We start from the raw sequence: 144,179 nt of genomic DNA, 5'->3' as shown, positions 1-144,179 counted from the left end.
GGCTTTCTTTCATCTATGTTTATTTATTTACTTATTTTTTACTGTTGTGCTGGGTGTGGGTATGCTGTGGCATTTACAAAATGTCTTACAATGTATCAAATATATCATACTTGAATTCACCCCTTCCACTGCTCTCCTTTATCCCTTCCTTCCCCCAATTCCTGGAAACGTTTGAACAGTATCTTTTTTCATTTACATATATTTGTGCACATTTTTACACCATATTCACCCTCCTACCCCCTTTTCCTACCACCTCCCCCCTCCCACTGGTATGGACACCCATTAGCCCTGGACAGGACCTGTTCTACCCTCCTCTGATTTTGAAGAAGAGAAAGGAAAAAATTTTCAAAATGTCAGTTTTGCTCATTTGAGAAAAAAGTAGCTTCACAGGAAGTTTCCCTGTGATAGTTCCATGTATATATGTATTACAATCCCAATTAGTTCATCTCCTCTATTTTTCTTCATTCTTAGTCTCTTTCTTGTTTAATTTTAAATTTTTATATTTTTAATTCTTGTTTAAGAATTCTACATCTTAAACATCTCCTTGAATAGAGAGTATATCAACCATATTCATCTTCTTGGTTTCCATCTTTTAACCTACCTCTCTCTTATGTGACTTTTCCTTAGTGTGATCAGTTGTTCATAATATTGCTATATTTGTATGGGGTCTACATTCCACACATGAGAGAGAACATGTGGCTTTTGTCTTTCTGACCCTGACTAACTTCACTTAAAATGATGTTCTCCAGTTCCATCCATTTACCTGAAACTGACAGAATTTCATTCCTCTATGTGGCTGAGTAAAATTCCACTGTGTATATATACCACATTTTCTTCATCTTTCATCACTAGTGGGGCATCTTGCTATTTCCATAGCTTAGCTATTGTGAATAGTGCTGCAATAAACGTGGGAGTGCAGGTGCCATTGTTGTAATCTGACTCATATTCCTTTGGATCTATCCCTAGGAGTGGAATTGCTGGATCATATGGCAGTTCTCTTTTTAGTTTTTTGAGGAGCCTCTATACTATTTTCCATAGTGGTTGTGCTAATTTACATTCCCACCAGCAGTGTATGAGGGTTCCACCGACATTTGTTGTTGAGTTCTTGATGGTAGTTATTTAGACAGGAATGAGGTGGAATCTTAATGTGATTTTGATATGAATTTCCTTTATGGCCAGGAATGGTGATCATTTTTTCATATTTTTTTTTAGTCATTTGGACTTCTTCCTTTGAAAAAGCTCTCTTCAGCTCATTTGCCCATTTCTTCACTGGGTCATTGATTTGGGGGGAGTTTTTTTGATGTCCCTGTGTATTCTGGCTAACAGTCCCTTGTCTGATGGATAGCTCACAAAGATTTTCTCTCATTGTGTGGGCAGCCTCTTCAATTTATAAACCATTTCTTTTGTTGTAATACAGGTTGCAGAATCTAGTTCAGTTTGTTCTACAGGTCTCTGCTTCTTCCAAGAAAAAAAAAGGTAAAAATGGCCAGTGGCTTTCCCTGAGGCAGACAGGCAGCTGTGCTGATCCCAGTCCATGCCGGGACTTCCCTGGTTGTTAAGTGTTGTTCTGAAATCATGAAGCTCAGACTTTCCACTTCCTTCAGCTATCTACCATCTCAGATCCTCCTCTATGTTTATTTTAAAAACAGGCTATATATATATGTATATATATATATATACATATGTATATATATACATATATATATAACAGGCTATATATATATGTATATATATATATACATATATATATATATATATATATTAAGCAGTAATCTCATTTTCACTCTGCAATCCAGTTCTCAAATTCCTCCCTGCTGAATTTGTTCTGCATCTTTCCACAGGTAGGCTATACATATATAAGCACAGACATTTCTACCTCCTTCATATTACAAGGCATGTCGTAGTATACATATCAATCTTTTTCTTTCCTTGTCACTTGTGGTTGTATAAGATTCTATTGTACAGATATTCCTTTATGTATTTAACCTATTTTTTAAATGTATTTGCATCACAACCAAATGTTGTTCTGACAGATAACACATTTGGATATGTGAGGACATAACTCACATATAAACGTGAAACTGCTGGGTGTAGGGTATGTGCCCTTTAAATTATGATACATATTGCCAAACTACCCTCCAATAAGGTGATACTTGTTCAAATACTTTCCAATGCAACTTATTATACAACTTTTTGAACTTGACAGGCTAATCAGTAAGACAAACAATATATCTCCATAGTTTCAATATACATTTTTTTCCTGTAATGCATAATATAAAATAAACTTTATATGATAAATATTGACTAGATAAACAGTTGGCTACTTCTTTGCATAGCATAAGTTACATAGTGCAAGGTTGGCCCCAAATCACAAGCATGAAATCCAAGAGGTCAATATTCTGGGAATGAAGAATATTGGGAGTTTCAGCTAACATTCCATCCCACTGATGAAGTGTTTACTTCCTGACTGCAGACATATTGGCTCCTCAAAGCAAGGAGATTTTTGCTATTCCAGATGTTATTGTTTATTTGAACAAAACTGGTTGGATAACATTTTGTAAAACTGAACATGAGAAGGGGAAGAGCTAGCTCTCAAGTCCAAGTCAATTGTTTGTCACATCCTGTGCTTTTTCTGAATCTTAACTTTGCTAACTGCTAACTTCTAATGAAGACTAGTGGATTTGAGATCAGAAAGCCTGGGTGGGTCTAGAAGTATGCTACTCACTAGTGATGTGAGTTGGGTAAATGATTTAACTTCTTGAGGGTCTTAGTTTTCTTAGTACTTTGTAATGTGGAATTATTGTAATATGTCTTATGGGTAAAAGCAAAGCAACTGTGCTGACTTATCAAATGCACTATCATTATCTCCTAAAAACTGAGAGCTAGTTATACTCAAACCTCTCATTTGGAAAATGACCTCTATTCTCAGCTTCTTCTGAGTGCCACCAACACTGGCAATGAAGCATTTGACCTTTTTTTCTTCTTCTCTTTAGAAGTGTTTCTCTATCACTCTTTTCTTTCTCCCTCTACTCATGTACATTCACCTTATGCTAAGGAAGCAGAGAAGCTTGCTTTTAGACACCAGTTCTCTGTGCATTGATCCTTTATTATAGATACTTCAAATGCTTCTGCCTTTTCTTTCCTTTTCTTGTCTCCTCACCTTGCCTCCTCTTTTCTTTTCCCCTTCTTCTCCTCCTTCCCTGCTTCCTACTGCTCCTCCCACCCTACTTCTTCCTTCTTCCCCTCCTCCCCATTCCCTTTTCTCCACCTCCTTCTTTTCTCTCTCATTGTATATATATTTTCTCCCCAATTTGGAGAGGTCCTTGCTTTCTGTCTGCCTAGATCACCTGAAAGCCAGCATCAGCCCTCAGCCCTCTGCTGTACCATGAGAACATTTGGCAAGGGGAAGCAAAGGCTTCCCTATAGCTCAGGGCCTTGCTCTTAGAGAACTAGGTTACCATGTAACTTATGGAAAAGATGCAGCACAGAGAAAAACAATCTGTGAAAGTTTCTTACACTTGTCTCACCCTTTAACTTAGTCACATACCCCATTTCATCTCACTGCTTTATGAACAGTGGGGAACACAGCCTGGCAAAGAGCTAGAAAGATCTAGTCCACACTTCTCACAGACTAGGTGTCAAATAATGTGCAAAGGACTTGACTTTCTTTACATTTTAATCCATATAATCTTTAATATAATAAGATACATGAGGAAAGAAAAAGTCAAATTATATAAGCTGTCCAAGGTCACAGAATTAGCAAGTGGCAACAATGAAATTCAAGACCAGGTCTTTGAGATTTCTGGGGCCATGTTGTGTATAATGCTGTGTACGATGGCCTCTGTCCTAACTCAAGGATTCCTAGATCACTGGGTCAGTTCTCATCTAGACTATGAATTCTCAGCAGGATGATATTGCTCCCCCAGGGGGAAAAGTTGCTCCTTGGGGTGGAGAGTGAAAGGGATCTTACATTTCTAATGTGTAAAGCACAGATTTGTACACAGTACATAAACATATATGACATTTTGTGGTAGGAGGAGCATTAGGAAACTACATCTAAAAGACTCCTTGGTGGAATGATAGGAAAAAAAGAAGAAATGCTGATGCAGACATACCCCTGACACAGGTCATTGATTCCTTCTCCTATTCTCTGTATTTGTCCATCAAACAAAGAAGCTCTTCAAAATTAAGAGTTGCTGAATTTTAAATTATCAGTCATTGGGTGGTTTACTTTACAACTGAATCAGTCCATTAGGTATTTTATGAAGTTCAGTTGGGAAAGCATTCAGGTCAGTGTTTATCAAGGCACACGCATAACTTCAAGTATCTGCTGTGCTGATGCAGGCTTACCTCTGGTTTGAATGGGTACAAACCGTCTCCTTATCCTGTTCTCCATGCTCCTTAATGCTCTACCCTACATCACATTTCCACTATTTTTCTCCATCTTCTCTCTATATTCTCAAAAAAGAAATGGACACTTCTACTCTTCCCCAAGATTTGTTCAGATAGAACTTTCTTATCTTCTACTGTTCAGTTTCTTCAAGTCTCTCCATTCTGTCTAAAGATCCCAATAAAAGTCGAAACAGAACCGTAAACATTATTGTAATTCTTTTAATGATGTAAAATGTTGACCTTCAGTTCTATGAGGTAAATCTTAAAGACTCTAGAGACTTGAAAGATTATTAACATTTTCTTTCCTCTGCTTTTCCTGCTATCACTTCCTGCTTTGAAAACAGCACATAGGTAACATCATAGATGCCACTTGTCCCTACGTACTGTTCTGAAAGCAATGATACCTTTGGGTGGGTGGGAGATTACTAGAGCTAACTGCACTGCTGACTGTGAGAAAGAACACATGAATGAAGTTTGACTTATCCACTCCCTACACACACACACACACACACACACACACACACAGATGCTCCTGGCTATTACCAGAAATGGGGAAGCTTAAAAACAACAGAGCTTTAGTCTCTCAGAATTCTGGAGGCCAGAAGTCCAAAATCAGTATCAGTAGGGCCGTGCACTGGTGGTTCTAGGGGAGAATCTGTTCTCTCCTCTTCTCTTAGCTTCTGGTGTTGCTTGCATTCTTTGGTGTTCCTTGGAGATATATGACTCCAGTCTCTGTCTCCATCATCATGTCATCACAGACACTATGGTTCTTCCCTTTCAATAACTCTTTGATACCAGCAGAATCAGAATAGGGTTCATGCTAGTCAAATATGACCCTGTCTTAATTTGAGTACATCTTCAAAAACTATTTCTGAATTAGTTTACATCCACTGGCACCAGAGTTTAGGATTTAAACATATCTTTCTAGGGGACACAATCCATCCCAGAACAGTCAGTGACTTGAAAAAACTGAGTAGGTGTGTACTCACTGAAGGCAGGAAGAGAGAGAGGGAAGGAAGGAGGAAGGAAGGGAGTGAGGGAGGAAGAAACTGGAATTTTCACAAACTTGGAAAAAGTAATCTCAACCAGGTTTCCTGAATTTATGTTCTATCAGTTATTATCTTATTTGTATTCCTTTATATAGTTGACTCACATGAACAGTTCTTTTCCTATAAGGGCAGTGGTTAATTCCCTACCTTTATGCCTATTAGGTTGCTAATTTAAAATTTTTACTTGATAGTCAATGCTTTGTATTAAATATCCCTAATAGCTTAGGCCAGGACCATGTTAGCTTGTTTGTCTATGAGTGAAAGAATTTTACTTCTTGCTTAACAATGGAGTCAGTAATAACTAGGTCATATAGGCCCTACTTCCCTTCTCAGAGTTGAACAGACTCCCTGTGGTCACGTCTTCATCATGGTAAGTAAAAGAAAGAATGGAAGTAAGGAAGGGAAGACAAAGGAAGGGAAAGAGAAAGGAAGAGGAAGCACAAGGAAAAGAGAAAGGAGGAAAGCAAGTCTGTACTCAGTTCCCAGTTCTGCAAGCAGGGACCAGTGTGGTGTCTTGAGCTATTGGCCTAAAGACCTGGGCTCTGAGTCAGTTCTGAAACCACATAAACAATCACAGGTTGTCTCTGAACACTAATCATCCCATAAATGAAAAAATGAAGTGCTGGGATAATCTCTACAATCCTTCTCAACTCTGACATTTGGTAATTCCATCATGGGTATCAGCTCACTGGACTAGGTCCATGGAAAGAGAGAGTTTCTTCTGTTCATCTCAGTTGAAGAAACCAAGAACTAGTTCTTAGGACCATTTGAGAGCTCTGACTACTTAAGACTGATAGAAGTTAAAATTTTTTTAAAAGCCCTACAGGAATAAAAGCTATATATGACAAACCTACAGCCAGCATTATACTTAACAGAAAAAAATTAAAACCATTCCCTCTAAAATCAGGAACCAGACAAGGATGCCCACTATCTCCACTCCTATTCAACATAGTACTGGAATTCCTAGCCAGAGCAATTAGGCAAGAAGAAGGAATCAAAGGAATACAAATAGGTAAAGAAACTGTCAAAATATCCCTATTTGCAGACGACATGATCCTATACCTTAAAGACCCAAAAAACTCTACTCAGAAGCTTCTAGACATCATCAATAGCTATAGCAAGGTAGCAGGATATAAAATCAACATAGAAAAATCATTAGCATTTCTATACACTAACAATGAGCAAACTGAAAAAGAATATATGAAAACAATTCCATTTACAATAGCCTCAAAAAAAATCAAATACCTAGGTGTAAACCTAACAAAAGATGTGAAAGACCTCTACAAGGAAAACTATACACTTCTGAAGAAAGAGATTAAGGAAGACTATAGAAAGTGGAGACATCTCCCATGCTCATGGATTGGTAGAATCAACATAGTAAAAATGTCGATACTCCCCAAAGTAATCTACATGTTTAATGCAATTCCCATCAAAATTCCAATGACATTCATTAAAGAGATTGAAAAATCTACTGTGAAATTTATATGGAAACACAAGAGGCCACGAATAGCCAAGGCAATACTCAGTCAAAAGAACAATGCAGGAGGTATCACAATACCTGACTTCAAACTATATTACAAAGCAATAACAATAAAAACAGCATGGTACTGGCACAAAAACAGACATGAAGACCAGTGGAACAGAATAGAGGATCCAGATATGAAGCCACACAACTATGAGCAACTTATCTTTGACAAAGGAGCTAAAAATATACGATGGAGAAATAGCAGCCTCTTCAACAAAAACTGCTGGGAAAACTGGTTAGCAGTCTGCAAAAAACTGAAACTAGATCCACGTATATCACCCTATACCAAGATTAACTCAAAATGGATCAAGGATCTTAATATCAGACCCCAAACTCTTAAGTTGATACAAGAAAGAGTAGGAAATACTCTGGAGTTAGTAGGTATAGGTAAGAACGTTCTCAATGAAACCCCAGCAGCACAGCAACTAAGAGATAGCATAGATAAATGGGACCTCATAAAACTAAAAAGCTTCTGTTCATCAAAAGAAATGGTCTCTAAACTGAAGAGAACACCCACAGAGTGGGAGAAAATATTTGCCAATTATACATCAGACAAAGGACTGATAACCAGAATATACAGGGAACTTAAAAAACTAAATTCTCCCAAAACTAATGAACCAATAAAGAAATGGGCATGTGAACTAAACAGAACTTTCTCAAAAGAAGAAATTCAAATGGCCAGAAAACCATGAAAAAATGCTCACCATCTCTAGCAATAAAGGAAATGCAAATTAAAACCACACTAAGATTCCACCTCACCCCTGTTAGAATAGCCATCATCAGCAACACCACCAACAACAGGTGTTGGTGAGGATGTGGGGAAAAAGGAACCCTCTTACACTGTTGGTGGGAATGTAGACTAGTACAACCACTCTGGAAAAAAATTTGGAGGCTACTTAAAAAGCTGGACATCGATCTACCATTTGATCCAGCAATACCACTCTTGGGGATATACCCAAAAGACTGTTACTCCAGAGGCACCTGCACATCCATGTTTATTGCGGCACTATTCACAATAGCCAAGTTATGGAAACAGCCAAGATGCCCCAGCACTGACGAATGGATTAAGAAAATGTGGTATCTATACACAATGGAATTTTATGCAGCCATGAAGAAGAACGAAATGTTATCATTCGCTGGTAAATGGATGGAATTGGAGAACATCATTCTGAGTGAGGTTGGCCTGGCCCAAAAGACCAAAAATCGTATGTTCTCCCTCATATGTGGACATTAGATCAAGGGCAAACACAACAAGGGGATTGGACTATGAGCACCTGATAAAAGCGAGAGCACACAAGGGAGGGGTGAGGATAGGTAAGACACCTAAAAAACTAGCTAGCATTTGTTGCCCTTAACGCAGAGAAACTAAAGCAGATACCTTAAAAGCAACTGAGGCCAATAGGAAAAGGGGACCAGGTACTAGAGAAAAGGTTAGATCAAAAAGAATTAACCTAGAAGGTAACACACACTCACAGGAAATCAATGTGAGTCAATGCCCTGTATAGCTATCCTTATCTCAACCAGCAACACCCCTTGTTCCTTCCTATTATTGCTTATACTCTCTCTACAACAAAATTAGAAATAAGGGCAAAATAGTTTCTGCTGGGTATTGAGGGGGGGAGCGGGAGGGGGTGGAGTGGGTGGTAAGGGAGGGGGTGGGGGCAGGGGGGAGAAATGAACCAAGCCTTGTATGCACATATGAATAATAAAAGAAAAATGAAAAAAAAGAAAAAAAAAAAAAAGCCCTGCAGGAACCACAGTCATTCTAAAGCAAGAACTGCAAGAGTTTGGGTCTACCACAAGGAAAAGGCAATTGAGATGGTCACCTTGAATTTGAAACTGAGTATTAGCCACATTACAATGGCATTTGTCTCTCTAGGCACTCTAGTTCAGGGAGTTAAGACAATAGAAATAAATGATGTCATTTTTCAGGTATACATTATAATCATTAAGTCATGAGATATTTTCTTCCACATAAGCATTAAGATTTTAAAAATGTGAGTAATTGTTAAGACATACATTGACTGAGGCAGGGCACTACAGTGGAAAGACTAAAGCTGATACATATTTGAACCCCAGCTCTGTCCCTTGGCCTTGAATCAATTTAGCTAAGTTACTTAACTTGGTCAGATGTTTCTCAACTATTACAACAGGAGCTATTGGAAGGATAACATGTGAAAACATGTAAAAAGCTTACAGGACCTATTAAACACTGAGAAAATACTAACTAACCTGCTGGTAATAAGAAATGCATATCCTATCTGTGCCTGACAAGAAAATGAGCTAATTGCAGGTTTGACTGATGATCTGATGGCACTCTGGTAGACTTCTAGCATCCTTTATGAGAGAGTAACTTGCACATGTCATTTCTATATGCCTCAATATATTTTAGTAATTCTCTGTACTTGCTCATTGCTCCCACTGAAGCTCTGTTGAGTCAAAAAATCTCAGGAGTTACAATCTCAAGAGTCATATGTTTAATGCCATTTGAACAGCTTCTGAAACAATAAGGGGCAGAGTGCACATTAGTCCAGTGGCTGGTAGAGGAGTTTGTGGAAGCACATTTTCCCAGCTATTATACAGCTGGGATTTATCAGTGGCTCTATTTTCTTCAGTTTCTTCTTTTGAGATCTTGTCAACTTGATGACATGCTCTTTAATGATAAAGAATATACCTGCAAAAAATTTTTGCCCCTCTTTTCAAAGAGTTTCAATTACTAATTGGCACTTCATAAATACTTTGTGGGCCAAATCTATGCCAAATTGTGGTCATTTAGATAAACTTAATGTTTGAAATGATAACTTACTCACTGTCTGTTCTTGAAGGTACTTAGCAATTTTTAAAAATTGCCAACGTACCGCATATATTTGGACTGGACAATTAAGTGTTCAAATTTAGAAGATTATTAAAAAGAAAGATAATAATGAACAAGGCATTCTTCCTCATTAGAATTTAAATCACCTGATGACTTGGAGATTGGAAAAAAGAAAAAGTTAATGGTATAAAATTCTTGTGGACATTGCAGTAGTCAAAATCATGGGTCACCAAAGTTTGATCCACTGTAATTTGACTGTGTTACAACGTTGTTGGTAAAAGAAACATCACACATATAATCAAGTTAGGGATCTTGAAATATTTTATCCTAGATGATTCTGGTGACCCTAATGTAGCCACAAGGGTTCTTGTAAGAGTTCTTATAAGGGACAGAGAGAGGCAGGTGAGTCAGAGACAGGAGATAAGAGGATAAAAGGTAAAATTGTTGCTGGAAGGAGCCATGAGCCAAAGACTGAGGATGACCTTTTGAAGCTGGAGAAGACAGGAATATGTTCTCCTTTAGGGTCTCTAGAAGGAATGCCATTCTGGGATGCCTTGATTTTAGCCCATAAGACCCATTCTTGTCCTTCCAGCCTTCAAAACTTTAAGATAATAAATCTGTGTGAAATTATGACATTTATGGCAATTTGTTAGCTCAGTTATAGGAAATCAACACAGACTAAGTAGAAAACAAGACATATTATTTTGAATTTTTTTGGCTTTTTGATATCAGAATTAAGAGATGTCATATGTAGAGCAAACTAGAAAGAATAATGATTAATTGTATTTTACATTTTTTTGCTTTATTTTTAAAATTTACCAGGAAGTAACCCTATCTGGGGGCTAATGAACAACTCAAAGAAACAATGAGGAGGATCAAGTACCTTTCTGCAGATTACATTTTATAATCAGAATCCAAAGGAAGCAGGACCCTGGGGATACAGCTCATACCATGCAGAGAGAGTCTTGTGTGCATGCAAGATGTTGCCCCTGCTGGACTCAGCTACATCATGTTGCTAGAAATGATTTATTAATACCCTACAAATTTGCTTCTCTCCTTTAGAGATAGGTGCTGGGTGGATGCAAGGGATGAGCTAAGTCTAGGAGATATATCTACAACCTAGGACTTAGGGGATGGAGAAAGGTAACAGTTCTTCCTTTTAGATTTTCCAGTGATATGTGGAGTTCTGTTTTCCACTAATATTCATGTAGTATGGGATTCTTGCTAAACAAAAGGGATGTTCAGATGCTGGTGGAACAGAAAGCAACAACTATCTACCACAGGGTATGATAATCTGAATTGCCCAATTTCTAGATTCTTAATCAAGAAATGTAATAGGTCATGTACACCTATTTGCCTATAATTATTAAAAACATAGGCAAGCAACTTTAAAAGTTTTTGAATGATATTCAAATATCTAAATTAGAGAATGCTTTCACATTGTGCTTCATAGAACACTAACTTTCCTCTTCCCTCTCTCCCTCTTCCCTTTCCTCACTTTTCCCTTTTCTTTCCTGACAAAAAGTCTGACTTTTATCTTCTTGAGAGCTTATAAGAGACTGTCTGAGTGTATCAGTTAAAAATGTGCTGGGCTCATCTTTGGAAACAGGACTTACCAGAGGTGGGCCACCTGGGAAGATGCTTCTGTGAACTGAGCTGGACTTCTGGCAATAATATAGGAAAGTGTGTTGCCTTGTATTTTTCTCTTTTCCTTCTTTCTCTCCTCCTCTTTTTCCTTTTTTCTCTCCTCTCTCCTCTCTCATTCTCATCCTTCTCCTTCTCCTTCTTTTTCTTTTCTCCCTTCACTATCTCCCTTGGGACTGGACTTATTATTATGTTGGATCTCTATGTTCAATGTCATTTACTTTTTCCTCTCAACACAGAGAGAATGTCCTACAGTAGTTTCTTTTAAAATGGCACATAGTGGAACTGCCTGGCTATGAAGTGTGAAGCCCTGAGTTCAAACCCTAGTCCTCTCAAAAGGAGGAGGAGTATATAGAGATATGATTTATTGAAACCTTGAAATGCCATTATTATTCACGTTTTATTAATATGTGTTATTGAAAATTAATTGTTAATGGCGTGAACATGAAATATCCCCCACAGGCTCATGTGTACTTAGCTGCTATAGGGCTATTTTGGGAAGTGGTAGAAAATTGTGAAGGTGGAGCCTGGCTGAAAGAAAAAGGCACTGGAGGCAGATTCTTGGGGCTTATCTTATCCCTAGCCCCTTCCCATCTCTCTGCTTGTGTCCTCCATGAGGGGGTAGCCTTCGCCACATGCTCCTGCCACCATGATCCCCCATCACGACAGCTAATAGAGTTTTATGTAGCTTTTCTTTAAATGAGTTTGCTAATCAGAGATCTAAGCCTCTAACCTAGATTACATTGCCAAAATACATATTCACACTCAAATTGTTGGGGATGATGGGTTTGTCTATTAAAGACACCTAATCAACTTGGGTGTCGACTTGGGTGCTGGCAGCACAGTCCAGAGGCAAAGACCAAGGTACATTCTTATTTACAGATTGTAAGACAAATGCAAAGAGACATTTTGGAGAAAATAAAGGTAACACAATACTATGTATACTAACACAGCTTGGGCAATAAAACCAAACATGTACCCCATTTATCAACAGGTATTCCAGTGAACTGATTTCTTCAACCCAGCTAGATAAAGTACTGTGATGGGTTGGATGAAAGGTCTGTATGGAGAAGAGATCATAATGCATAAAGTTGGGGAGGCAGCACAGTGGCTAGGAGAAATGGCTCTGAATAGAGTCGTGTGGGATGTGCAGGAGGAGGGAGTTCAGCTCGGGAGAATGGCATTCCTGGCAGAAAGCAAATCCTGTGTAAATGGCCGGAGGTGAGCTAGCACATGGCTGAGGACCCAGTGTGCTCAATATAGACTTTGGGGTGGAGAAAGTTGGGAGGTATCAGAAGTGGATCTTCTCTAAGAGTTTATAAGTTTGTTGCTTCCCCACCAAAATCCAACCTCATCCACAGACTGCCTTACCACTGTGTACCATCACTACCTGTAACAGCACTTGGGAAACAGTCAAGCTCAGTAAATATTGGGCTCAAAAAATGTTAACTGAACCAATGAACAGACAGGCTGAAGCCAGCTCACAGACATCCTTAGAAATCATGCTGAAGGGTAAAATGTCTGTTTTTGGAAAGAATGAGCAAAAAGAGGTTTGTGGCCCATCAAAGAATATTAATTTTTGCCCTACAATCATACTAGAACTATTTATGAGACTCTCCCTTAAGGGGTTTTGATTCTCATCTTGAGTTTGGCACTTACCTGGGAAGATGTTCGGGAAAACTTGCACTAAAAGATATTTAGAGAGCTAACATCTGCAGGACAATGAATAACTCTATAAAAACTTAAGTCTTATGGTATGAAATGTGACTCATGAACTGTCAGAGAGGTCAAAAGTTAAAGGGCCTTATACCTAAATCCTTACTCTACAGAAAGTTAAGAAATATAAACTCACAAGTAAGTGAAATACACTGGAGCCCTGAGTTCAACCCCAGATACAAAAAAAAAAAATTTGTAACACAGATACAAAAAAAATCAATTGCAGAAAAATGAGTATTCCTAGAATTTTGCATTTGAAAATTTCTAACCCTGCAATGTTAAGTTAAAGTATATTCATCTTTTTCCACTTTCAGCTATGAAAACATAGTTTAAAATCCAGATCTAGAAAGAAAACTTTGGTTATTTTACTTAGAAGTTTGCAATAATATACTTGCCCAGACATTCACTTCCATTTTGTGGGTTTTTTGATATACCCTTCAGAAGGCTACTTGTTATAATATAAAGATTACTTTCCACTCAGAGAATTCCACTATCACACCCAACACTTCCATCGTCATTTAGTTTCAAGGTCCCAGTCAGAGGTCTAATATTTTCTTCAGCCCTTCAGCCATTTGATCCATCAGCCATTAATAAATGGATTCTACCCCAGTGACTCCATTCAGATCTTTCCATCCCAATTTTCAGGCTCTCATTTATCTACCTTCAACCATTTCCTCCTGTCTCCTCTTTTAATTCATCCTATGCAAAACCCTACCCTATGTGATACCCCAACTTTGTGTCCTTTGAAGCGTGAAAATTTTAGGTGGGAGGCAGTTAATTAATTGTAGAGAGACACCTCTATAATACTCCATCCCCCTAGTAAATCAGCAAACTTCTGTAGTTCTGTTACAAAGTGATGGCTTCAGAAAAGTTTCTGTTTTTCAGTTGAGGGTGGTCAAAGTGCCGGGCAGTATTTCAAGCCCTTTATATACATTAACTCATTTAGTCCTCAGCGACCCCATGAAAAGGGTGCTGTTAGACATATTTTACAAATGATGAGGCTGAGGTTCACAGAAGTTCAGTCCCTTGCTCATAGTTCCTTATTAGTAGGTATGAGGTCAACTAAGCTAGCTGTTGAGCACCTACCTGTGACCATACAATGTGCTGCCTATTTTTTGCTCTGCTCATGACTACTGTGTCTGTGTGCATGTCCGCAGGAACACTATGCAAAACCTGCCTTATATGCCCTGTCATTTCTTTGATCATTTGCTATGGTTTTGATCTTCAGGGTCCCCCAAAGGCCCATGTGTTTGGTCCCCAGCCTGTGGCACTACTGGGAGGTGATAGATACTTTTAAGAGGTGGGGCCTAGCTGGAAGTCTTGGAGGAGATATTGGGACCCTAACCCCTCTTCTTTGTCTTTTAGATTCTGGGCTACCATGAGATGAGCAGCTTGTTCTGCCATATGCTTCCTGCCATGGCATTCTGCCTCACCATAGGCTCCAGGTGAACCAAAATAAACCCTTCCTCTTTTTAAGGTGATTGTCTCATGTGTTTTATTACAGTAATGGAAAACTAGCTAACACATCATCTATTTAAGCATCAGGACTCTTAAAGTTCTAAGCTCTGTGCACACATACAAGAGTGGAGGCAGCAGATCAAGGGCAGGGGATGTGTTTCTAATTAAAACAAGTAGAAGGTCAATAAGGATGTGAGAGCCTCATTCTAGTGGGAGCTCACAGAAAACTTTCTTGGGAAGTGAGACTGGAGGAGGGAGGTCAGAGAAAGAGGCTGACCCTCTAGAGGTCATGAAGATGACCACAGCACATCCTGAAATGCTGCTACAGAAGCTCACTCCTGGACTGGAGGTGTGGCTCAAGTGGTAGAGTGCCTGCTTTGCAAGCCTGAAACCCCGAGCAAAAGCTCACTCACTTCTCTTAGCCGTCATACCCTCACTGGCCTCCCTGTCATCTTCTGGGCCAAGATGACTTGGCTGAGCCACAGCCATGCAGTCAACCCTTTCTTCCACTGGCCAGCTTGACATGGCCAGAGAAGACAAGTGTTGCAGAGGTAGGGTGTCTTGCAGACACGTCCCAGAATTAAAACTGCTTCAGTAATATCTGCAGTAAAGCTGAAGAAAATAGTCAAAAGGCCAAAAGAAGCAGACTTTATTAAATTTATAAGGCACAAAATATTTGTAGTTCCTTAGATATTTGCATTGCCATAAAATTACATTTTATGATAAAACTATTAATGGTTTGAGGAGAAATAAACCATATGGGCAAAACATGGCCCCAAAATATGAAAATGTAAATGATACAAATCAAAATCATAAAAAATTATTTGATTCTCAGAAGCCTACTTAATATATACATATGAACTTTCTTATACACATACAATAAAAAACCCATAAAACCATCACTCTGAAGCTGGCCACTGTATAAATATGAAAATAAATCTTTATCTTTAACTTCAATTTTATCTTCAGCAGGAGGGATGTGTGGTTTGGATTTATGCAAATCACAACTAGTATTAAATAATCAACTGTTACATAAATCATATAAAGTAGCAAGGAGAAAAATAAATTACAAAAATAAACAGGGCTTAAAGTTAATGGTGAAAAATGCCACCTTATCCAACATTATTTTCCACAATGAAATTAAAGTATTATCCAATATGTCAGGATACATAAAACAGGAGTATAGCTTAATTGTGATTTTAAAAGCTCTCACAGGAAACGTAGAGACAAAAGGAATTTCTCCCATAGGAGGATGAAACATATAAAATTAAGCCTAGATTGAGAACATTAAATATGTTTGTTCTTAATGAAAATACACTTAAATTTGAGAACACCTTTATGAAATCAAAATGTGGGCAAATACTCAGGATCCTCCATTAAGGCAATTAAGAGTTTTAAGTAGCTTTTCTTTAAACATGTCTGCTAACCAGAGGTATGTCTCTAACCTGAATTACATTGCCGAAATATATATCTGTGCTCAAATAGTTGTTGAAGATGATTGGTTTTGTCTATTAAAGTCTCCTAGGTTATGTCCTAATCGACTTGAGTGTGCTGGCAGCACAATCCAGAGCCAAAGACCAATACAATACTTCTGTATTAAAGGTACATGCTTATTTACAGATTGTAAGACAAATACAAAGAGACACTTTGGAGGAAATAAATAAGGGTAAACAGTAAAATGCATACTAATCAGTTTGTACATTAAAACCCAGACACATGTCTCATTGATCAACACACATGTATTAGGTCTGACCACTCCTGAACTTAGGACATTCCACTGGGGCAAACAGCAGTGGAAAACTTTTGTTTTACTATGTCTCACATACCACAAAAATAATATCCACTCCCACTTCCCATTTATTTTGACAATTTCTCATAAGCAAGGCATTCTTCTTGGTCAGAAATGTTACCTTTTTTATGTGACCAAAGACACAGCAATCCACTGTAGAGTTACCAAGGATCTAATTTCCCAGTAAAAAATGTCAAATGTCTTCAACAGGGAGAAGACATGATTTTAAAGGTTAAATTGTGTGGTAGGGTGAATATAGTGCAAATACTGTGTACACATGTATGTAAATGGGAAAATGAGATCTGCTGAATCTATTCCAGGAATGGGGGCAGATAAAGGAGAATGATGGAGAGGGTGAATTCAACATGATGTATTTGATATATTGTAAGAAATTTTATAAACGCCACAGTGTACCCCCTGTATAACAATGAAAAAGAAAATAAAATGAAGGTTAAATGATGCTGTGGCTATTTACCATTTTTGTGTGTGAAATATCTAGTCAACTTCCATTGTAAAAAAATAAAGCTTGATGAATTTAAAGTTTGATCAGACAAATCATGAATAGGAAAAGGACTGCTACATGGCATTATTGTAATTCAGCTAGAAGAAATGCTTTGAACTCATATAGTAAAATAAATAACGGCTACAATTTATGCTTTTGGGTGGGTTACTTGGAGCCTGGGTCTGTATGAATCAAGACAAGTTCAAATCTCTTGCTGGGAACAGCTTAATTGGTTCAGATCACTGAGAGCCAGGCATCGCTGGCCCGCCCTGGGTCCAGTGCTGAGTTGCTTGGCTTTTAGACATTTCAACGGGGGAAATCTGTGAAAAACTGCAGGTTCTAGAAGGAAAACAAGACCGATTAGGCCACTGGTGATGAGGAGTCACATTAAACAAAGGAACCTGGCTTGCTTTTTAAGTGGCAATTCTTCTTTCAAGGAATCGTTTTCCAAAACCGTTCATAATACTTCCTTTGTTGTTCATTATTTAAGGACGTTAATGCTCAAAACTGTGCAGTTAGGGGATTGGCGTTGTATTACAGATATTGCACCATCGGGAGATGAATATTTTCATTTGGAAAAATATTAAGTCATTCTAAGTGCCAGTGTATTTTTAATGAGATATAAATCACATGTCATGAAATATATCCTTTCAAAACATGTAACTTAGCAGAGTTTTGGTAAATTCAAAAGTTATGCACTCATTACCATTGTTATAATTCCACAACGTTCTCTTCATCCTCCAGAGCTCACACACCCACTAACAACTAGGCCCAGCTGCCCTCTTTCCCTAAGCTGCTGGAAACCACAGACTGGTGTGTATTTGCAGGGGAGACACTTTCCTGACATTGTACTTTCCGTGTGTGTGGCTTCTGTGATTATAAATATCCTTGTTTCTACATACAACTTTTCATACATGTTTTCTTTTCACATAAAAAATTTTCTTTTTCCATCAGAGCCTAAAATATTACCATTTTTCAATTAAATCCTGGTCTCATTTCAGAAAAGAGAAAAATAAATACCCCAGTATTTAAAAATAAAAAAAAGCAGGGATAATCAGAGTCCTTATCTGAGAGGTGTGGAGGCCTGCGAGGTCTTGAGGCCAAGCTGCTTGATTCATAGAGAGGAAAGAAATCTAGCATGGACAGGTGACATGGCCAGGATCACCAGGGCAGTGAACAGTGAAGCTAGGGTGAGAACAGTCTTCTATGAGTGCTCTAGTGTCAAATATTGTAAGTAAACACCATTGTAGTTTAACTACACTCTGCCACCTCATGAATCTATGCCAATTATGTCAGTGGTTTCTTCTGTAGCTTTGACCTGAGTATGCGATTTTTAAACCACATTAAAAACATTAGCACATTATGTTTTAATACTCATCAAAAGGACAGGAGGGCTGAGATTGCTCACTGAGACACAGCAAAGAAGAGCTGAGGTTCCAGAGGGACTAGAAAGCACAGTTCAGATTTCCCACACTGCAACTCTCTATAGGGCAGTGTCATTAGAATATGCCACTTGATTGTGTAACCAAACAAGTCACAAGTTTCAGTTTTCTGAAAATGAAGCCACCACAGGCAGAGGATGGTTGGGACTTAACCATTACAACAGTTCTTCATCTGTGCTGACTTTTTGGAACCGGTCCCAGCCAGACTGGTGATGGATTTGCTGTCATCTTCCTCGGTTCTTTTCTTCACTTCCCTGAGGAATGGAAGGAAAAGATTACTCAGGTACAAAACTAAATTACAGATGGCTCTGTAGAAATAAAACCAGCAATGCCGAGTGTTTGCGTGAGCAACCTAGACATTGTTCTAAATTCTTTGTAGGTGTCAACATACTTACTCTTCACAAGAGTCTGTAAATTTGTTGTGCCCCATTGTATATGTGAGGAAATAAAGACAAAAAGAAGTTAAGAAATTTTCCTTAGGTCACATGAATTGAGAAATGGGATTGAAACCATGACAATGGCTCCAGTGTCTGTATTCTAAGGACCAGGCCAATCTCCTTCCACCCCTCTCTTCTGAGGTGTCAGGATGCCCGATGGTCTGCCACATGTGCAGTTCACTCCAACATGCTAGGCCCTGCTTCCATACCCAAGGAATACCCACGGTTTTCTATTTTTTAATTACACATGATAATGGAGATAACAATGGATGGTTAAAATCCCAGGAAAACAAAAATATTCCCTTGCTTCTTCCTAAATTTCTTTTAAAAGGCAACACTGACAAAAAAGGCCACTATCTTATGAAAGATCTATGTGAATTTGTTACGGAGATGGTAGAAAATACATGGAAAACTCATAAATTTCCAAACACAAAGTCTTGGTCATTGTGTCGTAAAAAGCTCAGTCACAATTAGACACAGTTTTCTTTGGCTGTAGATTACCATTATTTTGAAATGAGGGATTCAACTAGAGACGTAGGTAAGGTGAGACCTGGAGGACTATGGGCCCATGCTAAGGAGCTTGGACTTTATGTTGTAAACATGGCACTGGCATAGGGTTGTGAGCAAGAAAATAAATATTGGTTGAAGTTTTATTTGCAAAGACTATTCTGGAGCTGGGATGTGGCTCAGTGGTACAGTGCTTGCACGAGGCTCTGGGTTCCATGCCCAACAATGAAAAGAGAAATACTGTGATTAGAGCATGGGATGAACTGATACTGGAGATAATCTAAGATAGAACCTCCTGCACCAAGCTAGGAAATTTTGAGGCCTGACCCAAAGCAGAGAGAGAGAGATAGCATTGCATAGACTGAACATCAACAGAGCTCAGAACCCATTGGAGGTAGGAGGTAAAGCAAGAGAGGACAGGAAAGGAATCAAGATTGAGCTTGAGTAACTGGGTTAATTACAATTTGGTAGATTCCTAAAAAAAGGAAGAATGAAGAACAAATTTAAAGAAACGGTAACACTTTTGGATTTGGACACATAGTCATTACATCTATGGAACTTCCAGTTGGTGGCTCAGAATATGTTTATGGCATTAAAAAAAAAAGAGGGTTAAAAATATGGAAACAAGAAGTGATCAGCTGAAGATGGTTTCAGAAGCCATAAGGCAGAGACAGTCAGAGAAAGAGAGAGAGAGAGGCAGAGAGATGAGAGAGAAAGGGAGAGGAAGAAGAAGAAGGAGAGGGAGAGGGGCAGGAGTGCAGAATGGAGCCCTAAGTTGACCGAAATTGAAGGGCCAACTGGTGATTCAGGCCAGTAGTGAAAAGTCCCAATTTTGCTACCTTCTAGCTTTGAAAATTTAACCACGTTGATTAAACATTCTAATTCCCAGATTTCTTTCCCTATAAAACAAGTATAATAATCATAGGATCCTCACAAGACAATTTGCATCTCTCCCTTGAGGGAAGTCCAATGGCGTCTACCAGCTACAACATACTGTATGGCTTGAGGGTCCTATATTTTCTTTTTGTTCCCTGTATTGTTAAATGCAAGGCCTGCATTTTAGTCCCTTGATATCCCATTGATCCCAGTACAGGACCATGCAGATCCTAAATTCTCATAATAATGCAGACATTATTGAACCTCAAAGCAAATATTATTAAGGGGAGACTAACATTTCCATTTTAGACTTGAGCACTTTTACAAGCAAATCTGAAGGCAGAGCATAAATCAATTAAAGACTTTGCATATTTGCTTTATTCATAATTTTTATATTTAACACATTGCCCAAATGAAGCCATAATACAATAACACACAACAACAAAAACTCCATTTTAAGTGATTTACAAGAAGCTTGTGTAATTTCTTTGTCTAAAGCATAAAAAGTAACTACATTCTGACCATTACACAGTTGAGGTGACCTTGTTATCAAAGTGCCTTTGCACAGCAGTTGTTTTAAGTAAATAAACAAAAGCTGGTTTCTAAGCTACACTGAAAACACAGCCAATGCCTGGCTGACTCAGCAGTCTCAGTGCAAGCAGATGGGGAAGAAGCAGGCAGCAAAGGCCGCTCCCATCTTTATGATACAATAAAGAGAAGAGTCCACACTTGGGGTGTGACCAGGGCACTAAGTACCAATTTAACTTTAATATGACCCCCAAACCCAACTGGCACTAAATAGAGATTACATTATTCAGTACAGTATGGACAGTCATAGACTGTGAGTGTTGGAAAGCACTTTTGAGATTGTTTTATTCAGCCTCTTTCCTTATTCTACAGATGAGAGACACCTAAAGTAAGACAGACTTGTTAAAGACTCTATGGCTATTTAGGAGAAGATTTAAGAATGGACTTTGAGTCTCCTCCTACCAAAATCTTCCAATATGCTGGATAGCAGCCAATAACCAAGTTCAGCTTGAGAATCTCTTATCCAAAATGCTTGGTCCTGGAAGTTCCTCAGATTTCAGAATTTTGCAAACTTTGGAGTATATAAATTCAAAACAATCCAAAAATCTGAAATGTTCCAAAATTCAAAAATTGTGACAATGAATGCTCATACTCCCCAAATTTCAGATTTTGGAACGCTTAGCATTTCAGAGTTTTGGATTGGAGACACTCACCCTGTAGAAGCATCCTTTCCAAGGATGAGGTGGTAGCAATGCAGTACTCACAGGCCAAGACTAAGGCAGCACCCAGCTCTCACTGAACCTTGGCCCAATGATGCTCTAAAGACCTGTGGGTTTTTCTCCAGCCCTATCTACCTGCACCAGCAGCTACATCACCTCCACCCAGGAATCCTCAGGTACATATTCACAGAACACCAGCACAATTGTTTGAAGAGTGAAAAATCTGCCAATTGAGTAAGTTATTCCATCTTTTCTAAAGGAAATACTGCATTTTGTAGTTTGTTTAACCAAACAGTTGATTTTCTCTATGTACAAGAGGCACATGGAATCCATTATTTGACTAAATATATAAAGGTGTTACTCTGACTCTTTTCTGACAAGTGTTATTACAAGATTCTCTTACTAAACACAGACAAAAAAATCTATGGAACACATGGATCTATACATGTTTAGATGTTTGCCTTATTACTACCTGTTCTATGATACACTCAGAGTCTACTATATTTTTGCTTTAACAAAAGTGATTTCTACTGTTGTAGGACATAGCCATTTCTCATGGACTGATGTCAAAGGGGAAGATGTTCAAGATACTGAATATGAGCCCAGGACATCTGCCATAAACTGAAGTGACACAGGCCACCTGAGTCCTGGGGTCTGTTACCATGTTTTTTCAAGTGAAGGTAGCCATCTAGTCCTAGGCCCTAGCTCAAGCACTCTCTGCTAATAGAAATCTAGTCTATCAGACATCTAAATACCAAGTCATTGAAAAGTAGCATTGACAAAGCTGCAAAGTAGTTTAAATGCCAATGTTTATTAAAAGAGATCAATTATCCTACTAAGGATTCTCACAAAACCTCACAAATAGTCAAGACAAGGATTGCATATCTAGGTTTGCTGCTATTAGAAATCACTGTCCTACATGTTGCTTATGCATATTTTTACTTTTTATTCTCTTGTGTGTGCATGGAGGGGGGTATATAATCACTTTAGGCCAGAAAAAATCTTTCCATCTGTATTAGATAAACAAAGCACAAAGAGAAATCTAGCTGCTGTTTGTTATTTCCTAAGAACTCTTCAACAATTAAAACATGCACATTTACATATAAGTTATTTAATGATGCAATTTTCATTGTAATCTACATCCCAAAATATAATTTATGATTAACACCATTGCCTTAGCTGAATAATTACCTTGGTAATAATTTTGACAAAGTGATTTCAACTGGCATGATGTACAATTTGCTTTGTTAAGTTTTTTCCCCCTTTACTTATGAAAATGTCATAATTAGCTGTATTCATAATAATTCCTGGAGATGACTCCTACAAGTCAACTATTATCTTTGTGGTGACATCTTGCAAAAATGTCAACAACACCTCAGATGCACCTGTTTCATTTGGCACTGATGATATTTTGCCAATGTTCATAAATAAATGAGCAATATTTCTGGATTTTATAGTATCCATGTGTATTTGTTTCTCCTACCATAAATGAAAGACAGGACAGTGTTTTGGAATGTATATTCTAAATGCATGTTATGGCCAAGGAATCTGACACATACATTAGCTAAATGAAAATTCAAACTAAACCCAATCTAGTTTTTGAAATGCAAGGCACATCCTTACCGAGCAAGATGGAGAACAGCTTCCACTACATTGGATCCATCTTTGGCACTTGTTTCACAGAATAATGCCCCATAGGTCTGCAGAAAAGAAGTAAACACAATTAAGTTAAGGCTTCAAGTGGTTCTCCTGAAGTTTTAGTTATAAAAAAAATAAAACAAATTATATTTTCATGTTGAGCATGCTAAAAATGACTAATAGGTAAGAAATTGAATTCAGAGTTTCAGTACTTAAAACAAATAACAAGCCTGAGTATAGTTATTCCAAGAATACCTCTTAGATGATTTTTATTTTGCCTGAAAAATATAAAATTTCATGTTTTTCTTCCAACAGTCATACACTTAATACTAAATGTTTTCTATCAATTAATTTCAGAGAGATAAAAATGAGAGCTTATGGTAACCACTCAGGAATTAAATGTCCATCAAAAGTCTGCCTGCTTTGGGCTGGAAGCTTAGGCTACCCTCTTTCACACTATCATCTCTCATCAGAAGCCAGCAGTCTCTGTGTTACTAGACCATGGTCTAGTCCTCTTTTGTTTATCCTCCCAGCAGTTATGTTTATAATAACTGCTCATATCATTCTTCTGTTCTAAATCTTTCAGTCCCATTCTTCTTCAGGATATGTTCAAATGCTTTTACATGACCAACCAGGCCTTGCTTGTTGTGACGTTGGCTAATCTCCCAGCCTTACCTTCCATTGTACCCCCTCAATCACAAGCCTCCAGTTTCTCTAGCTTTCCTGTATTTCACTAGTGCCCCAAAATCCTACTTACTTTGGGATCTTTGTATCTGTTCTTCCAATTACCTATACAACCCTCTACCTCAACTACCCTCTCCAACAGTCTGATTCCTTCCTGCTTCTTTTTACTTCTAGGTAACCTTTCCGTGAAGTTAAGATTAAGAAGTTTCTAATCTTCAACATGTCTTCAGGTCTCCCTATCATAGAACCTCACAGAGGTTTTCTCTGGATAGTGTTTGCCATAACTGTAATTGCTGGAATTCTGTTTAAGTCTTTGTCTAATAAGTGGGAGACATTTTCTCTTAAGAAAGGAAAATTGGGTGTCTTGTGGGCTTGAATGTGGGTTAAATATTCTGTGTAGGACAAGGGGAGAATTTGATAACTGCTGTGGAACAGAGAGAGTGAGAAGAGGGTAACAGTGGTGAAAGACTTCACAATAAGATCTGTACTGAGCAGCCCCCAAATGCATAGAAAATTATGCACGTCACAAATGAAGGTATGTCTAGTGGAAATAGGTGATGTTGCACCTGACTTCTGTAGCCAGGTATCCAAGATGTGCAGGGTGAAACAGAGGTTACAGGAGGATGAAAGTCATGATATGCAGTAGGAAGCAAACTTTGGGAACTGAAGAGGAATACAACTGGCAGGAACCAAGAATTTCTAGATCTGAGAGGGACCATGTGGAACAGATTCTGCCACATAGACTTCATGACTTTAATGTCTGTCTCCCCCAGGCAGTAAACAATGCAAGAGCAAGGACTGTCTTCTTTGCTCTCTGATCTTTGTCCAGCATATACTGAAGTGCTGATCACATTGTGGACACAATTAAGCATGTGTCGAATGTATCTCTTATGCATTTAATTGTCTAGTTTTAATATTTGTCATATTTGGTCTGCAATTCTAATATTAAAACAAGATTTTCCAGCTTAAAGTAATGAGTGAAACATTGCCTACAGTAGTAATTTACACAGGTGTCAACTTAATCCACTATGCAAATCCATAAACCAAAATAATTTCAGAGTATTCCAAATAAGCAGAAATGTTAAGAGGAATACCTACACAATACACTGCACCATATTCTGCCCTCAGCATGGCAACCCTCTGGAACAAAGCCCATTTTTACAAAACAGAAAGCTCATTCTATTTTCCTTCCTCTGGAGTTCTAGAATCAAGAAAGATTCTAGGAAGTGGGTGAAAGTCAAAAGAAGATGAGGCATTCATTTTATTGATTCTTGTCAATGACAGTCAATGGTAGAAAATGATGATGGGATCATCTTGCCTTCTGGAGAATTTTACTTCTAGCAATAATGAGTTACCTTCATGAAGGAGCAAGGCACTGGAAACTCCACTAGATAAACACCACAGATGTCTTGTCAAACAGGGTGGAGGTTTATCAACAACCTCTTATGCAAAGGTAGACAAAAGTGAAAAGCCTAGGTTTTCTTCCAGTTCCAACCTATCCTCATGCTTACCATGGCCAGTTTTTCTCCAAAATATCCTGGGACACATTTTTGTCCTTCTGCAGCAGCAGTGTCATGAAGATCAGCTTTGTTTCCAACCAACATGATAGGAATAGTTTCATGAGTTGCATCCTACAATGAAGAAAAAAACCCAATTCGGTATACATCAAATATTGAACAAATTAAATGACAACAGTAACAACAGTCATAACAGCAGCAGCTGCCATTGTCCTACTGCCCAATGTGTCAGATGCTGCATAAACATGAACACAGTACCGCTGCATTCATAATCATTTTATGACATATTTTGGAAGAGCAAAGTATACATTTATTATGAATGCCCAAGTCTCATTGCCAATTTCAACAATACAATTATTAACATTATATTTAAGTTAACTATCATTAAGCCTCAAAATATTTCTAAACACTGCCATACATTGTTCCCAATTTCAGGTGAGCAAACTAAAATTCAGAGAGGTTAAATGATAACATGTAAGGGCCAAGGCCTGGGCCCAAACTGATTGTATAATGCCGCAACTACTCAATGCTCCATGGTTGGGTAATAAAAAGGGTAAAAGTTACCCAGATCAATCAGATTTACAGCAAAGAAAATATGTATCTAATTTCCTATCTGTAACCCTCAAAGCTCTACAAACCAAAATAAACTTAAGAGGAGTGAGCACAGACATTTGGCTGGATGCCCATACAATGCTCTACAACTACAAGTAAACTTCATTATCCCAGGTGCAAAACACAAGTAATTATTCAACTACCATGGGACAAAACTGGGCCTTGAAAATTCCACATTTACCACTGTTTGGTTTAGAAAAAAAGCAAAATATTTAAGTCCTAAAGGTCAACAGTTTTCTTATTGAGCCAACTGTCAGTCATTCCAAATAAAAAAGTCTAAAGCTAATGCTCCCAATCAGCATATGCAAATTGACCTGCTCTCCCAGCATGCACTCTCAGTGGTGCCTAAGGTTTGAGAGCAAGGCTAAGTCTGAAACCCAGGCAATCTCATCAGTTGGCCACTCACTGGCTATATAAGACCAGGCAATTTTCTCGAAGCTTCTGCCACCATTTCTCTATCTGTAAGATGAAAGGGTTCATAAGCACATTTTCTACCTAATCAGGTTACAATGAGAATAAAAGAATATGAGTTAACTAGCACAGAAAATAAGTTTCTGGTTAGTAATCAATAGGAGTGGCAATCCTGACCCAAATGTGGAAATTTCTCTTTGAAGTGACTAAAGATATATCGGGTACTCATTCAGATTGATGGTACACCTGGTACCAAACCAAGACAGGAGCCTTAACATGAAGCTTTGTTAGACTTCTGTACTCTTCGGACAATTAATCTTTGACTGGGCACATGAGTTTAGCTAAAGCAAAGCAGAGAAAGGAGCGAAAGGTCCTCCCATAAACTAACTGCTCCAACTATTAATGAATTGTCTTCTTTGATGAACTCCTCAGGACTCATTGTGTAATCATTAATCAAAAGTTCACTTAAGTTGACCTGGAAGCTGAGCATCTAAATGACTTCCCAAAGTCACAGAGGTAAAAACTGGCACCTCTTCAAGTCTGACTTAAGCATCACCCTCTTAAGCCTCTGAGGCTACCCTGACCACCTAACAAAAACTGCTGCCCACTCCATTACAGGACACTGCATGTAGCAATTTTGTTCCTGTAACATTAGTTACTTTCTGTCCTTATTTGTTGGTTGTTATCTGTCTCTGCCACTAGAAAACAAGGGCCATTAAGAATAAGACACTTTGCTTTATTAGCTGATACATCGCAGGCACCTAAAATTGTACATGTACACACTGGGAACTAGAAAAACATTTTGTGTGTGTGTTTGTTGGTTTTGTGATCCTGAAGGTTGAACTCAGAGCCTCATGCTTGCTACACAGGTGTTCTACCCCATGCCCCAGCCCCTTTTGCAGTAGTTATTTTGGAGGTAGAGTCTTGCTTTATGCCCAGGCAGGCCTGGATCGAAACCCTTATATTTGTACTTTCCATGTAACTGGGAAGGCAGGTGTGTTCTACAGTGCCCAGATTTTATTGGCTGAGATACAGTCTCACAGAATTTTTTAGCCAGGCTGTCCTAGAACTGCAACCTTCCTGATCTCTGCCTCCTAAGTAGCTAGGATTACAGGCTTGAACCACCATGCCCAGCCATAATTTTGAATATGGAAAAGTCAGGAGAAATCTTACAGTTCAAGTATCTCCATTTAGCTCTTACCTAATTATTCATTCAACAAATTATTCAAGATAGGCAAATACATAGCCATAATTTTATTTTATCCACAATTTTATTATAATATCTTATAACTCAATGGCTTTCAATCAAGGTATGCCAACTACCAACTCAAAGAGTGCACTCACCACTGACAGTCTACTGCTTTTCAATCCTATGGCCTATCTCAGACATGGCACCATTCATTTCTACCCAACTTAGAGCGGTCACATAAATGGTCCTTATAGTATAGCCCAAGTTAGAAAAAGTCATGGAGATGTTTCAATGAGCCCATACTTTTTCTACAGTGAAACTCAAATGCCTCACATTTTCTACTTTTTTCCAATAACAAATTTAAGAACTCATTGAATACAGTTTTCTTCCTTTCAGATTCTGTGAAAAGGTGAAACCAATGGCTGAAAGGGTTATTTGCTACACACGTGCTTAACAATTCTGGTTGTGGGCCTCTTTACATAAGGGCTTTTTCTCTGTGGCTGACCTTGCCTTTTGTGCCTCCTTTTCTTGAACATAATCCAAAGATTTACAATGAATACTAAGCCCAACATTTCAACAATGAAAAGTTTTGCTCAGGATGCATTGCTCTAGCAATGTTCCTGTGAGTAGCTACCTTTCATGTACACACTAACTGTATCTTGGCATTCATCAATCAAAAGCTTCTACTAATCTGCCTCTTGCTCTGGTGCTTTATCAAAGTAGCAACCAGTATAGAATCAGAAATTCCAAAAAAAGCCTCATTATATCCCTAACCATTCAATAAATCTAAACAGTACCATATACTCTACACCTTAAGTTTCTCTTAATAATTGAGAGTAATGTTTCTTTCTTTCTTAGATATTAGAGAAGTGAATATAGCATGGAGATTTTTGTGAAGTAAAAAGTACATAAATATGAATGTACTTTTATTGAATTATAGTGATTTTAAGTTATATTTTGGTAGAACCACATTCATATTTATTTATTATTATTGAATTCTTATTGCCAACTACAATTAGGTATTTCTCTTATTACTTCTTTAGTTAGAAAGAAAACATTACATTCCAGAGGATAACTTGAGATCATAAACTAATCAGTCCTGTTTAACCACTACTGTAATTTAATGTCTGCTTAAAATTATAGATGACACCTACTTAATTGAATAGTTTTATTAGACACTATTTTATTTTAAGAAACTATGCTGAACCAAAGATTGAACTACAGTTTATTATCGACTCATACGTGTTGACAGCACACTAAATATGGTCAAAATCATTTCCTGCTTTTAAAAATTATTTACCATGAAACTAAGTGATAGGAAAGTTCCTCACATGAAAATCACCATCTTGTTTAACCACAGATATCACCTCAGATATTAAAAATGCCAATTGGTATTTCAGATGTCTAAGTACCCCACAACACAACCTGATTAAGGTTGAGAACATAGTTGCAGTGGACTTTGGCTCTCTGCACATGCTCACATACCCTGCCACACTGGACACCCAAACCACCACCTTCTTATTTGCTTTTTAGCTTATTTGCCTTTTACATTGATTACATCCAAAAAATGACTTTATCTATAAAAAATCTTGTAAGTTTTATTTCCAGAAGCTACCTCCTATAGTGTCCTTGGCTTTGTGTAACGCCTAAGGAAGTGCTGCCAAGTATACTGGAAACACTGCCTCTAGCATGCCATTTTCTTGATGGCTTGAATCAATGAATTCTAGTCAAGTTCCCTGCAGAAAGGAAAAACAAGAGCACTTTCCAAGATGGTCTACAATACTCCCATGTAATTTTCTGTTTCTTCATTTTGGTTCCTTACCTCAACCATATCTACCCATTCTCGTACGTTAAGAAAGCTTTTCTCACATGTAACGTCATACAACAGCAAAACACCATCTGCTTTTCTGAAGTAAGACTTGGCAATACTTCTGAATCTGAGAAAGAAAAAAGCACATCATCACTCAGACAGCTGGATGTTGCCTTATCCATCACCTCCTTTATGCTCATTGTTTCCTCATCTCAGTCCCAAGTGAGGAGAACACTGGCTCTGCAGTCAGCAGACTTGAACTCCTCTCCCAGAATCTGCCACTTAATAGTCACATGGCCATAGGGTTCCTTTACCTTCCTGAAAGCATAGGAATAGTTTATCTTTTGAAGAGTTCTTTGACAGCAGATGTCACAAACTTAAAGCCCAGAAGCCATATCTGGTCCACAGACAGAGTTTCTTTTGCTCACAAAATTGTGGAAGTATTTTTTCAATTTCTTTGGAAGAATCCTGCCTTCTTCGGTTTGGCAGTCTATTCACTCCTCCTATTGGTCCTTTTCTGACCCCATCAGGGGCTTTATTCCCTGCTCTGGCCCAAGGGCATTGGAGTTTAACCTCTTTACCACAGATGCAAGTTCTCAGTGAATAGTCTGGTTCTCTGAGATTTGAGCACCTGTAACCTGATAAAGTGACATCCTGCAATTTTAATTTCAACTTTCATTCTCTGTTGTTCCTCATCTTCTTCATAGTCCCCCTGGTGAAGTTCCGTGAGTCTCTTCTCTTGCATTTTACCTACTCCCTCTCAAACTCTGGAAGTGCTCATTATGCTGAGAGAAGCTCCTTATCTTATTTTAATACTAACTCCACAGTGAGTGACAATCAAGGTACAAATTTTACTCTCGTCTGAGTACTCATGCAATCATGAGCAGAGCTATCTGGGAGATGAGCACAGGTATCCCCTTGAAAACTCCTGGCCAGTCTCTTCTCACTTGGCAATCATCCATCACCAGTCATGGGCTTTTCATAAGACTTCTTGGCAAGTGAACTGTCATCAAAGCAGGCACACAACATTAACTCCAGGGATCTCCGTTCATTGATAAAGCTACCTTTGTGTTGATAAGGAAATGTGAATTTCTTCAGCAGAGGAATACAGCTTGAACTCTGCCCATGCCCTGTGTAGCCTGATACTTCTGAAATTAGAACAACAGTATTCATTACATACATTCGTGTTGCCCTCCACATAAATAAGTACATGGAGTGGAAAAATGTTAATGTTTTATTCAAGAAAAGTATATTCAAAGACATGAAACTTAGGGTATAAAAATTTAAAGAAACAGCCACGCATGGTTACCACACACCTGTAATCCTAGCACTTGGAAGGTTAAGGCAGGAGGATCTTGAGTTTGAGGCCAGCCATAGAGAGACCGTGTCTCAAAAACAAAACAAAAGAATTTAAGTTGAAATTGAGCAGTGAAGTATCTAGTCTGAAGCAACTGGCCTCAGAGAATTACAAATATTCATTTTACCTATGCCCAGGGGTAGAAATAAAAAACAGAAATTCATAAAACATTTCATATTTTGGACAACTGTACTATAGGATGGGTTCTTCTCTTAAGACTTTTTCTACTTTCAGATTATTTAGTCTTTATACCAAGAGTATAATTTTATTTCAAATTTAGAGTTATACAGAAAATACTTTTATTCTTTTAACTTACAGTAAAACAGACCACCAAGTTGGGAATAGAGAAGCCATTAATTTTCCAAAGAAAGTTACTCAAGGTGTGCAGTGCTACATCATCAATATTCATCCTCATAGCCCTGGGTGTCAATGACTCATCCATTCATTGAAAGATATTTGGTGAGCATTTACTCTGGAAATGCTTATTGTGCTGAGAGAAGCTCCTTGTCTTATTTTAATACTAACTCCACAGTAAGTGGCAATCAAGGTACAAATTGTCACCAAGGAAGACTACAAACAAGAGTGACGCTACACTCAGCATCATAAACTTGGATATTAACAGGGAACATAGGCTAGCATGTGAGCAAGTGCCATAAAACAATGGAACACAGTTGATCTAATTTATTATTATTTAATATGCTGTGATTGTCTTGCCATGTCTGACAGTCTTACTTAATGAAGACAATTCAGGTTGATTTTCTCAAGATCAACTCAGTGTAAACATGCTTAAATGTAAACTCTAGATTTCAGATTTTCTTTGGATTTTATCAGCGACGTAGTCAAAGAATGTGAACACTTAAAATACTGCAGTCCAGTCATGCTGACCTATTATTTTTGTTAGGCTTTTTTTTTTCTCCATAGACTTTGATATTATTACTCTTTTGATTTTGTTTCTTGTATATTTTAAACCACAAACTTAAAAAAGAAAAGAATCAAAATGGAGAGTATAGGACCTGAAGATATGTCTCTGCACTTTCTCCCACAAAAAAAAATCCATAGTTTGTAAAGACTTACACTTCCATGTAAGCATACAACCACACTTCCATGAGAATCAAACTAATTTTTGATAACTGAATATTTCTGGAAATAGTCTTTTGAGTTCTATAAGATGTCACATAAGACACGTGGCCTTAATGTTTTAAACTCAATCTATGTATTTTTCATTAGTAATTTGCTTCATTTAGAAGGGATGTTATGTGTTGTGTCGAGGGTTTGATTTTACCTTACACACAAGCTAAGTCAGCCTATAATTGACTTATTGATGCTGGCAGATGACAGAAGACTCCTGGCTCAGAGACAAAGGACTGACTTGTCAGTCCTTTGAGCACCTGCCATTTGCATTATTTCTCCCAAGTCCTTAAGTCTTGTGTTTCATGGTGGGGCTCAGATGAATACTGCGCCCGCATCAAGGGAACACAGAGCTTGGGGAATCCACGGATTCTGTATGTAGTAAGTAAGTTTAATTTTTGTCCTAGAGGGAAAGATGGCATCGTCCCTCTAGATGGCTTCAAACACAGACTTGAGAAATGGCCTGAATAGAGTGCTATCGGAGCTTACAGGTCTTATTTTAACCAGCAAGAACACACAGAGTTATCCACAGCCCACAGGCAGCTCACTTTTCTTAGTATTGCTGAGCAAAAACACACAAGTAGTAAGTGATTTTACATTTTTCCAAGAAAGATCAAAGACTGATTATATGTTAATCCCTCTTTATCTCATCTGTAAAATAAAGAGGATAGACTAAAAAATTGCTAAGGTTTTCTTCAGTGAAAAACTGAGGTTTTCTAATTTAACTCTTTCACTGGGAGTCAGTGTGGATCACAGATGTTGGGAAGTGTCTGAAATTTTAAGCCATCAAGACTGAAGCTATCCAGTAGAACTTTCTGTGGTGATAAACATGTCTTATTGCTCTGCTGATCCTATATAGTAGTCCCTAGCCATATCTGGTTTTCAAACACTTGAAATGTGGCTAATGAATGTGAGGGACAGAATTTTTTAATTTATTTAATTCACATGGATTTGAACCACATGTGACTAGTGTCTTCCATATTATAAAATGTCAAAAGTTGTCAATCTACTGAAGCATTTCTTTTAGTTCAACCAACTGGCACCCTACTATGATGTCAAGACACTGTCAGTTTGGCATGAGAGTGGACTAGGAAGGCAGCCCTCCTTCAAATATTCTTTCTACCTCCTCAAGTGCTCATGTTTCAAATTCTAGAACAGATTAGGGATCCATTGCTTTGATACAATGTCTTTCCTTCCCCTAAGAGTGTTCTTAGAAATGAAACCAGGTATTTGTGCAAAAGTAAATTTACTCAAGAGTAGGCTTTAGCTGTGTGCTAGTGACTAATGCCTGTAATCCTAGCTATTCAGGAAGCAAAAATAAGGAGGATTAAGTTTAGAGGCCAGCCCAGGAAACTAGTTCATGAGATCCTATCTCAAAAATGCCCAACACAGAAAAAGACTGGTGGAATGGCAAGTGGTAGAGTGCCTGCCTAGCAAGCCTGAGACCCTGAGGTCAAATCCCAGTATGCAAAATTAATTAACTGATTAATAAAACAGTAGGCTTTGATGGAAGAATCAGAAGGTATCCAGGTGCAGGACCACTGGGGTGAAGAAAGCATGGGGCAGGAAGTCCAGATAGGCCCAAATTTTTAAATTAGAGCTAATCAGCTAAAAAAATGCAAAATTGAAGGGTTTTGAACAATGTCAAAGAATGAGGGAAGAAGTGCTATGTACATGTCGTTACAGTGAGACATGATTTTTGCTAAATATTCTAAATATTTTTTCTGTTGAGAAACACTTGCTATCAGTGCTGGTTTAAAGTTGTGAATACAGGTTGGGCACAGTGGTTCAAGACTATAGACACAACTACCTGGGAGGCAGAGATAAGGGGGATCGTGGTTTGAGACAAGCACCAGAGAATGAGGGGGAAGGGAGCTCACCTGTCATCTCAGCTATGCAGGGAAGCCACAAATAGGAGACTCATGGGTCAGGATGACCCATGGTCTCAAAAATAACCACCATAAAAATAACCACTGGTGAAGTGGCTCAAGTGGTAGCACAACTGACTAGCAAGCAGAGGCCCTGAGTTCAAAGTCCAGTATATCAGTTGTGATTGATTGATTACCTGGTGTAGAGTACTCAATTTAATTTCTTTCTTTCAGATTTCCCCTATTTTAAAAAGCATATCTTGTAATAGTTTTCAATTTAAGTCATTTATTGAGGGATGGGAAAGCTCCATTTTGTCTCATCACCTCCAAATTAAATCATTGTTTAATGTTAACATTCAACAATTGTAGGAAAAAGAAATCTCCCTCAAAATTGTGACAGTTCTCTACACATTTAATATAAAATCATTTTGCATAGCATCATGTCAAAGAGAAAAGAGTCTGACACTTGGCACAAAGGCAAAGCAGCCTGTATTTAGGATTGCCTCAATGGGTGCAGGAATTACTGGAGTAGAGTTTTGTAGTAGAAGAGAGACAGCCAAGTTAATACAACAAGGAAAAGTGAGATTTATAGCCAAGGAGGTGGTGGGGAGTGGTCAGTAGACAGAAAATTACTAAGAGGACAGGTCATTCTTACTTCCTGACCTGACTGGAGTCTTGGCAAAGATAGGTCAGGTTAATCAGATGCCACATTAGAGATGGCAATTAGATATTGAGAATGGAGGATTCTGAGTAAGCCTTGACAGGAGTTTTGCTAAATTGAGCAAGGCAAAGACCAAAGGTTGGAGCTAGCTGAACCGAGAGCCCAAGAATGCTGACTACAGTGTGATCAAGGGGTGAAAATTTGCCAATGAAATCAATTATTTTTTTAGAAAAAAATAATTTTATGAAGATTCTTAAAATAGAAGGAGCAAAATAGAAAAAAGTACATAAATGTAAGGGGAAGTGGTCATTCTGGTGAGGAACTAAATGTACTTGAATAAAATCAAAGGGGGGTGAGGGTGGGGATTGAGGGAAGAAAGAATTAAACAGTTGCCACCCCTCACCTGTCAGGAAGAGTAATTAGGAGGTTAGAAGGTGAGGTGACACATAATGGCTCATCTTACCAACGTAAGTGGGTAAGAGATAGACAAATGGTCTTGCTGGGAAAAAAGCGTCATGTTTTCATGTAATGGTGTAAAAGATTGGTTTTGTTTGTGGGTTTAGAAATGTGAACTTTCAAACAAAAGGGAAATGGAGAATGAGAAGAAAACTGAATGAACCACCAAAACAAAGGAAAAAGATGAAATACCATGTCAAATAAATAGTGTAAGATAGAAAGAACAGTCAGATATAGATATTTTTATGCTAAATGTGAATAAACTAACCTATTAGGTTTAAAAATAGTTAAACACACCTACAATGGTGAAAAAGAGGAGGTGTGCCAAGAAGTAGCAAGGAACAGCTCCAGTGGCTCATGCCTGTAATCCTAGCTACTTGGAAGGCTGAGATTGGGAGAACTGAGGTTCAAGGTGGGCAAAATGTTCATGGAACCTCATCTCCAAAATAACCAGAGCAAAATGGACAGGAGGTGTGGATAAAACAGTAGAGCTCCTGCTTTGCAAGTGAGAAGCCCTAAACTTAAATTCCAGTCCCCTGGCCGCCCCCCCCAAAACGCAATATTACTATCAGAGAAAACACAATTCAAGATTAGAACAACCGAGTAAACTCAGAAGGAGCATTATCTGGTGAGAAAGGGTACAATTTATTTAGAGAATATAAAAGTCATTAATACTTCAGAAAAATAGCAGTTGAGTAAAGTAAGCAAAAACAACTAAAAAGAACTTCCAGAGCTCCACTCTCACCTTCACAAGTCACTTTGAAATAGAAATAAGGACCCTCCTAGGGACAAGAGATGTCAGGTAATCACACCTTTACCTCATAAACCTGTTACCCACTAAGAGTGTCCTTCTTTCTTCCTCCTCCCTTGTCACAACATATGGAATGTGCCTGTGCCTGTTTCCTGATCACAGAAGACAAAAACCCATCAGGTCTGGTGTAATGTCAGGAAGTCTCCCAGGACAAACTGGCCACAGCTCTTTATCTCACATGGGAAAATCTTCTTCAGCTATGAGCAAGACAGGTGTTTTTTTGTTTTGTTTGTTTTTTGTTTTTTTTTCCCCTGGTAGTACTGGGGTTTGAAGGCAGGGCCTTATGGTTGCTAGGCAGGCGCTCTACCACTTAAGTCAGAGATTTCTTTAAAAAAAAGATCCTGATGACTAGCAATAGTTGCCAGACCCCAACAACTGGGCCAGACATCCTGAATCTCCGGACATCCATGTTGCCCCATTTCCTCCATCCTCTGCATTTTCCTTTCAATTAAAACTGCCTGAGTTTTATTTCACCGATGACTGGGATGAGACCAAAGTCCCCTATGTCTGATATGATATCAACTTTATTGTAAATCCTTGGTGTATTGACTGAGTCTAATTAAAAATCAACTCTTAGATTTATCAATTCTACTGGCTTTTTTTTTTTCAGAGGTACTGGGGTTTGAACTCAGGGCTTCACACTTGCTAGGCAGGTGCTCTACCACTTGAGCCACTCCACCAGCCCTTTTTTTATGTTGGGTATTTTTGAGATAGGGTCTCTTGAACTATTTGCCTGGGCTGGCTTTGAACCTTGATCCTTCTGATGTCTGTCCCCTAAGTAGTAAGGATTGTAGGCATGAGCTACCAGCACACAACTGATTTGGCTTTTAGAGTATTTATATTATAATAAACAATTTTATTAGAGAAACTCTAATTGAGTTCAGGATTGTCATTTTATCATTTTTTTTGGTGTACAGGGTATTGAATTCAGGGATTTGTGCTTGCGAGACAGCCTATCTACCTGTTGAGCCATGCCTCCAGCCCAGGACTGTCTTTTGTTTGTTTTTTGGTGGTTTGAACAGGGTCTCAGGCTAGCTAGGCAGGGGCTCTACCACTTAAGCCACTCCCTCCACTGACTGAGTCCCATTAAAAGTGTCTTTTAATGATTTTTTTAATTAAATGAATTAAGATCGATCATTTTGTGGTACTAGGTTTTGAACTCAGAGCCTTCACCTTGAGCCACTCCACCAACCCTTTTTTGTTGGATAGGGTCTCTTGAACTATTTGCTGAGGGCTGGCTTCTAGCCAAGTTCCTCCTGATCTCTGCTATGAATAGCTATGATTACAGGCATTAGCCAGTCACCAGCTAAGACTAATTTCTTTAGGCACCCCACTGTACTGTTGTTGATGGAGTCAGCGTTTTGCATTTGAAAGCACTAGGGTCTCTGCTTCCCTAGCTTGGAAGGGGGGACACAACAGGACTGGAGGGACCATGGGTTGATCCCAGGTCCCTGTCCCTGCACCCTAAGACCTGTCCCCTTCCTTCTTGTGCCTGCAGAGCCTGGAAAGGGAAATGGACCAAGACATGAGACTTCTGGCTGCATGTGGCTTCACCAGCTGCCTGTCCTCCATGTGCCTAGGGTGCGCGGCCCCGCTGAAGGCCGTGCTTTGCCTGGGCAGACCCATCCTTGTCACCCTCCATGACCACCTGGTCCCCGTGGTCCACTGTGCCACAGGGACACTGCCCTGCCCTGCCCCGCAGGAAGTGGCGCCCAGGCTCCGGCCTGGGCGCAGGTGCATGGACACCGCCCACCAGACCCCACATGCCCTGGCCACCCGTGTCCTCATGCTCACCAGTCCTGTTCTACCTTCGGTTGCCCTCCCTTTTCCTGCTCTAGGTCACTTGGGGCCATCGGACTGGGAACAGCCCTTCCTAAATGCAGACAGAAATGACTCTGGGGTCATCATAGGTAACAGGACCCAGCTTGGTCTAGTCCTTGGCATTGATGTCCCTTGGCAATGACTTATGCAAGGGAACAATGTGCCCAAAGTCAACACTCCAGCGTGAGGTGAAAAGCATGGATGTACTATGTATGATTCCTGTAATCTCAGTTTCTCTAGTATGGGAATTCCCACTGAAACATAGTATCAGAACAACAGCTACAAAGTAACAAAAGCTCTTCATTTGCGAAGTGGCTGTCTTCCTTAGGCTGTCCAGGCCATTGCTTTGTAAAGGCATCACACCACATAATCACTTGATTATGCTCAGAGCAATGCAAAACTCTGTGAACTTTATGACACTTTTATCAGTGGTAAATCGTATTGCGTAGATGCGTCCTGTGACAATATTTCATTTAAAAGATTTTAAGTGCATAACTTTTAAATGCACAAGTCTGTGTCATTATGTGCATACAAGGTTGAATAGCAATACCCACTATATACTTCACTTTAAATTTTTACCCTTCAAAATGACAGAAAACCATTCATTATAAAATTCTCCTAAATTTTTGAGTGTATTTAACATTCTACCACCAGCTCAGTTGTTTTTCTCTTTTAATCAGTAAAATACAAAATAAAAATATATGAGCCAATGATGAATGGAACCTTTTAAACTTCTCTGTGGGAATATGGTCAATACATTTTTGTTAAATTTTAAGCCAAATCTAATGCTTAATAAATTCTGATTTTTTTTTCAAGATTTTTTTTTATTACAATGCAGTTTCAATGTGCTCATGTTTTCAGAATAGCTTCCAAGTCCTGCAAGTGTTTGCACAATGTCAGAGTGACTGCCTGGCCTTCCTGTCTTTGGAATTTCGTTGCTTTTGGTCAAGTGTCACTGGCAAGACTTTTGAAATGCAAAGGTTTTTGCTGTTAAACAGTAGGTCCCAGAAGCATTCTACAACCCTGAGCCAGTCTCATCTGATCCCTCAAGGAGGTGAGGGGAATGAATCCTGCTGGAAGGCAGAAAGGGTGGGTTTCCTTCCCTAGCAGTCACCTGCCAGGGATACAAATTCAAGAATTTCCTATGTGGACAGTGAAAGCTGTCCTCATACATATTCATCAGCTTTTGCATAGATTTGACTTTTCATTCTTGGCTAATCTAACTGCTGTAATAGTTCTGTGGCCTGGCCTTGTGCCTCAGCCTTGTGTCTGTGAACTAAAACCTAAAACTCTGAGACCCTGGCAGCCATGCCTCCCTCTCCGATGTCCTGATCTACCAGTTTAGAGTGTAGTGAAGTTGAGGGTCAGTATTTTAAACATTTATACCTGGCTCTTTCAAATAATCCATGTTTGACATAAAACAAACTTCATAAATACCCTTGTAATTTTTTGATAATAAGGTTTGATTACACATGTTATACTAGTGCATTTTGAAAGTATATTATCATAAAAGTATTTAAAATGATTTCATTAAAATGTACCCATCTTATTATATTAACAGTAAGTACTGGATACTTTTAAAATAATATAAAACTTTCCACCTGTTAACTGTCTTAGAGAATTGTGTAGGTTTGTACTTGAAGGGGACAGGACTTTTGCACAGATGTGAAAGACAAAGTCCAACTCTAGTGGCTTTCCTTATTTGGGTGCTTATCTGTGGTCCCTTTATTGTTCCCTGCTGGCATTTGGAACACAAGAAGTGCTTTCTAGATCAAGCTCACCTGCATTTCCATATTCCTGGAATCCAGACCCAAGTGACCTACCAAAAAATTGTGCTTTTGCTTTCCCTGTCTGGTAGTGGAGACAATGCAATGGAGGTTGGGAATATTATTATTTGGATGTATTGCTTTTTCTAATTGACTGTTTTAATCATTTTGATAAATTTTAATGTTGAAATCAATATTGAATGTGGTAAAATTTTTAATACTGAATTCTGTAATGGAACAGAACAGTGGTAGAAAACAAAGTGCAGAAAGGATGTCAGCTATGAGAGGCCACCTATTTTCCTTTCTGAATTGTAATTATGGTTTTTGTAAGTTGTGATTGTTTTTAACCAAATTTACAATGAGATATAAACACTACTTCATGTACTGAGTTATCCTTTATTTATAGCAATAATATTTCAGCAAAAATATAATCCTCAACTTATTTACCACAAATATTGAGATGTCAATTTTTCTTTATTATTCTGTATCTTTTTCTAAATGCTGTTACTGCCATGCTTTTTAATTTACTAAGAAAATCACCTTAAACTGAAGAAATGCAATTCCCTTTTCAAATTTTGGATTGCTTAGGTGTAAATATTATACGTTATTCTCTGTCTAATTGCTCTTTGAATATAAACTGATGGCTACTCACTCGGAGGAAAGACAGCTTTTATGTGATCAATATTATATCTGCCATTCTAATCAGGGGTTTATTATCGCAGGGCCAAATTCTCACAGATTATCCCAAATTTAATAGGTGCTATTAACTGGAACATATCTCATTAAGGTTTATGGATGCAGGAAGATGGCAGAAAAGTAGAATTAACCCTAGGGAGAAGTTCCAGGAAGAATGAGGCAGTAGTTATTTGGTAATTGCATGGAACAGCCATTGGTTTAAATAAACCACTCACATAAGAACAATGATGCAATGCTCTCCAGAACCCAGATACCACTTGTCTGCCAAGGACTAATTAGGTTGCACAGAGTATCCATACCAGGGCAAACTGGAAATGTACCAATTGAGCACTGCTATTATATAATTGACTTGTCAACTTATTTGTGTTACCTTTGAAAGAATGCACAGTAAGCCTGTTTCTTAAATCTGCCCCTAGCGAGTGATCTCAGAAGTATTCTCAGAACACTTCATCTGGATGATGTCTAAGTGGAAGGTGAAGGATTTTTACTTCTGTATTGCTCTCTTAATACAGTAGTACATAATGGACACACCTTCACGGATAATGGATGATTTGAGTTTCTCTTTTTTTCACAAAAGACCTGTTTAGGATGGGGCACGATTCAACACTGTATAGTCAACGTAGGCATTATGTAATCACTAAAACTTAGAGACTTATTGTATTCCATAGAAGATTTTGTAGCTGGAATTTTCTAGAAAAGACTAAATAGCACAGTCCATTGCTCTGCGTGTCTTGTAAGAAAAGCTGAAAAATGAAACTGGATTGAACATCACCACCATCAGTTTGTGCTGACATTTATATTTTATCTTTTTATTTGAAAATCAATTCTGCTTTGGAATACAACAAGAAAATTATTTTAAAGAAAGTTTGTATGAAATTTAACTTATGAAATTTGTGTGGTTTTTCCTAGTTTATAAAAATGTATAGATAAATGCATTCTGTACTGGTTTGTGCATTTATTTATATTTTGAGATTATTATGCTGTTTCTCTTTTTATGATCTGGTATCATCTGGTAAAATTTTCTAACTTATTAAAGAAAAAATGAAAAAAGATAAATATTTACTAATTGCTAGAAGTAAAAACATGGATGAACGTATATAATTAAACTTTGGCCTTAGGGCAAGCATTTAATTTAAAAGTCTATATTAAGAATCTTCTTTGATGTGGCAGAGATGATTCTCTGGATCATAGACACTGGTTGCAAGTAGCATCCTTCTATGATATACAACTAGAATTATAATGACTTGTCAAATAAAAAAAGAAAGTATTCTTCATTTGAGAAGGCTGAGATTTTTGACTCTTAAGAACTACAAAATTCTAATATTGAAAATAGAGTGTTTAATACAACACTGAAGGCTTATCACTGACATAGGTGAATGGTATTATCATGATATTATGGTTTACATTCACCTCAGGAAGTCATTCTAGTACTCATCACTGAAGCATAAACTTGACCTATTATGATTGGCGTTAACATTAACGCATGACCTGCTCCAGCCATGTCTCCGTTACTATGAAGAGTCACAGGAAAGTCAAATTATTTCCCTTAAGATCCTCATAGTAATGGAGATGGGGTAGAATAGGCCAGGTATGTGAGGTTTTTGGTTTTTTTTTTTTTAACCTGCTCTCTCAGTTTTTTGGTGAGGAACGAAAACAAAGATAGGGAGACTTATTTCTCCAAGGGACAATAGTTATAAGTTGTCCTGCTTGGACTAAACTCCTGGCAGTTTTCAGTCCACTATGATTGTCACGGCCTCTTTACTACCCAGTGTTATTTATCAGAGCAGAAGAATGTGCTAGATCTCTTGATAGCCAGCCTCACCCGGCCAGTAGTTTGGGGTCTTTGTTCACATCTTTTATGAAAAACATTTGATGGAAAATTGACTTTAATAGCTCCTTAATAAAATACTACTTCATCAAGTAGACCTGGAAGGCAAGCAGATGCACCTTTTGTTTAGGTTATTCTGGAATCTACCATGTAACTGACACAAGTGGATGATTAAAATGTTCTTGAAATTGGAGAAGGATCAAATGGACACTTTTTTCTACCTTTAAAATTATTTTTAATATTTTCTCTTCAGTTTTACATGGTCATGTTAGGGGATCTGACATTTCAGTTACAGCTTGGTGCTTTATTAAGGAGAACATAATGTTTGATCCAGGGGCAGGCCATTTTGAACTGAAAGTAAGGAGCTTCCTACCATGGGAAGCATGGTAATCCTAGCTGCCTTCCTTCCATCCATGCTGTTCTAAAAGCTGCATGTCCTTTGACTTATGACATCTCAGCACCATGATGAGAGAAGCATTGTATCAACTCCTACTGTGTTTTTATTATTACTGTTCTTGTTATATTGTTATACTCTTGTTATATCGACACATTGTACTTGAATATATTTATGGGGTACATAGTGATGTTATAATTTTGTAATATAATGTGGAAGGAAATTCTGTCATTCACCACATGGATGGAATTTAGAGAACATTATGCTAAGTGAAAAAAGTGAACACAAGCACTGCAAATTCTCACTTAATTGTGGAACAGTCAAGCTCACGAACAGAGAAAAGAGTGGTGGCCAGAAGCTGGGGGTGGGAGGAATGAAGGGGAGGTGATGAACAGTACAAAGTCTCTGTCAGATAGGAGGAAGAAAGGTGACATGCTCTCTTTCTCCCCCTCCCTCCCTCTTTCCTCCTCCCCCTCCCTCTCTCCTCTGTCCCTCCTTCTTCTTCCTCCTTCTTTTTCCTGCTCCCCTCCTCCTTCTCCCTTCTCCTCCCTTCACTCTCCCTTCTCCTCCCCTCCCTCCTCTTCTTCTCTCCCCTTCTCCCTCTCTCCCTCCTCCTCCTCTTATTCTTCTTTCTCTCTATCTCTCCTCTCTCTTCTGTCCCTCCCTCCCTTCCCTCATTATTTTCCCTGAGATCTGCTCAGTGTGCATGGTGAGCATGGGTGATGACTGAGTTCTGAATGTTTCCACTTTACTAAGAGGATGAATCCCAAATGTTCTCCTTGCAAAAAAAATGCCCAATATTTGAGATGATAAATTTGATGGTTGGCTCGGTTTTACATATTTTAAAGCAAAGCATGATTAGTTGGTGGTCTAACTTACTATCTCATTGGTCAATTTTGGGTGGGATGGAGATATTCTTAAACACTGTTTTAGCCCTTTATGCCACATTGTGGAAACATGTTAACAGAGCTCTGTAGACTGCAGAATATATATAAATATCTGGAACTCACTCTTTGATGACATTCTTTTTAAAATATTTTTATCTATGCAGCACTGTACTTCACATAGAATAAGATTCAGTGCTGTTTGCAATATTCCACATTAATACCAAGCCTCAGTCTTGAGGTGAAATTTTTATTGAAGGCACACAGAACCCTTGAACTATAGCTGCTAATTTGAGTTTTCTGTTGTTGTTCCATTTTGTTTTGTTGATCCAGAGACTCTGGATGTATCCCAAGCTGGCCTCAAATTTCCATCCTCTTGCTTCAGCCACCCTGAGTGCTGGCATTCTAGGTGTGATTCCCTATATCAGCTAATTTAAGTTCTTTATTGTTCATAATTATTTTAAAGGAGATGGGATTAATAAATTCATCAACTAAGAGTGAAAGTTGCCTTAAATTTCTGTACCAACAAAGCAAAATTTCTGATTTTCCAACTTTGACCAAATTGCCTTCAAATGGCACTTGTTATAAGGCTAGAGACTAGATTTTATTTTCATTAAATATCCAATATCTGGATGGTGATATACCACATTTAAATAACATTCAGTAAATGAACAAATGCATGCATTAATAAAATGATATATTCCCCAGTTTTTGCTAATAACTAAAAATGTAGCTAAAAGAGGAGGAAATCTACTCTTTGGGGCTAATATAACTGGAAATAATCTTGTTAGTTTATGGTAATTATAAACTTCCAGGGACTCTGCTAAATCATTTACATGTATGAAGTCACTAGGTCCTCACAGAAAGTCTATGAGGTAAGTTACTAATATTATTTCTATTTTATATTTGACCATACTGAAGCAGAGTTACTTTAAATAACTGGTCTGGGGTCATTCCCTTAAGCTGGGCTTTGAACCCAGGCAGTCCAGCTCCTGTACTCTTCAGCAGTGATACCAATGTCACTCATAGAGATATTCTTTGTGGTTATTGGGATAATGGCAGCAAAGAAAACTTTTAAAATATTAGTCCAGAGAAATAATTCATGAAATTTCTTTGTAGAATACCTTTGTCTTATTTCCTTAACACGTGAAATACTTATGTCAAGTAAGCTCATGGTTTAAAAAGATACTAAGATATTAAAAAATGTGTGTGTTTGTGTGTGTGTGTGTATTAGTTGGACTGCCTTCACTGTAATGAAATACCTAGAAAATTAACTTACAAAAAGAGAAGGTTTATTTGGCCTCATGGTTTAAGAAGTTTTAGTCACACCAAAGGGCAATGGCAGAAAGCATGTGTCAGAGGAAACTAACTTCATGACAAGGAAGCACAAGAGAAAGAGGAAGGGACAGAAGTCCCACAATTCTCTTCAGGGGTACAGCCCCAGTTACTTAAGGACATCTCACAAGCTCCCTCTCTCCTGTCAGGAGTCTTCCAGTAGCTCCACTCTGGGTACCAACTCATCAACACAGGAACATTTGAGGGAAATTCAATGTCCAAACTGTAGCATCATCAAACTCTTTATCAAGTATGTATAATGTAATTGTTCAAAAGGTACTTCTTGGAATGGAAAAGGGGGCATGGTTTGGATTTATAAGACAATTTGAAGAATTTGGTAGAGAGAAATAAGACATTTCAGATTGGCTACAATTAAATAAAGCTTATGAAATTGCCCTAATTTATAATATAGCATAAAGATTTTCAGCATTTTACAAGTATTTTTATGTGAAAGCAACAGAGAACTAAAAATGTACACTGGGAAACTTTGTGATTAAGAATTTTTTTGAGTGACAATCATTAGAAGAAAACTAAATTGTTTTCAATATTTCTTTCATTTTCAATTGTCAAGTCACTTCATTCACATTTTTAATGAAGGTTCTGGAAATTCTGGCATAAAACCCAGGAGATGGAGACATTAGCCAAAGGTTGATTTATTGTGGCAAAGAGACACCCAGTTTACTACTGTATCCAAGGGAACATTAATGAAGTTTTTCAATCCCAATTAGCCAAGTATAAGACACTCAAAGGCAAAGAACCAATGAAATAGTAGAAAACAATTTTCTAACACATCATTAAATCATTTTTTGGAAGGGGCAGGAGTAGAGGTGCCATTGGGGGGGTCACATTAATGCTAGGAGGCAGACCATAAAATCTAGAATGAATGCTACAATTTGAAGAGGAAGGACTCAGACATTAAGATGTAACACAGGTGTAACTGGGTAGCACAAATGCAATTGTCAGGTTTGGTGGTTTGGTTTGGTTTTTGGCAGTACTGGAGTTTGAACACATGCCCTTGCACCTGCCCTCATGGCTGAGAATCTCCATGGAATTGAATTACAAAATAGAACCCAGTCATCAAAAGAAAAAAAAAAAAGTCCACTGGAGTCTTAAGAGCCATGTTAATTATAAGCAGAGAAAAAAATTCTTAGCGGTGAGAAATGTTACACATTCCAGAATTGCTCAGGTTTTCTGTCTCCATTTGAAGACTAGAACACACACACAAAATGGTAGCTGGATCACTTCTTTGGGCATGTAAATGGATGTAACTACCAACAACGTCTTAGCTCTACCTGCAATTGTTATACCATAGACTGGAAAGCCTGCGCAACAGCTATCTGATTCTCACAATTCTGGAGGCCTGAAACTTCATGATCCAGGTGTTGGTTGCTGGCTGGATCTGATTCTGCGATCTCACTTTGTGCTCATGGCCTTCCCTCACTGTTTGGGCATGGAACTAAGCAATCTGTCCCCGCGTCCTACAAGGGCACTAGTCCCATTAGGAAGGCCCTACCATCAGGGCCCAATCTAAACCTAATTACCTCCCAAACGCCCCACCTTCAAATACCACCACACTGGGAGCTAGGGTTTCAATGTGAGGTTTTTGGAGAGACCAAACATACAGTTCATAAACTGGGATTACAGTTAGCCTCAATAAATGACATTTCCTCTTGTGGAAGATCCCATGGAAAAGCTTAAAAGCTTTGACTTCTTGCAAATGATGAGAAGTGCTTAACCAGGAACAAAGAACTCATTTGGAAAGACAATTAGTGTTATTACTCATGAAGGAATAATCTAAGGTTGCTTTCTCTCCAACTTTCTCCCCTGGAGAGATGAACAATGGATGAACTTGGCCACAAGTTCTGAGGCAGGCTAAGATGGGAAAAGTTTGGGACTCTTAAAACCTATATGACTTAATATTGTATTTCAAGGTGAACATTCTTCTCTTGCTCTGAGCCTTCTTTTCAATTGCAAATATGTGCAGATTATTTACACCCTGGCTGAGGGATAATTCAACCCCCCCCACATTAGCCCAGGAACCACCCATGCCCCTCCCTAATCATTGTGTGGTTGGGAATCACCAGGTTTCAAAAGCACCAGCTCAGGAGCGGGGAATGGGGGAGAAATGACCCAAACATTGTATGCACATATGAATAAAATAAAAATAAAAAATAAAAATAAAGCACCAGCTTTTAAAAACACCTGGAAAGAGGAAGATGCTCTCTGTGTCTTGCCTCACACCTGGTCCATCATGGTAGATTGTAACTTTTTCCATAACTTTTAATAAACTCTCTTACCTACCTTACTAAATCCACATGTCCTGCCTGGATGCATTCATGTGGACATAAAAAATTTATGAAACTTCTGATCAGATACTATAGCGCATAAACATTACTGTCTGGAAAGGATATGTCTGTGCCTCCCTAAGAGAACACTGTCACCTGTGCCAGCAGCTTTGAGGCTTTAGCTAAAAATGGGAGATGTCAGGAAATACCCAACCGTACATTGTTATATTTGTATATATTAATATATACATATTATATATAATACACAAGCATATTGAGAAGAAAAATAGGACTAAAAATGAAAGGAAGAAAGTGAGAAAAAGAAGTTTATGGGGTGGGGCATTGTGGTGTTTCTCATGTAGTAGGGTGCCTCCATTACAAGCTTGAGGCCCTGAGTTCAAATCCCAGTCCCAACAAAACCAAAAAAGTTTATCAGGAAAATTGAGGGAGAGAAAAATAAGAGGAAATGGAAAGAAAGAAGAACAAGAAACTAGACTCTTAACTTGGTTGTCCTGAAATTCTCGCTAGTAACCTTAGCTTGCATTAGTTGACTCTCAGCCTATAGTTGCCTGTGGATGCTAAGGTATGACAGATTATCTGGAAAGGATCTAACGTAAAAAAATAAGTAATGATTTCAAAATTATAAAAAGGCATTTAGGAGCACTACTAAATTGCTAAAAATTATTTTTAATCATCACACAGTTTTTCCTCTAACATCCATTTTAGATCTCTTGAGTGAGAATCATAATGTTGAGGAGAGATGCACCTTATCTTCATATTGAAAAGAGGACCCTGATTGCTCTAAACTACCATTTCCTTGTTGTGGTGATTGATGTGCATTGAAGTCAATCTGTGCATGGCATTCTCCAGCTAAAGAAGTTAGATAAGAGTTGGTCCAATCAGAATGAAGTTTTGGATTTTTGTTTGGTGGTTCTTGGCCTGCAATCTACTATTTGTTATGAATGAGAAACCATCATGAATGTTGCTAGCAGTAATTTTATAAGGTCAACCTGAGAACAACATTTAGAGAAGCAGAGCTTAGGAGAATTGCAAAAAATATTGATCCAGAGCCTGGACCAAACCATACCTGTATTAAGCCATGAAAATTTCTGTGGACTTTTCAGTCCGCGGAAAGTAGTAAATTCCTTTAATTGTTTAAGCCAGTTGAGTAGGTACTCTTTTATTTGTTACAGAAATAATCTCAACAAATGACACCTTTGTTGTGCTTGATAGGTTAACGGTATTAATGCAGTTTATAATTTTGAGATTTTCAACTACAATGGCATTATCAACACATAACCCATCATAAATCAAGTAGCATCTCTACATTTACAGTTTCTATATGTGCTTATAGTTTCTACATTATATATATCAAAGAATTAGAATTAAAATTCCTAAAGCCCAACCTCACTGCCTCATATGTACAAAATAGGGACTATGGAATTTTAAGAAAAATAAACCTTCATGATTAAGGTTGTTTGGTGAGAAGAATGAGTCGAAGCTAAAGCAGTTTGAAATAGTGACAACTATTTTGACATACTTCTGTCAAGCTAGTCAGAATAGAAATGAAGAACCAACAGTGGTTTCAGATTTACCTTTGCCAGTTACTTTCATATATATTATCACGCTTAAGTCTTAAATGTCCTTTGAGATTGCTGTTGTCCCTTCCCACTGCCACCTCCACTTTACATTTGGGGAAATAGGCTCAGAAAGGGAAAGTCATTTGTTCAGAATCAGATAGGAGGAGAGGCAGGATCCGAGTCCAGAGCCCAGATTATGCTCTTCCTACAAACCTGCTGGGTCTTTGTGATGCTTTACTGGAAACTCGAGGGGTCCTTGATGCCAGCAAGTAGTGGAGTTTAGAGGACACTCCCAAGCACTGGTTTCAGAATGCATTTAGCAGTTGCTTCATGTGCTGGAGGTATCTTATATTGCAGACACTGCAGTTTGGAGATTTTGTGTATATGTGTGTGCACACTGTTAAATTCACAAACAAGCCTTGCCTAGGGAAAAGCAAACACAAGGGAAGAAATGGATTCCACATAACCTAAACAAACACAAGATTTCTCATTCTGATGCACTGCCTCCTTTTCCTGAAAAGATTCGCTAATCCTCTGCCAATGTGATAATTGTTGGAGAAATAAGTTTCCGAATTGTCATTCCAGGAATTGCCTTTTGCAGCTGAAACTTCACCACTTAATTAAGCCCTCCCCTGCAATCTGCTCAGCTCTAAAACTGCAGCAAAGGTTGAGAAGAGCTGCTGAAATTACAAAGAACCATTTTTGTGATAGAAATTCCACAGCGTGAAGTGTTTGCTCATGTTTACATCTTGTTGGGCACTGGCTCTTAAAATTTCCGGAACTAATATCATGAGGTGATAGGTCTTCAAAGGAAGACCTCTCTTCAATACCAAAATACTTTCTGAACCAACTTCATAATCCATGCTTATAAACTTGTATAGCTGGACTGATACCCTCCTATCAGCCAGTGCTGGGCTGTGGTCCACCCCTGGGAATGGGAAGGGGTGGAAGTTAATGTGCAGCTTCTTCAAACTAGGCATCTGCTGAGGCAAGGACAATTCCTCTAAGGTATGAGCCACTAGCAACCAACACCCATGGCATCTGGGGGATGAGTGTACAAGAATGACACAGGGACCTGGGTGAGGCAGCAACAGCACCTTCTGCACAATACCACCTGATATTTAGTCTCTGAGGTACAAAAGCTCACCCCAGATGGATTTCACAGAAAGAGATGACTGCAAAGCAGCAGGGAGGTGGTCTGATGGAGCAATGCACATTAGTATTAAATGGAACACCTCAGCCCAGTTGGGCTGGGGGGCTGGAGTAGAGGTGGAGTGGGAGTAGTTGTCCAGGGAAGTTTCCCCAGGGCCATGACTCAGAAACTGAGTCTTACAGGCTGAGAAAGATCTTCATCTGCAGAGGAAGTGAATTTCAGGTAGAGTATGAGATGAGTTCACATTAGTGAACAGGGCTGCATCAGAACTTTCATATGTCCTAAACTTAGACCTTTGCCTTTCTGGGACCCCCCCTGCCATAAAAAAATCTAAAGTTTTATTTTATGATTTCACGATAGGAATGTAAATATAATTCCTAAAAGTATTGTCCTTGGCCTACTGAGCTCAATGGATAAGTCAGCCTCACTAAAGAAGGTAGGATAGTGTGGGAAGACAGCTCAGAGTGCTTCTGAACTGCTAGAGTATGGCATATGTGGTGGTTCTGTGTCCTTGTCTTTGCTTCCATTCTTGCCTGGATTCCCTTACTGACCATCTCTTCCAAAGACCATGCTCTGCTGAGACTGTTCTGTGTCCAGTCCCAAATTCATGCCCACCAGTATCCTCAGAAAGTGATCTTATTCAAAAACAGGGACATTTATTTATTTATTTATGGTACGGGCAGGGTTTGAACTCAGGGCTTTGTGCTTTCAAAGCAGGTACTCTACCACTCGAGTCACACCCCCAGTCCATTTTGGTTTGGTTATTTTGGAGGTAGGGGTCTCTTAAAGTATTTGGCCTCAAATCAGGACCCTCCCAATCACAGTCTCCAAAGTAACTAGATTTATAGGCATGAGCCATTGGCACCTGGCTAGAAACATGGTCTTTGCAAAGGTGCTCAATTATGGTTTAGGTGAACGTCCTGGATTTAAGTGGGCCTGAAATCTAATGGCTTGTCTCAGAAGAAGAGACAGCACAGAGGGAACACAGACTCACAATCAAGTGACTACAGAAGCAGAGACTGGTGTGACATAGCCAGCAGAAAAGCCAAGGTTTGCCGGCAGAAGCTAGGAGACATGCACACAAAATGTTTTGCCCTAGAGACTTTGGAGTGAATGAGTCTGCTGACACCTCAGTGTTGGATTTCTAGCTTCCAGAACCTTGAAAGACTAAATTTCTCTTCTTTTAACCCACATGGCTGTAGAAGTTCATTACAACAACCCTAGGAACTGGCACAAACTGTCTGCAAAATGTCTCATCTGAATCTCAGGTGCCCCACGTTTGCCTGTCTGGGCACAATTGAGTGCAGACTCCTAAACTCTTCACTCATTGCTTTCTGAAGCTTGTCATCTACTTTTCAGAAGGTATTTAGTTTCTCAGAACTGAAGAGCAAGCAGAGAAGTTGACACTCCAGCAGAACAGAACAAACAGAAGACAGAATCTCAGAACTTGAAGATGAAATGGCAACTAAAGGAAAAACTGAAGAACTATTAGTTAACAACACAAGACCTGTGAAAAGAAAATGCAAAAACTAACTGACTCCATCATGGGCATTGAAGAATCATGGGCATTGAAGGAGAAGAGGTGCAAGCAAAAGGAATGCATAATATATTCAAGAAAATAATAAAGAAAACTTCCCAAATCTAGAGAAAACTATGCCCATTCAAGTACAGGAAGCCTCCAGAACACCGAACAGTCCTGACCAAAATAGAACTACTCCACAACATATTATCATTAAAACAACAAGTACAGACACTAAAGAAAGAATATTGAAGGCTGTAAGAGAGAAAACACAAATAACATACAAAGGTAAACCCACCAAAATCACAGCAGACTTCTCAACAGAAACATTAAAAGCAAGAAGAACATGGAGTGAGGTCTACCAAACACTGAATGAAAATAACTTCAATCCTAGGATACACTACCTAGCAAAACTATCATTCAAAATAGATGGAACAATAAAACAAAACCATGAAAGGGCAGGCAATACCAAGCCACAGGAGAAGAAAAGGCAAGAAAGTAAAGCGTAACAGTGATTCAGCTACACACAATCAAACCCTTAATCAACAAAGACAACTACATGACAGGGATCGCCACGTACTTATCAATACTAACACTGAATGTTAATGGACTAAATTCCCTCATCAAAAGACATTGATTGGCAAATTGGATTAAAAAGGAAGATCCAACAATCTGCTGCCTACAGGAGACCCATCTCATTGACAGAAATAAGCACTGGCTGAGAGTGAAAGGCTGGAAGAAGATTTACCAAAACAATGGTCCCTGAAAACAAGCAGTGGTAGCAATAGTTATCTTGGACAAAGTAGACTTGACACTTACCTTGATCAAACAAGATAAAGAAGGACACTCCATACTAATAAATGGGGAAAATACACCAAAAGGAAATAACAATTATCAACCTATACCCACCCAACAACAATGCACACAATTTCATCAATCATACTCTGAGGGACCTAAAAGCATTTATAGACTCCAACACAGTGGTAGTGGGAGACCTTAATACCCCCTATCACCAATAGATAGGTCATCCAAACAAAAATCAGTAAAGAAATCCTAGAACTAAATCACACCATAGAGCAAAAGGACCTAGATGATGTCTACAGAATATTTCACCCAACTTCTGCACAATATACTTTCTTCTCAGCAGCCCATGGAACCTTTTCCAAAATTGATATCTTAGGGCACAAAGCAAGCCTCAGCAAATATAAGAAAATAGAAATAATCTCATACATTCTGTCTGACCACAATGCATTAAAACTAGAAATCAACAAAACAGTAGTTAAAAAAAAATGCAAACAATTGGAAGCTGAACAACACATTACTCAATGACAAATGGGTCACTGATGAAATGAGAGGAAATTAAAAGGTTCCTGGAAGTTAAGGAAAATGAAAACACGAACTACTGGAACCTATGGGACATGGCAAAGGCAGTCCTAAGAGGAAAGATTATAGCCATGAGTGCATATATCAAAACGACAGAAAGATCTCAAATCAATGCCCTAACACAACAGCTCAAACTCCTAGAAAAACAAGAACAAGCAAATCCTAAAACAAGTAGAAGGAAAGAAATAATTAAGATAAGGGCTGAAATCAATGAATAGAAACAAAAAAATAATATAAAGAATCAATGAAACAAAAATCTGGTTCTTTGAAAAAATAAGTAAGATTGACAGATCTCTGCCAAACCTCACTAAAATGAGGAGAGAAAAAACCCAAATTAGTAAATCAGAAATTCAAAAGGAGAGATAACAACAAACACCACAGAAATCCCAGAAATCAGAGACTGCTTTGAGATGCTATACTCTAATAAATTTGAAAATCTCGAAGAAATGGACAGATTTCTAGAAACTTACAACCACCCAAAACTGAACCAAGAGGATATTAGTCACCTTAATAGACATATAACACAAAAAGAAACTGAAGCTGCAATCAAGAGCCTCCCAAAAAAGAAAAGTCCAGGATCTGACGGACTCACTGCTGAATTCTATCAGACATTTAAAGAAGAACTGATACCAACCCTCCTTAAACTGTTCCACAAAATAGAATGGGAAGGAACACTGCCTAACTCATTTTATGAAGCCAATATTACTCTCATTCCAAAACCAGACAAAAACACCTGCAAAAAGGAGAACTACAGGCCAATTTCCTTAATGAATATCAATGCAAAAATCCTCAATAAAATAATGGCAAACCGAATCCAACAACACATCAGAAAGATCATTCACCACTACCAAGTTGGCTACAACCCAGGGATGCAGGGGTGGTTCAACATATGCAAATCTATAAATGTAATACAGCACGTCAGTAGAAGAAAAGACAAAATCTATAAATGTAATACAGAACATCAGTAGATGCAAAGATCTATTGATCATCTCAATAGATGCAGAAAAAGCCTTCAACAAGATCCAACACCACTTTATTATAAAAGCTCTAAGAAAACTAGGAATAGAAGAAATGTACCATGCAACATTGTAAAGGCTATATAAGACAAACCTACAGCTAACATCATAATTAACAGTGAAAAACTGAAACTATTTCCTCTAAAATCAGGAACAAGACAAGGATGACCACTATCCCCACTCCTTTCAACATACTACTGGAATTTCTAGCCACAGCAATCAGGCAAGAAGAAGAAATAAAAGGAATACAAATAGGTAAAGAAACTGTCAAAATATCCCTATTTGCAGATGATATGATCCTATACCTTAAATACCCCCCAAAAAAAACTACCCAAAAACTCTTAGGCACCATAAACAATTTCAGCAAGGTGGCAGGATACAAAATCAACCTACAGAAGTCATTACTTTTTCTATACACCAACAATGAACAAACTGAGAAGGAATACACAGAAACAATTCCATTTACAATACCCTAAAAAAGAAATCAAATACCTAGGAGTAAACTTAACAAAAGATGTGAACGACCTCTACATGGAGAATTACAAACCCCTGAAGAAAGAGATTGAAGAAGACTACAGAAGATAGAGAAATCTCCCACGCTCATGGATTGGAAGAATCAACATAGTTAAAATGGCTATACTACCAAAAGCAATCTACATGTTAAGTGCAATTCCCATCAAAATCCCAATGACCTTTAATCACAGTGATTGAAAAACGTACCCTTAAGTTCATTCGGAAACACAAGAGACCGTGAATCGCCAAGGCAATACTCAGCAAAAAGAGCAATGCTCACGGTATAACAATACCTGACTTCAAACTATATTACAAAGCAATAGCAATAAAAACAGCATGGTACTGGCACAAAAACAGACATGAAGTCCAGTGCAACAGAACAGAGGACCCAGATATGAATCCACACAACTATACCCACCTTATTTTTCACAAAAGGGCCAAAAATATACGATGGAGAAAAGACAGCCTCTTCAACAAATGCTACTGGGAAAAGTGATTATCCATTTGCAAGAAACTAAAACTAGATCCATGTCTATCACCCTGTACTAGAATAAACTCAAAATGGATCAAGGACCTTAATATCAGACCCCAAACTCTGAAGGTAGTATGGGAAGGATCAGGAAACACTCTGGAACTAATAGGTATAGGCAAGGACTTCCTCAATAGAACCCCAGCATCCCAGAAACTAAGAGAAAGAACGGACAAATGGGACTTCATAAAATTAAAAAGCTTCTGCTCAACAAAATAAATGGTTTCTACACTGAAGAGACCACTCACAGAGTGAGAGAAAATATTTACTAGCTATACATCAGACAAAGGACTGATAACCAATTAAGAAATGGGCAACTGAACTAAATAGAACTTTCTCAAAAGAAGAAATTCAAATGGCCAAAAAACACATGACAAAATGCTCACCACCTCTGGCCGTAAAGGAAATGCAAATCAAAACCACACTAAGATTCCACCTCAGCCCTGTTAGAATAGTCACCATCAAAAACACCACCACCAACAGGTGTTGGCGAGGATGCGGGGAAAAAGGAACCCTCTTACACTGTTGGTGGGGATGCAGACTAGTACAACCACTCTGGAAAAAAATTTGGAGGCTACTTAAAAAGCTAGACATCGATCTACCATTTGATCAAGCAATACCACTCTTGGGGATATACCCAAAAGACTGTGACACAGGTTACTCCAGAGGCACCTGCACACCCATGTTTATTGCAGCACTATTAACAATAGCCAAGTTATGGAAACAGCCAAGATGCCCCACCACTGACCAATGGATTAAGAAAATGTGGTATCTATACACAACAGAATTTTATGCAGCCATGAAGAAGAACGAAATGTTATCATTCGCTGGTAAATGGATGGAATTGGAGAACTTCATTCTGAGTGAGGTTAGCCTGGCCCAAAAGACCAAAAATCGTATGTTCTCCCTCATATGAGGACATTAGGTCAAGGGCAAACACAACAATGGGATTAGACTATGAGCACACGATAAAAGTGAGAGCACACAAGGGAGGGGTGAGAATAGGTAAGACACCTAAAAAATTAGCTAGCATTTGTTGCCCTTAACGCAGAGAAACTAAAGCAGATACCTTAAATGCAACTGAGGGCAATAGGAAAAGGGGAACTGGTACTAGAGAAAAGGTTAGATCAAAAAGAATTAACCTAGAAGGTAACACCCACGCACAGGAAATCAATGTGAGTCAACACCCTGTATAGCTATCCTTATCTCAACCAGCAAAAACCCTTGTCCCTTCCTGTTATTGCTTATACTCTCTCTACAACAAAATTAGAAATAAGGGCAAAATAGTTTCTGCTGGGTATTGAGGGGGTGGGGGGGAGAGGGAGGGGGTGGAGTGGGTGGTAAGGGAGGGGGTGGGGGCAGGGGGGAGAAATGAACCAAGCCTTGTATGCACATATGAATAATAAAAGAAAAAAAAAAACAAAACACCACCACCACCAACATGTGTTGACGAGGATGTGGGGAAAAAGGAACCCTCCCACACTGCTGGTTGGAATGTAAGCTGGTCCAATCACTCTGGAAAAATATTTGAAGGCTTCTTAAAAATCTAAACATAGATCTGCCATATGATCCAGCAATCCCACTCCTAGGGAAACACCCAAAGGAATGTGACACAGGTTACTCCAAAAGCACCTGCACACACATAGCCATGAAAACTAATGAAACATTGATACTGTTTACAGCATGGACGGATATTGAAAACATCATACTAAGTGACAGGACACCTACTGTAAAATTGCCTTTGCATAAAATGTCTGTAGTTGACACATGAATAGAGACTAGGACATACTTATTTTAAGAAATCAGTTAACATTATTTAAAATAGATGGTTGGATTATCTAGGGGACTTACTAGTCAATTCCATTTACAATAGCCTCAAACAAAATCAAATACCTAGGTGTAAACCTAACAAAAGATGTGAAAGACCTCTACAAGGAAAACTATACACTTCTGAAGAAAGAGATTGAGGAAGACTATAGAAAGTGGAGACATCTCCCATGCTCATGGATTGGTAGAATCAACATAGTAAAAATGTCGACACTCCCCAAAGTAATCTACATGTTTAATGCAATTCCCATCAAAATTCCAATGACATTCATTAAAGAGATTGAAAAATCTACTGTGAAATTTATATGGAAACACAAGAGGCCACGAATAGCCAAGGCAATACTCAGTCAAAAGAACAATGCAGGAGGTATCACAATACCTGACTTCAAACTATATTACAAAGCAATAACAATAAAAACAGCATGGTACTGGCACAAAAACAGACATGAAGACCAGTGGAACAGAATAGAGGATCCAGATATGAAGCCACACAACTATGAGCAACTTATCTTTGACAAAGGAGCTAAAAATATACGATGGAGAAATAGCAGCCTCTTCAACAAAAACTGCTGGGAAAACTGGTTAGCAGTCTGCAAAAAACTGAAACTAGATCCATGTATATCACCCTATACCAAGATTAACTCAAAATGGATCAAGGATCTTAATATCAGACCCCAAACTCTTAAGTTGATACAAGAAAGAGTAGGAAATACTCTGGAGTTAGTAGGTATAGGTAAGAACGTTCTCAATGAAACCCCAGCAGCACAGCAACTAAGAGATAGCATAGATAAATGGGACCTCATAAAACTAAAAAGCTTCTGTTCATCAAAAGAAATGGTCTCTAAACTGAAGAGAACACCCACAGAGTGGGAGAAAATATTTGCCAATTATACATCAGACAAAGGACTGATAACCAGAATATACAGGGAACTTAAAAAACTAAATTCTCCCAAAACTAATGAACCAATAAAGAAATGGGCATGTGAACTAAACAGAACTTTCTCAAAAGAAGAAATTCAAATGGCCAGAAAACACATGAAAAAATGCTCACCATCTCTAGCAATAAAGGAAATGCAAATTAAAACCACACTAAGATTCCACCTCACCCCTGTTAGAATAGCCATCAGCAGCAACACCACCAACAACAGGTGTTGGCGAGGATGCGGGGAAAAAGGAACCCTCTTACACTGTTGGTGGGAATGTAGACTAGTACAACCACTCTGGAAAAAAATTTGGAGGCTACTTAAAAAGCTGGACATCGATCTACCATTTGATCCAGCAATACCACTCTTGGGGATATACCCAAAAGACTGTTACTCCAGAGGCACCTGCACATCCATGTTTATTGCGGCACTATTCACAATAGCCAAGTTATGGAAACAGCCAAGATGCCCCACCACCGACGAATGGATTAAGAAAATGTGGTATCTATACACAATGGAATTTTATGCAGCCATGAAGAAGAATGAAATGTTATCATTCGCTGGTAAATGGATGGAATTGGAGAACTTCATTCTGAGTGAGGTTAGCCTGGCTCAAAAGACCAAAAATCGTATGTTCTCCCTCATATGTGGACATTAGATCAACGGCAAACACAACAAGGGGATTGGACTATGAGCACAGGATAAAAGCGAGAGCACACAAGGGAGGGGTGAGGATAGGTAAGACACCTAAAAAACTAGCTAGCATTTGTTGCCCTTAATGCAGAGAAACTAAAGCAGATACCTTAAAGCAACTGAGGCCAATAGGAAAAGGGGACCAGGAACTAGAGAAAAGGTTAGATCAAAAAGAATTAACCTAGAAGGTAACAGCCATGCACAGGAAATCAATGTGAGTCAATGCCCTGTATAGCTATCCTTATCTCAACCAGCAAAACCCCTTGTTCCTTCCTATTATTGCTTATACTCTCTCTACAACAAAATTAGAGATAAGGGCAAAATAGTTTCTGAGGGGTATTGAGGGGGGGAGCGGGAGGGGGTGGAGTGGGTGGTAAGGGAGGGGGTGGGGGCAGGGGGGAGAAATGAACCAATCCTTGTATGCACATATGAATAATAAAAGAAAAATGAAAAAAAAGAAAAAAAAAAGAAAATAGATGGTTGGATTATCTAGGGGACTTACTAGTCAAGGCTCTGCTACTTCCTGTGTAATCTAGAAAAGTCACTTACTCTCCCTGAGCTTTGGTTTTATTCACTGAGAAAAGAGGCATAATAATATTTGCTCTGCTTACCCCACAAGGTGGTTGTAAAGATTGACTGAAATGCTTCATAAGCTGAACAAATGCAGTATGTATAGCTGATTTTTGTGTGGGAATAATAAGTGCTATGAAGCTCTACCACTCAGTATCAGTGGAGTTTATGGTTGATGGTACCAAAAAGAAAATGAAATCCATAGCCTTTAGTCTCTAACTCCTTTAAGTTTTGAAGGAACTTCTACTGGTCCTGAAAAGAATCTTCCTAACATTTTGGGGAAAGTCTTTTTATTGACACTTCTTATAGGTTTTAACTCTAGGCACCTATGTGTATGTCAGGATATCTAAGCCAATGATGCCATCTTAAAAGAGAACAGCTAAGGGCCAAGGATTAACTCAGTGGTAGATCACTTGCCTAGAATGTGCAAGGGCCTAGGATCAATCCCCAGCACAAGAAAATAAAACAGCTGTTATTGACCAGCTAATGGGCTGCTAATTCATATGAGAAAACTGTGGATACATGCAGGGAAGCCTTGGTAAGGAGCATGCCCTGTTCTAGCAGTCTGAACTGTTTCACAGGTTTCTTGGCAATTAACCAATGATACGAGGTGATGGATTCCCCTCTGCATGTGTATCGCATTGACCAGTGTGGGGTTTCTCTCTGCAGCATCATCATGAGCTCAAGGGAGAGCCTGGAGCTGCAGACATCTATGTCTCTTTAGGATCCAGCAGTATTTATTAAATAAAAATTGGCTGAAGCTGCATATCTAAGAGAGTATCAAAGAGAGGAAGACATTTATCCTCTAGGCAGTGGACCCTGCTCCTGCCTCATTGACAGGAGTCTGCCTGGCTTGGCGCCCTTCTTGCCCCACCACAGGAAATCAAGAGTTCTTGACCATGATGACAAATGAAATGTTTTGGGGCTTAGGAAAGTTACAGAAAGTTAGAAGACAGAGAAAGGATAGCTCATATGACAATAAGGAGTTTAGAAGAGAAGGTATACATATGAAGAGGGTTGGGGTGTGGGATTTGGAGATTGTCTCAAACTGACAGGTGGCGCCTGAATAGTGTTAATTTTTAGACATTTGCAGGGTAATCATATAGAGCAGATCTTGTTTTTTCATGACATGACACTTAGGAAAAGATCACAGTTACACTTCTGACAAGAGTAATTAGATGCTGCTGCTTAAGCTGTGACACTCCTAGGTCCCACCCTGCCACCAAGGACCCAGGGGATCCACCCTTACCACACTGTAACCTACCTCTGGTTTGAGAGAAGGGCATACATGTTTTGAAATTGCTGTGTGGGACAATGACTGTACTTTAGGTAGGTAGAGCAGCAAGGTAAAAATAACAAATGAAAAGTTGAAATAAAAGAAATAATTGATTCATGGATTTGAAAATGCTGGATTTGCTGGGCGCAAGTGGCCCATGCCTGTAATCCTAGTTATTCAGGAGGAAGAGATCAGGAACATCACTGTTCAAACCCAGCCCAGGCAAGTACTTTCATGAGACCCTATCTTCAAAAACTCTTCACAAAAATAAGGTTGGTGGAGTGGCTCAAGGTGAAGGCCCTGAGTTCAAGCCCCAGTGCAGCAACAAAAAAAAAGGAAGGAAAAGAAAATGCTGGATTTGTAAGTGTGTGTGTGTGTATACATATTCCATCTCTTTGTATAGATTAAACTTAAATAGCTGCAGAAAAATGTTCTATAAACTTACCCCGAGATGACTTTAAGTTTTAATTTCATAGCTCTTTATACTCATTTTTTGATGAATGTTCAATAAAGAATTACTCATGTTAATCATTTGAGTCAAACTTGTCATGAATTTGGGAAGCTGCAGGTTGTAGCAAAGATTTATTATGATATCATTGCAAGGGGAGAAAATGGCGGTGACTCCACAAATGAGCATGGAGCACAGAACATTGAGACACAGTCAAGAGTTAGTTTTAAATTCTTGGGTTAAGCTACTTTTGATAGTCTGCTCCATTTGTGGACCTTACTGAGTGGTTTGTCTCTTCCTTGGACCATAGCTTGAATTTTTCCCACACAGGAACTGCAAGCATGAGTTTTTCTGAATTTTATCTGTCCACCTCCCAGTCCAACCACCACATTCCATCTGTTCCTTGTATTCCTTTGTCTGCCGTATGTCCATAAAATGGAGGTCTCCACCATATCCCCGCCCCCCGCCACCAGAATAACAAAACTAACTGTGGTTTTAGAGGGGTGGAGATCTCATCTTCTTGTAACTTCTTCAAGCTGGATAGGGTTGTAGAGATGTCCATCTCTATGTGTTTGTTATTCTGGCAGAGGATTTTGGAGTGGTCTGTGCCAGAGTCTAATTAAATACCAAAATAAAATTGTACAGTACCCTGTCCAGGAGGATAAGAGGCACTGAAGGACCAGGTGGTAGGATCATTTTTGACTTTATTGCCTGGAGGTGAGAAGAAACAAATCTGGTTAGAAAATTAATAAAGCAAGAACCCAGGGTGAAAAGCAGTGAAATATATAGAAGTCCCAAGAAGAGGAGAAGAGAGGATAACCATGTCTAGGTATTTTCCAATAACAACCATCTTCTCTAAGTTGAGAAGCTTGGTGGTTAGTTTATGAATATGTTTGAACTTGTCTGGATGAATTAATCCTAAAGCAACATTATTCCCCAAGTATAACACAGGTTTCCCCTTGGGGAAGCAGTGAGCTTATCTAAAGCTTTCTTTGGAAAGGAGAGCAGCAAGGCTATGGAAGGGGGGGGGGGGGGGCTAGTGGGTGGGGGAGGGACTAGTTAGGCATACTCCCTTCAGGGTGGTCTCTCCCGCTGACCTCATAAATCTTTGTGACTCTCTCAAGCTTTGTGATGCAAGCCTGGGTATATAGCCAAGCCCATGCCCTGTCAGAACTCAGTTGCCTCAGGCAGCAGTGCGATTCAGAATATGGAGATTATCTCTTTTCTGAATGGTGACATTGAGGCATGGACAATTTTGTCAAAGTGCCTTAGAAATTGACCCCAAGTACACCTTTCTTGGTGCCTTGGGGCTGATACTTTTGTGCTTGTGTTATGTAACAAGATTACTAAATAATGAAGACATCCCAAAGGTAAGGAAGGATGGGTGAACCCCAACAAGGAGAGATTCTTTGTTGACATTTTTGACGTTCATTCTCACATTACTGTCTCAGAGAGACATCTGACATGGGAAGTCTGAGGAGAAGACAAAGCATTCTGTTCTCAGGCTTAAGACCTGGTGTGCGGAGGGAAGTTATGGAGGACTAAGGTTTTCAAAGGAAGTCCACAAACACTCTGGTTGTACTGGAGGGTTCTAGGTTAAAATTCTAAACAGTGATTCAGTGGCTCTAACTGGTTTAGCTACAGAGATTGGCTTTTTATGAAGGGGAATAGCTGTTCCTGACACTTGATCCCGAGTTCCATCCCTATGTCAGGTGTCTGTTCACCCAGCTTTCCTTTGCATGGGGGTAGTCAGGAGATTAATGTTTGCCTCTGAGGGCCTCTGAGCAGAGCAGAGACTGAACTCTCTTCCTAGGACACAGGGTCCTCTGAGGGAGCAGCAATGTGACTGTCAGCTACAGATTCTATGCCTTCCTTGAGTAGAGGATTTCTGACTGAGAATCAAGTATGGCTCTCACAGACAAAACCCTGTTAAAGAAGGAAAAATTGAAAATGCTTGATATCACTTTTAAACGTTAATAAAAGGAAGGAACAAATTTCTATTAAAATGAAGACTCATGATTCTAAAATGATGAATGTCTGAATAAGAGAGGAACAAACAAATTATTCATATTCTCGCATTCTTTTCTGTTTTCAGCCACAAAGAAAAATTACGAGGAGAAGGAGAGGAGCGTTTAGAGGTATGATTCTTCTGTCTGACCTTAGTTCTCCAAGGGTGACCTCCTCATGTCCCTTTCTATGAGCCCAGGTCCATCGTCTCTGAGGAAGTAAGCTGCTAGAAAGACACACATTCTCCCTAACCAAACTGAGCCTTTAGAGGAGAGGCTTACAGGAGAACAGATATTTCTCAGTCCCTATTCTTCCCAGGCATGGGCATGAGGTAGCAATGGACCTGAGCAGGGGTGCATCAGTAAGTGGCCACAGGAGATGTTTAGGATGGACTACGGGATGTTTTGGAGTCAGAACTTGTGTTCCTGATATTGTGCAAAGTGCTTTCTTCCTGGGTGCTCACAATCATTTCTGAGGTAGCCACTGATTTCTCTGCTTTCTGGGGTGTTTTTCTGGGTGAGCTGAGCTTTGACTCAGGGCTTCATGCTTGAAAAGCAGGCAGTCTACATCATGGGGTGTGGCTTTCAGCTTAATATCTCATGATGGTGTGAAGATACTTATCAGTGAAGCCACACACCCACAAACCTGCTTAATACTGTCCTTGACCACTTGGCTTTGTCTACTGATTCTTAGGACTTTCAGACTTTAATATCCTAAGTGTTTCCCATCAAGGGAGTCCTGTATGAACCTATGCCTTCCTCATTATATGTATCCCATTGTCACCAGGTCGGAGAATACGCCAGAGAGAAGAAGAAGAGGGGAGGAGGTTACTGTCTATCCTACAAAGGTGATTAGTCTTCTGATTATTTCCTGGTTCCTTATTTCATGTGTTTCCATAAGAGCCTGCCTTAGTCATGGGAGGGGTAGCCAAAGCAGCGGGCACGTGAAGGAAGGTTCTGGGGAGAGGCTATAGAGTGCTTTGTGAGGTCATAAGTGTGGGAGAATGTAATGGGTGTGGCAAGCACCCAACCCCCGCTAGGCCCTCCTTTCCCCATACCGGTCCTGACTATAACTTTGTACTTTGTTATCTGCAGCCCCCCGGGCCAGCCTTATGATACCACCCGCTTTCGGCAACTGCTGTGCCCAGACCCCCTCTGTGAAGTGTGTAATACAGCCACGGCTAAGGTCAGTCGTCTCCTCTCTCGGGCATCCCTGGCAGCTGCTGTTCCATCTGTGTCACATTTGGCTTCCACAGCCTCTGTGGCTAAGTCATCATTTTCTCTGACCTCTGCTTGCTCAAAAATCTCTCCAGGACATTCAATTCCAGCTCCTCCACCTGAACCTTGTCCACCTTCCTTTTCCACTGTCTCATTCAACCAGGACACTCCTTTGGAGGACTTACTTTCCCCCTCACCACTGGGTGACTCTCTGCCACCAGAGCCTAATTCTCCCTTGGATTCCCAATTCCCAGTGGAGCCATTCCCACCTGAGACCCTTGCACTTCCCCCTCCCCTACTGCATCATATGCAACAAACAGGACCCGTCTTCCAAAGAAGTGACACTTTGTCTCTCGTGGACAGTCCTACTGAATTGTCCACCAATGTCACAACAACCAAAGTTGATGACAGTGCCAATATTTCTATGTCGGAATTCTCATGTCAGCAACCTCATGCTGAGAATTTGCCAACATCTGTGTTGACACAGGATAGTAACCAAGAGCTTGTTGACCTCCATTTTCCTCAAGCCTCTTTTTTGGAAGACACTACAGTCTACGTTGTAGAGTCTGAAATGCTTACATTTCTCAGCCCTGATGTCCTGACACTCTTGGAGAGACAAATTAAAAATAGGGCTGATTTCCTAATGTCAAAAGATAAGGAAAAGAAAACAAAATCATTTCAAAACAAGTTTAAGCTAGAGTACCAAATGAATCCTACAGGGAAAATCTTACAGTCAGTTACTGATCAGCAGGACTCTGCAGTCTCCCTCCCTTTTGGGAGCAGCACAGGGAAACCAGCTGACCTGAACATGTCACAGCAGCCCCCAAGTCTAAAGACCACTGAAGACCAATTTCAGAAAACATGCATGCAGCTGTTCTGGGGTCTCCCCTATCTACACAGTGAGTCCCTGAGACCTACTGTTTGTGCCTCAGGTGACTGTCCCTCATATTTTACTTGCTTCAACAGTATCTCTAAGGCTTCTACAGTCCATGATCCCACAGTCCTTATTCACCTCACAGATTCATCCTCATTGGAGCTCCAACCTCAAGCCTTGCCTGAAACCCAGCCCCAATCTCAGTTCCAAAATCTCCCTCTTATCCAGTCCCAGGCCCAGCTTCAATCCCCACTCCCAGTCCTACCATCTTCTTCTTTATCCCAACCTAGGAGTTGTGGAGTCTGTTTTCACAGCCCCCAGAGTGAGGCACAATCTCTCACCGTATCTGAAATTCACCACCTGGAGTACCATGTGTTACAGAAACAGCAGGAAAGCATGTGGGGTTTACCCACTGTGGTCCAAAGATCCCAGGAAAGATTTTGTCCTCCAGCTCCCAAACTTGCATTGGTCAGCCATTCCTCCAAGCCCTATGTTCCAATCTCCATCCTTCCTGGAGATTTTCCCCTGGACAGTGCACTCCAGGGGAAGCTAGAGCATCATCTTCGAAAGAGGTTCATGCAACACCGCTGGGGCCTGCCCCGCAGGATTTTTGAGTCTCTGTCAAAGATGAGACCTTATACAAAAATTCCTCAGACCTCTGAGTCAGAGAGCAGTCATGGACTCTCATGGATCTCATTCTATAAACATGAAAGCTGCAAAAATCTCAATAATTATGAATTGAGCAACCTCAGAAACTTCGATGAGAAGCTCCATAAAGGCTCAGAGACACTTCCTCTAGAGAACAGAGTGGAGAAGGAACAGGGACATAGTCTAAAGATTGGTCCAAACAGTCATTTCTTGAGCCACCTACAGGGTGCTCCAGGTAACAGCCTAGGACGTGACACTAACACAGAAGTAGAATATCATTCTGGTGATATCTCAGGGTTCTCTGGAACCTTTGGGGTGAGCCTATGTCAGATAAAATGCAAGGATGCCCTGGAAGCACATTTAAGCAAGAAATTTGGAGAAATCAATGGGGGTCAGATCCCTGATGTTGTGCATACTTCATGGCATTCTACCAAGATGACATTGCCTCTCCCTAAGAAATCGCTCAACCAAATAAATCAGAGTGATTTGGCACAATTGATAACCCAGGGCAAGGGCAAGGACAGCAGCCTTAACACCCCCCAGGTTGTTTCTCTCCCTAATTCCAGCAAGCATGAGATTTTGGAAGACCATATTAAAATTTTTCATGGGCGGATGACTAGTGGCCTTCCCCGGAGGGTGCAGGAATCCATTGACATGTTCAATGTAAAAAAGGACTCATCCAACTCCTTTCCTTACTGGAACTTTCCCTCCTCAGTCACTGTTACTTCCGGGTTGGGTTCTGATGTTGAGGTTTGTAAGCCTCTTAGCAGAGGCTCTAACACTTTTCATGGGGTCAAGGAGGGAAAAACCAATTCATTAGTAGATAGTCCTCCCTCTGCCACCTCACCTGTGAGTGGGGAAGGACAGAGGGCCCTGAAAGAGTCACCCTCTTATAACAAGCTTACCACCCACACAATTGAGAATGGCACACCCACAACTTTTTTACCCCACACATATAACAACATCCAGGAAGGCAGTCAGATAGAGACTGCGCTAGTCAATAGACACAGGTCTGAGCTGCCCCCAAAGCAAGCTGGGACAGGACCTGAGATAATGCGTAAGAGAATGAGCATCAGCAATGATATAGAAAAGCTTCAGAGCAAAACAAGGAATTTAGTGCAATTTCCCACGTCTAACAAGTCCAGAGAAATATTCAAAGCAAAGGAGCTCCATGAATTTCAGTCACAAGCTAGTATGGTATTGAAGACCAATGACTCAGAGAGCTCCCCAGGCAAAGCCATGAACCCAGGTGAAGTAGCAACTACCCTGAACACTGAAACATCCTCAGTGGGAACATCAGTTTCACGTGATCCTGAGCAATCTGCATTTAAAGATCAGCTCATGAAGGAACTGAAGCTGAAACTGGAGAGCAGGAAGCAGAGCCAGGCTCAGGGCCTCCCTGCTGATGTGCCCCTGGCCTCAAATGTAAAGACTTTACTTACTCGTGACCAGCATGTCTCCAGTGGGGACAAGGCAGCTTCCCAGGTGCTGCATGTGCAGTTAAACAACAAAGGGATCAGCATGCAGCCACAACAGGAGCCCTGGGTCCCTAAACATGTCTCACGCAAGTGCCAGGACAAGAACTTCCCTCCAGCTATAAAGAAACCTTGCCTCCCAGCACCCAAAAGAGGAGAGCTTGGTGGAGGGGATCCAGGGTTGGGGACTTCTCAACCCAGACAGAAGAGCTGCCAGCCTGAAGACAGAGCATCAAAGATGACACTTGGGAGGAATTCCTCCTCAACCCTGTCACTGAAGCGACAGCCTCCTCCTGAAAACAGCTTCAGAAACCAGATGAAACACTTTTTTCAGTTGCTTTGGCCTGGAAGAAAAGGCAAAGGGCAGGGTAGTTCTCTGGGAAAGGGCAGCTCCCCATCAACATCTATGTGGGCCAAAGACCCAGGTAAAGGGAGAGCTGCCTTTGCTCAGAATACTAAAAACCAGACCATCCTGACAAATGTTGACAAAGTCAAAGAAGCGAAACTGGGGCAAAGGCATGCCGTGTCCATGGCCTGTCCCCAAGTGCCCCTTACTTCCTCTAGGAAGTCTGAGAAAGCTGAATACAAAGCAGAACCGAAGGTCCAGGCAGAGCCTATTCAGGGACGTCCCTTCAATTATAAGCCTCCCCATGGTAAAATGACAAGTGTCAAGTCCAGCGAAGAAGCTGCTTTTGCTAGCCAAATTTATCCTGTCAGCAATCCATGTGTCAAATACAGAGCAGTCCCACCCCAGACAGGTGTGGCATTACAAAGGAAGGCATCAGGTCAGAGGCATCCTGACTCCATGCCCCACAGGGAGTCCGTGCCCCAAAGACCCATCTGTAAGCGTGAAGTTGGGCAGACACCTCCAGCTGCCTCTACTTTTTCCCAAGGTACTGTTTTGGGAGACTTGTACGTATTATTTAAACAAAAAAGTCTTCTCCACAATTTCCAAAAAGAAAAATTTCTTCTTGCCAAGTAATTTACCCTTGTTAAGACTATTGATTGCCCCTAATAAATACAGTGATAAATTGGTGTGTTTTTTTGTGTACTGTGTTGGGGACATGGATTTTTGGGTAACACAGGACCTGTAGGTTTGGAAAGGAAGAAGTTAACTAACTTCTGATTGCCTGATTGCCTCTTTTTGCTTCTAAAATATGAATGGTGACCTGAATGTCTTATTGAAGAATGGACATTACATACTTCAAAAAGAACCCTTACTCCATGGTGACGTGTTAAGAGGTGTGTCTACTAGCTTATCCTTAGTGACATTGTATGGCAACCCATACCTTCCTCCTCATTGACCCTTTAATGTCCTTAAGAGCATTGGCAAGTTAGGTTGTCTGCATCTGAGGAGTGGGTCAAGGACAGGTAAAACATTGAGAAGAGAGTGGCAGTTAGTTGTCAGAGACCAGAGAATCACACAGGAGGGGTCACCTTGCTCGAGAATGTTTGGAGGTTTGTGGCAGGGGATTGAAGATGATTGGGAGTGGAGTGCAGGAATAGGGCAGGTGCTGCTTAAGAAGCTCTCATGTGAGGCTTGTTTCATAAGCATATTTTGACATTTCCACTAAGCTTTACCTACTGGAAAATCACATAAGGAAAGTGTTTCCTCTCCCCAGCTATTTCTTCAGGTTGCCTGTTCTGATATTTTTGCAGAGGAAAAAAACCACCCTACCACCAGTGATAGGAATGTCTGCAAGGTCGTCACCTTCCTCCCTGGGTCAAATAAAGCAGAGATAAAGAAAACATGCCATAGGGTGAGTGGGAAATTAAGAAAAAAAAATTAAGATGGTAAAAAATGACCTTGCTGTTCAAACAGAGGCTAATTGTCCCATCCTCCCCAGATTATGACCTGCTCCTTTCTTTCCTACTCTGATCCTGTCAGCCCTTCCTCAAGGCTGACCAGGGCTCTGCATAGCTTACTTGGGCTGTCCTTTCAGCACTAAATATCTGCAGAATTGTCATTAGGCATGACATCTCTCTTTTAAAAAGTCACCAAGTACCTCCTTCCATCCATGCTTGAGGAGCACATGGAGGATCTTATCCTTAATGAGCACAATTCCCATGCCCCCTTTGACCTGCATGGGCTTGGTGGAGCCAAACAGTGAGTCCTGGACAATAACTAGGGTCACAGACAGGTTAATGACCTTTCCTGAAATGTCTTTTTAGAGGGATGGTTAAACTATAGTCTTGATAGGCTGAACCACCCTTGTCAGCTATCCTTTTTAGCCTCTTCACTCAGGAAGCAATTAATATATCTTTTATTTTTAAAGGAGTTTTGGTGACAAAAATAAGGAAAGCATACATAAGAGTATGTACAGCAGTGTAACTTCCTGTGTATCCCCCAGTCAACTTTCCCAATTGTCATTTGTCACATATGGTACCTCAATTTTAATAGTAGGTAAAAGTCCAAACATCTTGCCTTCCATCTCTCAGATTTTCTGTGTGTCTTATGTTAAAGCTCTTATATTGCTTTGTTACTTTTCATATGAACATATACTTCCACAACAAATGTCCATGGAACAAGTGATTTAAAACCACTGAATGTTGTCCTTTTATAATCAATTCTGTTCTGCCATTTAGTTAACATTGAGAAGTCATTTGAATTCATCATCTACTCCTTACATTTGAGTGAATTCCTCCCCCACTCTTTACAAGAAGTAATCTTAGTAAAGGCTCTCTTTTCTAAAGTGACATTACTGCATTCAAGAAGCTGCTTTTGCTGGTTAAAATTATCCTATAAGGAATAGATGTGTCAAAGACAGGTCAGGCCCACCCTATATTGGTGTGTCATTACAAGAAAAGGTATGTCAGAGGCATCCTGAATCCATGCCCCACAGGGAGTCCAAGCTCCATCGAGGACCCATCTGCTGTGTCAATTTGATGCACAACACTCCAGCTGTTCCTAACTTTGCTGAACTGCTTTTTGAGTTTTGACTCTATTATTTAAACAGAAAGACTTCTGCAGAATTTCGAGAAAGAAAATTTTCTTTCCTCCAAATTTATCCCATTAAGATTATTGATTTGCCCCTAATAAATGTTCAGATAAAGTGGTGTCTTTTTTGTGTACTACATTGGGGGCATGGTTTTTGGGTAACACAGGGTTTGTGTGTATAAAAATGAAGTTATTTGTGCTCTTTCTGATTGTCTATTTTTTGCTTCTAAAAGATGACTGGTGCCCTGGATCTATTACTGAAGAATAGACATTACATACCTCAAAGAGACAGAAACGTCACATGGGTGGGAGTCAACAGTACACCTTTACGCAGATTTATGTTCTGTAACATTTCACCCATTTTCAATCTCTCTCCTCTCACATCCATTCACTCCTGGATATTTGAGAAAATGTCATACATCATGCACTTTTCCTTGACTATTTCAACGTGCAGTAAGAAAATTCTCTTAATTATTCCCTTTATTAAAAATAACGTTGGCGTAAAACTTTTAACTAATATTTCATCCATATTCCATTTTTGTCATTTATATAGGAGTATACTCTGTGGCTTTTATTTTTATATTTACTTTAAATCCTCATTATGGGATCCAGTTTAGAATTACATATTGAATTTAGCTGTCATGTTTCTTTACTCTTTATTCTGGAAAAATTTCTTAGCATTTTTATATGACCATTTCTGAACAATGTACTCTATGTGATATACACACACACAAACACACAGACACACACCTTTTTTTTCTTGAGACAGGGTCTTGCTATGTAGCATTGGCTGGCCTCAAACTCACTATGCAGCCCAGGCTGGCCTTTAACTCATAACCCTCCTGCCTCAGCCTCCTGAGTGCTAGGATTACTGGCACGTGCCTCCATATATGGCTATTTTTATAAACCCTACCACCTGGGAATTTTTTTTTTTTTTGCAGCTTATTTTGCTCAGTCATTTAAAGTATGTTTTTACATTTGTCAGTCCAAGGGACCTCAGGGTGGTCAGGACTAGATTTTCTATGAGTAAACAATTAATCCAAAAATGCCAGAGATGCAAAACTACATGGGGTGATTTCTTTTTAACACAGACAAAGGAGGCAGGCTTGAAGATTACCTCCTTTGGGGTAAAGACAAAAGAGAAGCTGTGAATGCAGAGGAAACAGGCAAAGAAGACTTTTCACTACTGGTAAACCCTCATCATATGGAAAGCAAAGGACAGGCTGTCTAGGGCTAAGGTAGATTCATCAGATCCATAGGCAAACAATTCAGGAAATGACCCGGCTTAATTTCAGCTGCGTATAAATAATGAAGCTATTAGGCTTTACTGGTTATCCATGTTAAGCATCTGGCTATTATGGGAAGATATAACAAATACGAACCATTAATAAATAAACATGACATTTTGGTTTAGCAAGTATGGGAGAGTATACAGTTTTAGTGATAAGAAATTGTAGGAGAAAATAGATAAACATTTCACAGAGGCAGTAAGTAGGGGTAATTGAAAACAAAAGTCATTGTTAAATATAATTAAAATTGTGCTCATTAGAGGATATATGGTGTCACTGTATGAGAAGCTTATTCCCCATATGAGATGGGTTTGGTCGTGTGGGTTTTGGCCCACCACTATTTTGTAAAACTGAAGCAGAATTTTAAAATGTTAGGAAGGAGTGAGTTTTGAAGAAGAATGACAAAGCAGAAGGGTGAGGGCACTGTATGGGTAAAGGAAGCTGGATATGAGTCATTTAAAAGATCAAGATCATTTTGAAGATGTGTGAAGTCCAGGGAAAGACTACCAAGCATTGAGAGGGTCTCAGGAATTTTCTTGGTAATGGGTGCAGTAAACATTTCACTAAAGGCAAATATATGGAACTGTGAAAAGGTGAGGTGGAGGGATCTAAAAGCACCCAGGGGAATGGACAGATGAGCTTTGCTGAGTGGTGGAGAAATCAGTTGTGATGGGCTCATATGGACTCATCTCCCATATGATGCCCCATTCCTCAGTCTCAAGAACCTTTGGTATCTGTGCTAAAGCTCTGTGATGTGGGCCTGGAACTGTGATCTAGAACGTGGTCTCGGTGCCTGGTTTCTGATGATGTGGGTCACCTTCTTTGATATTACTGCAGCATGCCTGAGATCCAGTTTGACATCTTGTGTAATCCCACCCTTGACTTCCTTTTTGGGTTGGGGTTTCTCTTTCTGTCTCTCTGCTACTCAATGAGAAATCTGTGTTTCTCCACAGTGTAGAAACAGACAACAAACTGGTAAAAAAACAGAACTGCTCAGATATGACAAGGTATTATTATTAACTACAGTACTCATGCTTTTGACCAGAGGATAAAGAAGCAATCTTCAGGCTCTATAGAGATAGCCAAGCTGTACAGCAAGAAAGTTCTACATGCTGCAAGGTTTAATTTCTGCTCTTATTGATATATATATATATTGTTCAATATAGCAATACATGATCTCAAATTTAAATCCTAGCTTGAATTTCAAAATGAGTCACCCAGTTGGTAGAAGAGCCAGTACTAGCCAACTCTGCGCATGTAACTCCCATTTTGGTTTGTTTTCCCTGGACCCACGGCCCAACAGCTGTAATCAAAGAGATGTGCAGGCTTAAAGAGGCTGAGTGGGTCACATAACGAGTCATGCCTGGTGTCCTGATACTTGTTTCTCTAGTCAGAGAAACAATGGAAGGGGCAGTGAGACAGAATTTGGGCCCAATGCACATCTAGGAAGTGACCTATCCCAAATGAGGTGGCAACAAGATTGGGCCTACCTGATGATTATGCAAGAAGTTTATCAATGCGTCACTGTGGGAGGTTCTGGGGCAATGACAAGAGATGAAAATTTCCTGTCCAGGGATAATTGCTATACCTACTTATTCAACTTTAAGTAATTATCATTTGTGGCAGGATCATTTACCAAGGTATTGATTACTGTTTTTACTCTCTGGCATTGGAGACTCCAAAGAAATCCAAATTAACTTTGCATATTTTTCTTCCAGGAAGTTCTAGGTTCTTGGTCTCCAGGGTTATTAGTGGCTTTCATATTTCCTGATGCTAAACATAGGTCTGAGGCACCTGTTGGAAAGTGCAATCCAGTTTTTCCTGTGGGAGGGGAATTGAGCTGGATGTTCCTAGGAGGTTGGAGTTAATTCAGATCCTGGGTTTTCAAAGGGAGAGCTGCCTAATGGTAGCAGTGGCTCCAGTGACTTGAAAATAAGGATGCAAGGATAGGTTCCTTAAGTAGTAGGTCTATGTGGGTATATTCTGGGAGGCTGCAGGATTTCCTAAAGGATAAAGTGTTTGCTGAGATGACTAACCATCAAGCCCCATTATCTGCAACAAAATACTGCATTGCCCAACCTTGGCATATTGTTTGCCTTTGAATACCAAACTAAATAGGCAAAAGGTCCCCGGGGATGGCAAATATTGGATATCTTCCTGCCCTTTAAAGTGGGAATTTGTGCTACTTTTGGGCATTTAGAAAAAATAAGTACTGCTTGTTGTTTATCAGTGTTGTGGAACAAATATGTGCTTTTATGTGTATTATCCCATTCAATTTTTTGTAAGGCTTTGAGTAATATATTTATCCTTTTGTTTAAAAAAAAAACAGAGGGGAAACTGGTGGGGCATGGAAAGTCATAAATACATATTTCTAGAGGTCTAACATGGATTGGAGTGCCAGGATTGAGAGCCTCCTAGTATTGTGAGGAACTATTTGGATATAAATGACAACAAATATAATTCAACTAACTTAAACATAAAGGACAACTGTTGACTTAGTCACCTGAAAATGCCTGGGAATAAGTCTGGCAGTCATCGGGGTACATGCTGGGCTTTCATTGATGCCATCAGGATTAGTTTTGTTTATGCTTCCTAATTTTATAGTGTAGCTTGTCTTTTTTTGTTTAAATGTGACTCTGGAAAGTTCCTATTCCTACTGGAAAAAAATCGGAAGTATATTAGTGCCACCACTAATTTATGCATTTTCAATGGATAGTCAGGTTCTAACACACTTGAAGATATCCTGCAGTGATTACTGTCCCAGAAGTGGACAGACCAATGAGGAAACAAAGCTTTCATTCTTGTTGGAACATAAAGGATTGCTTTCTTAGTCAATTCCCTTGCCCATCTACTCAAAACTATTTCACTTTCCTAAACTTCTACCTAGTCCTCTTCCGTTAAGGATATACACTGGACCACTACCGAAGAACGAGAAAGGAATTTTTCATTACACACAAAATATAGTAGCCCAAATACCTCAACCTCCCATGTCTCTTTTACTCTGTAGTGAAAGGTGGTTTCCTTCTATGCCTGCCGGCATCCTCCCAAGCAAAGGTCTGGCCTTGCTTTTCAAATTGATAGAGTGTGTTGAAATATTTTACTTGTCGAACTTCCACTGACACCATGTCTGCTTTTTGATCGCTCTGTGCCAGGTATTTGTACCTTTTTTTATTTTTGGCGGTAGTGGGCTGAAGTGAGGGCCTTGCACTTGCTAGACAGGTCTTCTACCACTTGAGCTGTCCACCAGCAGTGCCCAGCCTTTGGTGTTAGCTTCTTGTGGAGGTCAAAAACTCCCACAAAACTAAATGAATACCAGGAATAATCTTAGAGGTGTTGGCCCAACTCCCATTTTTGGGAGTTGGACAAAGTCTGGGGAGGGGCCAGTGGGGGGTGGTCAAAGTGACAAGTGGAGACTAGGCCTTGGAAAAGGCCTCTCCTCAGACAGAGGCAGGGACAGTCAAGAGGCAGGGTCTGAGAGGTAGCTCTTATTCATGGCAGTACTGGTGACAGTCTTGCACCTCAGGTGTCTTGACTAGTCTCCTTCAGTTTCCGAAGACAAGAATGCAAGTGGCCTTAAAGACAGTTTCTGGTGAAGGTGTCTGGTGACCAAATAAGTGACTTCCTCTTTGTCCCTTCTGAGGATCCATCTCTGGTCTGCCATCTCTGCCAGTGGGTGGAGCCCTGAAGCCTCAGTAGAGGAAAAGCAGCGTTTCAGAAATGGCACCAAGGCCGGGACACTGGGTGGAGCTCAAGGCAGACGGCACTCTGAGAGAAAAGATACTGACAGCTTTTGGGTCACTGTGCCCTGGCTGCCTGGACTTGACAGGAGACCTAGTATCACATTTCACCTAATATGTGGGGTGGTCTTGGTGTCTACTGACAGGGTGGGCCAGGGCAACTTGAATGAACCAGAGCCTTGTCCAGCCAGGGGCTGGAGGTGAGGAGTGGTCTGGTCCTGCTGCAGTTGCCTCCAGGTCTTTGCCAGGCAGAGAAAGCCCAGGGTTTCGGCAATGCTTGCACCAGACAGAAGGACGGTAGAAGATGTCAAAATGCCTGTCCAAACACGACGTTATTAAGTATCACCCCAACACTCCATAGAACCAGCAGCTACAAGGTAGGTGCTCACAGCCATTTGTTTTCAGAAGAACCAACAAGTACTTCATTCCCTCCCCCAAGGGACCCAGCATGAGTCTAGAAGGAATGGTTCTAGACCATGGAACCCCTGGTCAAGGCTTGTCATGGCAGAATGCTGGAGAACAGAGATGAGGTCTACTTCTGGTATAAAAGCAGACTACCTGTCAGCCCTTTAAGCCAGGACAGTGACACATGATGGTCCTCAGTAGACAGGACTGCGAACTTGTTATAGGTACCTGCCTTCCATCCCTCAGGTACTGATACATCCATGCATTTATGGAAGTTACACTAATGACTTTGCTCCTCATAAGATAGGAAATATAAGCAGGCTCAGCTTCATAGAAGGTGAAAGAGAATCCTGCTAGTAATGTTTCTTAAAATACTATATAGCAAATCCGAAAGATATGGGAAAGAAGAAGGAAGACCCCATAGATTTTCATCCTCAAAACAATTACTCTTAACATTTTCATGTTTCTTTTTAGATATTACCATGCACATTTTTGCATTGTTTGAACATGCACTTAAAAAGAAAACCACTATTACACACATTTAATGCAAGTATAAACTGTCAAAAATAACTTTGTGGTTAGTCATGAAGTGGTAGAGTATTAATTCTGCTTTCTGTTGGCATTTGGGTGGTTTCTAATTTTTACAAAACATTCTCAATATAAACTCTTCCCAGTGTCCTTTTCTGTTCACAGGTCTTTCTCTCATTTTCCATTACTAGCCCTACAATACTATGGAAGAAACAGAAGAACCATTCTATTCTCCTCTCTTCACTTTCCCTATAGCTACTTAACTGCTACATGAATGAGTTGGAAAAAAAGACTTTAAGATCTTTTAGATCACTAGCTGCATTTAAGTTATATTAGTAATACACATTTATATTCTAAGTCAAAATTAAAACAGTCCCTTTAATCTTAAATCTCCCACTTAGAAAACACCCAAAATATCCTGTTCCATATAAGAATTTCTATTTCCTTCCATTCTTGCTATTTATGTTGATATAGATTCTTGACTTCCTACTTGATTCAACTCAGTATCTTACAATCAATATTTATTTTTATTCCACAATTTTCTCATGTTTAGGCAAGTTACCTTAATCTGATTTTTTCTGTGTTCTTTTCATATCTATCATGCCACACTTTTTGACAAAAAGACACATTTCAAGCTCGTGATGTATACACAACAGGGAAGAGAGTGTCTTTCCAACCGATGCTGTTGGGAAAACTGGATATTCAGATGCAAAGGAATGGACTTGGACCTTCTACCTTCACCATAAACAAAAATCGACCAAACTAGATTAAAAACTTCTATGAGAAAAGACCGGGGAAAAGCTTCATAACATTGGTCTTGGTGATGAATTCATAAATATATTAACAAAAGCGCATGTAACAAAGGGAAAAAGTAAGCAAATGGGACTGCTACCAATTATCTGGCTGCAGTCCTTTCGCTCTATCCAGAAAGGAATTATGGAGGGATGAGGAGAAGCAGTTCTAGTGCTGTAAATCCCAGGTCCTTGAGGGCCCAAGGCCTGGGGGCTGAACTGGCAGCCCCGGAGACTGAAGCTCCAAGCCCTGAGAAGTACAGGACCTACTTCTCCAGGCCTTAGAAGCCAGAGAACAAACTATGGCTTCAAGCACTCAGGTTGGAGGCTTCTCACTCTGGGTTTAACCAACTAGCAGTCCCAGTACTCAGCTTCCAGCAGCACTAGGTGGTGGCAGCACAGAGCCTTCTAGTGATACAGCTCTTGTTCAGGCCTCAGGTCTGGGACCTTTAGACTTACAGTGACAAGTGTAACAGCTCTCAGGCCTAGGGTACTGGAGTCCTCAGTCTTTGACAGCAGCTGGTGTTTCAGGTCTCAGGCCCAGAATGTCTTAAGTCTCTTGGCCCTTGAGGCTTAGCAGCTCTCTGGAACTCGGGCAGTTTCTGTTCTCTGGCTTTTCCCAGCAGCCCTCTTCAATCTCAGCCCTCTGCCCTCTCTCATTTTCCCTCTTCTTCTGTTGCTTCCACTCCCTGAAACTCTTCAGCTGCCTTTGGTTGCTACTGCCACTACTCCCACCTCTTCTCCTTTCTTCCTATATCCACCTCACCCCCACTTTACTAAGGATGATCCAAAGTAGGAAAGAAAAGACCATCACAAGAAGCCTTTTATTGGACCTAACGTTGCAACACCAAGGGGCAGCACAGGAGGTTATCTCCCAGCTGGCTCACAAAGCGAAGCAAACATCCCTACTTATATATATAACACTGGGGTGTTGCCAGTGTATCTGCACCAATCATAGCATGGTCCTGTATTCAAATGAGCTTTTGCAACAGCAGATCCAAAAAAGACTTCTCTCCAGTGATCTTTCTGGCCTGCTTTTGATTCTCATCATTAGTAGGGTTAAGTTTTTGCCTGGTCTCTGGGTGTGAGAGAGCTTGAAGGCACTGGGCATGGCATAACTTTGTTCCCATACTCCCATATCCTATGGTCTGGACCTGCCTTAAATCGATTATATATGTTAGCATGAAGTGAAGTTCTTCTTCCACTGGGAGGTAGCACCTGTCTCTGATGAAAAGTGGAAGGAGTGGGAAGATCAAGGGAAAGTAATTTTTGGTTGATCAAGAAGTTGTCATCTGTCTCTGTGCTGGACACAATGGAGGCCCAGCACCCTGCCTATGGGACACTGGCAAGATGTGTCAGGATAGTCAAATCAGGTTTTCTGTGGCCAAGAATTTTTAGAGACTATAACCACATAGACATGACAAGAAAGCCTAAGTCTACCTTCATAAAAACATGAGGGATTGTCTCCAGATTTCTCCCTTTCTACAAAATAAATCTAGTGGGAGAATGGTGTTATAAATTAGAGATCCATTCTCCAGCCAGTGGTCTCAGTCCATCGACTTATACTTGAGGCCCAGTCTATTTTATACAAGTTGCTGAATTTTCTGAAATTTCTTTAAACCCTCCTGTGTAAACTGCTTCCAAATATCAATTTTACATTTGAAAGCAAGAGCCTTCTGGAGCACTTTCCACATTCATCTCCTACAAAAGGGAAATTGTCTCATGAAACTGGGAAAAAAAGGGCAAGTAGAATTTTTAGTACTTCCTTGGGTTACTTCTTTACCATACACAAATATATGCTCCTCAGTCCTTACAAATGCTCACTTATCTGAATACACACTAAATCAAAGTCCATAGAAACCACAACCCAAAACCTGTAAATATTTCAGAAACTAGGATAGAGACCAGTACTGTGTTATATCCAATAGCATGAACTTAACTTTATGAAACCAGAACAAGGCAGTAAAAAACCATGGAGCTGTGCAACCCAATGCACTCTCTCAATCCTGGACCTACAAACCCAAAAATTCATCAAATCTCAGAAATTTATCACAAAGACCACTACAGTGGTATGACTAGCAATACAAAGTGAAGTTCCCAAGACCTGAGTAAAATCCAGAGCCACATCAGAAACCAAAATGAAAACCACTACTGTGTCCTAACCAACAATCTGAAACACTTTCCAAGGCCACTAACCTGCACCCAATCCAAGTGTCTGGACCAAATCTATGAAGAATATGGAATAGTCCAACATGGTAATCAAGCCAGGACTACTACAAGATACAAGTCAGTGACTGCAACCAAATGAGCAGTACTCCAAAATAAAGGACAAGGGAGGGAAAGGAACTGATTCTTGAGTGGGGAGGTGGGTATACAAGGAGGTGACTGGGTCAGAATTTCACCAGTCATGGCTGACACTGAAGTAAAGGTGCAGATACCTGTTTGTCATCTTGTAGGAAGATCTGTGCCAATTATCACCATTGTTTTGTCATCTTATAAGCCACAAAAAATGGTCCCCTTCCTGGTTGCCAAATGCCACAAACCAGCTGGCAAGGTCCTTATGCTCTACTAGATATGGAAGAAGTTCATTTATTCTGAGCTCTCAGCAAGTTATTTGTAACCCTAGTGCCTCCTGATTGGGGCTCAGAGCGACTGACAGCAAATGTCTGGGTCAAGCATTACAGCCCGTGCACTTTGGGTTCAGGTCCACCACACAGTCAACCTACGGCAGAGGTGCAAGTGTCACAGTTCTCCAACAGAGTTCCCAGTGTGGCTCTCTACTATCCTGCCTTCTCTAATTCTGCCAACTCTCTATCTCGGTCATGGCCACATTCCCTTCTCTGTCTCTGCTGCCACTGCAGGCCTACTGGCTCCTGATGTTCAGTCATTGCTGCCACAGGAAGGCCTGATGCTGGTTTTTGCCACAACCCTGACTTCCCTGCAGCTTTCTGACATCCATGGTCGAATGGAGACCACTCTTCTGCTGTTTTCACTAGCAACAGCTCCAGCCATCCCCAAGTGGTCTTCCATCACAGGCATAAGGAGCACAATCAGCCCAGGTCCAATGACGTTCCTGCTACTAAGAGAGGTCTTGATTGGCTACTGACCCAATGGCTGTCACTACTATGAACAGCTTGTTGTCCCCACTGCTCTGCCACTACTGTTTCTCTTCTGTTACTAGCTCAACAACTACAAAACAATGAGAATGAAAAGTAGGCAAGGCAAGTCATTTGATATGTCTTTATTTGCAACACCAGGGGGAAGCACAGCCTCAAGGATGTTGCCCAGCTGCTCACAAAGTAAATCAAACAGCCTGCTTATATATGCAGAAATGGACTGTCACAACAGTCTGCACCAATCATGGCAGTCCCCTCATTCAAATGAAGGACTGTGTTGGCACCAGTCATGGCACTGTCTCTGTCACCAGTCATGACAGTCTTTTCCGCAAATGGAGGTTTGTATTTGCTTTAGGACTACCTGGTGAAGGAAGTGTTCCCCGGTGGCCTGGGTACAAGTGACCTCAGAGTTCTCTGGCATTTACTAAGGCTTGTGGTGGCAAAAGGTTGGTGCAACCTGCTTGCTGGGGCAGAGCCTTCTAGAGCTGGAGTCATGCTTTGGACTCATACCAGCCAATTCTGGTATGAGGGAAGGCTGACTGGCAGTCTCTTGCTCAAGGAAGCTGTGTCCTGGGGAAAGGGTCTAACAGCTGTCAAGGAATCAACCCTATCCAACTCCCAATATCTCAGCACATTTAAACAAGAGAAGAAGTTCCTTCAGTTATTCTGGGCTCTTGGCAGGTTATTTGTTATCTTGGATTGGGGCTCAGAGTGTCTGACAGCCAAGGGTTTTTTCCAACAGTATCATTTACGATATTTCAGAGCTCTAACAATGCTTAAGTCCTACCACAGTGCTCCAGGAAAAGGTGTACCACCTGTTTCATTTCCACCTCTGGGACTTCATCCTCTTGAGGTGGTGGTCATGGGTGTTTCTTCTGTAACTGCTTAGGCTGACCACGGGGGAGCTGTCCCTAGGGTCCCCTTAATGCATGAAAGTCTGTGGATGATTTTTGAATTTCAATCATGAGCCAACTCTCCCCACCTCCCAATCCTCAAGTGTAATCACTGAAGACTTTGCTTCACTGTCAGGTCAGAATGGAATTGATAAAGCTTCAATGATGCAAACTTTTATGACACCAAGAAATACAGTCTCCAAATAACCAGGAAAATTATTATAACTAGACGGTCAAGCAAGGAGGAAGATTCATGCCCAGCTCTGGGCTGTGGTTATACCAGTAAACCATCAGCACAAATCTCCTGACAGCCTCCCCACATGTGAGGCTGTCTTCAGGTTACCAGGGTCCTTCCAGACCAAGGTCACCAAGAACTGTCTATATTGTATGTGAAGAGTTGTTTTTGATGTTTTCATTGCAGTGCCGTATACTGTGAGGTAAGTTCACATTGGGGGGCTTACATAGGCCTCATCTGCTCAATGGCATTTAAGCCTCCCTGTAGTTAACACTGTACTCTCTAGGAAGGCATGTTGTATCAGTTTCTTCAAGTGACCCCAACAGTAAAGACTTCTTTGAACTATTCTGTAAGTAGTGTTTTGAAAGGCATAAATTTCATGAATAATATTCCTGTTTAATTTCTGGACTTGGCTGAAGTAGAAATAAACCAACCAAAGTATGTTTCAGAGTTATTAGTGAATTCTGATTAATACTTTTCTTGGTGATACTGCCTGGAAAACAAAATTGCCCATAATAATTTCAGTGGTAATAACCACCATGATTTTCAGGGTACCAGGTAAGTTACAGCACCGTATAGTCCAGAGATTTTCAGCTTTGTTTTTCAAGGCTGCTCATTTGGTCACTTTACCTGCCAAGTTTTCTCCCTGGCTTTTAAAGGAACTATTCTTTTGGTCACTAATATGATGGATGACAGCCACCCTCCTAGGGACCATCACTGCCTTCAAAAAAAAAAAAGGCAGATAAATTTCCTGTCCTTTATGGGGGAGGGAAAGTAGTATCTATTAATAGCCCCCTTCTTTCTGAGTGGGCTGCATTGTTACATGGCACCAAAACCCATCCCAAGAACTGGAGTGACTACTGAACATTTTACCCTACCTTAGTTGTAGGGCTTTAACCAGTGTGTGGAGGTTTGTGCTGGAAGAGCCTTGGCTATCCTGGAAGCTTGTGGGAGGAGCTTTCACTTAGCCATCTTAGTTGCCATTCCCCTTTTCCAAAATCAAGTTTCCCTAGTCATGCTGTCTTCCTTCTTCCCATTTCTATTAACCTACAAGCTGATGTAGCACCATGATACTTTTAACTGGCTTCTAAATTTTCTCCTTGCCATTTTAATTAAGCTCCTACAATCTTCCTATGCTTATGATCTAACTCAGTGGATCTTACCTGGCTGGACCTTAGGATCATTTGGTATGTTTTGAAGGAAATAAAAACCCACTGGCTTGGGGAATGGCTGCTCTTTTATTATTATTGCTCTCTTTTCACTCTCAGAATTTCCATGACACAGTATAATTTTAGGCCAAGATCCATTCTAGCTAAACTAGAACTTGGTTTTTCTCAAACACATCCAGTCTTTCCATGAAATTGACTCAGCTAGACTTTATCTGCCACTTCTTTTTCTCTCATGTGCTCCTTTTAATCCATGTTCAGCCAAACATCACAAGTTCAAGTTCACTGGGTAATTTCTTACAGACTTGTAAACTTCTAGCTTCTGCTTCTACTTCTCTGCTAGGTCTTCAAGACTGAGTTGTGACTCCTATGTTGGCAAACTTGACCTTTTCTTCTACTTCTAAGATCAGCTATGCTCCTTTATGGACAACTTTTAAGGTCTCATAAGGGGCCTCTTTGCTCCTAGTGTCTAGGATCTTTGTGTTCCTCCCAATGGGGAAGTCAGTGGTTTACAGAAGTTGCAAGACTCCTCTCTTTTGGAAGGATCCCACTGTCCCCTCAGTCCTGGCTGGCCTTTGAATATGAAGGTCAAAGGCTGACTGTACTCCTTTCATCTTCCTCCATTATGACCTCCAACTCTTGGTTGTGAACACCCAGAAGGTCAGCTCTGCCAGTCTCGAGTTCACTGCTAGCTTGATCTCATCTCCATAGGTGAGGGTTTAGTCACAAATTCTTTTTGGTAATTACCAAGTGTTAGTAGGGACCCAACATAACTATAGAGCACTGCAATTTTGTTAATAACCAAGTTTAAGAGCACTCATTGTTATCTTTTCTCTAATTCTGGTTGTTAATGCTTATAAAAGCCAAAAACTATGAACAAGAGACAACAGTTATGGTTAGCAATTAGATTTACCCTTCACAGACCTTCTGAAACTTTACTTATACCCTTTGTTGCCTTCTTCCTTCTTTTTAATCATGGGACAAAAATCTTACTTTACCAAATCCTTTCCAATCCATAAACACATGATTCCTTTGCATATGAATGGAAAAATTAGACAACACAATCCCGGAATTAACAATTAATGTGGCATGAAGAGCAAATGCTAGGTTTAATATGACAGTGATCTTATTAAAACTACTATACTCGTGCACCTTAACAGAGAACAGATAAGAACAGTGCTTGTTCCTCTGAAACTCACTCATATAGTTTAGGGAACATAGTCCAAAAAAGAGTCAGAATCCTGACTTCAGTGGAGGAATTGCTGCCATCTACTCAACAAATCATTGGGATGATTTTCGTTACTTCTGTGTTGGAAGCCCTTCAAAGCCAACATAAATGAGTTCAGGATGGCAGAAGACTTCTGAGTCAACAAAAGGCTGTTTGTCCCGACTAAAGTTCAAGCTAAGAGAACTTACAAGCCACTGAAGTAATAGAAAAGCACCCAAAGAACTGTGAAATGTAGTAAGAAGAAACAATATGGTAGCAGGGAGACGTAGTGTCCCATCCATCCCCAACAAAAAATGACAGCTGGCAGTTCCCAAACTGGTAACATTGGGCAGATAGGCACATTCCTCCTGGAATTAAACTGGATCCCTCTGATAGCACAAAGTGATCCTCAATGCCCAGGCATGACCTAAGGGGGATAGATGTGGAGCCCTGAGGCCAAAGTCCAGGCAATGGAACCACCCTTCTCCATACCAGGCCTGAGACTCCCTTTCCTACCTAGAAATGCTCCAAAATGCAACAAATACAACCCCGACATCCAGGAGAGCAGCATACACTGCTGCCTGGCTCCACCATCCCGCCTGCTCCCCTTTCTCTGCACAACCAGCTGCCTCTGCTGTCTGCATTGCCCACTTTTTCCTCCTCCTCTGGCTTACACAGAACAGCAGAGTGGCAGGCATGACCTGGATCTCCAGAGCTGCAGTCCTTGAGCCACAATGGCCACAATGACAGGAGAGAGCACTGACAGCTTCTGCTGAGGGCAGGATCTGGAAATTTCTGGGCCATGGGGATCGGCAGGAGACACATGTGGCCATCTGGATGCACTGGGGCCACCAAATGCACTGTACCAGCGAGATTTCATCTGAGGCAGGAAAACTGGAAATCTAAGACCCTTACATTGGACACATTACATGGAAATCAATTCAAAATGGACTAAAGGCTTATGCATAAGACCTGAATCCTGAATCTACAAATCTCCTAAAAAATGGGAAAATTACATGACATGGTCTCAGCAATGATGTCTAGATGTGACACCAAAAGCACAAGCAACAGAAGCAAATCTAGACAACAGCAAAGGAAAAAAAATCAGCAAAATGAAAAGGCAAAGCGAAGAATAAGAAAAACGTTTTCAAGTCTCAGCAAATATAAGAAAATAGAAATAATACCGTCCATACTATCTGATCACAATGCACTAGAAGTAGAACTCAAAAACAAAAGTAGACAAAAAACATGCAAACAGCTGGAGACTAAATAACTCATTACTTAGTGAAGAATGGATCATCGATGAAATACAAGAGGAAATTAAAAAGTTCCTGGAAGTCAATGAAAATGAAAACACAACCTACTGGAACCTATGGGACACAGCTAAGGCAGTCCTGAGAGGAAAGTTTATAGCCATGAGTGCTTACATTAAAAAGACTGAAAGATCCCAAATCAATGACCTAATGATACATCTCAAACTCCTAGAAAAACAAGAACAAGCAAATCCCAAAACAAATAGAAGGAGAGAAATAATAAAAATAAGAGCTGAAATCAACGAAATAGAAACCAAAAAACCATACAAAGAATTAATGAAACAAAAAGTTGGTTCTTTGAAAAAATAAACAAGATCAATAGACCCCTGGCAAACCTGACTAAAATGAGGAGAGAAAAAACCCAAATTAGTAGAATTAGGAATGCAAAAGGGGAGATAACAACAAACACCATGGAAGTCCAGGAAATCATCAGAGACTACTTTGAGAACCTATATTCAAATAAATTTGAAAATCTAAAAGAAATGGACAGATTTCTAGATACATATGATCATCCAAAACTGAACCAAGAGGAAATTAATCACCTGAATAGACCTATAACACAAAATGAAATTGAAGCAGCAATCAAGAGTCTCCCCAAAAAGAAAAGTCCAGGACCTGATGGATTCTGCTGAATTCTATCAGACCTTTAAAGAAGAACTGATACCAACCCTCCTTAAACTGTTCCACAAAATAGAAAGGGAAGGAAAACTGCCAAACACATTTTATGAAGCCAGTATTACACTTATCCCAAAACCAGGCAAAGACACCTCCAAAAAGGAGAACTATAGGCCAATCTCCTTAATGAACACTGATGCAAAAATCCTCAACAAAATAATGGCAAACCGAATTCAGCAACACATCAAAAAGATTATTCACCACGACCAAGTAGGCTTCATCCCAGGAATGCAGGGGTGGTTCAACATACAAAAATCAGTAAATGTAATAAACCATATTAACAGAAGCAAAGACAAAAACCACTTGATCATCTCAATAGATGCAGAAAAAGCCTTTGATAAGATCCAACATCATTTCATGATAAAAGCTCTAAGAAAACTAGGAATAGAAGGAAAGTTCAACATTATAAAAGCTATATATGACAAACCTACAGCCAGCATTATACTTAACGGAGAAAAACTGAAACCATTCCCTCTAAAATCAGGAACCAGACAAGGATGCCCACTATCTCCACTGCTCTGTTGGATGATTCAATTCTCAACATAGTGAAAGACCACATTTTTAAAAAGCACGGAACAATAGCATCTTGCACACCAGTTCAAGAAACCCTGAGGCATCATAGTAGAAATGGGCAAGTGAACTAAACAGAACTTTCTCAAAAGAAATTCAAATGGCCAAAAAAAAACATGAAAAAATGCTCACCATCTCTAGCAATAAAGGAAATGCAAATTAAAACCACGCTAAGATTCCACCTCACCCCTGTTAGAATAGCCATCATCAGCAACACCAACAACAACAGGTGTTGGCGAGGATGCGGGGGAAAAAGGAACCCTCTTACATTGTTATTGGGAATGTAAACTAGTACAACCACTCTGGAAAAAAATTTGGAGGCTACTTAAAAAGCTAGACATTGATCTACCATTTGATCCAGCAATACCACTCTTGGGGATATACCCAAAAGACTGTGCCACAGGTTACTCCAGAGGCACCTGCACACCCATGTTTATTGCGGCACTATTCACAATAGCCAAGTTATGGAAACAGCCAAGATGCCCCACCACCGACGAATGAATTAAGAAAATGTGGTATCTATACACAATGGAATTTTATGCAGCCATGAAGAAGAACAAATGTTATCATTCGCTGGTAAATGGATGGAATTGGAGAACATCATTCTGAGTGAGGTTAGCCTGGCCCAAAAGACCAAAAATCATATGTTCTCCCTCATATGTGGACATTAGCTCAAGGGCAAACACAACAATGGGATTGGACTTTGAGCACATGATAAAAGCGAGAGCACACAAGGGAGGGGTGAGGATAGGTAAGACACCTAAAAAATTAGCTAGCATTTGTTGTCCTTAACGCAGAGAAACTAAAACAGATACCTTAAAAGCAACTGAGGGCAATAGGAAAAGGGGAACAGGAACTAGAGAAAAGGTTAGATCAAAAAGAATTAACCTAGAAGGTAACACCCACGGCACAGGAAATCAATGTGAGTCAACACCCTGTATAGCTATCCTTATCTCAACCAGCAAAAACCCTTGTTCCTTTCTATTATTGCTTATACTCTCTCTACAACAAAATTAGAAATAAGGGCAAAATAGTTTCTGCTGGGTATTGAGGGGGTGGGGGGAGAGGGAGGGGGCGGAGTGAGTTGTAAGGGAGGGGGTGGGGGCAGGGGGGAGAAATGACCCAAGCCTTGTATGCACATATAATAAAAGAAAAAAAATACCTTTACTAAGAATACCAAGGTAGCAGAATTTGCTTTAAGTTAAATTTACAGAATCAAAGTGTTGTGTATCAGAAGCAACACAATTAATATGAAAGCAATTTCATTGGAAAACTCTGAAATCCAGATATATGGCAATGATAATTATATCTAATTCATTTATAAAAGAATCATTGAATTATTTTACTAAATAATAAATATGAGTGATATTTCATGCTATATAAAACATATAATTTTACATATTTATATTATTGATATTTAATATTGCATATAAATATATATTTTATATTATAAGAAGTTATGTAATGTTTTATATTAACATAAAGATGTGTGAAAATTTCAAAAAAAAAAAAGAAAAACGTTTTCAAACCAATTATATGATGAAAGAGCAATATCCAACATAAATAAGGAGCACATACCATTCAACATCAAAAAAGCAGTTTTTACAGTGAGGAAATGGGGCTGTAGCTCAGTGGTACAGTGCTTGCCTAGAATGCTCAAGGCTCTGTGTTGCATCCCCAGCAACAAACACATACACACACACACACACACACACACACACACACACACACGACCTGCTGAAATATTTTCCCACATGAAAAGATACTCAATATTTCCAGTTATCAGGGAAATGCAAATAAAGACCTTGATAAGTAGTATTATCTAACAGATGTTAGTTTGCTTAAAAAAACCATTATGATCCAGAAATCCCACTTAAAAGTTTTTAACAAAAAGGAAACAAAAATTACTATCTTGCAGTACATGTACTCCCATTTCATTGCAACACTGTAAACAATAGCAACCCATGGAAGCCACTAAGCGTTTTTCCACGAACACACCGAAAACATGCCATACACCCATCATGAGTACACTTTGGCCTTATTAAAGGAAATGCCACCACTGTGGCAACACAGACTCAAAAGCCAGGACCTGGAGATGGTTCACTAAATCACATAATCGAGGCACAGAAAGATGCTTTGTGACCTGATTTGGATGTGCAATCTCAAAAGTCCAACCTCTGCAGGAAAGAGCAGAATGGTACTTGTCAGGAGTTTGGGAATGGGGATACAGGGAGCTGCTGGTCCAGTATAAACTCACGGTTAGGAGATGATTAAGTTCTAGAGAGCTAATGACTGCATGGAGACAAGTTCTGTTCTTTCTAAGTTCTTGTTGACTAAAGTATTCTCTCCATACAAAGAGAAAGCCGTTTCTGTGTGAGGTTATAAATGTGAATTAGCTTATGATGCCCAATTTACAATGTATATGCTTACCAAAATCATTATAGTATACACTTTGGAAAGATGCAATGTTTATCAAATATACTGGAATAAACCTTAAATGTACAAAGACAATAAAACAGGTTCACAGGGCTCGGAGATATTTAAAATACACTTGGGAATATTAAAATTACATCTGAGAAATGGGAAGGTTTCAGAAGAACAAAGTATTTTTAAAATATCCATCAATTTGACTAGCTTAATTATCAAAACATTTTGCACTTTAAAGTTTTTCAATAGGGCATATGGAAGTAGTCTTACTGTTGCTGACCCATGCCTATTCTCCCAGAAGTCTGGGCTATACAGCAAGTTCTAACACAGCCTGAACGGCAAGAGACCCTAGAAGCATGGAGACAGAGGGACACTGGGGGGGGGGGGTGACAGAAGAAGAAGGGAGCATGCACATGCATACAAGAGCTATGGATATATCATCCGAACTGGAAATGCAAACCTTCCTCCACATTTTTAAAATACAGAATACAAAAACCTGCATGACCATATTATGGAGTAAGAACATTTGAAAAGAATCAAGAAAATTAAAATGATCAAATTTTTCAAATATCCAAAATATTTGTATGTAGGAATTCATATTGTTGATGGGTGCAAATTAGCGTATTAAAAATGAAGATTTGGGGCCAGGCTCAGGATGTGCGACCAGAGCAGGTGCACAAAGTCCCATGCTTAGAAGAGACTTTCCGTGATCCAGGTCTAATTATGTGTTGTTACTGGGTTGATATTACACTAAAATTTGGATTTATGTCTCCTATGTGAAATCTGGTAAGAAAAAGTAGACTATGCCAGGGAGATTGCAGCTCAGCACATGCACAGTTGGACTCCCACTGCCCTGCTGTATGGAACTTGACATCGACTTTTTAAGGCCAAAATCACAAATAAGAATATTTCACTTCAACATTTTAACACCAAGTAAAATGCCACACATTTGGATACAACTGTGAAAATGGCCCCTGTCCTGTCAGTTACATGGCCCTAAAAATACAATACTTAATATGTTTTCAAGGTTTTAAAAACGTATTTCAGAACAAACATGTACTCTTAAGGCATCCAAAGTCTTAACATACTAGAAATGTGCGCAACCAAATTCATAGCCAGTAACATTGACTCTCAAATGCAGAAACACCATAGGGTTTGTGACCCAGCAACAAGACTTGATATTCCCAGTTAATTTAGAAGGAAAAACAAATGCAAGGCCTAATGATTTTTACATGATACTTGTAATTATATATAACTTATATATATCACTCAGGAACCTTAGCAAATAACCAACAAATACGAGAGAACACATTCCTTAGAAACCTAACTCTGGCAATTATAGGATCACAGCCTGAACTTGGGATAGGCAGAATCATCAGTGAGGCAGAATCAAAATTCTGGGGCAAGTGCCATCTACTGCACAGTAAATGTTACCTCTACTGTGTCAGAGGACCTTCAATGACAACTCAAGACTCCTGAGCCAACAAAGACGATGTAACACAAACCACCTCTCCACAAAAGAAAACTAATCCTGGGAACCACCACAGAAGCAGCCAAAGGAGAACACTCAAATGCAGAAAGAACAAAGTGTCAGGGGATCCTAGTGACCCCTCTCTCCCCCCAACAGAAAGAGGTGACCCACCTGGTATTTCACCCACCTGCCGGGTAGGCTCCTGACACACTGAACCTGAACCTCTAACAATACAAGGTGACTCCCTATGCCCTAAATGGCCCCAGAGGGATAAATGTGGGACCAAGCTAGTGGACAATTAGTGGCCAATGGAGCCACTCTTTCTCCTGCCCAGCCTAAGGTTCCTTTCCTTACCTAGAGATGACAAGGAGGTCAGGAAGTTCCTTCAAGAGGGCACCTGGCACCACCAGCAGCCCATTCCAGGAAAACATCCATACGCCGATAGGAAAAAACAGGTCATTCATTCTTCCTTCCCCACTCCGCCCTCCTGTAAGGGAGTGTCCAGGGCCCGTGGCCCATAAGGGAGTGTCCAAGGCCCGTGGTCACAACCTACCTGTGATACCCTAGCAAACTTTAATAATGATGAGACTCACCAGGGATGAGGTGCTGGAGAATGAAGACGCACTGGAAACTTTCCGGGTTCTGCATCTCAGATACCAAGTGGAGTCAATCTGAGTGCTGGAGGCCAGGACACAAAGACACATGCACCACAGGATGAAGGAAGAGAGAAAATGGTGGGACTGGAGCAGAGCAGCCCTTTTATATATTCCATATTCAAATGAGGGCTACCAGGAGGCTTGTTCTGATTGGACGAGAAGGAACCCCTGCACCAACTTTGGATCGGTTTCTTCATGGGTACCAACCAATCAGAATGCAAAAGTTGGCTGGCCCTCTACTAAAAATACTTCCAACTCAGCCTGTCTTTTCTTTAGAGTACTTTTCACTTTTTTTTTTTAAACATTTGTTTTCAAAGACCACAGTTTCAATAGACAAGACCAAGGACATTGAACAAAACATAGGAATACTGACAGGGATCCCCCATCTTGTCCCTGGGCTCTGTTGGTAAACAAACTATGCCTCCCCCAGGACACAGCATTAGCCAGAACAGATGCACTACAAATACTTAAAAACAGTTGCATTGCCAGTCCTTGTTGGCGGTGCATGCCTGTAACCCAAGCATCTTGGAAGCTCAGGCAGGAAGATCACAAATTCGATGTCAGCCAGGGGCAAATAGCAATTTCCAGGCAAGCCTGTGATATACAGCTACTCTGTCTCAAAAAAAAGTTTTATCCAAGCTCTGTAACCAAAGAACAGAGAAGTCTTACATAAACTATTGTCATTTACTTCATTTTTCTGGTCTGGTCAAACTAGGCAGAGGTGAATCCTGTCCATGCATATACTCCTTACAAACTTCTTTTGTTTTGCATATACAGTCACTATAAACATTTTAATGTTCCATCTGTGTCCTTCCTACTTCCTTCCCTGCCATTAATATTCATTGAAATGAACAAGTGAAAGAATAGGTGTTTTTTGGTTTTTTGAGGTACTAGGGATCAAACTCAGGGCCTTAAGCATGATAGGCAAGTGGTCTCCTGCTGAATTACATCTCAAGCCCTTGTTTTTTTTTTTTAGGCTCTATCTAGCCCAGGCTGGCCTCAAACTCAAGATTCTCCTGCCTCTGCCTCCCTAGTGCTCGGATTACAGGAGGCCACCACCATGCATAGCATGTGAGAGGTTTTGTTCTCAGAGTCTGTAACAGATTTCTGAAAGAGACAAGGCTATTTTTCCCCACGTTTATTTTTGAAAGGCTCTGCTTACAATTTATATAACAATTGTTCCATATTTTAATTCCCATTTATTTGCAGAACTGCAAAATCATCACTACAATAAACCTTTAGGACGTGTCTATCCCTCGTCCCTCCGAACTCACTCACTCTTCTTCACGGTCTCGGCTCTAGACATTCACTCATCTATTTTCTGACTACAGACAAGCATTTTATAAACATTTCTTATAAGCAGAACCATAAATTTCACTTCTGTGGGTCTGGTTTCTTAATTGTGTAGCTCATGACTAAAGTGACTTTATGTTTAAAATTGTTCATTTTCTGTGGTCCAAATAACAGATTTCCAAACTTACACAGTTTCTTGTTCCTTGGGGCAAGCTGGAGGGAGGGGAGCAACGAGGCATGTCAGAGGGTGAGCAGAGGAGATAAAAAGCTGTAGGGAAGGTCTGGGGAGGTGTCCTGGAACAGTGGAGGTGACTTCGTGGGGCAAGGCAGCTTTATGGGACCCTCCTGCCATCACTAGCAAGCCACACAGGCAGGCCAGGACCCTTGAGAGTCAGGGCAATTAAGGAGGTGTGGCAGCAGAAGCTTGCATGTGTGCCCATAGCGGATCTCCTCTCTGCCTTGCCCCAAAGTGCCCCTCTGGGCTTCCATGTCCCAGGTCCTTTCCTCCTCCTCAGGGAGCCCACAAGTGCCCTCAGGCCAGGTCCCCAGCATATCAGCCCCTCCCCATTGAATCATTAAGTGGTTCATTCCCTTTCTGAGTACTTGCACCCCCATCCTACATATGTCTCCTCAATGTTTACAAGGCAAGTTCTGTGTCACCCTGTCTGTAAATTTCAGCCTGCATGTGAAGATCCAGGAGTCCCTCTTCCTGCCACATTCCCGTTGTTTCCTACCCAGGTCAACACAAGTCCTGGAGAGCACTGTTTCAACATGAAGCATGACTTTGTTTGCTGCTGTCATTCCCCTCAGGAGTCACCTATGCTCTGGCCTGACATCCTCCAGGTACCTGCCCAGGGCTTGGTGCCCAGTACTAGGTTCATAGTGCCTTCCTCTGTGCTGGAGGAGTCCTTAATGGTTGTGTCTCCCCTCCCCTCTACAACCCCTTCCTCTCTCCTGGGACCTCCCCTCACCCCCTGGGATCACTTATCCTCTTGGAGGCCTGCCATAACACCAGAGCAACCGCAGAGCACAATGTAATTCCTAAAGCTGCAGTTCACATCTAGGTCAATCTTCTTTATTTCCTGTGAGAACAGCTTTCTCCTTCCTTTTCTGTAGACCAGGACCAAGAGAGGCCAGATTACTGCCACCAATAGCAATTATAAAACCATCAGTGCTTCTGGAAGGGAAGCACTTGGATTTCTCATGCAGAAATCCAAGAATCCAAGAAAGGTCACCAGATACCAGCTTACCTGTGCACAGCTTCCTGGCAAGGGGACCACTGAGGATTGGCCTTACCGATAAGACTTGAAGGCTTCTCCAGACTCCAGACCTCTCAGAATTGTCATCTGCTCCCACCTCATTTAATGGCCACAAACCAATCCAACCAGCTCAGGGGTCTCTCGTTCCCCCTCTCTTGGGGATGAATCCCCAACTTGGAAAAGCCACACCACTAATGACCTCTTACCCACAAGGAGTCTGTCCCCAGGGATGACAACAGATGTCCCCAGGGGTCCTGAACTTGTTTCCCCTGGAATGTTTCTCTTTTCACCTTCTCCAGGAGCAGCCCAGCTTCATTTCAGGGCTTTTGGGGAGGCAGGAAAAATCTGATGCCAACCCTGAAGGAGGGAGGGCTGCCCTGAGGGGCAGAGAGCAGTCACAGGGATCCTTAACTCTCCCCTTTACCTTCTCACAGCTCCTGTATTCACTCTCAATTTTAACCATATGCAATCATTTCTTTGCACAGCTCATCTCCTAATATTTTTGCTACAAAATAATAAATGATTGAGCAGCCCGTGGATGCTGTGTCTCCATTGTTCTTAGCAACCATGATGTGACTGACTAGGACAAAGCCAGAAAAAGATGCAGACCCCAGGGCCTAGACCCCTTGACTGAAGGGTGCTGGAGGCCTGGTTTTATGATCACAGGCAATGGTCTGGGGTCACTGAATCCCCCAGTCTCCAGTTTCAGGGTGGGAATGAGGCAGGAAGAGTTTAATGGCCCCTTGGCTGAATGAACAGTTTTAGGAATAGTGAGTTTAGTAAAACAATACCTGGCACAAAGTCCTAGGACCAGGTTCCACAGAAACCATACTCCTTCCTTGTGACCATGAGTTTCTCCCACTAATCACTGTCTAATCCCACAGATGGCCCCTTCTGCCTCTTGATGATAGGCCAAATGACCCCTCCACAGACCAGCATCTCATGTAGCAGAGTCAGGCTGCTACCTTCCCTCCAGAGCCCTGATGCGGGGCAGATCCTCCCTGCTGGAAGGTAACGGAACCAAAGCTAAGGATAGTACTGGATTGCGAGCTTCCCACCTCTCAAAAGCAGGCTGGCCAATTCCCATCCAACCCCAAACCTCTAGCCGGGAGACCAATGGAGAGGGAAAGAGGGTGGGCCTTCATGCTGGGCTGACACCCAGGAGGATTCTGGACAAGGGAGCAAAGGAGTGCAGGGCTGGACAGGGCCTGCTGGGTATCCACGCAGGAGCTTTTTGTACACAAGAACTAGAGACAGCACCCTCTAAGGGAGCTCATAGAGACCACTCCTGGGAAGGAACAGTGCTGCCCCTGCCCAGGAAGTGACCCTATCTCTAGGACAAGGCTCAGGGGCCCTGCTAAGAACCACCCAGTACAGTGAGGCTATGCCCTGGAGTGCATCCTCTGTGAGGCCCTCATTCCTCTTACAAGACGTAACCATCCAGACCCACCTGTGCCTTTCCCTATATCCTGGTAACTGACCCTGTTTCTTCTCTAATCTTACCTCAACCTGTCTGGCCCAGAGATTGCCACCTTGTCTGCCACTCTGGAACACTCACTCTCACTCTCTCTCTCTCTCTATCTCTCCCTCCCTCCCTCCCTCCTTTTTTGTGGTACTGGAGTTTGAACTCAGGGCCTTATGCTTGCTAGCCAGATGCTCTACCACTTGAGCCACTCTACCAGCTTTGGTACTTCTTTTCCCCCCCATCCCATCAGAAGCGCTGAGCACAACCAAGCACCTGCCTTGTCTAATCTTCTGCTGGACTGCTTATCCCTGATGAAAACACACCACTGGACAATGAGTAGGGATGACAGCTTCTCATGTAACCAGGATGAACCCTGCAGCTTCCCTTCCCACTGCAGTGGGCACAGCACATAGCCACAGCTCTCCACCTCACACTGTCCACTCCAGACTCAGCCACTTTCATATACCTTCTGCCTGGCATGTTAACTGAGCCAGGAGGAGGCACAGCTTCTGGATAGCACTGCAGAGTCTCCGAGGACTCTTCAAGGTCCCTCAGACTAAGAAGGTGTTAGAACTACCGAACCACATGCAAAATAACGAATCTAGATAGTGATCTCACATCTTTCATAAAATTCAAGATGTGCCATAGACCTAATTTTAAAGTGCAAAAGTAGGAAAGTTCTAAAAGATGATAGGAGAAAATCAAGGTGACCTTGGGCTTGATAAGTTTTTAAGTATAACCAAAAGCACAATCTATTATACAAAAACTTTACAAGTAGGACTTCATTAAAATGAAAACTTCTGTACAAACAGTGCTGTTAAAAGAATGAGAAGACAAGCGCCAAACACTGGGGAAAGATATTTGCTAAAGGACTAGCATTCAAAATACACAGGGCATGGCCCGGCTCAGTCATGAACCCACACCTCAGCTGCCGGCCAGCTGGATGACAGGATAAGAGGTGATGGAGCTGGATCCTTGCTGCTGCTGCAGGAGGCCCGCAAGAATGTGAGGGGCTGCAGGAGGCTCAGAGGCCAAAGAGAGTGCATCGCAGACAAGGGATGTTCTCAAACAGCATTTTAATGATTTAAAGGGAACTCCTGGGAAGCTCCTAGATGAGTGATTGGTAACCGTTTTGCAAGAAGTGGACACCATTGAACAGGAAACCATTAAGCCATTAGATGACTGCCAGCAGCTCATAGTACATGGAGTTAAAACTAAGGAGGACCTGGTCCAAGAAGGTGAGATCGCCCATTTTGGTGGTATAGAAGAACAGAATGAGAAACTGCAGTTTTACCAAAAAGGCCTCCCATATTCAGTTGGATAGCTTACCACAAGTGCCTTTGCTGGTTGATGTGGCTTGTTTGTCTGCTCTGTTGGATGATTCAATTCTCAACATAGTGAAAGACCACATTTTTAAAAAGCACAGAACAATAGCATCTTGCCCACCAGTTCAAGAAACCCTGAGGCATCATAGTAGAAATGGGCAAGTGAACTAAACAGAACTTTCTCAAAAGAAGAAATTCAAATGGCCAAAAAACACATGAAAAAGTTCTCACCATCTCTAGTCATGAAGGAAATGTAAATCAAAACCACACTAAGATTCCGCCTCACCCCTTTTAGAATAGCCATCATCAAAAACACCACCACCAACAGGTGTTGGCAAGGATGTGGGGGGGAAAAGAAACCCTCATGCGCTGCTGGTGGGAATGCAAGCTAGTACAACCACTCTTGGAAAAAAATTTGGAGGCTTCTTAAAAATTTAAACATAGATCCAGCAATCCCACTCCTGGGGATATACCAAAGGAATGCAACACAGGATACTCCAAAGGCATCTGCACACCCATGTTTACTGCAGCGGTATTCACAATTGCCAAGTTAAGAAAACAAGATGCCCCACTACTGACGAATGCATCAAGAAAATGTGGCATTTATACACAATGGAATTTTACTCAGCCACGAAGAATGAAATCTTATCATTCGCAAGTAAATGGATAGAACTGAAGAACATTCTGACAGCCAGGCTCAGAAGACCAAAAATCGTATGTTCTCCCTCATATGCTGGCTTTAGATCTAAGGCAAATACAGCAATGTTGTTGGAATTGGGTCACATGACAAGGGGAGATGACATACAGGAGGTATGGGGATTTGTAGGAAACCCAAAACATGAAAGTGTTTCATGTCCCCACTGCAGAGGAACTAATACAGAAACCTTAAAGTGACAGAGGTCAACACAAGAAGGGGATCAGGAACCAGTGTAAAGATCAGTTAGAGATGAATCAACCTGGGTTGTAACACAGTTGAACATGGAAGCAATGCTAAGACTCTCTCTGTATAGCTATCCTTAACTAGCAAAAATACTATGTCTTTATTGTTTCTGCTTATGTCTTCTCTTCCACAAAATTAGAGATAAGGGCAGAACAGGTTCTGCTGGGAGCGAGAGGGTGTGGGGGGGGAGAGGGTGGGGATGGGGAAAGAAATGACCCAAACAATGTATGCACATCTGAATAAATGAATAAAAAAAGGAATAAAATCTCAATAGCACATTCATCTTTGTCGAGTTCATGTTCACATTTTTGAAAAACACAAGATCTGACTGGGGCTGGGCATGGGGGCATTTGCCTGCAGTCCAAAGTAATTGGAAGCTGAGGTAGGAAGATCTCTTGACTCTAGAACATCAAGGCAGGCCTGAACAACATAATGAAACTCCATCTCAAAAGTCTGTGTGTGGGGTGGGGAAGCTGGGACTGTAGATCAGTGGTAGAGCACCTGCCTTTCATTGAGGCAGGCCCTGGGTTTGATCCCCCCGGGACTGGAAAATATTAAATTACTATTCAACAAGGAAAATGAAGCAACTAGATATGCTACAACAGGAATGAAATTTAAAAAACACTAAAAGAAAGTACTCAGAAGCTAAAGACCACACACTGTAAGACTGAAAAAGCAAGTGTCTATAGACAGTGTAGATGCATAACAGTCTAGGGCTGGAGTGGAAACAGGGAATGGCAGCAAACACCATAAAGTGTTTTTCCAATTTACAGAAATGTACTTAAATTATCCCACGATTATGGTCACATAGCTCTGCAAAAACACTATGCCAAGCATGGGATGTATCCACTTAAAATGTGATTCTTGGATCCTGAAGCTTCAGAGATACCTAAAACAAATACAACCCTGGCCTCCAGGAAAGCAGCAGTGCACCGCTGCCCAGCTCTACCATCGTGCCTGCTCCCCTTTCTCTGCACACTCAGCTGGCTCTGCTGTCTGCATTGCCCACTTTCTCCTCCTTTGGCTTGCACAGAGCAGCAGAGTGGCAGGCATGACCTGGATTTCCAGAACTGCAGTCGTTGAGCCACAATGGCAGGAGAGGGCACAGTCGGCTTCTGCTGAGGGCAGGATATGGCACTTTCTGAGCCATGGGGATCCACAGGAGACTCATTTGGCCAGCTGGATGCACTGGGGGCTGCCAAGTGCACTCCACCAGGGAGATTTCATCTGAGGCAGGAAAACTGGAAAGACCCATTGACATATTACATGGAAATCAATTCAAAATGGACTAAAGACTTAAGCATAGGGCCTTAATCTAGAAATCTCCTAAAAAATGGAAAAACTCCATGACACGGGTCTCAGCAATGATGTCTGGATGTGACACCAAAAGCACAAGAAACAGAAGCAAAATTGGACAACAGCAAAAGGAAAAAAAATCAGCAAAATGAAAAAAACAAGATGAAGAATAAAATGTTTTCAAGCCAATGTATCTAATAAAGGAGCAATATCCAAAATAGATAAGGAGCACATACCATTCAATAGCAAAAAAGCGGTTTTAACAGTGAGGAAACGGTTGGGGCTGTGACTCAGTGGTACAGTGCTTGTCTAGTTAGCTCAAGGCTCTGTGTTGCATCCCCAACAATGTGCACGTGCACACACGCACACAAAACCTGTTTATTTTTTCACAAAGACATGAAGATGGTCAATCAGTACCTGAAAAGATACTCAATATTTCCAATTATCAGGGAAATGCAAATAAAGACCTTGATGAGCTGTATTACCCAACACCTGGTAGGTTTCTTTAAAAAAAAATACGATTCAGAAATCCCACTTACAAAAAGAAAACAAAAACCACTATCTCAAAGAAGTGCCTGTACACCCATTTCATTGCAACATTGTGTACAATAGCAAGGCATGGGAGCCACCTAAGCGTTTCTCCACAAACACACCGAAAACATGCCATACACCCATCATGAGTACACTCTGGCCTTATTAAAACCACTGTGGCAACACAGACTCAAAAGCCAGGACCTGGAGATGGTTCACTAAATCACATAATCGAGGCACAGAAAGATGCTTTGTGACCTGATTTGGATGTGCAATCTCAAAAGTCCAACCTCTGCAGGAAAGAGCAGAATGGTACTTGTCAGGAGTTTGGGAATGGGGATACAGGGAGCTGCTGGTCCAGTATAAACTCACGGTTAGGAGATGATTAAGTTCTAGAGAGCTAATGACTGCATGGAGACTTGTCAACAAGAACTTAGAAAGCAGTATCTGTGTGAGGTTATAAATGTGAATTAGCTTATGATGCCCAATTTACAATGTATACACTTATCAAATCATCATAGTATACACGTTGGAAATACGCAACGTTTATCAAATATACTGGAATAAACCTTAAATGTACGCAGAAAATAAAACAGGTTCCTAGGGCTGGGAGGTACCTAAAATACATTTGGGAATATTAAAATTACATCTGAGAAACAGGAAGGTTTCAGAAGACCAAAGTATTTTAAAAATATCCATCAATTTGACTAGCTTAATTATCAAAACCTTTTGCACTTTAAAGTTTTTAAAAAGGGTATATGGAAGAAGCCTTTTAGGAGAATGTGCAAACTGGGTTGCTGACCCATGCCTATCCTCCCAGAAGCCTGGGCTATACAGCAAGTTCCAAGACAGCCTGAACAGCAAAAGACCCTGGAAGAGTGGGGACAAAGGGACATGGGTGGTGAGAGAAGAGGGAGTGAGTATGCACATGCAAGAGCTATGGACAGAGCCAAACTGGAAAGGAAAACCTTCCTCCACATTTTTAAAATACAGAACACAAAAACCTGCATGACCTTATTATGGGGTAGGAACATTTGAAAAGAATCAAGAAAACTATCAAAAAATAATCAAGTTGTTTTTCAAACATCCAATGTATTTGTATGTACGAGCTCATACTGTTGACAGGTGTAAATTACCTATTAAAATGAAGATTCAGGGCCAGGCTCAGGATGTGCAACCAGAGCAGGTGCACAGAGTCCCACGCTTAGAAGAGACTTTCTGTGATCCAGGTCTAATTATGCGTTGTTACTGTGTTGGTATTACATTAAAATTTGGATTTATGTCTCCTATGTGAAATCTGGTAAGACCAGGTAGACTGTGCCAGGAAGTTTGCAGCCCAGCACGTGCACAGTTGGACTCTCACTGACATTGACTTTTTAAGGCCAAAATCACAAATAAGAATATTTCACTTCAACATTTTAACACCAAGTAAAATGCCACACATTTGGATACAACTATGAAAATGGCCCCTGTCCTGTCAGTTACATGGCCCTAAAAATACAATACTTAATATGTTTTCAAGGTTTTAAAAACGTATTTCAGAACAAACATGTACTCTTAAGGCATCCAAAGTCTTAACATACTAGAAATGTGCGCAACCAAATTCATAGCCAGTAACGTTGACTCTCAAATGCAGAAAAACCATACGGGACCTGTGACCCAGCAACAAGACTGGTACTCCCAGTTAACTTAGAAGGAAGAACAAATGCAAAGCCTAATGATTTTTTCATGATACTTGTAGTTACATATGTATTTAAAAAGCTCACTCATGAACCAACCAACAAATACGACAGAACACAATCCTCACAAACTTAACCCAGGCAATTATAGGTTAAGTTTCCTTAACCTATAAGTTTCCTGAACTTGGGAAAGGAAGAATGAGAATTCTGGGGAAAATGCCATCTACTGCACAGTAAGTTACCTCTACTGTGTCAAAGGACCTTCAATGACAAGACTCCTGAACCAACAGAGGATGTAACAGAAACTATCTCTTCACAAAAGAAAACTAAGCCAGGGAAACAACCACAGAAGCATCCAAAGGAGAACTCTCAAATGCAGAAATAACAAAGTGTCAGGGGACCCTAGTGCCCATGGCCAACAGGAAGAGGTGACTCGCCCGGTGTTTCACCCACCTGCCGGGTAGGCTCCTGACACGCTGAACCTGAATCACTAACAATTCCAGGTGACTCCCTATGCCCAGAATGGCCCCAGACGGATGGGACCAAGCTAGTGGACAATTAGTGGCCAGCAGAGCCACTCTTTCTCCTGCCCAGCCTAAGGTTCCTCTCCTTACCTACAAATCACAAGATGGTCAGGCAGTTCCTTAAAGAGGGCACCCGGCACAACCAGCACCCCATTCCAGGAACACATCCACACACCCATAGGAAAAAGCAGGTCTTTCACTCTTGGCAACTCCACACAAACCGAATACTTGGCAACTCCAAGTATTGCCGAATACTTGGCAACTCCACACAAACCCCTGGCCGCAGGCAAGCCGCCTCACCGCCTCCCTCCAGGGCCGGCCGCTAGTGAGGTTCGCCACCGCCCCAGCGGGGGCAGGCGCCTTCCCGCCAGCACGGGTCTCCCAGCGGCGGTGGCGGCTCTGGCACACGGAGCTGCGCGAACGTCCTCCCCCACGCGGCCCGCTCCACGGCGCTGAGGGCCCAAGCCCTGGCTGCTGCAGCCCATCCGGCCCGGTCCCCTCGCTCACTCACCCTCCGAGAAGCTGGTCGGTTCGCAGGTCCTCTGTGTGGGCGCGCCCGCGATGCCTGGCAGCTCCGGGCGGCAAAGGCCCCAGGGAGGACTTCCGCAGGCGGCCGGCAGGCAGGCAGCCTACAGAAGACAAGCCTGTCAGAAGACAGCTTCATGCTGCGGACAGCCCGGCTGCACGGGGTGGGGTGGGGGGTAAACGGTCCTCCCACCCCGGGACTTGGCCTGCCTGGAAGGACCCAACTCTCATCTCTGATCTCGCAGAGCAAGAGCCATGGGCGCCCTACACCGCTCTGCCTTTCTCCAGGAGAGGGCCGGGCTTGGGTGGCCTGCAGCAACCTGGAGCCCAGCTCCGCCCCCCCAGCTCTGCAGGGGCCCACCTCCCTCCACCTGCCATCCACTCCCCTGGCCCACCCCCACCCGCCCTCCCCTCAACTCCCTGCAGGGCCCTTGACAGCCAGGGCCAGCCCAGGAGGCAGGGAAGGGAGGCTTGGTGGGATCCACTGCCCAAAACTGCCTCTGTCTGCTGTGCACAAACACAGCACTTCACAGATCAGGGCCAGGGCACCTGCCTCACCTCACTCAAACCCACCAGCCCAAGGAACCTGCTCAGCCCTGCCCTCCTCCCCCAATGCGTAGGTCTCCCCGAAGTTGTCAAAATTCAACCATTAATTCTTCCCAAGCGGACCCCCACACTCCCACGACATTTTCAAATCCTCCTCTCCCCTCTGCTCCCAGCACCTGCACGCTAAACTCCAGGAGAGTCCCTACTGTCCCCACCTCACCTTAGAGCAGATCCACGCGTGACGAAGGAAGTCATCCGAGGGTAGTAAAAGAAAACTCCTTCTACGTGAAACGTGCCTCCGAGTGATGCTTCTTATCGCCACGTCCTGGCAACCACGCGACCCCATCCCTGCATGCAAAAGCAGGCAAACAGATGAGTTGGCCAGAGCTCGGCCATCTACTCTGAGGGGTCCCTGCTTTACAACCCTGGAGGGCCACAAGGGCCCCGTGGGGCTGCAGGAACTCAGAAACACCAAGAGCTCATGGAGTCTGCTAGTCCGGCGGGGAGAGGGTAGGGGGGTTGGGGGCACCGTGACTTCAATGCATGGTCACTGCTTCTTCAAGAGCGGTGACCATGATTTCCACTAGGAAAGTCCAGACAAGGACGAATTAACACGCATACGGAGGGAACGGAAGGAAAAGTACAATTTAACCACGCCGTTTGGAAGCCTGAAATGCAAAGGGGACAGGGGGTCTCGGGGCCCCGGGGGTCTGAAATGTACACACTGCTTCTTCCACAGTGGTGACAATGGATTCTAGGACCATCTGGAGAAGGAGGACTTGAAATGCACACTTAGGGAAGTAAAAGCACAGAACACTGTTGGGACGGCTCGGTGGTGGGGGTGGGGGGGGGCCCTGGAAAAAGGAAGGAGAGCATCCAGGATAACATTCAAACAAACAACCCTGCTGGGAGAGCCTAGGAGCAGCCTATGTAGTCTAAGCCCTGAAAACGCAAGGGCAGGAGGTCAGAGGGTAGGGGAGAGCAAGGTGAGGAGGTGACCACAGAGAGGTGAAGTCGACTCCCTGCAGGGAAACGGTGAGGAAGCCCAAGGTACATTCACATTAACCTTCATAAGGAAGACAGGTCTGGGCAACAGGGACAGCCTGTGTGTGGTCGGGTGCTTGTGGCATGGGGGAGGGTGAATGGGGGTGAGTAGACAAGGCTATATGCAGGAGGGACTGCACTGCATATATACCTGTGAGAAAGAGAAAAGAGACACTTCCGGCCAGACTTTTGCCTTAAGTGGGTCTGCAGGGGACCCCTAAGGAGGCGGGGGGTGGGGGGGGCAGATTTCTAGATACATATGATCATCCAAAACTGAACCAAGAGGAAATTAATCACCTGAATAGACCTGTAACACAAAATGAAATTGAAGCAGCAATCAAGAGTCTCCCCAAAAAAGAAAAGTCCAGGACCTGATGGATTCTCCGCTGAATTCTATCGGAGCTTTAAAGAACTGATACCAACCCTCCTTAAACCGTTCCACGGAACAGAAAGCGAAGGAAAACTGCCAAACACATCTTATGAAGCCAGTATTCCACTTATCCCAAAACCAGGCAAAGACACCTCCAAAAAGGAGAACTGTAGGCCAGCCAATCTCCTTAATGTACACCGATGCAAAAATCCTCAACAAAATAATGGCAAACCGAATTCAGCAACACATCAAAAAGATTATTCACCCCGACCAAGTAGGCTTCATCGCAGGGATGCAGGGGTGGTTCAACATACGAAAATCAAGAAACGAAATAAACCACATTAACAGAAGCAAAAGACAAAAACCACTTCATCATCTCAATAGATGCAGAAAAAGCCTTTGATAAGATCCAACATCATTTCATGATAAAAGCTCTAAGAAAACTAGGAGCAGAAGGAAAGTTCCTCAACATTATAAAAGCTATACATGACAAACCTACAGCCAGCATTACACTTAACGGAGAAAAACTGAAACCATGCCCTCTAAAATCAGGAACCAGACAAAGCATGCCCACTAGCTCCACTCCTATTCAACATAGCACTGGAATTCCTAGCCAGAGCAATTAGGCAAGAAGAAGGAATCAAAGGAATACAAATAGGTAAAGAAACTGGCAAAAGATCCCTACTTGCAGACGACCCAAAAAACTCTACTCAGAAGCTTCTAGACATCACCAACAGCTATAGCAAGGTAGCAGGATATAAAATCAACACAGAAAAATCATTACCTTTTCTATACACTAACAATGAGCACACGGAAAAAGAATGTAAGAAAACAATTCCATTTACAATAGCCTCAAAAAAAAAAAAAATCAAATACCTAGGTGTAAACCTAACAAAAGATGTGAAAGACCTCTACAAGGAAAACTATACACTTCTGAAGAAAGAGATTGAGGAAGACTATAGAAAGTGGAGACATCTCCCATGCTCATGGATTGGTAGAATCAACATAGTGAAAATGCCGATAACTCCCAAAAGTAATCTACATGTTTAATGCAATAACCATCAAAATTCCAATGACATTCATTAAAGAGATTGAAAAATCTCTCTGTGCTACCCAAGGCAGCACAGAGTGGTCAGGAGGACGGTCCCTGTCCATGACTGCCCAGGCCCAAAGGTACATACAGTCCCTCGCCTGAAAATACCAAACCGACCTCCATCAGAGAACCGACTTAGGAATACATACCTACGTGTACCTATGACCACAAACACCTTTACAACTACATACCTCGTTACAGAAATACACAAAGACCCAAATGCATCAAAGAAGAAATAGAGGTGTCCGGGAGAAAGTCACGCCACGCTAAAAGGTCTAAGGGGTTCCCCTGCAAGAACAGACTGCTAAGCTACAAAATGCCTGGCCCTGATTGCAAACCCATTTCTCTGCCCCTCACACAAACCAACACATCTCATCCATAGGCAGAACTGGACCCAGAAACAAAGCCAGGAAAGCAAGCAAGCAAGCAAGCAAGCAAACAAGCAAGCTAGGAGAGGGAACTGACCTGGAGGTTGACAGGCTTCCGAATACTTGGCAACTCCACACAAACCCCTGGCCGCAGGCAAGCCGCCTTGAAGCGCCTGCCTCGCAGCGCCTGCCTCGCCGCCTCCCTCCAGGGCCGGCCGCTAGTGAGGTTCGCCACCGCCCCAGCGGGGGCAGGCGCCTTCCCGCCAGCACGGGTCTCCCAGCGGCGGTGGCGGCTCTGGCACACGGAGCTGCGCGAACGTCCTCCCCCACGCGGCCCGCTCCACGGCGCTGAGGGCCCAAGCCCTGGCTGCTGCAGCCCATCCGGCCCGGTCCCCTCGCTCACTCACCCTCCGAGAAGCTGGTCGGTTCGCAGGTCCTCTGTGTGGGCGCGCCCGCGATGCCTGGCAGCTCCGGGCGGCAAAGGCCCCAGGGAGGACTTCCGCAGGCGGCCGGCAGGCAGGCAGCCTACAGAAGACAAGCCTGTCAGAAGACAGCTTCATGCTGCGGACAGCCCGGCTGCACGGGGTGGGGTGGGGGGTAAACGGTCCTCCCACCCCGGGACTTGGCCTGCCTGGAAGGACCCAACTCTCATCTCTGATCTCGCAGAGCAAGAGCCATGGGCGCCCTACACCGCTCTGCCTTTCTCCAGGAGAGGGCCGGGCTTGGGTGGCCTGCAGCAACCTGGAGCCCAGCTCCGCCCCCCCAGCTCTGCAGGGGCCCACCTCCCTCCACCTGCCATCCACTCCCCTGGCCCACCCCCACCCGCCCTCCCCTCAACTCCCTGCAGGGCCCTTGACAGCCAGGGCCAGCCCAGGAGGCAGGGAAGGGAGGCTTGGTGGGATCCACTGCCCAAAACTGCCTCTGTCTGCTGTGCACAAACACAGCACTTCACAGATCAGGGCCAGGGCACCTGCCTCACCTCACTCAAACCCACCAGCCCAAGGAACCTGCTCAGCCCTGCCCTCCTCCCCCAATGCGTAGGTCTCCCCGAAGTTGTCAAAATTCAACCATTAATTCTTCCCAAGCGGACCCCCACACTCCCACGACATTTTCAAATCCTCCTCTCCCCTCTGCTCCCAGCACCTGCACGCTAAACTCCAGGAGAGTCCCTACTGTCCCCACCTCACCTTAGAGCAGATCCACGCGTGACGAAGGAAGTCATCCGAGGGTAGTAAAAGAAAACTCCTTCTACGTGAAACGCGCCTCCGAGTGATGCTTCTTATCGCCACGTCCTGGCAACCACGCGACCCCATCCCTGCATGCAAAAGCAGGCAAACAGATGAGTTGGCCAGAGCTCGGCCATCTACTCTGAGGGGTCCCTGCTTTACAACCCTGGAGGGCCACAAGGGCCCCGTGGGGCTGCAGGAACTCAGAAACACCAAGAGCTCATGGAGTCTGCTAGTCCGGCGGGGAGAGGGTAGGGGGGTTGGGGGCACCGTGACTTCAATGCATGGTCACTGCTTCTTCAAGAGCGGTGACCATGATTTCCACTAGGAAAGTCCAGACAAGGACGAATTAACACGCATACGGAGGGAACGGAAGGAAAAGTACAATTTAACCACGCCGTTTGGAAGCCTGAAATGCAAAGGGGACAGGGGGTCTCGGGGCCCCGGGGGTCTGAAATGTACACACTGCTTCTTCCACAGTGGTGACAATGGATTCTAGGACCATCTGGAGAAGGAGGACTTGAAATGCACACTTAGGGAAGTAAAAGCACAGAACACTGTTGGGACGGCTCGGTGGTGGGGGTGGGGGGGGGGCCCTGGAAAAAGGAAGGAGAGCATCCAGGATAACATTCAAACAAACAACCCTGCTGGGAGAGCCTAGGAGCAGCCTATGTAGTCTAAGCCCTGAAAACGCAAGGGCAGGAGGTCAGAGGGTAGGGGAGAGCAAGGTGAGGAGGTGACCACAGAGAGGTGAAGTCGACTCCCTGCAGGGAAACGGTGAGGAAGCCCAAGGTACATTCACATTAACCTTCATAAGGAAGACAGGTCTGGGCAACAGGGACAGCCTGTGTGTGGTCGGGTGCTTGTGGCATGGGGGAGGGTGAATGGGGGTGAGTAGACAAGGCTATATGCAGGAGGGACTGCACTGCATATATACCTGTGAGAAAGAGAAAAGAGACACTTCCGGCCAGACTTTTGCCTTAAGTGGGTCTGCAGGGGACCCCTAAGGAGGCGGGGGGTGGGGGGGGGCAGATTTCTAGATACATATGATCATCCAAAACTGAACCAAGAGGAAATTAATCACCTGAATAGACCTGTAACACAAAATGAAATTGAAGCAGCAATCAAGAGTCTCCCCAAAAAAGAAAAGTCCAGGACCTGATGGATTCTCCGCTGAATTCTATCGGAGCTTTAAAGAACTGATACCAACCCTCCTTAAACCGTTCCACGGAACAGAAAGCGAAGGAAAACTGCCAAACACATCTTATGAAGCCAGTATTCCACTTATCCCAAAACCAGGCAAAGACACCTCCAAAAAGGAGAACTGTAGGCCAGCCAATCTCCTTAATGTACACCGATGCAAAAATCCTCAACAAAATAATGGCAAACCGAATTCAGCAACACATCAAAAAGATTATTCACCCCGACCAAGTAGGCTTCATCGCAGGGATGCAGGGGTGGTTCAACATACGAAAATCAAGAAACGAAATAAACCACATTAACAGAAGCAAAAGACAAAAACCACTTCATCATCTCAATAGATGCAGAAAAAGCCTTTGATAAGATCCAACATCATTTCATGATAAAAGCTCTAAGAAAACTAGGAGCAGAAGGAAAGTTCCTCAACATTATAAAAGCTATACATGACAAACCTACAGCCAGCATTACACTTAACGGAGAAAAACTGAAACCATGCCCTCTAAAATCAGGAACCAGACAAAGCATGCCCACTAGCTCCACTCCTATTCAACATAGCACTGGAATTCCTAGCCAGAGCAATTAGGCAAGAAGAAGGAATCAAAGGAATACAAATAGGTAAAGAAACTGGCAAAAGATCCCTACTTGCAGACGACCCAAAAAACTCTACTCAGAAGCTTCTAGACATCACCAACAGCTATAGCAAGGTAGCAGGATATAAAATCAACACAGAAAAATCATTACCTTTTCTATACACTAACAATGAGCACACGGAAAAAGAATGTAAGAAAACAATTCCATTTACAATAGCCTCAAAAAAAAAAAAATCAAATACCTAGGTGTAAACCTAACAAAAGATGTGAAAGACCTCTACAAGGAAAACTATACACTTCTGAAGAAAGAGATTGAGGAAGACTATAGAAAGTGGAGACATCTCCCATGCTCATGGATTGGTAGAATCAACATAGTGAAAATGCCGATAACTCCCAAAAGTAATCTACATGTTTAATGCAATAACCATCAAAATTCCAATGACATTCATTAAAGAGATTGAAAAATCTCTCTGTGCTACCCAAGGCAGCACAGAGTGGTCAGGAGGACGGTCCCTGTCCATGACTGCCCAGGCCCAAAGGTACATACAGTCCCTCGCCTGAAAATACCAAACCGACCTCCATCAGAGAACCGACTTAGGAATACATACCTACGTGTACCTATGACCACAAACACCTTTACAACTACATACCTCGTTACAGAAATACACAAAGACCCAAATGCATCAAAGAAGAAATAGAGGTGTCCGGGAGAAAGTCACGCCACGCTAAAAGGTCTAAGGGGTTCCCCTGCAAGAACAGACTGCTAAGCTACAAAATGCCTGGCCCTGATTGCAAACCCATTTCTCTGCCCCTCACACAAACCAACACATCTCATCCATAGGCAGAACTGGACCCAGAAACAAAGCCAGGAAAGCAAGCAAGCAAGCAAGCAAGCAAACAAGCAAGCTAGGAGAGGGAACTGACCTGGAGGTTGACAGGCTTCCGAATACTTGGCAACTCCACACAAACCCCTGGCCGCAGGCAAGCCGCCTTGAAGCGCCTGCCTCGCAGCGCCTGCCTCGCCGCCTCCCTCCAGGGCCGGCCGCTAGTGAGGTTCGCCACCGCCCCAGCGGGGGCAGGCGCCTTCCCGCCAGCACGGGTCTCCCAGCGGCGGTGGCGGCTCTGGCACACGGAGCTGCGCGAACGTCCTCCCCCACGCGGCCCGCTCCACGGCGCTGAGGGCCCAAGCCCTGGCTGCTGCAGCCCATCCGGCCCGGTCCCCTCGCTCACTCACCCTCCGAGAAGCTGGTCGGTTCGCAGGTCCTCTGTGTGGGCGCGCCCGCGATGCCTGGCAGCTCCGGGCGGCAAAGGCCCCAGGGAGGACTTCCGCAGGCGGCCGGCAGGCAGGCAGCCTACAGAAGACAAGCCTGTCAGAAGACAGCTTCATGCTGCGGACAGCCCGGCTGCACGGGGTGGGGTGGGGGGTAAACGGTCCTCCCACCCCGGGACTTGGCCTGCCTGGAAGGACCCAACTCTCATCTCTGATCTCGCAGAGCAAGAGCCATGGGCGCCCTACACCGCTCTGCCTTTCTCCAGGAGAGGGCCGGGCTTGGGTGGCCTGCAGCAACCTGGAGCCCAGCTCCGCCCCCCCAGCTCTGCAGGGGCCCACCTCCCTCCACCTGCCATCCACTCCCCTGGCCCACCCCCACCCGCCCTCCCCTCAACTCCCTGCAGGGCCCTTGACAGCCAGGGCCAGCCCAGGAGGCAGGGAAGGGAGGCTTGGTGGGATCCACTGCCCAAAACTGCCTCTGTCTGCTGTGCACAAACACAGCACTTCACAGATCAGGGCCAGGGCACCTGCCTCACCTCACTCAAACCCACCAGCCCAAGGAACCTGCTCAGCCCTGCCCTCCTCCCCCAATGCGTAGGTCTCCCCGAAGTTGTCAAAATTCAACCATTAATTCTTCCCAAGCGGACCCCCACACTCCCACGACATTTTCAAATCCTCCTCTCCCCTCTGCTCCCAGCACCTGCACGCTAAACTCCAGGAGAGTCCCTACTGTCCCCACCTCACCTTAGAGCAGATCCACGCGTGACGAAGGAAGTCATCCGAGGGTAGTAAAAGAAAACTCCTTCTACGTGAAACGCGCCTCCGAGTGATGCTTCTTATCGCCACGTCCTGGCAACCACGCGACCCCATCCCTGCATGCAAAAGCAGGCAAACAGATGAGTTGGCCAGAGCTTGGCCATCTACTCTGAAGGATCCCTGCTTTACAACCCTGGAGGGCCACAAGCACCTAAACAGGGAGCGAATCACATCAGGGGATAGTCTCTGGACCCATGCTGACAGCCGCAAAGGCTCGAACCTAAGAAATTATGAAACCGACACACCTGCACGACCGTGATGAACACTGCACTAGTCACTGGACCCATGCTATGGAAACGACCCTAATGGCCTGCTGAGGAACTGAGAGAGAAAACATACCAAACTGTAACAGGGTGCAGGTTGAGGTCTTCGGGAGGAAGACCAAATGTGACCTGCTTGGAGGGGGAACGGCTGCGGTTTGGGCACACCACGTGAACGTGAGCAAGCCAGGCTCAGGAACACAAAGGGCACGGGTTTTCTCGTGGACGCCGAATACCGATTCGGCACTTGAACGCATGGTTGAAGGGGCACGTGATATCGGGGGACTTCTGCTACACGGAGCAGGTTTCTGACAGCACAACTGCCCCATGGGACTCGGGGAAGGAGGAAAAGGAAAAGAGGACGACAGAGCTGGCACACTCAAGAGACGAAAACGCTTGGCAGACAGTCCTGGCCCGGATCGCCTCTTGGTCCACAACTGTGCCTATGTTCTGTTGCCGGCTGAGTTCAAGCCCCCGCACAGCAAAAAACCAAAAAACCTTAACGTTTTTATATTCCTTAACATAATATTCACAGTGTGGTAAAGTCAGATGTAAAAAATTAGCCTTCGAAGTACACTAGAAAGGAGGCACCACAAAGGCAGGAGCTCAAACTCTTCATATATGGCTTGAACTTACATATTTGTTCTAGACCTGGAGCAAGCACCCAAAAGGAAAACAAACCGTTACACAGAACAGCTGAGTATCAGCAAAGCAACAATTAAGTGAAATCCCTATATTTTCTTATCGGGATGAGACATATCTTACCATGATAAAAAGAACTTTAGAGGTCATTTCTAGAACAATACTTTATCCAACACATGAATCTTCTCAACATCAATACTAACTCATTCCATAGAGGTGAAGTCTGAGAAGGCAAGATGAAAAGCTGGGCTAGAATCAAAAAGGAGAAGCCAGGCATGGTGGTTCATACCTGTAATCCTAGCTGCTCGGGAGACAGGAGAGGGGAATATTTAAGCTGAAGGTAAGTCAGGGCAAAGGTAGAAGAGAGACTCTGTGTCAACAAATCAAAACCAAAAAAGCTGGAGGTATAGCTCAGTCATAGAGCACGTGCATAGGTCCTGGGTTCAATCTCTAGTACTGCAAAAAAAGTGATGAAAGAAGAAGTACTGCCTGGTAAGAAGGAGAAGGTGGGTAGGCTAGAGAGAGAACAGCTTCTACCTCCCAGTCCACAGAAGTGGCTTGAGAAAGGACAGCAAAAAATGCATTGCTAGCTGGGACCCTGAGTCCTGTGGCCAGCAGTCCCAGCTACTGAAGGAAAAAAGCACTAGACAGGAGTCAAAAAGGACTTGTTCTAAAAGACTCTGAAAAACTTAAAGCCTTCATGGCCAGAGGACTAACCTATCACTGCTTCGTTTAGGTTAACACAAAAACAACAATGCTGACACTATATATATCATTTTCCAAACACTGGGAAAACTAATCATCACAGTCCCCAACTTTTCATAAATCCTACAGAAGTACACAGTATTAAAAATTAGAAGGTTTTTAACAAGAACTACTCATTTCTTCAATATTACTTACAAATAGGGGTTGGGGGTTGGTTCAGTGGTAGAACACACTTGCTCAACATCCACAAGGCCTTGGGTTCAATCCCCAAAACGACAACAAAACAATTACTTACAAATAGATTCCTCCTTATATATATTTAAATAACAAAACTATCTGGTTCTTAGGAAAAATAACAAATGCCACTTAAGTCTTCAAATGCATAACCATGAGCTTGCTTTATTTTCTTCCTCTTAGTTCATCTACCACTCATCTCTGACTACTCATCTCTGTTCCCCATCAAACAACTCAGTTCAACCTAAAGGAACATGAAGCTCTAGTTTCATTTAGTTCTCCTATCATTTAAGGATAGGTGACGATCTGTGAGTTGTCACCAGGCTTTAAAAAAAAATCATCTCTAGCATGAGACATTTGTGAGAGCAGAGGTTCAATACCCAGCATGAGAGAGGGGGGAGAGGAAAAGAGGGAGAAACATAGGGTATCAATCAAAATGGTTTCAGTTTCAATCATTTACTCGAACCACGAATTATAACTGAGCTAAAATGGTACTTCCTAAATGCAACTCATTTTATTCTAAATGTTCTTGGCAACTAAGTATCCCAAAAAGTCAGAAAACCCTAAGAAAGCAAAGAAAAAGAACTTTTTTTACAGCTCACCATTCGTCAACCACAGGAGGCTTGAAAGATGGCCCAGCCTCCAACTTGGTCCTACAGAGGAAAACTCCAAATATTTCTTTAAGAACTGTTCTCACACAGTACTAAATTACAAGCATTGACCTCCCTGGAGGAAGAGCTGGAGTCCACAGCTACATGAGAATACAATCTAAGAGAGCTGAAATCTGACTCCAACACAAGGGATGTTACGCCAGTTCCATAATAATTGAGTTTATTTAAAATATAAAATATTTTAACATATAAAATAATAAAGTTATTTAAAATGTTTCAAGAGTAACAGAATGCTCAGAAAAACCCAAATTCATTCCAAAAATAATTTGAGAACATAATTTAAATTCCAGACCTAACCTTTCTGAAATAACGCAGAATTCTACATTTCAACCAAATCATAAGAGAAATACTACTTTATAACAAAAGAGCTATATAGCAGAGCATTCTGAACTTGCAGAGAGAACAAAAATTTTGTGTCAATATGTTCACAACACAATTCAATCCACAAAAATCATGAGATAATTAAGCTGTTTTTAGATTTCAATCTGTTTGGCTAGGAACCTTATCCAAACTGCATTGATGCAAATCAGTATGAGCAACTCCAACACTATTAAAATAACTCCAGACTTATCTTTTGTTCTACCTTTTATCGTTGCTTTATAGGCTAATGGTAAACTGGTGTGTGTACATGCCAGGAAATAGCTCAGTATACAAAATAAAAAAAGTGATGTGGAATCATGAAATTCATGAATGAAAATGCTTACATCGTGGCTGGGCTCGCAGAAGAGGTTAGAGTAGTATATGAAGAAACTGTGGATCTTTTGGGATGTTAAATCACCAAAGTCACTTAGTTAAGGTGATTTAAAAAAAACTTTCCTTGCACACAATGAAAGAAGGGAGAAGGGAAAAGAAAAACTGATACACGTGTATGGCACAACAAGCATAAATACTAACCACAGATCTTTCATATTATTAACGTTACAAGTAACATTTTTAAAAACACTGTTGGTGTGTCTCTAAATAAGCAGGACATAATTGCCATCTCAATCTTAAATCTTTCTCCTACGACATGGCCTATCAGTCATAAAAGAGCACAGGATTCAGGGCTGGAGGCATGGCTGAAGCAGTAAGTGCCAGTGTGAAGGCCTGAGTGCAAACTCCAGTACCTACCCGCATCCCCCCACCCAAAAAAGAGCACATGATAGAGTTACAGGAGAAGACTGCCTGGCATCACATTACACCTAATTTTAAGTAACTCTTAAAGTAACAAGGAGAACTCAATGACCCAAAGAAATAATAATGTAATTTTTACTTGAGACAGAAAAAATGATTTTACCTTATGATGTAATGTAAATAAAGAGATTCCCGCGGCACCGACACAGACCGGCGCGGGGAACCCCTGCTGCCGCGGGCTTGGGAGCAGCAGGGATGCCCGGTCCGGATGGGGGAGGCGCCGGCCCTCCGCGGCTCCTCCTCCTCCTCGCTCGGCCCGGCCCCTTCTCCAGACCGGGACCCCGAGCACACGCCTCCTACTGCTGCTGCTGCTCTGCCGCCACCGCCGCGCACCCGCCCTGGCCCCGCCGCGCCCACCCCGCCCCGCTCCCCCAGCCCAGCCCGACCCCGGGGGTGGGGAGGGTGGGGCGCCGCGCTCCGCCGCGCCGCGCTCCGCCACCCCGCGAGTCACCTCAGGACGCGGTCGCGCTCCGCCTCGCCCCTCACCGGCCCTCTCCCCGGCCGGGGCGCCCGCCCGGCGCCGCCGATGCCCGGGATGTCCGGCAGGGCCGAGTCCCGCCGTCTGCCGCACCGCCCCTCCCGGCCCTCGCGCTCCGGCTCTTACCTCCCAGCTTGTATCCGGCACCCACTTCCCCTTCGCGCGCCACGTCCTCCTCGTCCTTCTCGCGACCGGGACCCCGAGCGCATGCCTCCTACTGCTGCCGCTCCTGCCGCCGACGCCGCCGCGCACCCGCCCTGGCCCCGCCCCGCGCACCCCGCCCCGCGCACCCCCTCCCCCAGCCCATCCGCAGCGCACCCGCCCTGGCCCCGCCCTGCGGCCCCCCCCCCGCTCCCCCAGCCCAGCCCGCCCTCGGGGGTTGGGGGGTGTGGGGCGCCGCGCTCCGCCACCCCGCGCGTCACCTCAAGACGCGGCCGCGCTCCTCCCTGCCCCTCACCGGCCCTCTCCCCGGCCAGGGCGCCCGTCCGCCGCGCCCCCGCCCGGCGCCGCTGATGCCCGGGATGTCCGGCGGGGCCGGGTCCCGCCGTCTGCCGCGTCGCCCCTCCCGGCCCTCGCGCTCCGGCTCTTACCTCCCACCTTGTATCCGGCACCCACTTCCCCTTCACGCGCCACATCCTCCTCCTCCTTCTCGAGACCAGGACACCAAGCGCACGCCTCCTACTGCTACTGCTGCCGCCGCTGCCGCCGACGCCGCCGACGCCTCCGCTGCCGCCGACGCCGCCGCTGCCGCCGACGCCGCCGCTGCCGCCGACGCCGCCGCTGCCGCCGACGCCGCCGCTGCCGCCGACGCCGCCGCTGCCGCCGACGCCGCCGCTGCCGCCGACGCACCCGCCCTGGCCCCGCCCCGCGCACCTCCCGCTCCCCCAGCCCAGCCCCCGCGCACCCGCCCTGGCCCCACCCCGCGCCCCCCCCCTCCGCTCCCCCAGCCCAGCCGCCGCGCACCCGCCCTGGCCCCGCCCCGCGCACCCCCCACTACCCCAGCTCAGTCCGATCCCGGGGGTGGGGGCGGGGTTGGGGCCCTGCGCTCTGCCACCCCGCGAGTCACCTCAGGACGCGGCCGCGCTCCGCCCCCCCACCTCACCGGCGTGCTCCCGGGGCTGAAGGAAGTTCCCGGGGAAGCCGCTGCCAGCGCGCAGGGTCCTGGTGGCAGCGGCGGACGTGCCGGAATCTCCGCGATCCCGTAGCCTGCCAAGCGGCGGGGAGCGGTCCCGGGAGGCCTCGGCTCTGAGATGCGCTGGGGAGCCGCGCTCTGGAGTGCGTCGTCCGGCCCAGAGTCTGGGCGTCACTGCCTGCCGCAGGGGAAGGGTGCGTGCCTCCCGCCAGGCCCCGGTGGACGGGTGGACAGGTGGATGGAAGGATGGGTGGACGATGGATGGATGGGTGGACAGATGGATGGATGGTGGGTGGACGGATGGATGGATGGGTGGACGGATGGATGGATGGGTGGATAGTGGGTGGACGGATGGATGGATGGGTGGACGGATGGATGGATGGGTGGATGGATGGATGCCTAGTCCAGCTCCATCCAAAGGAAGCAGGATGCTGAGGGGGCAGGGGATTCATGGATGCATGGATGGAGACTGTATCAGTTCACTCTGGCTGCCATACAAAATACCACAGGCTAGAGATTTAAACAGACATTAATTTTCTCACAGTCCTGAAGGCTGGAAGTCCAAGATCAAGGTGTTGGCAGGTTGTGGTGATTGTTACTCAGGAAGCAGAGATCAGGAGGATCGTGGTTTGAAGCCAGCCTGGGCAAATCGTTCTGGAGACCCTATCAAAAAACCCAACACAAAAAAGGGTTGGCAGAGTGGCTCAAGTGTTAGAGTACCTGCCTAGCAAGTGTGAAGCCCTGAGTACCCCAGTATTGAGAAAAAAAGGAAGTAGTAGAAAGAAGGAGAAGGGGGAGGGGAAGGGGGAGGAGGAGAAGAAGAAGAAAAGAAGAAGAAGAAAGAAAGAAGAAAAAGAAAAAGAAGAATTGCTTCCCTACCATTTCTACCTACCTAGAGGGGAGAGGGGAGCATCAGGTTACACATCCTCTGAGAGTCTACTGGCAAGACACTTAATCATGAGAACTGAGCTCTAAGACAAAAGAAGACTCATATTAATTTGTATAATTTCTGTGATGTACACACATACCGGGTACTGTGTGATCATGGATGAATAACGGTGTGCTGTCTACTGGCTCATTCACCTACACAAATTGGATGCAGGCGCTAACCCTAAGCACTATGCTAAGACCTGATACAGAAGGAAATAAAAATTAAAAATAAAGTTTCCCCAGCCTCATGCAGTATATTCCAGTGATAGAGAAGTAAACGAGATTACAACTCAGTAAGAAGCTCGGGGTGAGGAGCCAAGGGTACCAAGGGGCCTGGCACAGACTTAGCTGCACAGTAGATTTGGTGAGGCTGGTTCAGAACTGTGTGACCTTGAGCAAGGTACTTCCCAAACGCTCAGTTTCCTCAACAGCAATATGGGACTAAACATAGAAGCTACCTGGTAGGATTGATGAGAGTGCTGAATAATGAGTAGGTCACAGCTGGGCATGGTGCATTCCTGTAATTCCAACATCTGGAGGATGAGGTAGGAGGATCACAAGTTCAAGACCAGCTTGAGCTACATATCTAGACCCTGTCTCAAAGAAAGAGAAAAAAGGATCAATGACAAAACGCTTATAAATCACTCATCCCCCCATACCTGACACAATATTAGCTCTTTTTTTTAATAATCTATGTTATATATTAGGCGATATGTAATTTATATTGAAGTTATTCATAGGGTTGGTTTTTTTGCAGCCAGCACCTTGAGCCACTCCACCAGTCCTTTTTTGTGATGGGTGTTTTCAAGATAGGGTCTCGCAAACTACTTGCCTGGGCTGGCCTTGAAACTCGATCCGCCTGATCTCTGCCTCCTGAGTAGCTAGGATTACAGGCATTGGCCACCAGCACCCGGCTTCGTAGGGATTTTTTTGTATGTATGTGTGGTGCTGGGGATGGGACGTGAGGCCTTCCACATGCTACCCGAGTGATATTCCCTTGAGCTACATCCCCAGGTCCTATTTGTACATTTTAAGACACCATATTGGTCAGCTTTTCATTACTATAATGAAACACCTTAGGCAGGATGCATGATAAGGAAAAGAGGGCTATTTTGGCTCATGGTTTTGGAGGTACAAGGTTGAGGGGTTGCAGGTCGTGCTGGCCCTCTTGCTGGCAGACCTACAGGGGCGCAGGACATCACATGGCAAGAGACAGGAGTGCTTCTCTATGTCAGGCTTTGTCAGGTATTTTTAACTTCTGTGTATAGTGGCTGGTTGGAACAGAGCTTGGGAAAAGGGTCTGGGTAGGGGATCCAGACTTGAGAATCCCCACCATTCAGGTGGAAGGTGAAGTGAGCTCTCGATGAAGCTTCAGTAGATGGTGTCTGCAGTCTGCAGCAGAGTGGCCCTGGAGCCACAGCTCAGATACAGCTCTGGGTACCGCAAATGCTGATGAGGTGGCTAGAGACTGAAAAGAAAAGACAAACAAAATCAAAAAAGTAGAAAAGAAAAGCTGGGGAAGGTGGAGGAAAGCAATTCAGGGAGATAGGAGGGGTCAGAGTACTGGGGGTTAAACTCAAGCAAGCCCTCTACCACTTGAGATACGTACACCCCTTTTTTCAGTCCTTTTTAGTTTGTTTTGCAAATAGAGTCTGAAAAACACAGACATTTTTACCCAGGCCAGTGCACTGTGGTCTTCCTACCTCTGTCTCTCAAGTAGCAGGCATTACAGGTATGCATCACTGTGTGTGGCTGAAAGAAGATCGTGGTTTTTCTTTTCTTTTCTTTTCAGTACTGGGGTTTGAACTCAGGGTCATCACCTTGAGCCACTCCACCATCCCTTTTTGTGTTAGATATTTTCAAGATAGGGTCTCTCAAATTATTTGTCCAGGCTGGCTTCGAAGCACGACACTCCTTGAGTAGCTAGGATTACAGGCGTGAGCCACCAATGCCCGGCTGGAAAGAATAGTTTAGAGAAGGAGTGTTCATAGAATTATCACCTCAGAAAATTTAACTTACAGCCACTTCATACCCACGAGGATGACTATTATCAAAAAGAAAGTAACTGCAGGGCTGGCGGAGTAGCTCAAGCGGTAGAGCGCCTGTCTTTCAAGTGTAAGGCTCTGAGTTCAAACCCCAGTAACCACCAAAAAAAAAAGAAAAGTACAACCAAATAATGAGTGCAGGAAAGGATACAGAGGATCTGAGCATTGCTGGTGAGAAAGGACAAAGGTGCTGCTGTGGACGGCAGATGACAGTCTGGCCATTCTTTTAACAATTTAACAGAGAAGCCACACGAACCCTCAATTGCACTTCTGGGTATCACCCCAAGGCATTGAAAACAGGGTCTCGTTCACAGTCACCAAAAAGTGGAATCAAACAGTGCCCACGAATGGACAAAGGGATAGAGAAAATGTGGTCTACACACACATGTATTGCATTCCATGTGGGAAGGAACGAAATTCTGACGTGCCCCAGCAGGGGTGAAAGTTGTGACAGGAGCCCGTCACAAAGGACAACTAGTGAGTGTATGATCCCACTGACATGAGGTACTTGAAGGAGTCACAAGAAAGAAAGAGTGAGTGGCGGTTACTAAGGGCTTGGGGGTCCGGGAGAAGAGTTTCAATTTGGGAAGAGGAAGAGGCTTTGGGGATAGACGGCAGTGACATTTGAACTTCAGTGTAATCAATGGCACCAAACCAGTACACATAAAAGTGATCAAAAAGGTAAATTTTCCATTATGTATGTTTTAGCACAATTTTTAAGACATCAAGTTAGAGAACAGATGTGAACGCAATCTGGGAGGTACTGGGGATTTTGGTAAATGGTTCTGTGGAAACAAAAGGGCAGGAGCTGAACCTCAGGGGACCCAGGAACCACTGGGAAGGAAGTGAAGCCCTGGTGTAGAAACCATGAAAGTGATGGGATGAGAAAGGTGTGGAGGACAGAGGCAAAGCAAGGGTTTTCCTTTTGTGTTGCTGATGAGACAGAGTCTCACTGTGTAGCTCAAACTGGCCTGGAACTTTGCATCCTGGGATGGAGTTAGTAATGGGAAGATTTGGGGACATCATTTCTTTTGTTGATTTGTTTATTTGTTTTGATGGGACTGGGATTTGAACTCAGGGATTCACAGTTGCAAAGCAGGTTCTCTACCACTTGAGCCACTCCTCCAGTCCGGAACTTTGCATCCTGTCTCAGCATCCCAAGTGCTGGGATTGCAGTCACAAGCCACCATGCCTGGCTTTGTTTTCAAGGATGGCAGGCAGGCACATGGTTCTGTTTATAGGCTGAATGGAAAGAGGTTTCAATTAGGTGTTTGTTTTATGTTTCAGAATCAAAGCTTTTGCCCCTTACAAATGAGATCACATATGCTGGTTTGATTTCTGTCTTTCTTGGGGAGACTCTAGGAATTGAGTGATTGGGAGAACTCTTTTGGGGGGGATCTTATAGTAAAGAAACAATATAGTTTGTGCAGGATCTCCTAAATTTGCTCAATCATTAAAGTGACCTACAGCCCTTGATAAAAATAGAGATTCCAGCACTCTGGGCCAAGTCTTATATCTGAACCTCCAGGCACCTACCAGAGGACAGGCCCTGGGGTACAACCAGATGGAAACTCCTGCCCTCTTGGGTTTTCTCACCTTCTCATGATGGGGGGTAGATAGTAAAGTTTAAAAGCATACATGCCAAAGCCGGGCATGGTGGCTCATGCCTGTAATCCTACCTACCAGGAAGGCAGAGATCAGGAGGATCACGGTTCAAAGTCAGCCCAGGCAATGGAGGGGGAGGGGTTGTTCATCAGAGGGGTCATACTGATGTGATCTGACATAGATCTGAAATCTCCAATTGGGCCACAGTGTAGAGCATGGACAATTGCAGGGAGAGGTGAGGTGACCGAAGGAAAAGGGGAAAAGGCCAGTTATGGAACAAGTGTAGAATCCAGGCAGGCGTTGGCACTGGGGTGCCCCAGAGTGGGATCAGTGGGGTGGTGGATCAATTATGAATGCAGAGCAGCCAGGAATTGTCAGTACATGGATGTGGAGTGCAAGAGAGAGAGAGAGAGAGAAAGAGAGAGAGAGAGAGGAACCAAGACCAACTCCAAGATAGGAGGCAACCAGGCACCAGTGGCTCATGCCTGTAATCCTAGCTACTTGGGAAGCTGAGATCAAAAGACTGCAACCCAGGCAAATAGCTCACGATACCCCATCTCCAAAATAACCAGAACAAAATGGACTGAAAGTGTGACTCAAGTAGTAGAGAGCCTGTTTTGCAAGTGCAAAGCCCTGAGTTCAAACTCCAATCCCACCAAAAAAAAAAAAAGCCAGGAAGGCATGTTTGCAGGGGAAGACTAAACCCATATTCAGCGGCTGCCTGGTCCCCTGGAGCAGCTCCCTCTTAGGAAAGCTGACTCAAAGAACACTTCTTCTGCCTGTGCTCAGAAAAACACGAACTTGGAATTTCTCTCCTATGTCACAGGCTCACAATCAAGAGTTTACTTCTTATTTATCCAGCTGTTGGTAGATCAAGGATACACCTGGTGTTAGGGTTTGGCTCTGAAAGGCCCCTGAAGGCCATGTGCTAAAGGCTAGGTTGCCACTTGATGGCATTATTAGGAGGGGTGGATGCAGCAGAGGTGGGCCTCCTGAGGAAGTGGGTCACTGGGGCTGTTCTGGAAGCTGAGTCTTGTCCCTGGCCCCCCTGCCACTCTCTCTCCCCCTCCCCTGCTTCCTGGCCACCAAGAGGGGAACAGCTTTGCTCTTCCACAGGTTCACTGCCATGATGTTTGGTGTTACCATGGCCTAAAAGCAACGGAGCCAGCAGATTGTGGAGTGAAACCTCTGAGAAAAAATAAACCTTTCCTCCTTTACATTGGTTTCCTCAGGCATTTTGTCACAGAGACTGAACACTGACTGACACATCTGTGAATGGTAATGATTGGGCGGCCAGTGACTTCTATTAGAGACTAAAATGCAAACAAAACATGGCCCTCTCCATCCTCAGTTAGCAGCGTTCACATCAAGGTGGCTTAGGTGCCCGAATGGAGAATCGGAGGCTCGTTTTAGGGTTGGTTTCTTCTTTTTCTTGGGTTTTTTTTTGTTGTTGTCAAATATGAGCAGTTCTATAAATACCTGCCTACCTTCAGAAGGTTGAGAAATCATAGGCTTCCCTAAGTGAGTACTGCACACTCTTTAGCAGGAGATGCCACAGGCTTGTCTCCCGGAACTTGTTAGACATGCAGATTCTGGGGTCTTGCTTGAGCCCTAAAGAAGGAAAAACGCCTGGACAGGGTCCGTCAGTGGTCCCCGCTCTGCAGATGGCACTGCCATATGCTTCATTAGAGCTGAGAGTCACCGGACCTGGTTCTCAGCTTCCCTTCCAATCTTTACCATTGGGAGAGATGAACACTAGACAGCTGTATGGTGGGATGAGAAGGGAGCTTCTCAACACCTTGTCTAGAGCTTCCTTAATTTAAAAAATTGGCCGTGTTGCACACTGGATCAAAACCTGTGAAGGTGAAAAAGACAAGAAACCCGTCAGTTCCAACAAAGACTTTCAAAGTCCTTTGAAAATTCTTCATGCAGGGGAATCCTGAAGGTGATTAACATAAACAGCCCAATGAAAAATAACTTGTGTAGAATGCTCCAGAAAATGCACTACTTAAAGGAAATATACATAGAAGTTATAAATATGCTGTCTTTATCATGGGCTTTTTTTTTTTTTGGTACTAGGGTTTGAACTCAGGACCCCACACTTGCTAGAGAGGAGCTCTACCAGTTGGGCCACTCCGCTGGCCCTTTTTTGCATTGGTTATTTTAGAGATAGTCTTTGGCTTTACACCTGGGGCTGGCCAGGACCTCGTTCCTTCTATTTATACTTCCCACATAACCAGGATGACAGGTGCACACCATCACACTTCTTTCTGTTGAGATGGGATCTCAAGAACTGGAGCCACAACCCTCCAGATCTCAGCCTCCCCCATAGTGGGGATGACACAGGTGTGCACACCACCACACCCACTCATAGATTGGGTGTAGCCAGGAATACAGGCGTGAGGCACCTTGCCTCACCTCAGTGACTCCTTCTTAAACTAGATCTCCACACTGTGTAGTTCTAATTTTCACTCTTGATAATAGAGGTAGAGGTGACAAAATTGGTCTTGTTTATTTCACATGCACACACACAAGCAGGGAGTGTGCCATGGCCGGCATCAAACGTGCACTTGTTCTGGCCAGCATCCCAAACCAGCTGACTTACACAGCCTCTGATGGCTCCATGGCAATACTGAAGCTCATTTCCTCTCATACAAAGTTGCTCTGTAGAGGAAAACCTCGGCAAAGACGCCAAGTGTTTTTGGTTTTTAAACCCTAGTCAAATATGAAGCTGGCTCTTTCAATGTTTGTGTGTCTGAGATAAAAACCAACTGTTCTTTTGGTGTGACATCTTTTAAAGTACCCATGATGCTTCTTTCTAAATAGGATGTGGAGGAAACCCTTCTCAAAGCCAGCCCACCTGACAGCTTGAGATGCATAAAAACCCAACCCTCTTTCTCATTGTAATAAAAGTTTTTGAGTCATTACCATGATCCAGCTGTATGCTTAATAAGATGCTACCACGATCACCAAATGCAAAGTGCCTTCCTCCAGTCCCATGGGCTGGAGGTCTATCCATCTAATGTGGCCATCTTGCCACTCCTTGGTATGTTCCTACAAATTGAAGGGAAGCAGCAACGGCCAGGAATTTCCTATGAGCAGTGAGCGCTGAGTCAGTCCTGACCAAGCATTTCAGGTTGTCTCACAGGCCCAAGGAGACGGGTCCCTTTTGGCTTCCCATGGTCCAGAGCTGGAGACCTGCATGGGAAGGGGAAAGTGCTTGGCCGGGTGAGTGTGGAGTCCATGTCAAGGGCAGGGAGAGAGAGTTCCCTCAAGTTCTACCCACTTTCTCTGGAGTCACAGTGACAGGCCCTGGACAGGGGATGACAATGCCTGCCTCAGAGATCTCTCATCTGGGGATAAACCCCAGATGGCACAGGGCAGAGAAGAGGGCCTCAGGTCTAAAGAGCAATGACTCAGCCGGGTGCTGGTGGCTCACGCCTATAATCCTAGCTACTCATGAGGCAGAGATCAGGGGTTTGTGGTTCAAAGCCAGCCTGGGCAAATAGTTCTTGAGATCCTTTCTTGAAAATACCCAACACAAAAAAGGGCTGATGGAGTGGCTCAAGTGGTAGAGCGTCTGCCTAGCAAGCATGAGGTGCTGAGTTCAAACCCCGGTAATGCCAAAAATAAATAAATAAAAGAAGAGCAAAGAGACTCTGCCCCACCAGTGACACCCAGAGCCTCTATCTACCACATTCTTCCTCCCCAGTGGCTGGCTTTGTGGGCACCAAGACTAGAGCCAGGACTTCAGGGGCAAAAGCCAGGAAGCCAGGGTACAGCAGAGGCACCCACCCTCACATGCACAGCCTCAAGAAGCAGCGCCTCCTTCCACTTGCCCCCGGGACCCTGCACTTGGCTCCCCGCAACCAGGCCTCCACAGAAACACAATTAAATGCTACAGAGGGCTAGCGAACAAGAGCTGGGATCCTCGTGCCATGTTCATGACAACAGGATTACGTCACTACTGAGCCTAATTCTCCAGACCATCCCAGTCAGCAGTAAATTGCACAACAGGGGAAAGGAAATCGGAGAGAGGAGGCAAGGGAGTTTGTCTCTAAACTCCTATTTGGCAGTCGGTACCATGGAATCAGCAGAAACTCCTCAACTTCCTTCACTGCGGTTTCCAACTTGACTTTGTCATTAGGGAGCATTCAAGGAAAGACATTAGACAACTACCTGGGCCTGGATTCCTCTGCCGATGTCAGATGGGGGCAAATGGGCAACTCACGCAGCTTCTGGGAGCTTTGTTTTCCCCATCTAAAATTGTTTGTGAGCTAGGTGAAGTGGCACGTGCCTGTAATCCCTGCTACTTGAGAGGCTAAGGAAGGAGGATCATGAGTTTGAGGCCAGCCTGGGCAACACAGCAAGACCCTGTCTCAAAAAAAAAATGACAAAAAAATAAGTATATAATCCCCATTGCTGTTTTCTCTTTATCCTCTACAACTGTTGCACCTCTTTTGTGTCTATCCATTCATTTTCCTTTCTTTTTTTCTCTCTGGGGTACTAGGGTTTGAACTCAGGGCCCTGTGCTTGCTAGGCAGGCACCCTACCACTTGAGCCACTCCACCAGCCCTTTTTGCTCTTAGATTACTTTTCAGATAAGATCTTGATTTCTTTTGCTCAAGTTAGCCTTGGATCTTGATCCTCTTACCTCTGCTTCCCAAATAGCTGGGATTACAGACATGAACCACCATGCCTGGCAACTCATTTTCATTTTAAGTTGCAGTATCCTTGTCTGAGGTCATAGGAAACATGAAAGCAAGTTCTGGTGACTTAACATGGAGACTTAAACACATACATACATCTTATTTGCTTATTTTTTTTCTATGTTACTTCTTGTTTCTGTTCACAAAGCTTATTTAAGCAGCTGTGCCAAACTCATAGAACTAATCTGCTTTCGTTCTGGGTTCTGAAAGCAAGGGAAAAATGCAGACCTTATACACATTAACTCTTGGTAAAGAGTAGATATCAGACTAATAAATAACACTGGGTGGCCCAAGACTGCAGCCACCCATGGGAGCTCATGATTGAGAAGGAGAAGTGCTATCCAAGTTCTTAATGCCCATCTCTGCTCCCTCAGCTGTCCTCCTTCCTTCACAACGTCCTCTACGGATGTGCTGGTGATGAGGCTCAGAGAAGGAATCCCCAGCTGCCCTCCAAAGCAGAGAAACCAAGGGTAACCACACAGTGACACCCTGAGTAATGCAAGAAATACCTGTGCCAAATGCCGAGGAAAACATAGAGAGATGGCCAAGGTGGGCCTTGAAGGCTGGGTTGGGCCCAGCATCCCTCAGCACTGTGCCAGCCTTCAGTTCAGCTGCCTCCCTCTGTATTCACTCATCAACCCACAGACGTGTACATTTCTACACCAGCCCAAGCACTGACCTTCCTTCCTTGCTTCCCTCCTTCCTTCCTTTCTTTCTTCTTTGCTTCCCTCCTCCCTTCCTTCTTACAACCAAAAGGAACCCTGTCTTAAACAAGGCATCTTAGATTTAATTGCTTCTTTCAGATGAATAAGAGAATGCAGCCATTAACCAAAATCCGCAGCTGCGTGGGGTTGGGGGTGGGGGAAAGAATGACAGACAGACAGACAAGTAGTTATGCTGTGGGGTGGAAGGAAGTGATTGAGAGTGTCCCAAACCCCAGCAACCTCAGAGTCAAGTTTAAACCCCACTGGAAATTTATGCTTTGTGTGAAAATGAGATGCAAATGTTTGATAATAAACAAGCATATGGCAAATTTATTTCCGTTCCCTCCCTACTGCTTCCCCTGGATCTGTGATCCTTCTACCGCCATTAAAAAGAATTTAAAACAAACAAACACAAGGTTTATCTGGAGAGCTCTGCACAGATTAATTCTAACAGTGAGCAAAGCCCACTAAAGTGCAGCTTCCTGTTGCAAAAACGGATAACAAGAGCGATATCCATGGAAACTGATCAGAGACACAGGAAATCTAAGACGGATCTGCGATGAGACGGATAATCAGGCTAGATGATACTGACTTATGACTCTAGTTGCGGAAACCTAAGAGAAAAAGAACTATGCCTGCAGACAGAACCGGGGTTCACATTTCAACACAACGTGCATCCACACCAAGATTTCAAGGGAACAGCTTTTTTCCTCAGAAAATAGTCAAGGATCCGGGATTCAAAGCCTGTGTGTATCCTGGCAGGCTGAAATAGTCAGGGTGCACAGGAAATGAGGGAAAACTTGCATGTTTGGATGAGGAAGATTTGCCCACACCTTCCTGATTCACTTATCCCCAGGGCAGGGAGTGAAATCACTGTAGACTGACTGATTGATACCATTGGAAGGCTAATTGAAGAAGGCAATTAGGTCGGTCAGGCATGGTTGCACACACCTGTTATGCTAGCACTCAGGAGGATGAGTTAGGAGGATCATGAGTTGGAGGCCAAAAACCAAACAAACAAAGCTGGGCACCAGTGGCTCACGCCTGTAATCCTAGCTACTCAGGAGGCAGAGATCAGGAGGATCCTGGTTCAAAGCCAGCCTGGGCAAATAGTTCACGAGAGCCTATCTCAAAAATATCCAACACAAAAAATGGACTGTTGGAGTGGATAAAGCAGTAGAGCACCTGCCTAGCAATCATTAAGCCCTGAGCTCAAACCCCAGTACTGCCAAAAAAAAAAAAAAAGCAGGAAGGTCATGTGGTTGAGGAACCCTTTGGTTAGGCCTCTGAAGCAAGCAGGGTCTGAGGAAATTTGCTTCAAACATTGGAGAAAGACTTTAGCTTATTTCTCAGAGACTTAGGAGAGGGCGGAAACTGTGGCTCAAATGGTAGAGCACCTGCCTAGCAAGTACAAGGCCCTGAGTTCAAACCCCAATACTGCCAAAAGAAAAATGTTGATGAATATCAGACACTTTGAGAGGCATACATCCATACACACAGCCTCAGCAAAGGCTGGGGTGAAATTGGCCCCTGACCTACTGACATTTCTGTGTTTTATTTTGTTTTTGTCATCCTGGGGTTTGAATTCATGGCCTCAAGCTTGCCAGGCAAGTGCTCTACCACTTCAGCTACACCTCCAGTCCCATTTCTGTTCTTGAAGTTTCTAATGTGGCCTGGGGGTAATCCACAACCCTACTGCATAGACAGGACTCGATGGCCAGACAGTCCCTTTCTAGTTCCATCGCTGTCCCGGACATAATTATCGACCTTTCCCTCTTTGCCTCATTGGGACCTTGAAGACATGCACAATGTGCTATGAACTTCTGAAAGAAATCGCACTGCATATATCATCAAGTGAAATTTAATTTTTATATTACAATAGAGAAAAGCAAGTCAGCAAAGACAGCCCTAAGGTCAGCTGAAGGGGAGCCGGGAATTGATTTCTTCATGAAGTCATTGTGCAACAAACCCCTGGCCAGATGTGACCTGGCAAATGTCCACATCGCCATCAGAGAATCCTTTCATACTTAGAAAACAGATTACAAAGCAGGGAGCGGCAATTACACCAACAATGCAACAGCTGCCTGACTGATGGACTGGAATGGGCATGAATGTATGGAGTGGTCAGCGTCAGTGCTTTCTGATAATCGATTTATCCCCTAGCAATGGGTACAATGCTAGGAAATCTACAGAAAAGCATTATGGGCTTTGTTTGCTTAAGTGTTTCCTGAGCAAGGACCATTAGCTTCCTGAGACTTTTTGGATGTTTGTGTCACTACACCCAGGATAGAACTTCGGTGGGATTCTCTTGCCTCACCCCTACCTCAAGAACCCATTTTAAAACCCTACGTGGAAAAATAAGGAAATCACACAGGAAAAAATCAGGTGACACTGCTTAATGGTTGGGTCTTGGGGGCCATGGATTGAAAACCACTGTTTGATCCACAACAAAGCTCACGTCACCTGATTAATGAAATAGTATGGGAGTTTGAGGAGAATGGGGGTGTGGGGAACACTTGGACTTGGGCTGGCCTTGGCTGGGATCTATATGGGAAGGGAAGAAGGTGAAAGCCATCCAAGACAAAAACACAGCAAGGACATAGGGTGGGATGAAGCAGGTGGGAGATGAGGAGTGCCCTCCAGATTGGGTGACAGGGACTCCATCTGGGGAGGAAGAAGGAGGACTGGGAGAGTGTGGGAGGACAAGGACATGGCAGCTCTGGAATATCAAGTTAAGAGAGCTGGTCTTGTCCTGTGTCTCTGGGCTCTGCAATTGGTAAATTTGTTGGCTTGCTAACAGTGACACAACAAGTACCACAGGCTGGGCAGCTACACAACCAAAATGTGCTTTCTCAAAGTCTGAGATCAAGGGAGCAGGTTTGGTTTCCCTCTGGAATCTCTCTATATCCTTTGCTTGTGGACAGCTGCTCTGTCTTCATGGGTCTTTTGCACTGAGGTCCCCCGACCTGCAATGGCTCCACTTAAGAGTTTCCTTCTTTGTGTGTTGTGTGTGTGTTTTTGTTTTCTTGGGGTTTTTTGGTTTTTGAGACAGGGTCTCACTAGGTAGTCCAGGTTATCCTCAAACTCATGATCTGTGTCAGCCTCCTGAGTGCAGGGATTACAGACATGTACCACACTCAGCTCACTTAGGATTTTTCAACTTTACCATGGTGTGAAAGAGGTACACATCCAAAAGAAACCATCCTCCACATTTTGAATTTGGATCTTTCCAGCCACCTAGGGACCAGTCCTGTGGTCCTTCCTTTTGATGCTCAGCCATGGCAGTGAGCTGCAGATCCCAGCCAGGCCTGTGGCCACAAAGGTGAACGACTCTCATGTGCTATGTGGCTGAGCAAGGATGTTTAGTAGGTTTGGTGTACGAAATGCATTTTCGACTTTGGATATTTTCAATTTATAATGTGTTTACTGGATGTCACCCCATAGTAAACTGAGGTACATCTGTGCTTGTTTGTGTTCATCCCTTTTTATAAGGACACCATTCCTTAGAAGGATAGAGGCCCTATATGGATAAGCCCTAGATGGATAAAAGCCCACCCCAATTACCTCTTTAAAGACCCTATCTCCAAATACAGTCACATTCTGAGGTATTGGGGGGGTAGGTCTAAATTTCAACATGAATTTTGGTAGCCTAAACATTGACATTTATACTTATATATTTGTGCTATATGCATTGTATTTATAACACAAATATAGATATAAATATGATATGTAAATATATATGATTGTGTTATTACATCATGTTCTAACGTGTGTTATATATTGTTATAGTGTATTTATATTACAATATATTTCATTTGGAAATAGTGGGAAGTAATTCTGGTCATGTGGAAGTGGAGAGGGTGAGATCTGGGGACAGGGAATGAAGAATAGCACACATGCAAAAAACACAACATGGCTGTTGTTAAATGCTGGCTTGGACGGTGAAATCTGTAAGTACCACAAGAGTTCAGGGAAGAAAGAAACCAACACAGAGGGGAGAAAGATAGAAGGTGACAAGGGGTTGGAGCAAGAAGGGTGATAAGGTTGTAGACAGGAGAAATGAGGGAAGCTCTCCAATAATGGAAAAGGAGGCAGAACCCCCAAAACAGGCTTCATAGCTGGAGCTCTGGTGGGCGAACCTCTCTATAGAAGATCTGGATGAGACAGCATTGCTGGGGTCTCCTCCGCCAAAATCATCAGCTTAGCAAGCTGTGGCTCCAAACATGATATTTCATTTATTCGTTTCTTTTTTGCAGTACTGGGGCTTGAACTCAGAGCCTACACCTTGAGCCACTCCACCAGCCTTTTTTTGTGTATGTGTGATGGGTTTTTTGAGATTGGGTCTCACGAACTACTTCCCTAGGCTGGCTTCAAACCGTGATCTTCCTGATCTCTGCCTCCTGAGTAGCTAGGATTACAGACATGAGCCGCCTGGCCAAACATGATATTTAAGCATGCAGGCTTCTGCCCCTGCATCTTCACTGATCCTGAAAAAATGCCTACACACAACACTGAGAACCCCAATCAGCAGGAAGAGCCCTCCCCTCACTCGGTGACTTGTTTTTCCTTTTTAATCCTGTTGGAGTACATGAGGTGACCTCACAAAGAGGGTACAAGAAGGGGTGCCCCAGTCTGATCCGCCATCATATAAATACCGTGTATGCATATGTTTTATGGGACTAAGTTCTTTAAAATTTATTTATAGACAAGCTCAAATAACAATCTAGAAAACCAGACTCCAGAGAACAATGAGAAAATGTAGAGGAGCCAAATGTAAAAATACCAGCACATGTAAAAAAATAAATAAATAAGTAAAATAAAAAAATCAATTCACTTCCACAGATCACAGCTGGAAATTCCCAGAGGGATGAGTAGATTTTGGAAGAGAAAAAGAGGTTATATTTTATGGGAAAAGATACAATAACCATTCTCTTCCCATAAAGCAAGTGATGGAAGATAGTCTCTGCTCCATAGATATATTCTGCACATTTTCAGGATAATACTAACAGGAAATCAATACTCTTTTATATGTGAAAAGACATTATCTCTCTGGACTCCCACACAGCCAATCGGACTACAGAAGACCGTCACAAAACTTGCCACTCACCATTAGTCTTGGTCCCAGGACAGTAAGTAGCCTTTAAGCCCAGGTCTTTGTTTATTTTTAAATTGTCCTTATTGTTGTTTTTTCTTAAAGAGATAATTAGGTTCAGAGCACCGCCCTTCATTACAGCCACAGAACGTCCAGGTGATACTGCGTGACAAGTGTCTGCATGGGGGGCCAGATGCTCTCGAAAGCCCCTCCCGCCCACATCCACGCTGGGTGACGACCATGTCAGTAGCTACCAGCAGCTTTGTCAGGGCATAATTTGACAGCAAGGACAGGCTTGGCAGGATTTATGGGCTCTACTGGTTTTTTACCTTCATTGATCTGAAATAGGACCAAAGTTAATATTAGCAAAAACCACTTTGTGCTGGGGTCATCTTCCCATGAAAGGCTTTGGTGACTGGTGGCTTTGAACCCTTACTATGCACGTGTTCTTAGCTGATTCCAGCACTTGCTGAGTCTCAAGATACTCATAAGACTAAATATCCTGGTTCAGCCTCCCACATAAGGGATAACCACCATCTTGGTAAAACATCTTATTTCGAAACTAGGGCATAGAGCCCACTGGTGTCAATAGCTCTGTCCTTGTATCAATTTGCCTGGGTTGCCATCACAAAGTACCTGAAACTCAGAGTTTAAAGAATAGAAATGTGTTCTCTCCCAGTTCTGAAGGCTACATATCCAAATTCCAAGTGGTGGCAGGGCCACGCTCTCCCTGGCTCTAGGGGAGGCTCTGTGGGAGGCTCCTTCTAGCTTCTGGTGGTCACCCGGGGTCCCTTGACTTATCACTACATCACTTCTATCACGTGGTACCTTCTCCCTGTGTCTTCATGCCGAATTCCCTCGGTGTGTGTCTGTGTCCAGACTTCTTTTTTTTTTTAAATAAGGACACCAGTCATATTAGACGAGGACCCACCCTAATAACCTCATTGTAACTTAATTACTTCAAATGTCCCAACTCCAAATACAGCCACATTCTCTGGCACTGGGTTAGGACTTCACTTTGACATAACAATTTTTCAGGGACAAAAGTCAACCCATAACAACCCACAAGAAACTTACCTCCTATTAAACACAGACCAATGACTCCTAGTGCAATCAGGTAAAATCGGGGTCTTTCACCTTTAGCACAGCTGATATTCTGTCCAGATAATTCTTTGCAACAAGGGTTATTCTGTGTGTTTTGAAGGGCACTAATGAGAGCACTACCCACAGACACCATAGCCCTCTCCTCCCCTTCAAAAGATTCCAAAATGTCTCTATTTATTGCCCGGTGTCTTCTGAGGGGGCAAAAATCATACTCCATTGAGAAACACTGAGTTCAAGGAAATTCAGACCAACCTTCTAGAAAAGCTGTTAGTAGATTGAACATGTGCGAGAGGCGAGGGCACCCACACTTCAATCGATGTTTCCTGAAAGCAATGGCCCCTGCCTGAGCAATTCCCTAGCTGACTGGATACTTTCATTAAACCAGGACATTCCAGGGATGAAGTGGTCACCTTATATGTAGTCCCCAAGTTATTTGTTGACTGGATGGTTAGCTGGATGGCAGTAGAAAATAAACTTAAGGACAAAAAGCTAGCCATAGAAAAGTCATGATTTCAAAACTAGATATCCTGAAATGGATGGGATAATTAGACCATAATCATCTATGATTTCAGCATTTTCAGCTGTCAACATTACTTTTCTCTCTATATAAGACATCAAAGGACCAGTCACTTAAAAGCATAATTGCAAAAATAGGCAAATTTAAATTCATATTCTTTCCACTATACCTCTTTTTATATTTAAAAGTTTACTTTTTATATAAATAGCCCAATTGCACTTCTTATCCTTTTTTTTTCTTTTTTTTTTTGGGGGCAATACTGGGGGTTGAACTCAGGGCCTAACACTTGCTAAGCAAGTGCCTACCATTTAAGCCATGGCTCCAGTCCTTGGACTCAAATTCTGTCACATGTATAAAACAGAAATTGTATTCTAATGTAGCAAAGCAGATAAGGGTATAAAAAATTATTAAAGTTAATAAAATTTGTTTTTTTGTGTGGTACTGTAGTTTGAACTCAGGGCCTACACCTTGAGCCTCTCCATGAGCCCTTTTTTGTGATGGGATTTTTCAAGATGGGGTCTCTCAAACTATTTGCCTAGGCTGGCTTGAAACCATGACCCTCCTGATCCTGAGTAGCTAGAACTATAGGCGTTAGCACTGGTGCCAGGCTAATAAAATTCCTTAAAATAAAATATGAACTACAAATCATATGGTTCTAAGATTTAAAGTGTTAATGTTGCCAATTCTTAATAGTTATGTACTAGTGGAGGGAGGAATTAAGTAAATGTAAAAGTAATTTATAAAGCTTCTTTGACTTAATAGATTTCAAACATCACTGTTTCCCAAAAAGTACCGGATAACTAAACAGTACAGTCTGCTGTTTACTAGAAGGGCTAATGAGCAGTGAGATGGCCCAATACAAGGAATCAGAAGAGAAACTGCCCAGGTATGGCACATTCCTATAATCCCAGCTCTAGGGAGCAGAGGCAGGAGGATTGGGGTTTGAAGCCAGCCTGGGGTACATGAAAGGGGAAACACTGTAAAAACACCAACTGGATAATCCAAGGGTGACTACGATAGTTGTGGCATTTTTACACTCTCCTCTGAGAAGTATATCCAGCAATTTCTGATCATAAGCCAGCACTTTAGTTCAATTTCATTGTGTGGGTGATAGTTTGTTGGCTCAATAATTGGGTGAATTTCGTTCACTATGCTATTTAAATTTGACCAAGTTCTTTCAGGAATTTTGATTAGAACTGTTTTTGCAGGGAGGGATTGAAGGAAGGAGTCAGAAACTGGGAGATGATAAGAGGTCTGCTTTAATTCTATATAGCTTCTTCTGTTACTCCATGTCCTTGAATCTCTTAAAACCAATCAGAATCATCATGACAGAGTGGCAAAGCAAATCAACAAGTAAAAGTACATTAGGTCTAGTTTTTGTCTCTGCCAATAATCAGCAGAGGGAACATAGGCAGATCTTAAACTTCCTGGGCTGTAGTTTTCCTACCCATAAAGCAAGGATTAATTTTATTATCTTTTAGTTCTAAAAATCTTTACATATGGCAAAATAGCTGATGCACTTGATCTTATACCTGTGAAAATAAAGCATTTACTTTCCGTACAATCCCATATGAAATTCGAATGCAGGACCCTAAAGTTGAAGGTTACTGTATCTCTTCAGCCCTTGTGCCTCTTCTTATTCCCCAATTCATGGGGTCTTCCTGGACAGTGAAAATTTCCAAGGAGTTGAAAACAATTTCAGATAAGTAAGATTTTGCAAATAGACTGAATCAGAATTGATTACAAAATTTAAACTTTTTTTGGCATGCTGTGGTAATGTGAGATCAAGGTATAACATAGCCCCTCTTTTCCACATTTTTCCCTCCTTTTAATAATGCTCACTTCCTGATCTGGGATTCATTCCATTGTCTCTTTCAGGAACAGATTTAAAGGAATCATTTTTATATGTTATTATTTGTTGGAAAGGAAATGTATGATGTTAATTATCCACTTAGAACAATTCCTAAAATATTCTCAGGAAATTAAAATGATATTTTATTAGGGTTTTCTTGACTGTCTTCCAAGTAAGACTCTGGTATTCTGCATCCACTCTACTAGAGGTAAAGAAGTACAATCTGATTAATGGTTTATTTGGAAGTCAGATTTTCTAGGACTTGCTTACTTCTATACATAGTGGTTCAAGATGCATCACTAGTTATGGCTTTGGTTTCCTTCGTTAGAACCCAGGGTTTTACTTACCTACATCCTAGGAAGTGGAAAAACAATCAGTATATGAAAGATGCTTTCAGACTTAAGCTGGACAAGAAATACATCACTTGATGCTATGTTCTCTTGTAGACTAGGTTACAGAAAAACTGAAACTGAGGCCACTGATGAAAAAGAAAATGTTAAGAGATTTTTAAGAGGATCAACAGCACCTAAGCTCAATGAGATTCATGACCGATCTCTTTACCTGCTGCCTCCTCCTGTGGCATTGTGGGAGTTCTTTGGGGCCCCAGTGGCCCACTATTCTTGTCACTGTTGTTTTCCTCCAGGTTGCCTGCTGGATCCTGGATTTTCATCAGCTGACTAAAGAGAACTGCCAACATGTTCTGCATGTCAGCTGGTGTGCTTGAAGTTTCAGGGGTTGTCTGTTCTGCTGAAGGCAGGACCACTGGTGCAGGGGGTGCCTCCTTTAAAGACTCCTCTGAGGCTATGGACTCAGAGTCATGCTGCTGGGAAGTGGCTTCTGTCAGGGCACTGATGGATTGGTTCAGGGCTTCCAGCTGCTGTTGCATCTCTGGGTTGGAGTGGATGTTAAGCAGCTGTGCCATTTGAGGGATGCTCAGGTCAGTTTGGCTCTGTAGCAAGTTCAGTGACACTGCCAATTCACTTTGATTCAGCTGCTGTGTGATGTCACCGAAGTCTGAGGGGAGACAGTGGAGCCAACATAAGAGGACAAGGCAGGACAAGAGCCCTTTTTCTTCTTTGACAGGCAATAACAACTTATAATATCCAAAGAATGAAAATTCATTTTTGAATGTTTCATTTTTTTATGCCTCAAATTGTCATATCAGTTATTTCTTACTTTTGCTTAAAATACAGACTAACTAAAATACCTCTGCATTGTATGGAAAAGTGATTGCGTTTTATCTGTATTCTTCAAGGTCAGTAATTTTCAACACTTACTATGTATTAGAATTACTAGGAGATCTGGGAGTCAGTGACTCACACCTATTATCCTAGCTACTTGGGAGGCTAAGATCAAGAGGATTGAGGTTTAAGGTCAGCCAGGGTAAATAGTTACTAAGATCCCCATCACCAAAATGACCAGAGCAAAATGGACTGGAGGTGTGGCTCAAGCAGTACAGCACCTTCTTTTCAAGTGTGAAGCCCTGAGTTCAAACCCCAACAGTTCCACCAAAAAAAAAAAATTATTGGGAGAGATTTTAAAATTCAGATGCCTCATGCCAAGAGATCTTGCAATTGATTCAGGGTATTTATTTATAAAGCTTTCTGGATTATTCTAATGTGTAATCAATGTTGAGAACAACTGTTGTAGGTGGACAAGGAAAGTAAAAAAGGAAAGATCTGGTTGGTACCACAAAGAAATATTTTGTTATAATGGTTATTGTGACATGACTTTAGGTATATTTAGAACAAATAACAGTCTACAGAACTACCTATATTTATCAATTGTGATTTGTTTGTTTGTTTGCTTTTTTTGTTTTGTGGTACTGGGGCTTGAACTCAGGATTTCCCACTTGCTAGGCAGATGCTCTACTACTTGAGCTGTGCCTCTAGTCCAGCAACAGTGATTTAACCTGAATGGATTATAAAGTCTTATCGAATCTAACTTAAATGGTGCCCTAAATTATGTGCTAGAAAGCCATGGGTGAACTAATCTTAAATTTTGCTTACCTAATTCACTGACTTAAATCACACACACCTAACTGACATACAGTATTCCTTATTTCAAAGAAGGAAAATGGTCTGTTGTAGACTTTCTGAACCATATGTACAAAATATGGCTGATCATCTTTGTCCATAAATGAAAACATCAACCTCTTTCCTAATGTATCATTGGACAAAAACTAAAATAAACACATTTATTCTTTACACCTGACTTTCAAAATCTGACAAAATGTGCTTAATAAAAAGCACAAAGACCCCATTCCATCACTGACCTATTGCATCCCCAGCTCCAGGCTCCACCTTGCCATGAGTAGGCTGAGGTGGTGCTGGACTACTGTTTTTCACAGGTTCAGCAGTTGTCCCTGAGGTAGCTTCTTTTCGAGAGGCTTTGGGTGGAGGTGGCTCTTCTACCACAACACCACTTTGTCACTGCCATCGCCATTTCTTACTCCACAATTCATGGCAATCTTGCCAGTGAGGGAGACTGGAAAAAGACAAAAGCAACAGAGAATGCAGTAGTTAGTACATGGAAAGGTAAAGGGATTAAAATGGGAAAGCAAGCCAAGCCAGTGGCTCACACCTATAATCTTAATCTACTAAGGAGGCAGAGATCAAAAGGATCAAGTTTGGAAGTCAGGGGCAAATAGTTTGTGAGACCCTATCTCGAAAATGCCCAGATCTCAACCATCAGAGACAAAATATATCCTTTCTTCAAGATTAGTTATCATCTACTTGAATAGTACCAACATCACATGTTTTTTTCTTTTGTCACTGGTGACAAGACCTGAGCTCAAGATTGCTACTTTCAAAACAAAAATAGACTTGCAGCAAGTAAGAGCAGTTCAAATTATTTGATCTATTACAAAGATATTGCCGATATTTCCACACATTGCAAGAAGTAATGGACATCAAAAATTAGATGATGCATAAGTTAACAGAGGAGTTAACATCAAGGAGGAAGCATCTGGATTCTATTCATCTGCCAAGGAACAATGCAAAGAGACAGCACACTGCTCTGCACACAGCAGCTACTTCAGGTTTATGGGGTTGGCTTTATTTTCAAATGCTATAAGCTGGCAATCACCAAAATACTATTTTATAAAAGAGTCACATTCCTTATATCAGGGGTTGTGGCTCAAGTAGTAGAGCACTGACCTAGCAAGGAGGAGACTGAGTTCAAACCATATCTGTCAGGCGCTTGTGGCTCATGCCTATAATATTAGCTACTTGGGAGGCTGAGATTGGGAGGACCATGGTTTGAGGCCAGCCTGGACAAATAGACCATAAGACCCCATCTCCAAAATAACCAGCGTAAAATGGACTGGAGGCATGGCTCAAGCAGTAGAGTGCCTGCTTTGCAAGCACAAACCATGAGTTTGAACCACAGTTTCCCCCCACCCCCTCAAAAAACCTCAATACTGCCCCCAAACCGCCCAAAACAACAAAAAGCCCATCAGATTCCTGGCATTATTTCTACCCACACTCTTACCCATAAGAATATTAATATTTCATTCCTCAAAATGTAGGAATGTCCTCAAATAATGTATTACATACATATGTTTAAATTTATTTATTTAAGTAATAATTGAAATATTTAAAATTTATTAGACATATTTCATATATATGTAAGCATTTGATGTTCAGTGAACATAGCTTAAACCATAGGATAATTGGAAGATTTTATTTTTTAAAAGGATAGTAAGAAATGCATACTTTCTAAGACTCAGGAAGGCAGATTTATTACAGAATTTAAAAGGGGCAATTCCTTCAAACCATCTGAAAGTTTTTGAAATAGATAACTAATTTGTGTTTGAGATACATGAAAGTACTGAGATGGATCACAGAAATATGCTAATTAAAGAAAGAGTACATTTAATCAGTAATGAAATATCTCACTAATGACATCCCCAGCATTTTCCAAAGGGGAAAATAGTTTTCAGGGACAGTAGTGATTTCTCCTTACTCAAGAGCAAATCCACTCCTTGCCTTCATTAAATCTGTTGTGATGACAACTGTCAACCATGTGTCAATGGTTCAATCTCAGATTATCCATCAGAGTGAGAGGGTCACAGTCCAGTCACTAAAAGGATACAAAAAAAAAAAAAAAAACAGCTGACACCGACACTCTTTTGACCAATTGGATCAACAAGTTCCTTTCTATTCTCCATAAATACAAATTTATACTTATTAATTTTTCTACTTTACTCACTGATATTGCCACTGAATCAAAAATGCTGGAAGGTGGGCACGGGTGTCCTCTGGTACTCTTATTAATCTATGTATTTTTCATAATGGAACTTGCGGAAGTAAATTTAAGAGACGAGAGCACAGGGAAATGCAATTAGGGGAGATTCCATATAGAAAATGCATTCCAAAGCAATATTTTTGAGACAGGTTGTCCCTATGCAGCCAAGACTGGTATCCAACCCATGCTTTCTGCCTAAGCCTCCCTAGTGCCTGGAAGATGGCATGCACAAGCTTGCCCTGATTCAATCTCATTTTTTATCATGACAAAATTGAGTCATTACTTTCAACCTTTTGAATTAAAGTTGTTGGGGTGGTTATAAAGTCTGAAACTGACAAACATCCATATTAAAAAGCTTATCAAAATGATTTGCTGGATGAGTTTTACCTGAGTGGTAATTCGTTGCTCAATAAGCTGTGCAAACCTACAATGAACAAAGCGCATTGAATCCACATTCCCATCCGTCACTGCACACACATCTTTCATATGCTGCCTCATGATCTGTGTCCAATTTTTATGGAAAGCACTGTGACCTCACCCCAGAAGGAAGAGTCAAGGGAATTTGATCTGTTACAAACATATTATTAATAGTTCCAGACTTTCTGGCCACCTTTATTTCATTTTAATGAGTTTGACCTAATGTAAGAACATTTTGGCATTTTATACATACCAACAAGAAATGAATATAAAAAATGAGATAATGGAGAAATACATGTTTTTTGTTTTCAATATGTTTTACATTTTGCCGCAAATGACATTTTACGTTTTTTTCTTTGTTTTGTTTCTTGCAGTAGTGGTGATCGCATCCACGGCTCTGCAAATGCTAGGCAATTGCTCTATTTATGAGCTGTATCCCTGGCCTCAGAAGTGACTTTTAAATCTCCAGATAAAAGTCTTTCTAAATGACATTCACAATCTATTACAAATTTTGTTTTAAGATAGTTTTTGTTTAACATAGGTCTCAGGTCCCACGTTGACTTCAATAGATCAGATGCTGCAGAACACAGAACAAGGGGTGGAATCTTGCAACATGGATGACTTATTAGTACACCAGTGGATAAAGCTATTTCTGAAGAATAACTTAAGAGTCATTTCACATGTTATATTTAAGAGCTAACCACCTTTATAAATTGCCATAATATTGACAGTTTCACCTTTTCTTTTTTTCAAGGTGAACTCTCACAAGAAGAAATTTCATCAGGCTTTCCCAGACATCTACAGCTACACTTTCTGTCCTGTTCACAGCATTAGCAAAGTACAATACATCCAGGTACAGATAATCAAGGGCTCCATAATGGATTCCCCAGTATGGCCTGTAATGTTGATCAGACTCATAATCACACTTGTGTACAATCTTTTGTTGTTCTTGTGCCCAAGGCTAATATGGATTGTTGCATTTTTCAACTAGGCTGTCTCATGGTTACTCAGAGGTTTGCAGGGGAACCACAGCTCTGTGGGCCATGCTGCAGTATGGAGATCAGCCTTTTCCCCCACACAGACACATGTTCCATGCTCCTCATACCCACACCACCACAGTTTCACAAATGACCAAGGTAAAACTAACTTCTAGAGGCTATGAAATAGTGCTGTGACAGCCACACTAGATGAGGAATGGAAAAAGCTAACAGCCCCTCTAGGAACGGAGGGTGGCACAGCTCTTTGGTTCTGAGAATGCTTGTGCTGTCACCAGGCCCACCCTCAGTCACTGTGACAATGCCTGCTACCCTGGCTTCATCATTGTATAGGACCTAGAATCATGAACACCTGATTCTTGATGTTTTCATGATCTCTACCATTCCTGAACCATGACTGCTGAACCCAGGAACACCTCTCAGTTCAGGAGTAATCCTGAAACATCAGAAGGCCACTCTTTTTCATATTCCTGTCATAATTTCATGCTAGGAATATTTACATACTTACTTTCAATGCCCATTAAAACATCATGTGCTGTCTTTGTATTCAAGACTTAGAGTCCTCTAAGAGAAAATACACAGCCTTATTTCAAAGTAATTTTGAAATTGTTTTTGGATACACAATATTTAGCTGTTTCTACTAATTTACAGTGATGTTATAGGACACTTTTGTAATCCCAGCACTGACTTTGAATAAGTTGGACTGGTGAAGTTTCTCAAACCAACTCTGTTCACACTTGCACCTGGTGTTGGCTCCTGGAGTCCTTGGGTGAAACCTAGGGTCCTTGTGGCTCAGCTGCTTATGTTCAGATAAGGAAAAGTCAGCTGGTTATGTCCAGACACAAGAAGAGATGGTTACAGGCATTACACTGTGTCTCTCCAGTCACCTTGTACTGAAAGGAAAGCATCTCGCCTGGGAAGAGCTGATCTTCAACAGAAGCCTGCAGGGCCAAGGCTGGCAAGCAGCACTGCCTTCTTCATCTGCTGTGTCTTGGTGCTTCTACTTCTTCCAACTGACAGGCCCAATGACCTTGGCCTTTGAGCCCTCCAGTTCCAGCAGAGGAAGGTGGGAGTAAAAGAGCAAGAACAGGTCACTTGATGGGTACTGTACTTCCCTGAGCCGGTAAGGGAGCTCTGTTCTCTTGGCTGGTTTTCAGCGAGGGCTCCTTCATGGAAGCCATTGCCAGGGATTTCTCTTATACTTCCTAGCCAAAGAAAAGGAAGTTTCATTCAGAAACAAACTGATGGCTTAAGTCAGCATTTCCCTTTATGGGAAAGATCTGATCAGTTGGCTGTCTGTGATTGGCTAAAGCTCTACTGCTATGAATGGCTGAAATTCAGTTGCTCAGGTACAAGTATATTATTGAGTTCAGTTACAGTTTGTTTACACAGCAGGCTAGTTTACATGTTGCTAAGCATGGTGGCTGCTTTGGTACATAGGATATCAGCAAGGTATTCAAGACAGAATGAGGCCAAACTATTGGTGTTTAACAGCCCAATTATCATTATCATTTGCAACTTTGAGACATTGAACAAAATGTGTGTGATGTGACACCATCTTCTGCAACCATCTCAATGAACCTGCTTGTTTCTAATAGAGACATCACAACTTCACAATGTCACATATTTAGATAGTGCTTATATTTTGTGCTGTTCTTATTCCTACCCTAATGAGACTATGTAAAAGGTAAGAAGAGAGAAGTGTGGCTATTTAAAATTTGAGTCCTAAACACAGAAAAGATAAAGAATTTATGCACATGTAAGTCTAAAGTGAGAAGGTAAGAAAGTATGCAGAAATGGTTTCCTCTAATAGAAAAAGTATCTTTGGTATTCTCTGTCTGCCTGGTGCTATCTATCTATCTATCAACCTACCTACCTACCTACCTATCTATGTAACTCTATCTCTCTGTCTATTTGTCTCTCTTATTCACACATACCAGGATTTGAGAAACTGCTGCATTCCAGGCAATGTAGTAAAAGTGGTAATACAGTAATGACTTAAAATAACTAATTCTCTACTTACAGGAAGTACCTAGTCCAGGACAAAACATAGAACTACAAACAGCCTTGCAGCTCAGGCCCATAACCATTGACTTCAGCAAAGCTATTGTTAGACCCACTGTGTCCTGAGACTTTACCGTGTGCCATCTCATCCCTCAGAACAGTGCATGACAAGTAAAGGCTTGGAGCACATGAAGTTGACTCGGGAGATGGAGGAAATGGCAGAAATGGCTCAGCCTTCCACAACCCCAAATAGGCAATTTGGAATTTTAAGACTTAGGGTGGGAAGGAGAGACAATGTGGAACTTGAAGCAATACCTTCCCTCATCAGTGTCTCAGCTTCTCCCCTCCCACCTCCTCCCTTCCCTTGAGCCATTTTCGTAGAGTCCGTCCCCCCACATATAACCCCTGTAAGATATGTGTGCAGAGCCACCACTTCCTGACAATCCTCCTCTGCCCTCTTACAGCTTAGAATGAGCCCATAGTTTTTCCTGTGCCTCACAGACACACAGGCTCTGGATTTGATGCGTGTCTGACCTCACTCTCAACATCCTCTCCCCTAGTGCACCCTAGTTATGCTGCAGTTTCCCTGCAAGCCCTCTGATGTTGTCCTTGCCTGTGCTTACAATGCCCTCCCTCCCCTCTCCCATGTCTGGGCCCCGTCCGCCCCTCTACAAACTCCTCCCTGGTGTCCATCCAAAATACCTCCCATGGCACATGCTGGCACAGGCTCCTGACTGACTATTGCTCGACATACTGTGCTTGCTCATCTTCTCCCACAGTTGGCAATGCAGGACACCAAAGTGTTCAAAATACGTGGTGACTGGAGGATTCTGTGGGAGCAGGGACTTAGGACCTGTGTTTGCCTTAGGAAACAGTGAGCATTCTCTCAGACATCCCTGAGCCCAGGGCCCTCCTCTCCCAGCCTGGGCTGTTCTGAGCCCTGATGGCAGGAGGGGCCTATCTCTAGCACCATAGTTGGAAGGTAAACTTAGAGGCCGTTGAAAGGGTTCCTCTTGAATTTTCCACTGAGGTGTGGTCTCTGAGAGTGGGTGGGGATCCCAAGAGCTGAAAGAATTGGTGTCTGAATGTTCATCAGGATGAGCCTACTACAGATCACTGTGGGGCTTCACAACATTGCTCTCTCAGCTGAGAGCCTGCTGCCCACATGCACTCCTAGGTCTTCACCATCTGGTTCTGTGGAGGCTACCAAGGACTTCTCTGTTCCTCTGTGTGCAAGGCGCTCTGGACAGGTTTAAGCCTCCCTCAGTTTCTGGCCAGCAATATGCTGTGCAGCAATATGCTGCAAGTGCAGACAAGGCTACAGGGTCATGCATTGCAGGTTCTTCCTGTGCCTAGGATCCAGTATTTAGAGATGCTTCCTCAAGGCTTCCGCCATCCAGTTTCCCTCTGAGAATTCCTGAGGAGGAGGTCCTGTGCCCTATCCCTCTGTCTCCCCAGGGGAGGGGTAAGGCTTTATTTCAGGGATAGAGGTATTAAATTCCTACATTAAGATTAAAAGACCCAGTGCCACCCATGTTTATTTCAGCACTATTCACAATAGCCAAGTTATGGAAATAGCTAAGATGCCCCACTACTGACAAATGGATTAAGATAACGTGGCATTTATACACAATGGAATTTTACTCAGCCATGAAGAAGAACGAAATCTTATCATTAGCAAGTAAATAGATGGAACTGCAGAACATCATCTTAAGCAAAGTTAGCCAGGCTCAGAAAACCAAAAATCGTATGTTCTCCCTCATATGCGGACTTTAGATCTAAAACAAATGCAATAATATTAGACTTGGGTCACACACTAAGAGAACACATACAGGAGGAATAAGGAAAAGTAGGAAACCCACAACTTAAAAGTGTTTGATGTCCCTACTGCAGAGGAGCTAATACAGTAACCTTAAAATGACAGAGGTCAATATGGAAAGGTGACTGGGAAGTAGTGAAGAGGGCTGGTAGAGAGGAATCAATTCAGGTTGTAATACATTTGTGCATGGAAACAATGCTAGGAACCTCTCTGTATAGTTATCCTCATCTCAGCTAGCAAAACCACTGCGTGTTTCTTATTATTGCTTATGTTTTCTCTTCAACAAAATTGGAGAAAAGGGCTGAACAGGTTCTGCCTGGAAGTGAAGGGGATTGGGGGAGAGGAAGGGGGCAGGAGTCAGGGGGAGGGAGAGAAATGGCCCAAACAATGTATGCACATATGAATAAATGAATAAAGAAAAAAACCCAGTGCCACACAAGCTCATGCTATAGAAATTAGTCTTTTGCTCCTATCTGAGCTGAGATTTCAGCATTAAATAAAAGTAATTTATGGTCTTTGACTAGATAACCATATCTCTTCTCTCCTTGTTTTTAATTTCAATTACTCTTGTAATTAAAATTAGGACATTTAGAAAAAAAATTTTTATCACTACAAAAATTGATAGAGACTTAGGTTGTTTTGTTACCTTCCTTTTAGTGAAACAGGCATAGCATGCCATAACAAAGATTCAAATTATTGAATCTTCTCAAATTCATTTGTGGTTTTGATAAGATCATGATCAAAATCCCAGAAGGCTTTTTCATAGAAATCAGCAAGCTGCTTCAAAGGCTGCCTAGAAATAGAAATTATCTAGGATTTCCATAACAATTTTTGAAAAAGTAAGGATTTGCATTGCTTAATCTCAAGGACAAAGGGATGGTTAAAGATGTAGTCATCAAGTTAGAGGGCTATCAGCATAAAGGCAGACACAGACGAGTGGAACTGAAGAGAGCTCAGAAACTGCTTTTCAAAAACCACTCCAAGGTTATTTAATGGGAAATGAACGGGTTTTCTAACAAACAGCAGAACAACAGAGTGCCCACCTAGGAAATAATGAAGACCAAACTTCACCTCAGGTCAGTCATACCGGGGTAGGGCTGTGATGCCCAAAATGTACATCTATGTCCTCAGCCCAAGTACTTTCAAAATTAAAGGTTCTCAAAATGAGAGCATGCTAGATTAATTAGGCATGCTAAAAGTGCAATGACAAATGTCTTTATAAGAGACAATGGGAACAGAAGAGAAATACATGGGAGAAGGCCAAGGAAGGGAGGAAGAAAAGACTAGAGTTACACTGCAACAAACCAAGGAACACCAAGAGCCATTAGAAGTTAGAACAGGCAAGGAACAATTCTCCCCAGGAGACTTTGTGGGTCTAGGGCACTGCATGTGACTTCATTGCAGACTTCTGGCCTTTGAAGATAATTGACTTGTGTCAGTCTAAGCCATCATGTTGTGTTGCTATCTTATAGTGGACCTAGAAAACTAATGCGATTCCTAAAAATTAGTTCAGATGTATCATTGGCCTAAAGGTAGGCTCTAGAATGTTAAGAGCTTACAAAAATGAAACAGGAAAACTGCCTCATGATTTTGGTTAGGTTAAGCAAAGCTTTCTTGGATAAGACAGAAAGAAACACTAACCATAGGAAAAAACAATTAAGCCATTGCATTCCAAAAGACCCTTTAGAAATAAAGCAGGGTATAATGGGTATACCTGTAATTCAGCACTCAGGAGGCTGATGCAGGAGAATTGCAAGTTTGAGCCCAACTTGTGCTATGTATAACAAGACCCAACCTCAAACACCCTCCCCTCATGAAAGATGGAAAAATGGAGAGAGAAGGAAAGAGGGAAATAAAGAGCGAGT

At 42.3% G+C, this 144,179-nt stretch overlaps 2 protein-coding genes across 2 annotated transcripts; both read right to left on the bottom strand.

Annotated features, from left to right (window-relative positions):
- Positions 1-25,232: 25,232 nt before the first annotated feature.
- Positions 25,233-115,319, bottom strand: LOC141415471 (uncharacterized). Its single transcript, XM_074052189.1, has 10 exons — positions 115,302-115,319; positions 114,244-114,451; positions 108,907-109,034; positions 108,127-108,244; positions 105,064-105,191; positions 104,284-104,401; positions 101,222-101,349; positions 100,442-100,559; positions 29,273-29,387; positions 25,233-25,352 (listed from the first exon to the last, which is right to left on the bottom strand). Exons 1-9 carry the CDS (start codon positions 115,317-115,319, stop codon positions 29,284-29,286), a joined length of 1,068 nt encoding a protein of 355 aa, XP_073908290.1. The 3' UTR covers positions 25,233-25,352; positions 29,273-29,283.
- A 16,107-nt stretch (positions 115,320-131,426) lies between these two features.
- On the bottom strand, positions 131,427-135,255 carry LOC141415523 (cyclin-dependent kinase 12-like). The gene is made up of 2 exons (XM_074052227.1): positions 135,107-135,255; positions 131,427-133,845 (listed from the first exon to the last, which is right to left on the bottom strand). Exon 2 carries the CDS (start codon positions 133,751-133,753, stop codon positions 133,364-133,366), a length of 390 nt encoding a protein of 129 aa, XP_073908328.1. The 5' UTR covers positions 133,754-133,845; positions 135,107-135,255; the 3' UTR covers positions 131,427-133,363.
- Positions 135,256-144,179: the final 8,924 nt, after the last annotated feature.

Source organism: Castor canadensis, chromosome 13 (genome assembly GCF_047511655.1).
Source record: "Castor canadensis chromosome 13, mCasCan1.hap1v2, whole genome shotgun sequence".
Taxonomy (NCBI): domain Eukaryota; kingdom Metazoa; phylum Chordata; class Mammalia; order Rodentia; family Castoridae; genus Castor; species Castor canadensis.
The sequence above is the reverse complement of the archived record's forward strand: the minus strand, read 5'-3'. Positions and strand labels throughout refer to the sequence as shown.

Excerpts from the sequence above, each read along its gene's own strand:
- LOC141415471 (XM_074052189.1), bottom strand. Across the intron at positions 105,192-108,126 it reads ACCGACCAGCTTCTCGGAGG|GGATGGGGTCGCGTGGTTGC; the intron begins GTGAGTGAGCGA and ends TTTTGCATGCAG. Across the intron at positions 104,402-105,063 it reads ACGCGTGGATCTGCTCTAAG|GCTGCCTGCCTGCCGGCCGC; the intron begins GTGAGGTGGGGA and ends TGTCTTCTGTAG.
- LOC141415523 (XM_074052227.1), bottom strand. The coding sequence starts at position 133,753 with ATGGCACAGCTGCTTAACATCCACTCCAACCCAGAGATGCAACAGCAG.